The 144,179-nt window shown below is 40.0% G+C and overlaps 2 protein-coding genes and 1 non-coding gene across 5 annotated transcripts in view; 1 reads left to right on the top strand and 2 right to left on the bottom strand.

Annotated features, from left to right (window-relative positions):
* The first annotated feature begins 25,815 nt into the window (after nucleotides 1–25,815).
* On the top strand, nucleotides 25,816–25,922 carry LOC131217725 (small nucleolar RNA R71). Its single transcript, XR_009157316.1, has one exon. It is a non-coding gene; the product is annotated as a small nucleolar RNA R71 (small nucleolar RNA).
* A 29,145-nt stretch (nucleotides 25,923–55,067) lies between these two features.
* On the bottom strand, nucleotides 55,068–122,564 carry LOC131258053 (uncharacterized). Its single transcript, XM_058259106.1, is given in 13 exon segments — nucleotides 55,068–55,688; nucleotides 56,901–57,227; nucleotides 57,230–57,724; nucleotides 60,720–60,961; nucleotides 71,122–71,252; nucleotides 71,349–71,462; nucleotides 74,918–75,013; nucleotides 75,507–75,656; nucleotides 78,857–78,905; nucleotides 91,343–91,398; nucleotides 92,827–92,906; nucleotides 105,181–105,266; nucleotides 122,113–122,564. Coding segments are annotated over 13 exon segments (2,259 nt in total). The 5' UTR covers nucleotides 122,496–122,564; the 3' UTR covers nucleotides 55,068–55,638.
* Nucleotides 122,565–135,797: 13,233 nt separating this feature from the next.
* Nucleotides 135,798–144,179, bottom strand: part of LOC131258054 (amino acid transporter AVT6A-like) — a 9,724-nt gene continuing 1,342 nt past the window's right edge. For 2 of the 3 annotated variants that reach the window (XM_058259107.1, XM_058259108.1), the window contains 4 exons: nucleotides 140,549–140,701; nucleotides 139,042–139,305; nucleotides 137,451–137,916; nucleotides 135,798–136,415 (listed from right to left, as the gene is read on the bottom strand). In XM_058259107.1, coding sequence (XP_058115090.1) covers nucleotides 136,274–136,415; nucleotides 137,451–137,916; nucleotides 139,042–139,305; nucleotides 140,549–140,701 — 1,025 coding nt within the window. In that variant the 3' untranslated portion in view covers nucleotides 135,798–136,273. The remainder of the gene's footprint in view (nucleotides 136,416–137,450; nucleotides 137,917–139,041; nucleotides 139,306–140,548; nucleotides 140,702–144,179) is intronic. The other variant, XM_058259109.1, reaches the window with a different exon arrangement.

Below are 144,179 nucleotides of genomic sequence, written 5' to 3'. Positions count from 1 at the left end.
GACACATAAACATCTCAGTGGACCACGGAGGTTTCAACGGTAGGCATATACCTATCATCAATTTCTTGTCATAAGGCATACTTGAGTTTTCAATTTGCATCATTTTCCAGCCCATATCCTAACATGGTATGGCAAAATGGATGGACAGGGTGGGCCTCACCTGCCTTCTCACTACGTGGAAGGAACTATTCCTCCAAAATCCGAATGCACAAGCTTAGTATCTACAATAAAGCATCTAATCCCAAAAATATTGTTGTTTACATTCGGTTAGCTCAACTTCCCCATTGGTTTCCGAACTTGGTTGGTAGATGTGGGGCCATGATTAGTCTATCCAAGCCATTGATTTGACATGTCCAATCATGGATGGACCAATCCCAGTATATCTTCTCAATTGATCAACTCTAAACTTCCAGTTGTTAGCATGCAATTACATGGTTAAAAGATTTGATGGCGAGGATCTTCCAATTTGGGAGATTTTCAAGGGAATTGTCCATCCATGATAGGGGCCAACAGATCAATGGCATGTATATATAGATCAGCCATGAACCCCACATCTTTAAACTAATTCCATACGGTAAATCAGGCCTTGAATGAAACACACTATGGCCTCTTCTACTGTAAAGAGAGCCAAATTGCTTTTGATTGTGAAAGAGATTCCTCTCTTTGATAGGACATTACTTTCCCTTTCATAGAAGGAAGCATCGACCATTCTCTTTTCCTTTTCCCTTCATGGAAGGAAGCATCCACTTCATCGTACTTGCCTTCATATTTACCTCTGGGCAGCATATATAAACACATGTTGTATGAAGCTTTTATGTTTACTGTAGCAGTTGATTCCTTGTTAATTTTATTTGAGTTGCTACTAGAAAGTCACTTAGGAGTTAAATTTCAGGTATGTACATCTATTGAAAATTTCCTTTTTTCCTCATATTAAGATATTTTCTATCATGACTTGTGTGAATTTGCACAAAGCATTCTGGTAAGGTGTGCAAGTGGGATAGGTCACTTTGGGTTGAGGGACTTCCAGAGGAGAACCATTTAATTATCAGATCTGATTATCTACAGGTGCCCACTCCCTGTGGTATAGGACATTTTTAGTCATTGGATGCATTAAATGTTCTTTTATTTTATTTTTCCATGGCACCCACTCAACGCATACAATGGTTGAAAATGCGTGTACCACACAGTGCGGTGCAGCCCCTGTAGGTGATCAGTTTCCCTCGATAAGTAGATTTGAGTTTCAAACCCGACCCAATGCACCAGTGCATGGGTTTGATTTAGGTCTGTTTCCAGTTTAAGTATTGGTAGAATTTAAGTTCGTCAGTGTTAGGGTAATCCTAACAGGTTGGGATATTTTCTTATTTGTTGGGATAATATCTTATTTGTTAATAAGAGTATATGGTAAAATTTCTCTAAATCTCTGCAAATACCGAATCTCTTTTATACATTTTGGTAATTGTAAATAAATTTTTTTTAAAAAAAAAACGTTTTCACAAAAGAATATATACCTCATTAATATGATATTTACATCCCTATATCTTTTGAAATTAAGTTTTCATTAATCTATGTCATTAATAAGTTCAATGTGAAATGACTACTTTCCCTTAGTTTTCCATCGATTCAAAGGGTGAGTGTGTATAATAAAAAAAGAAGTAGAAGAAGAATAATAATTAAATAGGTACCTAGATGTAAATATACAAGAAAAATCTTAAGAAAAGAATATCAAGAGCTTTCTCTCAACAATTCAATGTTAGTGGGGTCATGGCTAATGCTACTCCTATCAAAATGCATGTGTTTTATCCACTCTGTCTATCCATTTCTCCATATCATTTTAGTGCATTAGCCCAAAAATGAGGCTATTGTTGCTCATTTCTCCACTCTGTTTATCCATTTCTCCATGTCATTTTCTCTTAACAATTCAACGTTAGTAGAGATGTGGCTACTACTGCTCTCATCATAATGCATGTGTTTTATCCACTCTGTTTATCTGTTTCTCCATATCATTTTAGTACCTCAGCCTGAACCAAATCTCAGGTGGACCACGCCATAGGAAATAGTGGTGATTAAACGCACGACATTAAAAACTTCCTTGGGCCCACTGTAATGCCCACCATAATGTTTATTTTCCATTTAACCTGGTTAATTAGGTCACACAGTCTTGTATGAAGGGAAGAAACAAATATCAATTTGATCCAAAAATTTTATAGCACACGAGTTTTTTTAATGGTGAGTGTTCATCATCACTCTTTCCTGCACTATGGTCCACTTGAGATTTGGATCTGACTCATTTTTTAGTTTATTTCCTAAAATAATATGAAAAAAATAAATGGACAGCGTGGATTAAACACATACATCATGTTGGGGCCCAAAGCGCAACATATGCATTCCAAGTTAAAGGCACCGATTTGGTGTCTCGTGGACGCGGATTTGACACAGGAACTTCCTGTAGTCGGAAACCGTACAGGGCCACAATGATGCCCATCATAAATCCACTCTGTCCGACAGGATTCTAAACATCAGATAGATCGAAAACTCATGTGGACCACAGCACACCAGGTGGATGTTTCCACCGTTGAAACCTTCCTGGAGCTTACCATGATGTTCATGATCTTACAGGCTATCGAATTGTTCTGAAGTTATTTATTACTACTTAAAATAAACTGTAGGCACAAATATCGTCCTGATGCAAAATATTTGTGGCCCCATGAAGTTTTCAAGCGTTCAAAATCTATTATGATTCGTTGGATCTGCCTGATTTTAATACTTCCTATTGTTATCTTGCAAAACTGACGAACAGAGTGGATATGTTACGGAAATCTCTGTGGACCCCACACAGCTTTGGAATTTATGAAGCCTTAGGCCACCGGCAATCTCCTGCCGTTTCTATGGCAGGTTAAAGATTTCCAAATTAGTTACGGCCGATACAGTGGTCCACCTTGATGTATGAACTCTCTATCTTTGTGATCCATCTGTTTTCTGGGCTCTTTTTAGGGCATGAACCCAAAAATTAAACAGATCCAAATCTCAGCTGGACCATATCATAGAAGTAGAGCTGGGGCATGGGACGACTTGACTAGTCTGACTCATTCATATCCGACTCGGTTCCAACTAAGTGCATCAATCTGAATCAAGTTGTCTCCAAAGCAATCGCGACAAATATGACAAATTATAGTTTGTTTTTACTAAATAGAAATTTGTGAAAACAATATTACTTATTTTCAAATCTCAACTATATATATATATATATATATATATATATATATATATATATATATATATATATATATTTATTTATATATATAAACTAGGTTTTTAGTTGATGGAGAGGTTGCACCGAAGAAGTTGCAATTCTGGCAAGTGAATCTAGGTTTCGAGTTATGATTTTAGCATGTGGATACCTGTTGCACCCGACCTGAATTGGTGACAACTTGACCTGACTCGATACTTGTGACTGGGTCGGACTCGGTCTGGATTAGTTCAAGCCAGAACCGAACTCGGATCAGGTCAGGCATGCTAGACTTGGTACCAAGTCGGGTCAAGTTTGGATCAAGCTTATTTTAAAACCAGATCGAGTCGGTGTTGGGGATTTGTGCTACGGAATCACACAGATATGGATCTAGGATAGCAATTCAATGGCGCCAAGCAATCACAAGAGAACACAAAGATTTAACATGGATGCGGGAAAAAACCACGGCACAAAGCGACAAAAATCCACTATAAAAGCACAGATTACAAAGAGAGATGACTTACCCGATTCGAATAGCCTCGAATCTCACCCTTCCTACACCCTTCGCAAACCCTAGAACCCTTTAGAAACCTTTAGAAAAACCTTTAGAAGCCTTAGCACTATTTTAGAAAGGCCCTAGAGACTCCTATTTATAGTTTAGGAAACACCACTTTTCGCACCGACTTAGAATAATCTAGAAACCGCCTCAAATTTACGCAGTTTGCGTACAGTCTGATTAACCTTCGACTAGTCAAACCTGTCCCTCGACTGGTGGAGCTTGTACCTTGACTGGTTGAGCGTCCTGGAAATCCCAAATACATTGTTGCTGGACTTCGAATCGAACAGGCTTCGACTAGTCGAGGATTTTCTGAATTTTTTAGATTTAAGATATTTGTTAACAACAATTTCCATCATGTCTTCAATCTTCAAACGTGTAGCTTTTTGACATTTTCTCTTATCTCTACATCGCATCATATTTTCAATTAACGCTTCTCGTGCATACTCCGTCCTTCTTTTATGCCATCGCCAAGCCCAGAGAAGTTGTACAAAACTTGCACTTCACTGTAGGAACGACCTTAGTGAGCATATCTACTGGATTCACGCTGGTGTGAATCTTTTCTAGTGTTACACCTCATTCCTCAAGCACCAGTCAGATAAAGTGGTGATGAACATTAATGTGTTTAGTACGTGAGTGATAAATAGAATTTTTAGCTAAATTAATAGCGTTCTCGCTATCACAGTTAACCAGCACAGCCTCCTACTGAAGTCTCAACTGATTTATCATGCCTCTGAGCTACACTTTCTTTAAATACTTTTGTCATTGCCATATATTCTGCTTCGGTCATGGAAAGAGCCACCACGGACTGAAGCTTCGACATCCAACACCTGCCAGTACAAACGGGTATCCTGAAATAGACTTTCTGGAATCCATACTGCCTGCGTAGTCTGAATCCGCATACCCTACCAATTTTGTCATTGTCTTTCCAAAAGTTAAGATGTATTTTTTTGTACCTCGAATGTATCAAAGTAGCCATTTAACCACTTCTCAATGTTGCTTTCCGGGGTTTGACATGTATCTGATCACAACACTGACTGCTTATGAAATATCTGGCCTTGTACAGACCATGACATACATTAAATTGTCAACCGCATTCGAATAAGGCACATAAGACATAACCTACTTTTCCTCATTTGATTTAGGACATTATTCTAAGGAAAGCTTGAAGTGAGCCACGTGGGGAATGCTCACTGGCTTTGCTTGGTCCATCCCATAATTGATCAGTACTTTTTTAAGGTATTCTACCTGTGATAACCAAAGTCTGCTCCTTTTCCTGTCTCTTTGAATATCTATGTCGAGAACCCTCTTTGCAGCTCTCAGATCTTTCATCTCAAATGTCCCTGATAACTGAGTCTTCAGTACATTGATTTTAGACATATCATGACTGGTGATCAACATATCGTCAACATACAATACTAGGATGATGAATTTGTCATTATTAAGTGTCTTATAATAGACACAATGATCGTATTTAGTCCGAGTGAATTTCTGACTTAACATGAAAGAATCAATTTTTTTTTATACCACTGCCTAGGAGACTGTTTCAAGCTGTTCAACGATCTCATTAACCTGCAAACCTTTTTCTCCGTCTCTTTAACTTCGTATCCCTCCGGTTGCTTCATGTATATCTGCTCTTCCAACTCCCCGTGCAGGAATGCAGTCTTGACATCCACCTGTTCCAACTCGAGATCGTATTGGGCAACCAACGCCAACACGAATATGATAGATACCTGCTTAACCACCGGCGCGAATATCTCTGTGAAGTCGATTCCTTCTCTTTAAGCATAACCATTCACTACTAATCCAGCTTTGTATCTATCCTATTTTCTTTTGAATAACCACTTGCATCCGAAAGTTTTTCGGCCCACTGGAAGCTCCGCCAACTCTCATGTGTGATTTTTGTGCAACAAGTCCATCTCATCGTCCATAGCTGCATTCCACTTTTCTGCATCAGGCTCACTGAGAGCTTCCTGAATAGTAGACGAGTCCCCCTCATCTATAACGAGGGCATATGAAATATTAGAGTCGTCCCTGTATCTTGCTAGTAATCTGCGATCACATGGTGGATTTCTTCTCGCAAGTGGCTGCTCCACCTGATCCTCTACCTCTGTCTGCGCATCTGTCACTGCTTGAGTATCATCTATGTTACTCTAAACATTTATGATTAACCTTTCTGGTTCCTTTTGCTCCTCTTGATCATTTTTGCATAATAAGGAGCTTTCACCAAACCTGACGTCATGGCTTATGATGACTTTGCGTGTGACCATGTCGAATAACCTGTAACCTTTCACACCAATACTATAGCCAACAAAAATATATTTTTTAGCTCTATGGTCTAGCTTGTCTCTCTCAATTGACAGTACATGAGAGTAAGTCTCACAACCAAATATGCGCAGATCTGAGTAGTTGATCTTATGACCACTCCATACTTCTTCTGTGATTTTACGTTTAATTGTCATAGAAGGAGACCGGTTCACCAAATAGCAGGCTGTGTTAACGGCCTCTATCCATAGGTCCTTGCCCAACACAACACTACTTAACATGCATCTTACCCTCTCCAAGAGAGTCTGATTCATTTGCACAGCCACACCGTTTTGTTTGATCATGTGGCGCACTATGTTGTGCCTAATGATCCCTTCATCCTTGCAATATTCATTAAATTCAGTGAAAGTAAATTCTCCACCATTGTCAATCTTCAAAATTTTTATTTTTTGCCCTAATTATTTTCCATTATTGCCTTCCATTGTTTGAATATGGTGAAAACTTCATATTTACGTTTCATGAAGTAAATCCAAACTTTCTTGGAGTAGTCGTCAATGAATGAAACAAACCATGACGACCCCCCAATAGAAACCTCTGGGAATGACCCCCATCCGTCAGAGTGCACATAATCAAGCACTCCCTTACATAAATGTTTTCGAGTTTTAAAAGATAATCTAGATTGTTTACCAAATATACAATGTTCGCATATATCAAAATCAGAATTTTTAAAAACTTGAATGAAACAACGATCAGATAGTACCTTCATGCCCCGCTCGCTCATCTGGCCCAGACGAGCATGCCACATACGTAGAAAAGTGAAATCTGTAATAGTTGCTGTCGTTCTACCTGCTGAACTGCTCTCGATCAACCTGTAAAAGTTTCTGTGCCTTTGTGCTCTCATGACCACGAGTGCCCCTTTTGAAACTTTAAGGACACCATCAATACTAGTGAAATTGCACCCTATAGCCTCGAGTGCAACGAGAGAAATTAGACTTTTCTTCATATCAGGAACATGCTCAGTCAAGGTATGCTCCATCCCATCAGACATCTTGATGCTCACTGTACTAATAGCCACAACATTACAGGCATTGTCATTACCCATAAAAACCTGCCCACCATCACTTTCCTTGTAACTAGCGAACCAACTCCGATGAGGGAGTCGTGTGATATGATGCTCATATGTCAAGTATTTATCATCTTTATGATTGTCGTATAAGTGACCAATCATGGAAACAGACAGAACATCACCACCACTTGTTTCTTCATTAGATGTGACAATATTAACCTCTTTGGAAGAAGCTATTGAATTTTCTTCCTTCGCTTTAGGATTTTTACAATCATTCTTCATGTGTCCAGACATCCCACAGTTTCAACACTTTAATTTTCCTTTGCCCTTACCTTTGGATTTGGATCTAGGCCTTGAAGATCTTATACCTTGCTCAGAATCTCTGCCCCCCATAATCAGTATATTGGAAGATGTCCCCATGTTGCCGTTGAGCTTTCTCATGGTCTTCCCTTAAAGGGCTGAGATAACGATGTCGACACTCAGGATTTTATTTGTGGTGTACATTGTGTCCTTGAATGACTCATACGATGTAGGAAGAGAATTTAACAATATACATATCTTTTTCTCATCTTTGACTACTTCCTTCATATCTAGCAATTTACATATCAATTTATTAAAGTTGCTGATGTGGGCCTCCAGATCTCCATCTTTTGCCATCTTGAAGGTATAGTACTGTAGCTTCAAGTGGAAATGATTTTCAGAGGACTTCTTGGTATAAATGTTCTCTAATTTCGCCTACAAACTAGATGCAGTTTTCTTCCTCAAGACATTATAGAGAACCTTATCCGTGAGACATAAACGGATAAAGGCTAAATCATTACTCTCAAGGTTTTCTCATTCTTCATCTTTCATGGTAGATTTCCGCTCCTCAAGAGCCTTAATCTCACCTTGCTTGGTTAATAGACTAATATCTTAACCTTAAATAACTCAAAATTATTTTTGCTTGAGTATTTCTTAATATCAAACTTGGAATTTTCCATTATTGCTAACCCTGCAGATTTAGATCTATGCCCCAACGATTGCTCTGATACCACTTGTTGGGGATTTGTACAGAATCACACAGATATGGATCTAGAATAGCAATCCAATGGCGCCAAACAATCACAAGAGAATACAAAGATTTAACGTGAAAAATCCTTGCAGAAAAAAACTATGGCACAAAGTGACAGAAATCCACTATGAAAGCACATATTACAAAGAGATATGACTTACCCGATTCGAATAGCCTTGAATCTCACCCTTGCTATACCCTTTGCAAACCTTAGAACCCTTTAGAAACCTTTAGAAAAACCTTTAGAAGCCTTAGCATTATCTTAGAAAGGCCCTAGGGACTCCTATTTATAATTTAAGAAACACTCATTTCTCACCGACTTAGAATAATTCGAAAACCGCCTCAAATTTACGCAGTCCGCGAACAGTTTGTGTAACCTTCGACTAGTCGAGCCTAGCCCTCGACGGGTCGAGCATCCTGGAACTCCCACATACCTTATTGCTGGACTTTAAGTTGAACCGGCTTCGACTAGTCGAGGATTTCCCAAAATTTTCAAATTTAAGACATCTGTTAATAACAATCGGGTCAGCCTTAACTCGGTTCGACCCAACTCGATGCCCAACTCCATATAGAAGTAGGTGCTAATTGAACACCCACAATTAAAAATTCCTAATGCCCACCATAATGTTTATCTATGGCCATAATTGTAGTGTGGTCCACCATAGATTTGGATTTGCCCCTTTTTTGATTCGTGCTGTAAAATACTCATGCAAATAATCCACACATCATAATGGGCCTACATGAGTACCTTATGCAATCTGCATGGAGGTTAAAGGCTTTACTCAGGTGCCTTTGGATGCGAATTGGGTACTAGCCTTGGCTAGAGACAAACGATTGCCAGAGGCTCTATGGACCCACTGTGATGTATATGTTCTATCCACGCGGTCCATCTATTTTGACATATCATTTAGGGCATGAGCCTAAAACGGAGGTAGATGGAAGGCTTAAGTGGACCACACTATAGGAAGCGGAGGGGATTGAATTCTTAATGTTGAAAACTTCCTAGTGTCCATCTAACCTATTCATAAGGTCACGTAGAACTAGATGAAGGGAAAGCACAAATATCATCTTGATCCAAAACTTTTGTGTCCCTGTGTTTTTTTCAACGGTAGGCTTTCAATCCCTACTAGGGTGTGGTCCACTTGAGCCTTCGATCTACCTCCTTTTTTTTCTCATGCCTTAAAATGGACTATTAAAATGGATGGACAATGTGGATAAAACATATACATCACGGCGGGCCCTATAGAGATCTTAACAGGAATGTCGGTATCTAACTAAGTCTTGGTGGGAATAATACCCAATCCACTTCAGGTGTCTTTGCTAGAGGTTAAAGGCTTTCCAAATTATTTGTGGCTTAGCCTCACCGGCATAGTGTGGCTCTAACAATAAAGCCCACTTTGATGTATGTATTATATATCTATGCCTTTCATCTATTTTATTGGCCACTTTTAGGGCCTGAACCAAAATTTAAGCAAATCTCTTATTTGTTATTCAATTAAACACGAGGCTATATGTGTTAGTGAATAACTCATATATTCAATCAAACATGTGTGATTAGGATAGTGCGGGCGTGCCAGATTGTACTCGACTCGAGTTCGATTGAATGCTTGAGACCCCAAGCCTAATTCAGTATGAAGGATCATATCTATGAAAGTTGATCTACTATCTAACCACCAATCATGTAGGAATCAGACAATTTAAAAGGGGAGGGTTTGTCATTCTGATGGTGAATTTTTACTTTTTAAGTTAAGAACTTTTCTTTTAACGGTGATCGCATGACTTAGGTTTCTTTGTAATGCAGTAATGGATATAAAGGTTGAAACGTTGATTTTATTGATTTATAATTAAAGCTTAGTACAATCAGAGAAATAAATCGAAGATAAAGATATGCGATCACCTGTACAGACAATTGAGGTGTATGGTCAGTAAGATGTGATTGGGGTATGATCCTCCAAGTAAGGACTCGGTTGATCAGGTATTCGACGATGGTAAGTGATGGATATTTATGCTATTCTTAGGCGTACTATAGCAATGGCATTGGATAGCGATGATCTAAGTTATCCAAAACTTCAGACATTTTGCAGAGGGGTTGGACAGAAGTCAAGTAACTAAAAATACTAGAACTAATATTAACAGCATTGCACTGTGTAGAAAGATTTTATTTAGTGTGGGCCTCGAGCTCTTCATCACATACTCCTTATATAGCTCAAGAAGTGGCAACCCTTATTGATTTTCCTTCCTGGTCTAGGATACGTGATGGTTGTGGCATCAAATTGCTTTCATATCTCCTTACAGCTTGGCTACAAATGTCATTGAATGTTATAAAATAGTTTGTATCCCAGTCGAATTTGGATTTCTCATCAAGTCCTTTGATTTCCTTATGTTTTAGGAGAAATCAGCCTCTCAAACCTTCGTAGTCACCATGGAGCATTAATCATCTATATGGAAATCCCGTTTTGGCAAGATTATGTGAGATGGCCTTAATGAGTATATTTGAATTGCAATAGACTTCTTATCTCATTATGTATTTATAAGCTTGTCAAAGATCCTTCTTCGACTATACGTGCCATTTTGTATAAGGGTCACGTGTCCTTTGTCGCAGTATCCCATTTGTAAGCATGTGTATAGCTCTAAGCTATTCTTCTTTAGGCAGGTGATGTGTCGCCGAAGGATACAGGGTGAAAGATATCTTCAAGGTGCAATTAGGATTCCGTCTATCATTAGTATGTAAAAATTGCCCCCCCTCCCCCCACTTTATATATGATTTGTTTGGCATTTCAAATTCAATAATTGCTCAAACATGCGACATATGGAGATACAGGGTTTCCACTCAACCACTGTGTGCAATAATACTACGTTGGAAATCTATTGTCTTAAATGTTAAGGCGAGAGTTTCAATAGTGATGAGTGCCTATAAATAAAGCTTTTTATCGTCATAACTCGTCACCTAATTCTTTCACCTTCTCATAGTCTTTCTGCCATGAAAATCCTTACTCATTCGGCCCTAGTGGTGGCAACCCTTTGAAACAATGATACTCTCCATGGGTGGCAACCAAAGCTAAGAGACTTGACTACCATTTTTAGCAAAAAGTGAAGGACTCGACCTCCAGAATGACAATCAGCCTGAGACCTATTTTATTTTTTTCTCTCATTTTTTTTATATATACATGTCTTTATATAAGAAATTTTTTTTATCACTAATCTTTATTATAGTCGAATAAGGAAAAAAAAAAATCTTTTTAGCACATTGCGAGTCGTTATTCTCTTTCTTTTCTTTCATTCATCATCTTTGTCGGCCTGCTCAGTGGTTAACTCATCTTTTATTTGCATGGACTCTCATAGAGTTGTGTAGTACTTCTTTAGATAATAGTCATTTATAGGATTTTTCCTCACTTGGTCGTTCATGTCATGCAACAAGATCTACTCTTCCGTTCAACACTTATTTAACTACCAGTGACCCCTCCCATGTTAGAGACCACTTATTATACATTCGATCCTTGGTGCTAATAGGAAAAAAAGTATTCCAAACCATTTCTTCTTCACCAAAAGCTCTTCCTTTTACCATCTTATTGTAGGATATGACAACCTTAACCTTATGTACCTTCAATATATCAAGAGCATATAATCCAACATTGTTGAGGGTTCACTCCCCAAGTATAGGGTTGTGATGTAGTAATAAACTCGGTGAGACCGAGGCCGAATCCCAAGGGATTGAAACTTGTACATAATCTGAAATTAAGTAGAACTAGAACTAGACTAAGATGAAATCTAAATCGATTGTAGTTTGAGGAATAATGGTGAAATATTAATTTAAAACTTAAGGAATTCAGAGGAAGGAGACTAGGGATTCAGAGGATCCACTTGTAGAGATCAGGGAGATCTTATGCTGCTTTAAGAACTCAACTGGACTTAGAGTCCCATCATCATCCAGTTGAAGGGTGTAACCATGAAGATCAAAACTGAACTTCCTTTGATCTTATTTTCAAGAGATGAAAGGTATATGAATTAGAATGGATTCCTTCACCAAACCCTGCCCAGGAGACAAAGCAAACAATAGAATTAAACTAATTAACAACCAATCATAAGATGTATGAAGGTTAGGATGGGTAACATCATCCGACCATGCTCAGGAGATGATGTGAACAATAGGGCTTCCTAACGTCGTAATTAAAATAAGGAAAGGAACATGCTTAAAACTATCGCAGACCCATTGTAATTTTAGTCGCAACAGACTATTAAAAACTGAAAACATCCCTTAATTAAACCAAAATCAACATCAGTTTAGTCTAAACAAAAGGCATAAGTAAAAAGTCTCCCATCACGCTACAAGCTTCACCTCTTAGCCCTAGCTAAGAGGTTTAGCGGACCATGATTAGGCTATCCTCAAAATTAATCATAAAAAAATTAATTAATTAATTAATAAATTAAAAAAACTTAAGAAAAAAAAAAAGAAGAAGACTCTTTCAAACTCTTTGACGTTCTCTGACCCCTTGGAGGGCTTCGTAAATGCCTTTATTTTTGAATCGGCATGTTTGAAAAAAAAATATTTCATTCAATTCTTCCAAATGGTCAGCCAATAACAACCATGTTTTTGAATCGGCCACCTCATCTTCTGACCTCTTGGAGGGCTTCGTAAATGCCTTCATGCACTTCTCACATAATGATCACGGTCTCGTCTTTTTTCAAACATTTTAGTAAAAAGTCATAATCTCCTTTCTTGTATAAATCCTCCTATAGGATTAAGTAATGTGGCGAGATCCTTTTAATAGTTTGGTCGATCCCGGTGCTTAGCCTCATTAAATATTTGATAATTAGATTTCTCCAATCATTGTTCGTTGTTTTTAACAGGGCCATTTTGTCTCTTTGTTGCGTGGCAGGGAGGGAGTATTTCTAGAGAGTAAGAAGTCTTCTGGATAACCCCTCTAACAATCTAAGGCCTTTTGCAATTTGTGCCATCTCATTGGCATCAACATTGAATTCTCACAGAATGTATATGAGCATGACATCATCAAAGTTGGCCATCCTGTAATACCACATTAATGCCTAACATGAGCCTTTATACAATCCAGTAAATTGATTGATCACTAGTTATGAATCTTCAATTATTTCAACATTCTTAGTTCCTGGTTCCATTAAGATGTCTAATATGATATTCAACACTCCATATTTGACTTGGTTATTTCTGCACTCAAACTCAAGCTAAAAAGTGCAATCCTCCCTTTTCTTGTTTGGGGAGATGATGAACCCAGCTCTTATGTCCTTGATCTATCAAATATAAGCTGTCAAGGAGTGAGATGGATAATATACATCTTTAGAATATCTTATGAGATTTGGTTGTCGATTCTCATAGGATGGTCAACCAGAAAGTTAGCTAGAGCTTGTCCTTTCACGAACTTTTAGGATGTGCATTTAAAAGTAAATTCTAACAAAGCTAGAATCTACTTACCATTTCTTCTTGGTAAGATCGGCCATATCAACATATACTTGATTAAATCAGTCGTCGATATGACATGAATTATTCATGTCAGTAAATAGTGATGAAACTTTGTGGTGGTGGAAAACAATGATATATGAGCACGACTTCTCAATAGTTGAATATTGTCGTTTGGCCTCACGTGAAGTTCATCAAAGATAATAAATCACCTACTCCTCCCGGTCTTCATTCTTCTGTGTCAATATCACTCTAACTAACTTATCGGTTGCTGCAATGTAAAGTTAGAACATCCGACCCTTTCTGGGAGGAATTAGTACCGATGGCTTGGTGAGATATTCATTTATCTGATTAAAAGCAGGCTAATGCTCATGCCATCAAAGAAATTCCTCATTGGCCTTTAATTTGATCAATGGAGAGAATGTGTTGATCTTTTCAGCTGAATTTGAGATAAATTGGTATAAGAAGTTTACATCTTCTTTGAAAGATTTGAAAGTCTTGAATCTTTCTTTGGTGATGTAAATCTGATTGTACCTAGAGTAGCCATCCATGAACGACATTATCTTGTGTCTGGTGGCCTTGTCGACAAGTTGATTTGTAATTGGCATCAAACATTCGCCATTCAGTGTTTCCAAGTTTAGGTTTTTAAAATCTATGTAGAACCTCGGCTTCTTTTTTCATGACTGGAACTATATTCGAGATTCAATCTACATAAGATTTTTTGAAAGTCTTGAATCCTTCTTTGATCAGAAGTGATGCTTAACAAAGTCTCTGTCCAATCCTGATATTTCATGATAATCTTAGGTAAAGCAATTAGAATAATCCTTGAGGAAGGTGATCATCTTCATTTGGGCCTGAGGATTGAGCTATGTGTTGTGTATATCGGTCGGGGTTCTTCTTGTGTACCAAGATTCACCTCGATGAAAGTATCCTACATATCGACCTTCATATCATCCATCTTTGCAGGTGTAGACTCCAACTTGTAGAATGCCATGCCATTGTTGTTAGAAAGCCTTCAATCATCAGTTTTTTGGGTTGCTCGACCGGTCGTGGGTCAGGCTCTACCGGTCGAGGGAGCTGCTCGACCGGTCGAGTACTGCTCAACTCAAAGTCCAGCGAGCATCCGTTTTTTGGGTCTGAGGTGCTCGACCGGTCGTGGCCCATGCTCGAACGGTAGAGGGATCCTCTCAACCAGTCGTGCAGCCTGCACGACCAGTCGAGGTTACGCAGATTCGTTCCCGGATTTGATGCGGACTACGGAAATTTGAGTCGGTTTTCGCAAGGGTGCGAAAGAGAAGTTGCCTAAACTATAAATAGGTGTCCCTAGGGTTTTTCTAGAGGATGAGAAATAATTCTAAAGTTTCCTAAAGGTATTCTAAAGGGTTCTAAGGTTATTAAAGGGTATAACAAGGGTGAGATTCGAGGTTGTTCGAATTGAGTAAGTCTTCTCTCTTTGTAATTGATGCTTTCATAGTGGAATTCTGTCGCATTGTGCCGTGGTTTTTTTTCCCGTAAGGGTTTTCTGTGTTAAATCTGCGTGTTCTTTTGTGTGCTTGGTGCCATTGGATTGCTATCCTAGATCTAAATCTATGTGATTTCGTAGGCTAAAATACCAACAAGTGGTATCAGAGAAATCCTTGGGGCACAGATCTGAATTTGAGGGATTAATAATAATGGCAAGCATTAGGTATGATATTGAGAAGTACTTAGAGAAAAATAATTTTGAGTTATGGAAGATCAAGATGATGAGTTCCTTAATCAAGCAAGGCGAAGATGGTGTTCTTGAGGAGCGAAAGTCTACTATAACTGATGATGAATGGAATACTCTTGATAAGAAGGCATTATTATCGATCCGTTTATGTCTCACGGATGAGGTTCCCTACAATGTCATGAGAGAGAAAACTGTGGCTAAGTTATGGGCGAAGTTAGAGGATGTTTATGGAAAAAAAATTCTCAGAAAATCACCTACACTTGAAGTAGTAGTGGTATAACTTCAAGATAGCAGAGGGTGGAGATCTGGAGGCTCACATCAACAACTTTAATAAATTAGTTTGCAAATTGCTGGATATGGAGAAAGTGATGAAAGATGAAGAACAAGCATGTATGTTGCTGAATTATCTTATGGCGTCTTATGAGTCATTCAAGGACACAATGTGCTCAACGAATAAAACCCTAAGTGTCGACACCGTTATCTCAGCCCTTCAAGGGAAGGCTATGAGAAAGCTTAACGTCGACATGGGAAAATCTTCTAAGGCACTGTTTATAAGGGGTAGGAATTCTGATCAAGGTACAGGTTCTTCAGGTTCTAGATCCAATCCAAAGGCAAGGGCAAAGGAAAGGTAAAATGCTGGAATTGTGGGAAGGAAGGACTTGTGAAGAAGGATTGTGAAAATCCTAAATCGAAGAGCGAAGATTCTGGGGCTTCATATAGGGAGGCTAATGCTGCCAAGTCTGATGGATCGAGTGGATATGATGATAATATTTTGTCTGTGTCTACTATTATGCGGCCATACGATGATTGTAAGGACAAGTGGATGCTAGACACAGGGGCATCTTTTCACATGACTCCTCATCGGATTTGGTTCACCAGCTATAGGGCGTGCGATTGTGGACAGGTATTTATGGGCAATGATATTGCATATAATGTTATGGCTATTGATACGGTGCGTATTAAGATGTTTGATGGGGTGGAGCGTACCTTGATTGATGTCAAGCACGTTCCTGATTTGAAGCAGAATCTGATTTCTCTTGGTGTACTTGAGGTAAAAGGATGCAAGTACGTAGGTATTGATGGTGCCCTTAAAGTATTTAAAGGGGCACGGGTAATCATGAAAGCGCAACAACTCGGTAACATGTACAAGTTGATCAGGAGCACTTCAAAAGGTGAAGTTGCAGTGGATGTAACGGATTCTACCTTTACACGTGTGTGGCATGTTGGGCATAGCCACATGAGCAGGCAGGGCAGGAAGGCTGAGACGTGCGAACAGGGATACAGAGCAGGTGGAGCAGTCACCTGTGAGAAGAAACACACGGCATGATCGTAGGATATCGGCGAGGTATATGGACGACTCCAATATCGCAAGGAATTCATCTTCTATTCAGATGGCTCTAGGTAAGCCTGGTGCTGAGAAGTGAAAAGTGACTATGGGCGATGTGATGGATTCGTTATACCGGACCGACATATGGGAGCCGGTGAAGCTTCTAGTGGGCCGAAGAGCGGTTGGATGCAGATGGATCTTCAGGAGGATACAACATAGATACAAGGCGAGGTTGGTAGCGAAGGGTTATGCCCAGAGAGAAGGGATCGACTTCTCAGAGATATTCGCACCGATGGTATAACAGGTTTCTATTAGATCTATGATTGGTGCTGGTTGGCTAATGTGATCTTGAGCTGGAAGGATGGATGTGGAGTTTGCACTTCTGTAAGGAAAATTGGAAGAGCAGATCTATATGAAGTAACCAGAGTGGTTCAAAGTTAAAAGGGCTGAGTCATGGTATGACATATCGCCTAAGCAGTGGTTTGATTCCTTCATGGTGAGTCAGGAATTGATGACATGTAGATCGCCAATTATAATATGTTTGAAATCAATGTACTAAAGACTCGGTTAGGTGTGAAATTCAAGATGAAGGATAAGAGGCTGCACAGATGGTTCTCGGCGTTGAGACTAAAGGAGGAGTAGGCTTTGGTAATCATAGGAGGAATACCTTGTGTGTAGGTATTGATCATAGATGTGATGGGCTAGGTAAAGTCGGAGAGCGTTCCGTACGCGTCTCTCCTTAAGTTTTCCTCAGGACATGTTCCAAAACAGATGAGGATAATCAGGATATCTCATTTGCTGAAATCTGATTTTTTGTTTTTTGTTTTTTTAATTTGCTGAAACTGCTGGTAATTGTTCACTCCCAAGTATAGGGTTGTGATGTAGTAATAAACTCGGTGAGACTGAGGTCAAATCCGAAGGGACTGAAATTTGTACGTTTCCTGAAAATAACTAGAACTAGAAAAAAGATGAAATCTAAATCAGGTGGATTTGAGGAATAATGATGAAATAGTAAAATATGTAGAATTCAAAGGTAGGGAACTGGGGATTCAGAGGATCCACTTGTAGAGATCAGGGAGATCTTGATACCTGCTTCGAAAATCATGGAACTTAAACTGAACTTCCTCTGATATAATTTTAAAGGGATGAAAGATATATGAATTAGAATGGATTCCATCACCAAACCATGCCCAGGAGACAAAGTCAACAACAGAATTAAACTAATTACCAACCAAACAACATGATATGAAGGTTAGAAAGGGTACCGACATCCAACCATGCCCAGGAGACGATGGCGAACAACAGGGCTTCCTGACGTCATAATCAAAGTAAGGAGAAAGAAATACTCAAAGCCATTGCAAACCCATTGTAATGTCAGTCACAACAGGCCATTAAAAACTATTAATATTCCCATAATTAAATTAAAAATCAATTCAGTCTTAAACAAAAGTCATAGCAAAATTCTCTCATCCCGCTACGGGCTTCACCTCTTAGCCCTAGCTAAGAGGTTTAGCCACACATAGACATAACAGGGCTTATCTTTTAGAAGAAGAAAGAAAAAAGCAAAACAAAAAGGAAAAGAAAATACAAACTGCCTACTTTCCCTGTCCACATTCAAGCTTCTCTCCCACGGCCCTTTTCCAGCTCCTCCCGATGCCCCGGTTCTCTCTCTCTCTCTTGCTTATATAGTCTGCTAGCAGTAGCGGAGAGGCCTGGCTCGAGTCCGTTTGTATGCTCCGCAACCCCCTTTAAAACTCCTTGCGCAAGTCCATTTACACAGCCAAGAAAACAGCAGCGCCCGGGCTCTGCGTGGACGCACGGCCTGCGCTGGGATGATGGTGGGCCCATTTCTTGGATTTTCTCGCGAGATCAGGTCCGTTCATTGGACTGTACACGGAAAACCGGTCGTATATGACCCTTTTTCGTCTGTTTTGGTGTGGCCCACCTGAGCTTTTTAGACCGCTGTCCGAGTTGCATTTAAAGGATGAAAAATTGATCATGCAGCTCTCTTCAAATTCGCTCTCCTAGGTCTACATTAACTGGGTCGTTGGAGACTTCTGAACGGTTCAGATCATCAAACCGATCCTTGCCACGAATGCAAAACGGCCCAGATCTTCCGGTCATGTGTGAACAGAGCTTTCGCTCTTCTTGCGCTGAGATGATGGTGGGCCCCAATTAGATATCTTTTTGAGAAATCCACTCCGTCCATTATGATCCTCTCGAAAATCCATTAGGGAATGGATGGTTTTGAGTTGATTTATGCGTGGCCCACAAGAGTTTTCTCACTGTCGTCCATCTTCCATTTTGACGGTTGAAATATGATATACGCTATCGCCTAAATTCCGTCACCTAGGCTTTGGTAATAAGGCCTTTGAAATCCTAATGGACGGTTCGGATCTTCTAAATACATGATGAGTGGGGCCCACAAAGCAAACCCAATGCCGGACTGTTAATGCTGTTGCGTTTTTGAAGAATCTGAGTTTTTGTCGGTCAGCGCCCGCTGATTGACTTTGAGTGCATGGGTGCACGGCTGGTGCACATGCACACTGTGCACATGCAAGGCACATGGGGGGTCCATCATAGTGTATGTACAAAATCTCCTCCGTCCATTTGGTTCTTCATATAATTTAAGGTGTTAAGACCGAAGATGAGATATACCCAGAGATCAGGTGGGCCCCAGATCAGTAAATTGTGGGCTGATTTGTCCGTTGGGTCACTTTCACCGCGATCCAATGGATGATTTTTGTTGCGTATGGTTAATTCATGATCATCAGGCCTCATATAAAGTTTGGAGCCAATCAGATGGTGGGAACCCCATGATCTTGCATTATGGATGTCTTTTAGGCCTGTTTGAAGTGAGTGACTGGAATTTCTCTGATCTCTGACGTGTAAATCCTCGATCATGGTCCCATGGGGCCCCGTCCAATGCCTTGGTGATGCCTAAGCTTTAAATCCATGCTTTTAGCATCCTTTCCAGTCCATGCTCGTAAATATACTCTGCATCACAAATACGATTAAATCAGGTCATTAACCGGCATCATGCTTGTAAATCCAGGAAATAATTGGGGTCTAATATGCAATATTTGACCCTCAACACAACCCCCAACCAGCATTTTGCTAGTCCCGAGCAAGGTATGCGAAAAATAAGTTGAGAATTACGGAACAATTTCTATAAACTCGAGTGATTTTTACAGAATAATCCAGATATGAGAATTCTCAGATTCATGAATGTTGGGTATTACTTTCTCCTAGACTCAGGTGCATGGTAAACTTCATAATCAAGTTCAAAGTATTAATCCCACAATCAGAGAATTCTAAACATTGAGTTCCATGGGTGTATCGTGTAATCTCGGCTTATCATTAAGGTTCACTTCTTAATTTCATGATATCATCGGTAAACAAGAAGATAATTCATAATAACCAAAACTTTCCTCACGGATCATCTTTTCGTTAATCGACCTTTGATATATATATATTTCATTAAAATACCATCAAGGGGAGGAATCAACTCTTTACCTATAGGGAGCAAACCTATGATGAAGACCATTGCCCACCCCTTTCCGACGACTACTTTGGGAAATTGAACCTTCACCTATAGGGAGAAAATCTATGGCGAAGATCATTCACCCAATCCTTTCAATTTTCTCAGGCTGGTTCCTTTCATGCTTAGTGAGTACTAAGTAAATCCTTCAATATCAAACTGAAACCTTAATGTGAAAGCGAGATGTGACATGTGAGATCATAACTCAATCAATGTTTACAACTTCTAATTTTAGATTAACAATTCAAACTTAATTATGCAATCCAACAGATACTGAATCCAAGCATCTTAAATTACCAACATCACGTATCTTGAACTTCCAAGTGCCCTAGATGGCCATCACAATCCCTTTGAATTCACAAGAAAGTCCAGAAAAATTAAAAAATTTCACAATTTTTGCTCAAGACCAAGAAAATGCTGATTAGGAAACCTAATTTTCCACCCCCAACCTAAAATCTACATTGTCCTCAATGTAAAAGAAATAAGCATGCAATGCACATGAGACAACAAAAATATAAGAGGAGTGATGGAAAGATAGTACCTGGACGAAAGAATAAAAAGGCTTTCCAAAGATATCTACGTAAGACTGGGTCAGCACAAGAGAGAAACCAACAGAAGTAAAATAAAAATAACCAAAAATGAAATCCTACCTACACCACTTTCGTAGGTGCTCTCGATTGCATTTAGCGTATGCAACAAGCCTTTAAACCCCTAGGTTGCCCCTAGTGGACGAGTTGTAGTCTCATGAGGGTTTGCAGTAATGTTACCCACAAACATTGAACTAACTAATGATAAAAACGAAATAAAATGAAGAGCTGGGCTGCCTCCCAGGAGCGCTAAGTTTACCGTCTTCAGCCAGACAAATAAAGCAACTACCCTAGTCCTATGAAAGCGATAAACCTACCTATACCTCCATCAGACTAGGAGATCAATCCTGGTAAACAGGAGCAGTCAGGGGCATGGACATGTCCTCTGAATCAAATTTCTCGACAAATGGTTTCAATCGATGTCTATTGACTTTAAACTCCTTACCATTGTCGGGATCTCTTATCTCAACGGTCCCATGAGGAAAAATAGTAACAAAAATATAAGGGTCGGTCCAACGAGATCGAAGCTTACTCGGAAAGAGATGTAATCGAGAATTGTACAAAAGGACCTTCTAACCAAGCGTGAATGATTTTCGCAAAATGTGTTGGTCATGAAATGCTTTCATCTTGTCCTTGTAAATTCTCGAATTGTCGTTACGCATTATTCTGGATTTCCTCAAGTTCATTCAATTGAAGTTTGGAAAGCGAGCCAACATTGTCCAGATTGAAATTAAGATTTTTGATCGCCCAGTACGCTTTATGTTCCAGCTCCACAGGCAAGTGACAAGCTTTCCCATAGACAAGTCTAAAGGGAGACATTCCAATAGGGGTTTTAAACGCAGTACGGTATGCCCATAAGGCATCGGTCAATCGGATTGACCAATCCTTACGATCAGAGTTAACCGTTTTCTCCAAAATGTGTTTAATTTTCCTATTAGAAATCTCAGCTTGCCCACTTGTCTGTGGGTGGTACGGGGTGCTCACCTTATGAGAGATACCGTATTTCTTCATTAAGCTTTCAAATGGTTTATTACAAAAGTGTGAGCCCCCATCACTAATGATGGCTCGAGGCGTTCCGAATCGAGAAAGGATGTTTTCTTTTAAAAATTTAATGACCGTGCGATAGTTATTAGTTCGACACGGAATCGCTTCGACCCATTTAGTGACATAATCCACGGCGAGCAACATATACAGATTTCCAAACGATTGAGGGAATGGTCCCATAAAATCGATGCCCCAGCAATCAAATGCTTCAATGATAAGGATGAGATTCAAAGGCATCATATTTCGACGGGACAATGCTCCCAATTTCTGACAACGCTCACAAGCTTTGCAAAACTCATGAGTGTCCCTAAACATAGTAGGCCAGTAAAAGCTATACTGCAGAATCTTAGCCGTGGTCTTTTTAGCAGAAAAGTGACCACCACAGGCCTGTGAGTGACAGAAGGAGATAACGCTCTGATGCTCATCATCTGGTACACATCTCTTTAGGATTTGGTCTGGGCAATATTTAAATAAATAAGGATTATCCCAGAAAAAGTTACGCACCTCGGTGAAGAATTTCTTTTTATCTTGCGCAGTCTACTGTGTCGGTATGACACCTGTAGCAAGATAATTAGCAATATCAGCGAACCAAGGTGAATGGGAGACTCTGAATAGTTGTTCATCAGGAACATGTCGTTGATATGGGTCGTCTCAAGGGAATCAGAGGTATTAAGGCGAGAAAGGTGATCGGCCACAACGTTTTCTACTCCCTTTTTATCTTTAATTTCTAAATCAAATTCTTGGAGTAAAAGGATCCATCGTATCAGGCGGGGCTTAGAATCATTCTTAGAAAGAAGATACTTCAGTGCCGCATGATCTGTATAGATAATGATCTTGGATCCGATCAGGCAGGACCTAAATTTGTCCAAGGCGAACACTACCGCTAAGTGTTCCTTTTCCGTAGTTGAGTAGTTCACTTGAGCTGGATTTAAAATCCTACTCGTGTAATGGATGACGTAGGGTCTCTTATCTTTTCTCTGACCTAGAACTGCTCCAAGATCATAATCAGAAGCGTCGCACATAAGCTCAAAAGGAAGGCTCCAGTCGGGTGGCTGCATGATAGGTGCAGTGGTTAGCACGCCCTTAAGCTTGGTGAAAGCTTCCTGACATTTCTCAGTCCACTCGTACGGAGCATCCTTTTGAAGAAGATTACATAAAGGACGAGAGAGGAGATTAAAGTCCTTTATGAATCGCCTGTAAAATCCTACGTGTCATAAGAAGGATCGCACGTCTCTGATGTTCTTGGGTGGAAGTAGGTTAGAGATAAGATCGATTTTTGCCTTATCTACTTCGATTCCCTTGGACGAGATGATATGCCCAAGGACAATTCCCTTCTGAACCATGAAATGACACTTCTCCCAATTAAGTACCAAGTTTTTTCCTTCACATCTTTTCAGCACACATTTAAGACTTTCCAAGCACTTGCTGAAAGATGGACCGTAAACAGAGAAATCGTCCATGAAGACCTCTAGATATTGCCCCACCATATCAGAAAAGATACTAAACATACATCGCTGAAAGGTGGCAGGGGCATTACATAGTCCGAATGGCATCCTTCGGTAGGCAAAGGTGCCGTAGGGACATGTAAATGTGGTCTTTCCTGATCTTCAGGGGCTATCTCTATCTGGTTATAGCCCGAATACCTGTCAAGGAAACTGTAATAGGAATGACCAGCTAACCTTTTCAGGATCTGATCAATGAATGGTAAAGGAAAGTGGTCTTTCCTCGTGACGGTATTCAACTTCCTGTAGTCAATGCACATTCTCCAACTAGTAGTGACTCTAGTTGGCACGAGTTCATTATTAGCATTGGCTATGATGGTGATTCCAGACTTCTTAGGGACCACTTGAGTTGGACTCACCCATTGACTATCAGATATAGGGTATATGATACCCACGTCCAATAGTTTAAGAACCTCAGCCTTAACCACTTCCTTTATGTTTGGATTTAGTCTACGTTGTGGTTGCCGAGCGATTTTTGCATTATCCTAAAGATATATGGGGTGAGTACAAATTGAGGGATCGATTCCCTTGAGGTCCGCTATCGTCCATCCCAGGGCTCCTTTATGCTCAATGAGAGTAGATATGAGTATACTTTCCTGTTCTTTCTCCAGGTGGGCAGATATCACCACCGGGTATGTCTCATCTTGACCTAAATAGGCATATTTCAATTCAGAGGGCAAAAGTTTTAGGTCAAGCTTCGGCGGCTTGAGGTTAGACGGTAGAGGCACTACATTGGTTTGTTGCAATTCTTCAAATTGTGGCCTCCACCGATTAACTTCAAGTACCGGTGCAGTATCAAGCAAGGCGCACGTCTCCCTAATCATGTCATCATTAAAATCATGGGAGTGGGCCAGGCACGTCTCTAGAGAGTCAGAGGATAAGGTTAGAGGTGTCGTATCTTCCACTAAAGAGTTAATCATGTTAATGTTGTGAAAATCATCATCCTCCTCTAAGTTTCTGCTGTTATTGAAAAAGATATTTGACTCCAATGTCATATTCCCAAAAGACATAGTCATGACACCATTCCTGCAATTGATAATTGCATTTGAAGTGGCAAGGAATGGGCGGCCAAGAATGACGGGGATCTGAGTGCTTATGTTATTGATGGGTTCGGTGTCCAGGATGATAAAATCTATAGGGTAGTAAAATCTATCAAGTTGGACCAACACATCCTCAATTGTCCCTCTTAGTACACGAACAGAGCGATCAGCAAGTTGTAGTGTGGTTAGGGTGGGTTTTAATTCACACAAACCTAACTGTTTGTATACGGCGTTGGGAATCAAATTGACACTCGCTCCTAAGTCAAGAAGTGCATGATCAATTCGATGGTCCCCGATTACACATGATACGGTTGGGCTATCGGGATCCTTGAATTTCTGTGGCACGTCTTGCTTTAGGATGACACTTACTTTCTCGGTCAAGAAGATCTTCTTTTGAATACTCTGCCGTCGTTTGATCGTGCATAAGTCTTCCAGGAATTTGGCATATGAAGGTATCTGTTTCACGACATCAAGAAAAGGAATGTTGACTTTCACTTGTTTCAACACCTCTAGGATATCCTGAGAGTTAGAGAGAGATTTTGGTGAAACCAACCGTTGGGGGAACGGAGCAACTGACTTCTTTAGAAGTTCCGGTTCTAATTTTTGTGGGGCATCACTAGATTCATCATTGTTGTCCTCTTCTGGTTCTTGAGGCTTTTCGGGCCTAATCGGAAGAGTTTTATCAATGATCTTTCTACTCCTAAGAGTGGTGATGGATTTAGCGTGCCCCATCTGATTTGAAGAGCTGGGATCATTAATCTCGTACTGCGGTTTAGGATTGGGGAGAGGTTGTGAAGGAAGCATCCCCTTTTCTATAACCGTCATACGAGAATCTATCTTTTGCATAAAATCTGTAATTCCCCGTATTGCCTGAGCCAGCTCTTGTATGAAATTTTGAACCGGTTCCTCTTGAGGTTTCACTTGGTTTGGATTTTGATTGAAGAAACCTTGAGGGATAGCCGTTTGTATATTCCTCCAACTAAAGTTTGGATGATTTTTCCAACCAGGATTGTACGTATTGGAGTTAAGTCCAGTAAAAGGTCTTTGATAGTTGTTTACGGCATTGGCTTGTTCATTCAACACTCCTCGAAAGGCGGGTATTGTAGGACAATTTTCAGTTGTATGAATGTTGCAATCACAGATGCCGCAAAAAATTTCATTAACCTTATCCTTCTTTCCTTCCATGGCCTCAACTTTTCTTATGAGCGTAGTCACTTTACACTTGAGATCATCCTCTTCTTTCAAGAGATATAATCCACCTTTCTCCTTTAATTGAGTCGGCCTAGACGTAGTGTTCGACTTCGGGTAATAGTCCCATGATTTTGTTTTTTCAGCAAGACTATCGAGGTAATCTCATACCTCGTCAACATCTTTATTAATGAACTCTCCATTACACATTGTCTAGACCATTTGGCGCATGGAAGATGTCAGTCCATCATAGAAAAAATTTGTAATGCGCCACGTTTCGAATCCGTGTTGTGGGCATGAATTGACTAAATCTTTGAATATTTCCCAACATTGAAAGAATGTTTCATCTTCCTTTTGGGCAAAGTTCATGATTGCTTTTCTGAGGGTAATCGTTTTATGATGTGGGAAGAATTTTTTTATGAATTCCCTCTGCATGTTGTTCCATATGCTAATGGATCTAGGACGTAGTGAATGTAACCACGTCTTAGCTTTCTCTTTTAAGGAAAAAGGAAAGAGTTTCAGCCTAATTGTATCCTCAGATACATTAGGAAAACATAATGTACCTATAATCTCATCGAACTCTTTCAAATGTAAATATGGACTTTCTGATTCAAGTCCATGGAATTTAGGAAGGAGTTGGATAACTCCTGGCTTGATGTCCATTTGTCCTGTGTTTTCAGAAAAAATCATGCATGAGGGCGTACTCACTCCCGCCGGTTGTAGATAATCTCTTAAAGTACGAGGCGGGGGTGTCTGATGCACCTTGTTCTCATCTTGGGTATCCTCCACCCTGGGTGGAAGTAGAGGAGGTTGGTCTTCAGCCATAACTTCAATTAACTCAGGGGATTTCAAGTGGTGTCTAGTCCTGCGATGGATAGTCAACCCCTCAACCAATCCTCCTTCAGTCAAGAGACGTCGAGTGTTGTCACGGGCCCACTTGGGCATGAAACACTCGCAGCCCTCAATCAAATTTGAAACCTAATCCTAAGAAAGGAAAATAAAATCTAAAAAGAAAGAGAGAGTTGGAAAGAAATTACCAATTTGAAGTCCCTAAGTTAAAGACCTGCAAAAGAAAACAAAGTAAGTCAGTTTCTAAAGAGAAGATCTAAAATTAGAAAATCCTTAAAAAGAAATATAGAAGTAAACTAGTATCTAAAAGAAGAAATTCCTAAGGGAAAGTGGAAATTTCTAAAATAAATTAGGAAAATCCTAAACTAGAAAGTAAATTACTAAAAGAGAACTGAAAATTAGAAAGTAAAGAGAAAGAACTTACCGAATTAGAAATTTCTATCTTAAAGGCCTACACAATAGGAAAGTTAGTTTCTAAACAAAAATTCTATGAGTAGAAAATTAGGAAACAAAATTAGATTCTAAAAGAGTTAGAATTAGAAAGTTACTAAAAGGTAAAAATAGAAAGTTAATTTCTAAAAAGGGAAATAAATAACCTAGTTTCCAAAATAAAAGAGAAAAGTTTCTAAAAATAAACTATTCCCTACAAATAGGAAAGAACTAGAATTAGAAAATTTCTAAAATTCAAACCCTAATTTTAAAAGTAGAACAAGTAGAGGAATTTAGGAAGGAATTACCAATTTAGAAACTCATGTCAGGATCCTACAAAACAAGAAAAACAGGTTAGTTTTTAGAAATCAGAAAAACCTAGACCTATAGTTAGAAAAATCCTAATCTTAAACTAATTCTAAAACTAATTAATTTCAGAAAATCGTAGCCGTCAGTCCCCGGCAACGGCGCCAAAAACTTGTTCACTCCCCAAGTATAGGGTTGTGAAGTAGTAATAAACTCGGTGAGACTGAGGTCGAATCCCAAGGGACTGAAATTTGTACGTTTCCTGAAAATAACTAAAACTAACTATAAGAGATAAAATCTAAATCAGGTGGATTTGAGGAATAATGATGAAATAGTAAAATATGTAGAATTCAAAGGTAGGGAACTGGGGATTCATAGGATCCACTTGTAGAGATCAGAGAGATCTTGATACCTGCTTCGAAAATCATGGAACTTAAACTGAACTTCCTCTGATATAATTTTAAAGGGATGAAAGGTATATGAATTAGAATGGATTCCATCACCAAACCATGCCCAGGAGACAAAGTCAACAACAGAATTAAACTAATTACCAACCAAACAGATGATTATGAAGGTTAGGAAGGGTACCGTCATCCAACCATGCCCAGGAGACGATGGCGAACAACAGGGCTTCTTGACGTCATAATCAAAGTAAGGAGAAAGAAATACTCAAAGTCATTGCAAACCCATTGTAATGTCAGTCACAACAGGCCATTAAAAACTACTAATATTCCCATAATTAAATTAAAAATCAATTCAGTCTTAAACAAAAGGCATAGCAAAATTCTCCCATCCCGCTACGGGCTTCACCTCTTAGCCCTAGCTAAGAGGTTTAGCCACACATAGACATAACAGGGCTTATCTTTTAGAAGAAGAAAGAAAAAAGCAAAACAAAAAGGAAAAGAAAATACAAACTGCCTACTCTCCCTGTCCACATTCAAGCTTCTCTCCCACGGCCCTTTTCCAGCTCCTCCCTGTCCACGTTCAAGCTTCTCTCTCACGGCCCTTTTCCAGCTCCTCCCGATGCCCCGGTTCTCTCTCTCTCTCTTGCTTATATAGTCTGCTAGCAGTAGCGGAGAGGCCTGGCTCGAGTCCGTTTGTATGCTCCGCAACCCCCTTTAAAACTCCTTGCGCAAGTCCATTTACGCAGCCAAGAAAACAGCAGTGCCCGGGCTCTATGTGGGCGCACGGCCTGCGCTGGGATGATGGTGGGCCCATTTCTTGGATTTTCTCGCGAGATCGGCTCCGTTCATTGGACTGTACACGGAAAACCGGTTGTACATGACCATTTTTCGTCTGTTTTGATGTGGCCCACCTGAGCTTTTTAGACCGCCGTCTGAGTTGCGTTTAAACGATGAAAAACTGATCATGCAGCTCTCTTCAAATTCGCTCTCCTAGGTCTACATTAGCTGGGTCGTTGGAGACTTCTGAACGGTTCAGATCATCAAACCGATCCTTGCCACGAATGCAAAACGGCCCAGATCTTCCGGTCATGTGCGAACAGAGCTTTCGCTCTTCTTGCGCTGAGATGATGGTGGGCCCCAATTAGATATCTTTTTGAGAAATCCACTCCGTCCATTATGATCCTCTCGAAAATCCATTAGGGAATGAATGGTTTTGAGTTGATTTATGCGTGGCCCACAAGAGTTTTCTCACTGCCGTCCATCTTCCATTTTGACGGTTGAAATATGATATACGCTATCTCCTAAAATTCCATCACCTAGGCCTTAGTAATAAGGCCTTTGAAATCCTAATGGACGGTTCGGATCTTCTAAATACATGATGAGTGGGGCCCACAAAGCAAACCCAATGCCGGACTGTTAACGCTGTTGCGTTTTTGAAGAATCTGAGTTTTTGTCGGTCAGCGCCCGCTGACCGACTTTGAGTGCATGGGTGCACGGCTGGTGCACATGCACACTGTGCACATGCAAGGCACATGGGGGGTCCATCATAGTGTATGTACAAAATCTCCTCCGTCCATTTGGTTCTTCATATAATTTAAGGTGTTGAGACCGAAGATGAGGTATATCCAGAGATCAGGTGGGCCCTAGATCAGTAAATTATGGGCTGATCTGTCCGTTGGGTCACTTCCACAGCGATCCAATGGATGATTTTTGATGCGTACGGTTAATTCATGATCATCAGGACTCATATAAAGTTTGGAGCCAATCAGATAGTGGGAACCCCATGATCTTGCATTATGGATGTCTTTCAGGCCTGTTTGAAGTGAGTGACTAGAATTTCTCTGATCTCTGACGTGTAAATCCTCGATCATGGTCCCATGGGGCCCCGTCCAATGCCTTGGTGATGCCTGAGCTTTAAATCTATGCTTTTAGCATCCTTTCCAGTCCATGCTCGTAAATATACTCTGCATCACAAATACGATTAAATCAGATCATTAACCGGCATCATGCTTGTAAATCCAGAAAATAATTGGGGTCTAATATGCAATATTTGACCCTCAACAGCTATCAATATTGTGAGCAAGTACCCCAGCAAGCAATATTGGGTAGCGGTGACATGGTAAGAAGACTACGTCTTTCTTTTTGATAAGACATGAGCAGAGATGGTTGGGCACGTGGATTCTAATCTGACGAACATGCTCTCCTAGATCGTTCCTGTAGAGAAGTTCAAGGTCTGTGAAACTTCTTTGCGCTTGGCGATGGCGTAAAAGGAAGACGGAGTATGCAAGAGAAGCTATGATGTGATGCAGAGATAAGAGAAAAGGTCAAAGAGCTATATGGTTGAAGATTGAAGACTTGGTGGAGATAGTTGTCATGGAAAGCCTTCAATCATCAGTTTTTTGGGTTGTTCACTCGGTCGTGGGTCAGGCTCGACTGGTCGAGGGAGCTGCTCGACCAGTCGAGCACTGCTCGACTCAAAGTCCAGCAAGCATCTGTTTTTTGAGGTTCAAAGTGCTCAACCGGTCATGGCCCATGCTTGACCGGTCGAGGGGGTCTCATGACCGGTCGAGTAGTCTGCTTGACTAGTCGTGGTTACGCAGATTCATTTCCGGATTTGATGTGGACTTGCGAAAATTTGAGTTGGTTTTTGCAAAGGTGCGAAAGAGAAGTTGCTTAAACTATAAATAAGTGTCCCTAGGATTTTTCGAAGGTATGAGAAAAAATTCTAAGGCTTCTTAAAGGTATTCTAAAGGGTTCTAGGGTTATCAAAGGGTGTAGCAAGGGTGAGATTCGAGATTGTTCAAATTGGGTAAGTCCTCTCTCTTTGTAATTGATACTTTCATAGTGGAATTCTGTCGCTTTGTGCTGTGGTTTTTTCCCGCAAGGGTTTTCCACATTAAATTTGTGTGTTCTCTTATGTGCTTGGTGTCATTGTATTGCTATCCTAGATCTAGATCTGTGTGATTTTGCAAGCTAAAATACCAACAACCATCCTCTATTACTAGATCTTCTTCGATTAGGCATTCTATTATGTAGACAGGCACCCGTTGTGATCATCGACGCTCGTATTGTTTAAAATTGCGAACAATAGCATTGATCGATTTCAGATTCTTTGTCTTCCTTAATTTTGTGATCCTCTTCGACAAAGTATTGGGTCAGTTGTCGATATGGGATAATTGCATTTGGCTTATTAAAGGGTTCTTCTATTAGAGTGATGTTTGGTTATGTCGACCAATCCTTTATTAATGTAATAGTTTGTGGTTTGGGCCAACTCTAAGTTGGAGAAGGAGAAGGTTCAGTTGGCAATTTTCCTAACAATGTGGTGATGCTGCTAATGAAGGCGTCCTACTTTGCTTCTTACTCAGCCAAGTCTGCCCTGTTGATGAGTGTATCTCAATCTTAAGAAGAGTCCATTGAGATAATCGTGTCCACATCTTAGGAGGGATCTATCGCAGTGGTGATTCTTGTCATCTAGCCATGTTTGTTTTGGCCGATAAAGCGCAATGGATTGATCTACCCTATACAGAAATTGGCTTCGACCATATTTGAATCAGCTACGAACGGTTGATTGCCTATATAGACGATTTCAACCGTCTTTCCATATCAAAGATCAAGAACTAATGTAGGGATGATAGGATATACTAAATGGAATGGAACAAATCTCTCCCTAAGAGTGTGTTGTAGCTACTCGTTGGATAAATCATGAAGAAAACCATCACAACCTTTTCACTTCCTACTAGTAGTTTCACAAAGAGCACTCATTTGGTGTTTGTTGTTGAAATGGTAAACTTGTTGGAACAAGTCAGTCCTAATAATAAGCAAGTGGTTGCCGACTGAGTTTGAATTTGTACCGTTGTTGAAAGAGTCTTTCAGTTACGGTTTAGTTGAGAAAAAAGAGCAAAGAAAGTGGAGTTGGTTTTACTTTCAGCTATTTATGTATTGCAGCTTTTGGTAACTGTGTGTGTAGTGAAAGTACAATAAAAGTTAGAAAATATTGCAGTCGTTTTAGCTAGCTATATTCTTTTTAAAATTGAATATACAAGAGGTGCACCACCAGTGACCTCAGTTTCGTACTCCTACTATCAGCTGCCCACTTTTGCTATCAGTGGTATCAGAGCCAATTTGAAGGTATCCGGAGCTCTTTATAAATGGCAAATGACAATGCACAGGTTATTATTCTGAAGCTCACCAAAAGCAACTACGACAACTAGTGTATTCAAATGAGAGCACTATTAGGTGCTCAGGATGTTATGGACATCGTCGAGGATGGCTATTCCGAACCAGTCTCCAAAGAAGCAGAAGTTGCTTTGGAAGAAGCACAAAAGGTACTCCTCAGATCCGATCGAAAAAAAGATTGCAAAGCAAAGTCCATCATATACCAAGGACTTGATGAATCCACGTTTGAGATCATAGCATCTGCCAAGACGTCCAAAGAAGTGTGGAAGACTCTCTACAAAACACACAAAGGCGCTGGTAAAGTAAAGAAGATTCGTCTCCAATTTCTTCGAGGTGAATTCGAATCTTTGAAAATGAATCTCCTAGAAACTATTGCTAATTATTATACACGAGTCATGATAATTGCAAACCAGCTTAGAAGGAATGGCGAGACTCTCAATGACACGAGAATCTCAGAGAAAATTTTGCGATTTTTAGATCCAAAATTTGGCTATATTATCGTGGCCATAGAAGAGACAAAAGATCTAGAGACTATGTCCATGGAAGAACTTGTGGGCTCGTTACAAGCCCATGAACAGAAGGTGCATAAAAGGAGTGATGATAAAGCATTAGAGCAAGCTTTGCAATCAAAGCTATTAATCACTGAAGAAAGACATGATCGGGGGGAGACATCACAACGAGGACGAGGTCGAGGATCTCGTGGAAGAGGCTCTGGAAATTTTGAACCCAAAAATGGTGGCTATGGTAGAAGAGGCTTTAACAAAGAAGGGCGTGGACAACAAAACTATGTTCCACGAGGAAGAGGACGAGGAAGAAGAGGCGGTTACAACAATCATCAAAACACTGACAAAAGAAGTGTTCAATGTTATAACTGCTACAAGTATGGCCATTACAACAATGAATGCAGAGGTAAGTTTCCATCAAATGAAGCTACTGATTTTGCTAACTATGCAGAAAATGATCAAGTTAAAGATGATTCACTGAGTCTTATGGCACAATACAATCGATCCGGATCAAAATATTTGGTACCTCGATTCTGGAGCCAGCAATCACATGACTAGCAGAAGGAATTTATTTATCAAACTCGATGAGAAGATTCAAGGAGATATTTCATTTGGCGATCTCTCAAAGGTCCCTGTTCAAGGGAAAGGCGATATATTGATCAAGCAGAAGAATGGAGATCATGCTTTTATCTCCAATGTTTATTTTGTCCCAAACATGAAGACCAACATATTGAGTCTTGGACAGCTCGTAGAGAAAGGCTATAATATTAGGCTTAAAGATATGCAGCTGACTATTGCTGACACTTAAGGAAGGCTGGTGACTCGAGTCAAGATGGCAAAGAACAATATGTTCCCTCTGTCTATTCATCATGACACTCCAAAGTGTCTAAATGCTATCATCAATGACAAAGACTGGATCTGGCATCGCAGGTATGGACATCTAAATTTTGAAAGTCTGAAACAATTGGGAAGGAAAAATATGGTGAATGGCTTGCCCAACATCCATCATCAAAATGAAATATGTGAAAGCTGTGTTCTGGGAAAACAACACAGAAACAGCTTTGGCATACAAAATGATTGGAGAGCAACCAAGCCTCTCGAACTAGTTCACACAGATGTATGTGGTCCGTTAAATCAAATATCAAACGGACATAATCAATACTTCCTCACCTTTATCGATGACTTCAGCAGAAGAACGTGGGTATATTTTCTTAAAAGAAAGTCAGAAGTATTTGGTTTTTTCAAAGAATTTAAAGCTCTTGTGGAGAAACAAAGTGGCTAATTTAAAGCTCTTGTGGAGAAACAAAGTGGCTATCTCATCAGGACATTGTGATCAGATCAGGGCGGAGAATATACTGCAGACGTTTTTCAAGAATTCCTTAAGCAACAAGGAATCAGACATCAATTCACACCAACTTATACTCCTCAATTAAATGGTGTAGCCGAAAGAAAGAACCGCACTATTCTTAACATGGCAAGAAGCATGTTAAAAGATAAAAATATGCCGAAGAGTTTCTGGGCCGAAGTTGTCTCATGTGCAGTATATCTGCTAAACAGGTGTCCTACGCGAAGCTTGCAAACAAAGACTCCACAAGAAGCATGGAGTACTCACAAACCAAAGGTGAGTCATCTAAGAATTTTTGGTTGTCTTGCCTATGCCAAAATTCCAGAAGTAAGAAGGACCAAGCTTGAAGATAAAGGAGTAAAGTGTATCCTGGTTGGATACGGTGATAGAATTATTGGATACAAGCTATATAATCCCATCACCAAGAAAGTATTTTTCAGCAAGGATGTCATTTTTGAAGAAAATGAATCCTGGAACTGGGATCGAATTGAATCCTCCAAAAATGCAGAGGTAATTCTTGAAGAAGAAGAAGAGCATGATCAGTCGAGAGAAGTGGTTAGAGAACCACAACAAACACCTCCACGCGGTTCCCTTTCAGCACTAAGGAATGAAGCTCCATCATAAGAGGAACGAGAATTTTCAGATATGAGACCTCGTGGTTATCGAAGCTTGAATGATTTGTACGCAGAAACAATGGATGAGGACATCACTCTGTATTGTCTTCTAATGAGCGGTGACCCAATTAGCTTTGAAGAAGCTAACAAAGAAGATAGATGGAAGAGAGCAATGGATGAAGAAATTAGATCCATTGAAAAGAACAAAACATGGGAGCTGACTACTCTACCAAAAGACCGCAAGACCATTGGAGTGAAATGGGTCTACAAGACAAAGAGAAATGCTCAAGGAGAAGTCCACAGATACAAAGCAAGGCTTGTAGCAAAAGGATACAAGCAGAAAGAAGGAATTGATTATGGAGAGGTTTTTGCTCCTGTTGCCAGACTTGAGACCATCAGGCTGCTAATTACATTAGCCGCTCAAAACAAATGGAAGATTCATTAGCTAGACGTAAAATCAGCATTTCTGAATGGATATCTCGAAGAAGAAATCTATGTGGATCAACCACCTGGATATATGATTAAAGGCTAAGAGGATAAGGTATACAAGCTGAAGAAAGCATTGTATGGTTTAAAGCAAGCGCCTCGTGCATGGAATACAAGGATTGATGATTACTTTCAAAGGAATGGATTTGAGAAGTATCCCTATGAGCATGCACTATATATGAAGGAGTCAGACGGAAGCTTGTTATACGCATGTCTATATGTTGATGATCTAATCTTCACCGGCAACAATTCAGGTATGTTTGAAATTTTCAAAAGGAACATGGTCAAAGAGTTTGAAATGACTGACATTGGCCTAATGGCACATTTTCTCAGGATCGAGGTTGTGCAAAGCAAGAAAGGAATCTTCATCTCCCAAAGTAATTATGCAAAGGGAATTCTGAAGAAGTTTGGAATGGAGAACTGTAATCCTGTCACTACTCCAGTAGAAACGGGATTAGAGTTGAGAAAAAATGAGGAAGGAGATGTTGATTCAACTTATTTCAAGAGTTTGGTTGGAAGTTTAAGATACTTGACATGTACTAGACCAGATATACTTTATGGAGTCGGGTTAGTCAGTAGGTACATGGAGACTCCTGACCAATCACAATTGAATGCAGCGAAAAGGATACTTTGTTACATTAAGGGTACCATTAATGATGGTATGTTCTATACTTCCAGTGAAGCTTGCAAACTGGTTGGTTGTTCTGATAGTGATTGGGGAAGAGATTTGGATGAAAGAAAGAGCACAACAGGATTTGTGTTCTATATGGGAGATACAGCATTCACATGGACATCAAAGAAGCAATCGATTGTAACATTGTCATCATGTGAAGCTGAGTATGTTGCTGCTAGCTCAGCTGTCTGCCATGGTATATGGCTAAGGAATGTTATGAAGTATTTGGGATTTCCACAGAATCATCCTACAGAGATCTATATCAATAATCATTCAGCAATTGCACTAGCAAAGAATCTAGTGTTTCATGAACGCAGCAAGCATATTGATACTCGATATCATTCCATTAGAGAGCATGTGAAAAACAAAGAAGTTGAATTAGTTTCTTGCAGGACGCATGACCAGATTGCTGATATTTTTACAAAACCATTCAAACATAATGTGTTTACAAGATTGAAGGCAATGCTCGGGATAATGAAGCATGAAGAGACAAGTTTAAGGGGGAATGTTGAAATGGTAAACTTGTTGGAACAAGTCAGTCCTAATAATAAGCAAGTGGTTGCCGACTGAGTTTGAATTTGTACCGTTGCTGAAAGAGTCTTTCAGTTACGGTTTAGTTGAGAAAAAAGAGCAAAGAAAGTGGAGTTGGTTTTACTTTCAGCTATTTATGTATTGTAGCTTTTGGTAACTGTGTGTGTAGTGAAAAGTACAATAAAAGTTAGAAAATATTGCAGTCGTTTCAGCTAGCTATATTCTTTTTAAAATTGAATATACAAGAGGTGCACCACCAGTGACCTCAGTTTCGTACTCCTGCTATCAGCTGCCCACTTTTGTTATCATTTGTGACCCCTCCTACGAAACTCGATATAGTAACCTCGGTTGGTATTAAGTCATGCGGTGTTTTCTTTAGCCTTTGGACCATTGACATTGGAATGATATTTATGGCTGCACTGTTGTTGACCATCACTCACGAAATTGGGCAACCATCCATATGTGTGGTCACATTGAGAGGTTTCATGTGTTTGGTTATCGAATGTGAAGGTTTAGTAAAGATGACCTTCTTTGCTTCTTCATTGTCCTCAATGACAACAGTGTGTCTGCCTCCATGGCCATGGTTAGCTATGGAGGATCAAATATCTACTTGTGTTGAGGTCTCTCTTACCTCTTCAATGTCCTTGACCATCTGATTAGACTGATCCAATGATGCTTGGAACTTCATTAGAAAAATAAATGGCAGGTTGCAATTAAAGGTGATGGAGCAGTAAAGTCCCGAATGTAACTGTGGCTTTGCTGCTACTTTCCCTTGAGTTAGCTGTCTCAATCTGATCTCCGATTTCTTTTATAAAATTCTTAAGCTGGGAGATCCTTGGAAGGATTGGTAAGCTAAACAAATTTCCTCAGAAGAGATGAGAATATTTTGAAATCCTCCTCCACATGGATGTCTTTAGGGGAGGGCATTGGATCCTACGGTGCTGGACATTCATGGAATGGTCCGAACCTCTTTGTGATCGATCGCGTCCTTTTGCATATAACACGATCAATAATTGTAAAAGCACTAGCCATAGCCCTCCACTTTTATAACCTATGTCTCTGAGTTATGATCGGTCCTTAAGGATCTTGGGAAAACTTCTAATGGATTGCAATAGTCCACTGTTTGGTGAATGTTTCAACAGGCTTAACCATTCGTGGCCTTACGAGTGGCCAACAAAGTAGTGGGTGATCCGGCTAGCCTACAAAGTGTCTCCTCAGAGCTTAATGTGGCAATTCATGAATCCTTGGGCACCCAAACCTAATTTGGTCAGGGTTTCGTACTCTCATGATTATAGGCAACGTGAAATGTTAACTCGTCTTTCTACGCTCATGGGTAACAAACAATTAGTGCTACTGTTGGTTCGGTTGTCGACGCATCGGTAATTGTCTCGTCATTAGTTGGTCAGACAATCATGACAACCAATTATATCAGCCGTTAAGTGACGAATGTTCTGTACCCTTGTCGATGTGCCTCAAGCAGCATTCACGCATCACCAAATTTTCCTTGAGTTCATTGGGAGGGGCATTATCATTAATCTCCCATTGATGCTTGCTTCCTTTGTTGGTTTGGCCACAAAGATTTGGAGGAAGCAATAGTCACTTGTCGTTTAGGTTTAGATGGCTCCTTTGTTAGTGTTTAAGGAGTCGCCACCTTGGATTTGTTAGTGGTTCGACCGATTGTCTTAATTTCATCAGTGATGACATTGACACTAATGGTCCTAGATGATATTACTCAAAATTACACAACTCTTAGTAGAATATGTTTTGGGACCATGCCACTTGCAGTACTCCCCTTTTTGTTCCTTGGCCAATGGATTCTTCTGGTAGTCAGAGAGTTTGATAAATCTGACCTTTAACAACAGGTCAAAGATTTCTTTGGCCTTAGAACAGTCAAAAGAGTATTGCCTTAGGGACTTGGGGATACCCTTCAGCAGAGGGTTCACACCTGTGAAGGTTTGAACCTCAAAATGATTTAAATTCGGACATTTGTACAACTGTTTGCCTATTACCTCCATGATGTTCCGTTCATAGTTAGAGTCATGATAAAAACATGCCATGTGATTAGTTCATATGATGACTCTCCTCATGGAGGATTTGTTTGTAACAGGTGACCCTAGTTGATAACTTGAACAGGTCACCAAAGTGCATTCTTTCAAACTTCTAGTGAAGCTCAAAGTCCATGCCATCTAAGATGAGTCTAGCGAACTCAACCTCAGGAAGAATCATAGGGCACCAATTCTTAGTGCCCTTGAATTGGACGATGAACTGTTTGGTCAATTCTCTAGGTAATTGGCAAAGTCTGGATAAATCGGCGCCCATGAAGACTTTAGGCTCAGTTTGGCGGAATTTCATGTGCAACCTTTCCTACATCTCAAGTTAAGTCTGGATCAAGTTTGCACGGAGGTTTATATACTATGTAAAGGTCGCTTCTGTTGGGTAATAATTCTATAGTATCAACGGGATGGCCAACTGCCCTCTAAGATTTATGATGCTATCTTACAATTGTCCCCCAGGTATAAGAAGGTTTTAGAGGTCGGTGAATTTCAGTTGGTCGCATTGTTGGCCGTTTCTCCTTGCCATCGGTGGGGTGGTAATGGTCAACCATGGGGTTCGGCCTAGCCGACCCTTGTTGGGGTTTTAGCAAGCCATTCCGCCTCCTTTTCTATGGGGGAACGGCTGGCAGGTTGTACATTCACAGACTAAAAGAATCTTTCAAAGAAAGTTTTGAGCTCTTCGATGAACAATTATACTTAGGCCTTATTTTCCTCTACAATATGCAAACAGCTCCTCACAAGGCGAGGATGTGATTTACGACATCTCAAAGGGTCAGCCATTGCGAGGAAGATGATGCTCATACGTCAATGACTTCCAACTACTCTTCTTCATTACATGGTTCTCCTAGAACTTCTAAGAGAGAACTAGGCCTTTTTGCTCTGCTTACTATCTCGCTTTCTCGAGAAACACTAAGAATAACACACTGTAGTCCCACCGAGAGTGCCAAAAATATATTTTCTATTCACTCAAACTTGAGCCCACATGTCAACAAAGGCCCCTATTCAATCAAACATGTTCAAGTAGGATAGTGTGAGCATGCCGAAGTCATACTCAACTTAAGTTTGATTGAGTCTTACAACCCCAGGCGCCAAACAGCCCATAGGATCAGACATATGGAGGTTGATCTGATTGTCCAGCCTCTAATGTTGCATTGATCAGATGATTTAGAAGGGGAGAGTTTGTCCTTCTAAATGAGAACATTTGCCTGAAACTAAAGAGTACTTTTCTTTCAACGGTGATCGTGAGTACTACAATAATGGATAGGAAGAGTTAAAAAATAAGGACAAAATGTGGATTTTGATGATCTATAATTGGAGCTTAGTACACCAACGAGGAAACAATATAAGCAGAGAAATAAATAGAAGATAAACACCTACAATCGGCTGTATGGACAAACAATTGAGGCGAGTGGTTGGCAGAATGTGACTATGGTGTAATCTTCTAATTTAAGGACTTCATTGATAAGGAATTCGACGATAGTAGGTCATGGATATTTTTGCTACTCTTAGGCATACCATAGCGATCGCACTAGATAGCAACAATGTAAGCTATCCTAAACTCTAGACATTTTACACTGAAGCTAGACAGAAGATAAAAGGAATTATATATATATATATATATATATATATATATATATATATATATATATATATATATATATATATATATATACACACTGAAATTAAGATAAGTAGCATTGCGCTATGTAGAGAGATTGTATTTAGCTTAGGCCCTGAGCTCTTCATCGCATGCTCCTTGTATAGCTCAGGAAAGTGGAAACCCTTATTGGGTTTCCTTGCTAGTCAAGATTCTTGATGGTTAAAACATCAAACCATTTTTAGACTCCATGCTAGCTTGGCTACATAGGTCCTTAAATGTTACAACTTTGTTGTATCTTAACCGGAATTGGATTCCTCAACATGTCCTTTGATTTCCTTCCATGGGAGGAATCGGCCTCTCGAACCTTCATAGTCATTATGGAAGCAGCGATCATCTCTATGGAGATCTCCCATTGGACAAAATCGTGTGAGATAACCTTACCAAGTATATCTGGATTATAATAAACTTTCAATCTTAGTGGGTCTTTATAAGCTTGTCAAACATGTTTCTTAACTACACATGCCACTTGTGTGAGGGCCATGTGTCCTTCATTGTAATATCCCATCTGCAAGCATTCGTATGGCTATGAGCCATTCTGTTTCGAGCACATGATGTGTTGTCGAAAGACATCCTTGAGGCACGAGTAGGATTTCATCTGTAATTAGTACATAACACCGACACATGCGACATCTCATTAGTCCGTGTTGACATCCCAAGACAAGTGTAAACATCCAAATCTCAGCTTGACCATGTCATAGGAACCATGCTGATTGAATTTATTATGTCGTTAAAAACTTTTTAGCGCCCACTCTAATCCCCACCATAGTATTTATTTTCTATCTAATCTGTTAATTAGGACACACTAACCTAGATGAAAGGAAAAAACAAATATAAGCTTGATCCAAAATTTCTGTATCTCAGAAGTTCTATCTCCTCTAACCATGGCACACATTATATATATATATATATATATATATATATATATATATATATATATATATATATATATATATATATATATATATATATAATTTGATACACCTGAGATTTGGATTTACTTCATTTTTGGGCTCATGCCCTAAAATGAGCTAGAGAAACGGATTGGGCAGTGTTGATATGCAATACATACATCAAGATGGCCCACAGTCATGGCCGGACTTAATCCTATCCCCTTTCCATGAGAAGTTTTTAATGGTGGGCGTTCAATCAACACTGTTTTATGGTGTGGTACACCTGAGATTTGGATTTGCCTTTAAGCTCATGCTCTAATATGATATGAAGAAATGGATGGAGGGCATGGACACCTCCATAGTACCATGCAATCTGCGTGGACCAGAAAGCTCTTGCTTTTACAAAATAGTGCCACACTAATACGAAATGTGAATTCGACTTTATGGGTTGATTTGCTTGCTTGATTCAGTTTGACGCAAACCATCCATCTGGTGGATAGTACTGCCATGGCTCAGCCTCTAACGCGGGCCAATTGATTGATGGGCATTCAACACTGCGGGTTTTCTTCTTCCCCGATAGGCTGCACCACACAGCCTTTGACGCATGAAATTTACGTGGGCTCCACCATGATGTATTTCTTATTTACACACCATCCATCTATATCTATTTCTTACGAACAAGATTATAGCTTAAGTGGACAACAGTATGAGAAACAGTAGAAATTGGACGTCTTCCATTGAAAATTTCGTGGAGCCACATAAGGCTCTGATCAAACTGATATTTGTATTTTTCCCTTCATCCAGGTCCGTGTGACCTTATAAACAGGTTAGATGGCAAATAAATCTCATTGTTAGCCACTAAGAAGTTTTCAATGCTAGTTCATTCAACCTATTGTGCTTTGGATGTGCTTCATTTTTTTGGATCATTCTCAATAGTGCTGGAAAAATTGATTGACGGTGTGGATCTAACACACAAATCATGATGGGCCCACAGAGTTCCGCACGTTGAAACCGTGTAGTATGCAATCTCTCCGGGATGGAGAAAATAGGCGGGTTTTATGCGGGACGGATTGCGTCCTACCCCCGCCCGTACGGTAATCCGTCCGGGCAGGGCTATGTGGGGTCCACCGTGATGCAATTACTTTATCCACTCCGTTCATCGTTTTTATCAAATAATTTTAATATATGAGTTAAAAAATGAGGCATGTACACAGCTCCAGTGGACCACACCAAAGGAAGCTGTAGTGATAATGACATTCATCGTTGAAACCTTTCTAAGGGCCACCGTGATTTTGTTTTACCATCCAACCTATTAATAAGGTCATGCAGACGTGGATGAAGTGAAAAAAAAAATGTCAGCTTGATCCGAAACTTATCCGGCTCCCAAGAAGTTTTTAATGGTAGAAGTTAAATCCCCACTTTGTGGTCCGTTTAATCCCTTTTCCAGCCTCATGTTTTGGTTTACAATTTAAAATGATCTGAGAAAAACGATTAACAGCGTGGATAATACACTTACATCACGGTGGGCCCCACATAGCCCTGCCCGGAGGTTTACCGTCCGGGCGGGGGTAGGACGCAATCCTCGTCCGGTTTTATGTGCTCGTGCCACAGAGCGGACTACCGTCTGCTGGTACACGGCAATGTTTGTATTCTGTATCCACGCCGTCCATCCATTTTTCGAGATCATTTTAGGGAACTATCTCAAAATGTAGCAGATTCAATTATCAGGTGGATCATTCCATTGGAAAAAAAAAAAAAAACTGTTGATTGGGTCTAGCTAAAATGACTTGAGCGTTAAACAGCTTTGAAAATTGACGTGGGTGCATTGCCTGGCCCATCGCCACTCTTAGTCATGAGATGATGAATTCGAATTTTGCAGGAGAGATCGGGCATAGGCAATGACAGCTTTTAGGGATGATGATCGATGGTTCAAAGGAGGAGGAGAGGTTGTGAGCGCTTTGTCACAACACATGAGGCAACGGATATGGGATTGCTTGAGAGATGACAAGATTTCAGTGTTCTCAGTATGGGGATGGCAGGGAGTGGGGAAGTCACGGATGGTGAGACAGGTGGTCGCCGCAATGGAGGAATCCGGAGAATCTAGCCGTCTGTTCGATGTGATCATACCAGTAAGAGCGCCAGGGATCGAGAGTCTTGGAGAGAAGATGCCGGATAGAATCATCAAAGGAGGATTGAAGCAGCTCACTTATTGGTATGAAAATGCTGTCGAACGGTTGGCTGCAAAGGGGAGAAGGAATCGGTTGATGGAGGTGCAGATGGGAATCCAGAAGGCATTGGAGATCCCAGAGTCCATACAATTCATCCCAGAGTCCACGCAATATTTCTCTGCAACTGCAAAGAGTATCAATGATAAGTTAAGCGGCCAAAGGTTCCTCCTCATCTTTGAAGATGTTTGGGAAAGCTTTGACTTGAAAGAGATTGGAGTTCCGGTTACAAGTGGCAGCAAAGTCATCATCACCACTCAATCCGATGAAGTCTGTTCTAAAATGGGAGCTCAATTAAAGATCAAGGTGGAGGAGTGGTTTGAAGAAGATGCCTGGGATTTTTTACTGGAAGAGACGGCCGATGTTGCTGCCAGCATTGGTTTTTCAAACAGAGATATGGTCTTCAAATGCTTTTCTTACGTTTCCTTTTTGTGTCAGAACGGAAGTTCCATCGACCGAGATTCCTTGATAGAAGAGTATTGGAGGTCGGAGGGCTTTTTAGATGGATTCTTCAATGAGGAGGAGAATAAAGAAGTGGCTTTCAAGAGACTGGGGAATATACTGCTCAAAGAGTTCGCCAAGAGATGCATGGTTTTATTGTCCCTGACGTCATCAAACCCAAATTACCTATCTGTCTTTCAAGTGCCGAGTAAAAATCTATTTTTACATGTGTGGGAAAATCATCCCCAGGAAGCAGAATTTATGAACTGGCTACAAGAGCAATTTACAATGGAGGAATCTTCAGGAGGACAATATCATGTGGATATGAATTCTCATGTGAGGCAAGTTATTGGTTCTCTAACGTTCCTAGTGAAAAACAACTTGGACGCAGAAGAAGCATGCCAATGGATCTCATTATCTCACAATCAGTTACAAACATTCCAATTCAGCTCTCCAAACTGCCCTCTTCTCTCAACGTTATTGCTTAATGATAATGATCGCTTGCAAGAAATCCCAGACAGTTTTTTCAAGAACATGACCAGACTCCGAGTCCTCGACCTTTCTTCTACAAGCATCACTTCCCTGCCATCCTCCATATCCTGCCTTTGTGAATTACGGTTGTTGAAGCTCCAAAGCTGCCACAAGCTAGAGGGTCTTCCTACGTTCTTAAAGTATATGCGGAAGCTTGAGATCCTTGATCTCCATCAAACTGCCCTGACAAAGATGGTGGAGGCATCCTTCAATAACATGCAAAGCCTCCGACGCCTCGACATCTCAGGTGCTTGCAACCTCAGTCGGCTCTCGCTCCAGGGTTGCCGATCTCTAATGACACTGGCCAGCCTAGATAAACTTTCAAAACTTGAGGCACTTGATCTTTCAGGCACGAAATTGGAAGTTCTTCCGCACCAAATTTTCAATCTGAGTAGCATGCAGTGCCTAGACCTGTTGGGAATGGAGCATCTCAAGACGGTTGACTGGACAAAGATAGATCGGCTTCCAGAAAAATTGAATTGGGATCGATGTGGCTTGGGCTTGGTCCATGAACAACTCCAAGACAGATGCAAACGTCATATCTCGGTCAGTGATGCCAGTGTTTTTTCATCTTTGGACCGTAGCTCGAAACTGTGGAAATCCTGCTTTCTAGAATTCCACTTCTTGGTATGTCCCTGCAAGGGAGGGCGCAAGGATAGATATCGTGATTTTAAAAGAAACCAATTTCTCTACCAGCATATTTATACTCAATCTGAACAGTCTTTGAGTTATGAAAGAGTACTGGAGGTTTGCGGTGGTAATAATTCCCTAGATGGTGTTAGAGGGGTTCTCTCTATGGCAAAATTCTTTCATTTGTATGGCAATGCGTTCATTAAGGCACTGTCCAATCTTGGCATGGAGATGGACAACCTTAAAGAATGCTGGATTGAGAAATGCCATCAATTGGAGCTTCTGTTCGTTGGAAGAATGGCAGACATTGATGCAGCAGTTTGCTTAGAAAATCTAAGGGTGTCCAATCTTGCCAAATTAATAACAGTGTGCCGGGGGAAGTTGGGAAGAGGGAGCTTCGCATGCCTAAAGCATATATATTTGGATTGTTGTCCGAAGCTAATCAATTTCTTCTCTTCGAGCATTCGGTTACAGAATCTCAAATTACTTGAAATAAAATTCTGTTGTAGACTGGAGAAGGTCTTTGAAGAAGACAGCAAGGTGGGGCAAAATGCATTTCCACGGCTAGTTGATATATATCTTTGGGAGCTACGCAAACTGAAAAGCATTTGCAGTGGGCACTTGCCGATGCTGAAGAGGTTGAAGATTCGAGGATGCCCACTGCTGGAGAAGCTTCCTCTCGATAACACAAATGCTTCTGCAACACAAGTTGAGATCCAAGGTGAGCTGAAATGGTGGGAAAACATAAAATGGGAGGGCAGTCTCAAGCCAAGCTACATCCGTTTCAAAGAATGTTGTCTATCAAGTAAGTGATTCTTCTCTGTTTAAACTGTCCCTGTTTGCTGTGTTATTCTTCTCTTCCTGAATTACTACTGTAATTCTCTTTTATTTGGGTTACTATGTGCTAGAAAGAAGAGGTTGTTCCATTGAACTTTGATTTAGTCTTAGTGGCTTCGAATTATGAATTTTAGAAAGAAATTATTGGATGTAGATCATCTTGGATTTGGAACTGCATCATTTTTTTATCATGCCCTAAAATGAGCTTTCAATATGGACGGACGGTGGATGACAGTCGATACCATAGGAGTCCCACCCACCTCAGTGGATATGGGGTCTCACCTAATCCGCTCCCCCTTTGATATCGGTTACCCATCATGTGAGGCCCACCTTGGATGTGGGTCGTCCATCATGCGTGGCCACCTTAATGTGGACCATTCATCACGCAGGCCCAACTTCAAAATGGGCTGTCCATTATGTGGGACTTGCTTAAACGTTGGTCATTCATCACTAGCTAGGGGCAGATCTTCGATGTGAATTGTCCTCATGTGGCCCACCTTGATATGGGTCATCCATCATGTGGGGCTTATAATCAATGTTATTATCCATCATGTGGTCCTCTATCCGTTGTCAATCATGTGGATCCCACCTTATAGTGTGGGCCTGATGCAGAGCGGGTCATGGATAGTTTCATGGCCAAGATGGACCAGAAAAGGCCCAATCAGAGATGGAGGTGATCCGGACCGTTAGAACTTCAAACAAACGTATGTCACAAACCGGTATGAGCTATCAGATGTACCATATATGATTTTCCCCAAGCTGAATTTGCGAAATACCATCAGATCGTCAGTCGAATTCCTATTTTAATTTCATTTTTTATAATAAGTTTTAGTTTGATTATAACTCTTCATCCGTTGGGATCTGCGAGTTGCGCCCAACATTAAAAGCGCTTAGAATAATTAGAAGAACAGCATGCTAAAGCCAAATAGAACACTTACTATTTACTATTTTTGGCTGAAAACCATGCGCACTAGTAGGAATCACGACTGTTTATAAATAGTAAGTTTACTATTTATAGTAACTCGCGATTTCTAGGAGTTTTAGCTATAGTTTAATTCTGAAACTTCTTCCATGGCTTAGTATCCCTATTTAAAGGATGTAAATTCATTTATTCAATCATTAATCAATTTCCAAATTTTCTAGAGTATTATTTCTATTTTCTTGTTTTTTTTTCGTCGTGGATTTGAGAAGTCTCTGTGAGGAGTCCAGAGAGGCTTCGTGGATCGACCTCATCATGTTCATCCCTGCGTCAGGGCCCTACCTTTGATGTGGGTCGTCCATCATGCGGGCCCTACCTTGGATATAAACCATTAATCATTAGAGGCTGACCTTTGATGTGGGATGCCCATTATGTGGAGCCCAATTTGATATAAGTCATCTATCATATGAGCCCACCATCAATGTTAATTATCCATCATATGAAGCCTATCTTTGATGTGGATCATCCATGATGTGGGCCTCATTTTTTATATGGGTCGTCCATCATATGCGGCCACCTTTTATGCGGAGTGTCCAATTCTAGAGAATAGGTCCTTGGATCCCTTACTGTGTGGCCCACCATAAATTTCTTGGGGGATGCGCGAATGTTTATTTGCCACCTAACCTCTTGATGAGGTTACAAAGACATGAACGAAGGGACCACTAAAATATCAGCTTGATCCAAAACTTTGGTGGTCGAGAAGAAGTTTTTAATGATCAATCACCACTATTTCCTGTGGTGTGGTCCACTAGAGATTTGGATATGCTTCATTTTTTGGATCTTGCTCTAAAGTGATGTGTAAAATTGGATGGACACCGTGGATGTAAGGCTCACGCATCAGCATCGTGGGCTCCACAGTTAGGGATCCACCAAATCTGTGCCGGGAGAAGGGGAGTAGAAAAGTAGAAAAACTTCCAAAAAAAAAAAGAAAAATTAAGAAAATCTAATAGTGCTAGTCAAACTAACTTCCAAAAATAAATTTTTTATTTGCTAAAAGCTTTATATATATATATATATATATATATATATATATATATATATATATATATATATAAAAACAAAAAATAATAATAATAAAAAGGGTTACTTGTTAGGTATAGGTGATATTCAAACAGGCCCTTCAAGTCTAGAAATATATATTGGTGACATAACGGCTACATATGAAGTTTGGTCCCGATGGGTCGGTCTAAAATGACTATTCCATGTTTAGCCCATGCACTCATTTCCAATCTTACAAAACAAGGAATTCGAATTTTGCAGAAATATATCCTGCAGAGGTAATGGTAGATGATGGACAGCTTAGAAGAAGAGGAGAGATTGTGAACGCAGGACATAAGAGGAGGCAAATACCAGGTATCTACATCTATTGGTTTTTCTATCTTTTCACTGTAAACCATTTTTGGAAGGTGTCGGAAGTGGGATAAGTTGCAGAGTGTGGATCGTCTGTGTTGAAGGCACAAAAATTTCCAGTGGTAGCTGTTGCTTTTCATTCCTCCACGATATTTCTGATGACTCAGTCACTCAGCTAACGAGATACGACTGATTTCTATCTCATTACACAACACAATTCTTGAAGTGTGTGGAACTTTTTCTGGGTCCCATCATGATTTTTGTGCTAGATCTATACTGTCCATCAATATTTTCAGATAAATATAGAGCATAATCCTAAAATGAGGTACGTCCAAAGCTGAAGTAAATCACCCCACACAAAGTAGTGGAGGTGAAACAAATTACCGTTGAAACTTTCCTAAGGCCCATTGTGAGGCTTATTTTCCATCTGACCTGTTCATAAGATCACACATATCTGCATGAAGTTAAAATACAAATATCAACTTGATTAGAAGGCTCTGTGGCGCCAATATGTTTTCAACAGTAGCATGAATTCTTACTGTCTTCAGTAGGGTGGTCCACGTTAGCTTTGAATTTTCAATGTTTTTGGATTCATATTTTAAAATGATCTGAAAAAAAATGAACGGACAGTGTGGATCTAAGAAATATATCATAGCATGGCCTGCATAAATTTCACACTCCAAGAAATTCGATGGCTTACTAGGTGGTGCACGCGAGATGATTAGGTGAGACCGGGCTTCACCCAAGACGGTGCGGTGGATTATATTCTAGGAAACAATGGTAATTGAGACGCTACCATTAAAAACTTCTTAGGGCTCACCTTAATGTTTCCGTTTGTTTTATTTTCCATCAATCTGTTGATGGGTTCACATAAGCCTGGATGAAGAGGTAAACCAAATATAGGCTTGATATAAAAAATTTTGTGGCTTATTAATCGTTAATTACCGCTGTTTATTATGATATGGTCCACCTGATAATTGGATCTACTTTATTGTTTCTATAATACGGTAGAATTGTCTGGAAAAATGGATGAAAGGAGTGCATATAAGATAAACAAGTCAAGGTGAGCACCATGGTAACTACCGCAGTGTCTTGGGTAAGCCCCGGGTCTCACCTAATCAGCTCCCGTGGTGCAGCACATTCCAAGTGCAGAGAAGAAGATGGGAAGTATTAGATCCAAACCGTCTATTCATTTTCCATACCATTTTATGGGATTAAACAGAAAATGATGTAGATCAAAGCTCAAGTGGCCACACTATAGAAATAGTGAGAATTGTACGCTTACTGTTGAAAATTTCTTAGGGCCACCAAAAACTCTAATCGATCAAGTTAGTATTTTTGTTTTCCCTTTATCCATGTATATGTTATCTTCCGAAGAAGTTAGATGGAAAAAAAACCTAACAATGAACCCTAGGAAGGTTTTAACGGTGGTGGTTTAATCCCCACTATTTTTTATGCTGTGGTCTACTTCAGCTTTGGATGTGCCTTGTTTTATGGCTTATTCTTTAGAATGATCTGTAAAAATTGATAATTTGTTTGGATCTATAACATAAATCATTGTGGGCGTTAAAAGTCACCCTGTGTATCACGCAATCTATGGGTAGAGAGAAATCCAGTGATGACGTGGATCAATCAGAAGCGGCCGCACTGAACTTTACTATCTTCAACACAGACAATCCGCACTCTCCACATCATTTCACGTTACTCTTGGTGGGGCCCACCTTGATGTTTGTGAGAAATCCACCCCGTCCATCCATTATTTGAGATCATTTTAGGACTTGAGACCAAAATTGAGCAGATCCTCTCTCCGTGGATAGAGACCCTCATGACCTTGATCTTTACATTGTCCACCATCCACGATGATGGTTATCTGAAATCCACTTCAAACGTTGGATGCCACACCAAAATTTGACCCTGTGGCCCAAAAGTAAAGTCCATCCACAATTCAAGTGAGCCACACGAAGGGAAACATTTTGGATGGTGAGTGTTGTCCTTATACATTGTTTCCAATCGTATATTCAAAGTAAATTTCACATAAACATCATGGCCCAACTGACAGCACACATGGCCCAATCAAATCATTCCACATGGGTCACCGGCCCACCTCTATCTAACAGCACACGTGGCCCAATCAAATCCACCTATAGCTGTAATATTGCAGTTCCTATTAAGATGAGCATTAATACTATGCTTTAAGCCCAAGAACAGTGCTGTCAATGTGCCGGGCTCATTCCAGCAAAATCAAAACTTTGAGTAGGGCCGAACTGTCAGGCTTTAACAGTTCAAAATACGAATAGATGCCAACCTCAAACCCGGCCCATTGACAGCCCTATCCATGAAACGGTTTGGGCCGTACAATGAAATGATGGTATTGCAACATTTTGTTGACTAACGGTCCAGATTCAATGTAACTATGGCCTATTTGGAAGTTGAGTTTTTTGGGCATTTTCCTTGTGAGAGAAATGGATTGCATGGCATGGTGCGCACTTAATAGGAGGTGCGCACATAATTTCAAAATTGACATTTCAAAACAAGTTCCCACCACCCTTCTTTTACCGGTTGCAGAAAATTCATATGTTGACTTCTCCAAGTCCTACTATGATTTTATTTTTTTTTGTGTTAAATCCACACTGTTCATCAATATTTATAGATAATTTCAGAGCATGGGCCGAAACATGAGGTACCTCCAAAGCTCAAGTGGATGTAAGAAATACATCGTTGTGGGCCCACGTAATTTTCACACATTTCAATAAATTTTGTTGGTTGCTAGAGAGGAGAAAACCCAGAGTGCTGGATCGGTGTAAAATGACCTGAGCCCAAACCGGCTTTAAAATTGATAGGGCACAGAGCGTGCCAAGCCCATGCTCTCATTTCCACCCTTACGAAACAAGGAATTCCATTTTGCAGAAAGTGATCGTGCGGAGGAGACGGCAGCTTCCAGGGATGGTGATGATCGACAGCTCAGACAAGGAGGAGAGGTTGTGAGTGCTTGCTCACGACGCATGAGGCAACAGATATGGGACTGTTTGAGAGATGACAATATTTCAGTGTTCTCAGTTTGGGGATGGCAGGGTGTGGGGAAGTCACGGATCATGAGACAGGTGGTTGCAGCGGTGATGGATGAATCCAAAGAATCTAGCCGTCTGTTTGATGTGATCATACGAGTAAGAGCTCCGGGAGTCGAGAGTCTTGCTGAGAAGATGCAGGCGAGAATCAGAGGAGAATTGGACCATCCGACATCGGGTAATTGGCATGCGCAGAGCCGGCTTTTAAATGCGTTGGATGAAAAGGGGAGAAGGAATCGTTTAATGGAGGTACAGATGGGAATGAAGGAGGCATTGGATATCCCAAAGTCCATGGACGTCTCCGCAGCTGCTAAACAAATCTCGGCTAAGCTAAGCGGCCAAAGGTTCCTCCTCGTCTTAGAAGATGTTTGGGAAAGCATCAACTTGGAAGAGATGGGAGTTCCAGTCATGGCCCCTGCTTTCACCAGCGACAGCAAAGTGGTGATCACAACTCAATCCCAAGAAGTCTGTAACAAAATGAAAGCCCAAGTAAACATCACGGTGGGGGAGTGGTCTAAAGAAGACGCCTGGGAGTTTTTACAGGAAGAGGCCGCCGATGTTGCTGCTAGCACTGGTTTCTCAATAACCAGAGACATGGTCTACAAATGCTTCTCTTACGTCTCCTTGCTCTGTCGAAATGGAGGCTCCATCGATGGAGATTCCTTGATAGAAGAGTATTGGAGGTCAGAGGGCTTTTTAGATGGATTCTTCAATGAGGAGGAGAATGAAGAAGCGGCTTTCAAGAGATTGGGGAATTTACTGCTCAAAGAGCTGGCAGAGAGATGCATGGTGCTATTGTCTCTGGTGTCATCAAACCCAAATTGGCTACACTCCTATCTACGGAGGTCGGATGAATATTTTTGGGGAGGCTTATCAAAAGCTCAATCTATGGAAGGGGAATTTATGGATTGGCTACAAGAGCAATTGACAATGGAGGTATCTTCAGGAGGACAATATCATGTGGATATGAATTCTCAGGTAATGGAAGTGATTGGCTCTCAGACGTTCCTAATGAAGTACAGCTTAGATAGGGAAGAATCATGCCAATGGATCTCATTATCCAATAATCAGGTAGAAACACTCCCATTCCGCTCTCCAAATTGCCCTCTTCTCTCAACATTGTTGCTTAAAAACAATGATCACTTGCAAGAAATCCCAGATGCTTTTTTCCAGAACATGACCAAACTCCGAGTCCTCGACATTTCTTTCACAAGCATCACTTCCTTGCCCTCGTGCATGTCCTGCCTGTGTGAATTACGGTCGTTGAAGCTTCAAAGCTGCTGCAAGCTACAGGCTCTTCCTGCATTCCTAAAGGATATGCAGAAGCTCGAGATCCTCGATCTCCATCAAACTCCCTTGACGAATATGGTGGAGGTATCCTTCCACAACATGCAAAGCCTCCGACGTCTCAACATCTCAGGTGCCTGCAACCTCAGCAGGCTCTCGCTCAAGGGTTGTCACTCTCTAGTGAAACTGGTCAGCCCAAATAAACATTCAAAACTTGAGGCACTTCATCTTTCAGGCCCGAAAATGGAAGAGCTCCCACACGAAATTTTCAATCTGACTAGCTTGCGGTACCTGGACCTGTTGGGAATGGAGCATCTCAAGACGGTTGACTGGAGAAAGATAAATCAGCTTCCAGAAAACTTGAATTGGGATCGATGTGGCTTGAACTTGCTGCATGAGCAGCTCCAAGACAGCAGCAGTCGTCACATCTCTGTCGGTGATGCAAGTGTTTTTGAGTCTTTGGACGAAAGCTCGAAACTGTGGAAATCCTGCTTTCAAAAATTCCATTTCTTGGTCTGTCCCTGCGAGGGAGGGCGCAAGGATAGATATCGTGATTTTAAAAGAAACCGATTTTTCTACCAGCGTATTTATACTCGATTTGAGCAGTCTTTGAGTTATGAAAGACAACTGGAGGTCTGCGGTGGTAAGAATTCCCTAGACGGTGTTAGAGGGGTTCTCTCAGTGACAGAATTCTTTCATTTGTATGGTAATGCGTTCATTAAGGCACTGTCCAATCTTGGCATCGAGATGGACAACCTTAAAGAATGTTGGATTGAGAAATGCCATCAACTGGAGATTCTGTTCGTTGGAAGAATGGCAGACATTGATGCAGCAGTTTGTTTAGAAAATCTAAGGGTGTCGGATCTTGCCAAATTAAGAACAGTGTGCCGGTGGCAGTTGGGAAGAGGGAGCTTCGCATGCCTAAAGAATATATATTTGGAATGTTGCCCGAAGCTCGTGAACTTCTTCTCTTCGAGCATTCAGTTACAGAATCTCAAATTACTAGAAATAAAATTTTGCTGTAGATTGGAGAAGGTCTTTGAAGAAGACCGCCTGGCAGGGCAAAATGCATTTCCACAGCTAGTTGATTTATGTCTTTGGGAGCTACGCAAACTGAAAAGCATTTGTGGTGGGCACTTGCCGATGCTGAAGAAGTTGAAGATTCGAGGATGCCCGCTGCTGGAGAAGCTTCCTCTCCATAACACAAATGCTTCTGCAGCAGAAGTCAAGATTGAAGGTGAGCTGAAATGGTGGAAAAGCATAAAATGGGAAGGTAGTGTCAAGCCACACAACATCCGTTTCAAAGAATGGTGTCCGTCAACCAAGTGATTCTTTTCTGCTTCAACTAGGATCTGTTTATTATGTTATTATTCTCTTATTGAACTATTGTAATTCTCTTTTATTTGTGCGATGCTGTGGTAGAAAGAGGGTGTTCCATAGGACTTAGGTGACTTAGTCGTAGTGGCTTCGAATTATGAATTTCATGACAAATTGGATGTGTTACTCTTTAGCAAGAATTTCGGAAATTTAAACAAGTACTGGATTTGTTTTGTAAATCATGCTTGCAGCAGTAAGGACACTTAATTTATTTATTTTTATCTTTTATTTTCCTCGCAGAGGTGTTAGATGATTTTTGTTATGGGGCCTTTCTGCTTTGCATGAATTGGTTGGGTTTTTCAGGTTTCAATTATGTTCCCTAATTTAGATGTAATTTTCTATTATATGAGAGAGAGAGAGAGAGAGAGGCATATGCTTATGACCTTAGCCAACCATGGATAAGGCTGAAACTTGAGCCAGGATCATCCCAATCCCGACTGGTCCACTCAATTGTTCCATGATGGGGATCCTTAATTCTTTATATCATTCTCTTAATCATATTTATCAAATCCAGAGAAATAGGCACTGTTGGATAAAAGTTGGGGTTGGGTCATGAGAAAATCTGTACGCTGAGTTTAGGTAAGCCTGAAAATTGGGTCCCATCACATATCCGATTTGCAGTCTTAACCGGCGAGTCTTTTCTACTTTTGGCAATCGTTTGATGTTGACATCTCTCGTTTTATTTAGGGTTTTTTACCACAAAATTCCACACAAATAGAGCACTGAAATTACCATAATGCCCACCATGCACTTGTTTCTTTAGAAACTGGTAAAGTAGAAATTCTTGGGGCCCATTACATATTTTTATGATATCCAAGCCGTCCAATAGATGTAATCTCCTATAGTGTTGAGAAGTACCAAAAATTTCGTCAATCTAAAAGGAGGATGAGGCACACCATAAAAAATAATATACACCACTTAAAATCATCAAAATATAATCACAGCCCACTATTGATTCAATAAAAAAATATTTTTGGTCCTTGTGATTATTATGTTTGGTTGAATACGTTTGGCATGCTAATGTTATACACAAACTATGTGGGGCGGCCGCTTTTTTTTTTTTTTTCTATCTGAGTTCATTACTTTCCAAAGAAAAACAATAAATAGGGTACTTCGGTACTTTTCCTTCTCAAAAAGGACGTACTTAATTAGTCATTATTAAAATCCTAAAATATTTATTAATTTATAAGAGAAATTTCAATTTTAGCCAGATTTTCCCATCAATATCCTGAGAAATTCTAGAGAGAAGAAATTCCCGATAATGAGATTTGTCACTACAAAGACCTATAAATGGCCAAGGGCCAATCTTAGATGCACCGAAAAGATGGTGACCGTCTGCCATCCAAATTGAGGATTGCAATGGAAACAGGTAGGACTTACTTTCATCCCATTGTGTGGAAGGAACCATTCCTCTGGAATCCGTATGCACAAGACAGTTATAATTACCAGATGCATCCATACCAGTAGCTAGAGCTTTCAATCTCAGTATCTGCACTAAAGAATCAAATCCCTATCGTATTATTGTTTACACCCACATTAGAATGAAAAGAGGCCAAGCTCCCTATCGGTTTCCGAACCTGCTTGGTAAGTGTGGGGCCGATGGCTAATCTATCCAAGCCATTGATCTAACGTCCCCCATCATGGATGGACCATTCTCAGTATATCCTCCCAATTGGTGAACTCTAACCTCCTGTAGTTAAAAAGAAATGAACCAACAAACCACACTCACTGGAGGAAAGGCCAAAGATTTGATGGCTAGGATCTTCTGATTTGGGAGATTTTGGGGCAATTGTCCATCCACGATGGGGGCCTACAGATCAATGGCTTGGAAAGATCATCCATGAACCCTGCATCTATGAACTTATTCTGAACAGGGAACTCGGCCTCCTCGAATGAAAACACACTAGAAAGTTGCTTTGAAATGACAATACACTAATCACTTGCATTCAGACTTCAATTGTGCATAATAACCTAAGATCAAATCCGTTAACTCCGGATGCACCAGTCCACATGCAAAAACTGTAAAATGGCATTGTTGAAAGATGAAAACAAATGTAGTTAGAATCGTTTCCCTCAATTTCAGATTGATTTTGTACTGATTCCACAGAATGGATACAAAGGTTCAACCGATGCATAACATCTGAATTTACAATCTTCCATTTTCATAGCTGCTGTTTATAGAGAGGTCCAAAAGGAAGCATATAGACCATGAAATCCTCCACTTTTTATCTTCCATGAGTAGCGATAACGGTTTTCACAAGCTTACAACTTCGACCAGCTGTTCTCTACAATGTAAGGTACCCTTTATATGCTCAGGATCATTGCAAGGGTTCAAAATGGTTAGCCACTTCACTACATCTGCAACCAGTGCATCCAACATGCATTTGAATGTGACTCTGAGCAATTCATTGAAATCTTTTGATCAGTTTGGAATGAGCAATGGCCACGATAAAATTATGCATCAGTAACCATAACGGTCATTCAATGAGGTTCGCCCATCGCCCAATTGTCCTGCATGAATTCAATGTGATTGGTCACATATATTAAACAAGCGCATAGTCATCAAAATCCTACTATTTACGATTTAGGATTTGAGTTGAATCTTAAGCAAAACTATTTGAATCTCACCTTGAATCCCTCTTTATATGAATCCTACGATTCTACAATTTAAATCTTACAATTTACAATTCAAATTATACTTAATCTCTTCTACTTTAAGCTTCACTTGGCGTTCATTTTATGTTTTTAAATTGCTGGGGGCATTTTAAGAATCATTTAGAAAAGGTAAATTACTTTATTTTGTTCATAATAAAAGATTAAACAGTATATACCCTCTTCAACATTAAATCATGGAGCTATTTTTTTTCTACTTCCTAACTGTTGACCTATATTTATTGTGGAATGAATGAATGATGGTTAGAAATCAAAGTATCTTTTCTTGTTGTTGTCAGTCCATAGAATCAAATGCCACTTTTCCAACATGATTCGTAATTCAAGAATAGGTATAAAGAACATAAATAATTAACTGATTCTCATAAGTTTTTTAAGGGAAGTTTCTTGAAAGACAAAAATAAAGGAAAGATAAGAATCCCTTAACACTATCATGATATGATATTGCTTGGTGCATATTGATGGCAAAAGGATAATTGATGAGTTTGTAATTTTTCTTCCTGATTTATTTATATTTTTCAGTTCTTTTTTTCAATTTTTTTATGAAAATCATTATAAAAAAAACAATCTTACGATTCAACCCCTACTACAATTTTCAATACGATAACGATTTTGACAACATCAAACAAGAGTACCAATAAAACCAAGTGAGGAATTAATTATATTTTCATCTGTCTGATAAAATGTTAATTGTGTACTTGGGCCCTGGCTTGATATTGTTCAGTGATCCAGATCATTAACATATGGCCTCTCCGCGAATGGATTGTGCCCCAAAAGGATCAAGGATTCGTGGATCCTACCCATTTCTTTGGCTTTTTCAGTTGAATGTGAACTATCCACACACACACACACACATAATCTATTTGCAGGCCACCAATCAATGGGCCAGAATTATTGCACATGGGAAATTTTAGGGGCATGGTCCATTCACAGGACCATCTGATCAACAAACTGGATCACTGACCATGTGCCCCATTTGCGCGAATACGACCAAGGATCATATAATTCCTCAAAACCAAATACTAACGAGTTATGCAAGATTAACTAGTTTACCTTGGGGAGGCACCCATGTTTCAGATTCTGGACTACTGTCAAGAAAGGCAGGCCTCTCAGGTCCAAGCACTCTTTTAGACACTGGTTTCTCCTTTCTAGATTTATCCCCACCTTTGTTTTCTTGGTTTTCATTTCTTTCCTCGCCATCTGCTGCAAAATACCCGCGTTTGTGCTTCAATAATAGAGCTACAGCATCTGCAGCTGTGTTTTCGGTTGTAGATGATGATGATGTGGACACTTTGGGAACCTTATCATCACTTGCCCTGGGTTTCTCCATCTGCTTACGCTTCCTTACTATTAGACCTGGAGCTGCATCCTCAATCATGCGTTCACTGTTTCCTTGGCATCATCTACTGCAGCTAGTGCCTTTTTCCGGTCTTTGTAGTCAACAAAGTCATCAGATTCATGCATTTTTTGTGGCGCTTCATCATGTTGGTTCTCTTTCACTTCCATGTCCTCTGTAGCGCCAAGCCATATAGGCTTCGTGACCGTGTATGTGGCCACTTTGCTTTCTATGCCATCACTAACATCTTTATCACCTTCTGGAGGTTTACTTGTTTCTACAGTAAGACTTTTATCTTTATGGGAGGAACCATTTGCAGGCTTTGCTAGCGTAGAGCTTTTCTTTTGCTCCACTGAAAGCCTTTTTGTGATGTTGGAAACGGGAATATCTGGCTGGTTAGATTTTGATGTCTGGGCTTTTGAATCCCTCCTCCGAGCAGCTTCTCCCGTCGGATCAGCAATTTTCAGTAAGTATTGGATCCGATCCAATTCAGATTGCAGAGCAGATAGTTCCTTCTGAAGTTGCGCAGTCGCATTGAGCACTGGTACATAAGTAATCAATGTCAGCAGATGGTTGGACGAATTGACTGTACGAATATATTCCTAAAACAGCAACAGCACATAAGCACAACGTTGGACAAGATACATGGTGTCAGGATTAGGAGTGCAACTCAACCAGGTTGGGTCGGGTTGGGGGTCAACCTGAGCCCAAGCTGACCTCAAGAGGACCCAACTCGCAGTCCAACCCAACCCGACTTACTCCATACTCGATCCAATTGGACCCAACCTGACCAGACCCAACCCAAATAGATGTAATTATTCCCAACACATCCTAATCCAACCTGAATTCGCTCAACCCGAATCCAACCTGACATCAAATGAGGCTGGCTTTTCCAATACGAAACCAAAATGAGGACCTTGACAACCAGATCCAACACGACTTGAAGTTGGGTGTTGGAAAGGAAAAAAAGAAACAAGAAGAAACATGAATGTGAAGAAGTATGGATGGGTTGTCACTGGGGGCCAACTTCCCAAGTTTATTCAAAATCACCTTGCAGAAAAAAGTGTCAGTTGATGGTAGACTGGAATGAAACTTGACATTCACAAGGAACCTTAAAGACAAAGGCTGAGGCATTCACTAGCTGTTAGGGAAACTAAAGCAGGTCACTCTCCCAGAAGTTGGGGAAAATTCCAGGAAAGAGGTAGGTGGGTAAAGGACGTCTTTATATAGAACTTCTGGGATGTGTAAGGCAGTCTGTAGAGTGGTGGGCAAGTTTAAGGAGAGGGTCAGATTCTCATGTGGTGACAGGCAGCAAATCAGTTATGGAAAGACTTGTGGATCGGAGAGAGGTCCCTCCAGGAGGAGTTTCCAAGGTTAGCAAGTCTCGCCCCAGATAGGGAGCCCTTCCTTGCTCAATGTTTCTTCATCATCGGGATGTAGTAGGTTGGTCTCCCCGTTGTAGGCTAGCCTTGATGGCAATAATCTGGGCTTTGTGGAAGGAAAGGAACTGGTGCTTTTGCAACAAGAGCGAGTCGATGGTAGATGCCTTTAAAAGGGCTAAGTTGACTGGGGAAATTGTATTAAGGCCTCTGACCATAGAGTTTGGTCTATGTTAGCCAGGCTAGAGTTGTACATTCTTTGCCTTTTGGCACTTCAATAAAATTTTCGATACCTTTCAAAATGAGGGGGAAAAAAAGGATTCCAAAATTTGGGGATGGGATGCCACCAGAGAATTTTTTGTAAAATCCTTCCAAGCACCGTTGAAGGATGAAAGTTCTCACTTCACTTCTTTTTGGAAGTCACCCACTCCTGTGGTTGCTTTTATCCGGATGGTGGCAAAAGATAAAATTCCCACCCTTGATCACCTAAAGGAGTTTTGCTAAGCACACATGTAGATGCGATAAAGCTCACGTACACGCCACACATGTACCAGCATGGCACATAGGTGCAAGATCCAATCCATCCATCAGATTGGTCCGAACTTCTACATGTTTTCCCAAAAATAAATCTGGTCCACTCATCAAGTGGGCCCCAATACTGGAAACAGGTGGATGGGTTAGAAAACTTTGTCCAAGTTTTTTAGAGCAGCTCATTTGTTTTGCGGACTGCGGCCCACCTGACTAGTGGATTAACCTGATTCTCATGCTAGGGCCTCAATCCAGTGGTTGATTGGATCTCGAACCAATCATGACATGCTGGCACATGAGTGGTGTGAACATGAGCTCTATTGCACACGCGTGTGCACTTAGCAAAGCTCCATCCAAAGAAAAGAGGTGTTAGCTTCCCAAACAGGTGCAATGAAGGTGAGGAATCAGTTCACCAATTCCTGCATTGTTCAGTGGCTTGTTTTTGCACTGTTTTTTCCAATCATTTTGCAATTGCATGGACTATGAGGGAAAAGGTCGGAGCAGTCTCAAGTAATTGCAGAAACAGTCCTTTATAGGAAAGAGGAAAGTGCTCTTAATTTGTTCTCACTAGTGTTATGTTAGAAAATCTGTGAGGAACGGAATTACTGCATTTAGGAAGAAGCAGTACCCTCCCAGGCATTGCTGGGAAGAATTAAAGTACAATCATTTGGGCCCTTTCATCTCCAGTTTTTAGGAGAATCGCCGCATGGGACCTTAGAGATTTGTCATTCATGGCATTCAGTGCCACTCTCAAGGGGGGGGGGGGGGGGGGCTCCTTTGGTAGGAGTACGAAAATTAAATTTTGATGGCACTTACATCGGTAATCCATGCCCTTAAGGTATTGGAGTGTGCTTAGAGATGAAAACAGTCATATTCATATGGCATCACCAGTAATCTAGTCCTATTGAGTATTTTGTTGCCTTTTCTGTCAAATGAGAACTTTATTGCTAAAAACGACAAAATGATTAAATCAGGAAATTCAATGATGAATAGATGATGCTAGTCAATCTCCTAGGAGCATCCTATTTGTTAATCATACAGAGACCTAACAAAACTATAAGTATCAAAGTGGGATAGCCCTACAGCAGGGGTCCTGAGCATCAACATATGCATAGTTGATGCACAGGATCCTATACACGTGCATTAACCAAACTGTTGGTCTGATGGGCACCACTATTGATGGGGGATCCCCCGGAGTCTTCCAGATTGGAAGATCCTAACCATTCAATGTTTCTCCCGTACTGTTTAATTTGGAGTATTATTTTACATAATTTCTTAATGGTCCATTTGTAGGCCACCAATTGAAAGGGTTGGCATCTTCCAATCTGGGAGATTACCAAGCTATTCACCATTGCCATGGGCCCCATCAGATCAACAGTTTGGATTGTTGAACTATGGGCCCCACATCTATGGAATCCTGCAAGGCAACAAACCATATGCTTGCTGAAACACACGACCATAATTGGCAAGCCCTAACAGATAATAGACCAATGATAGCTGCTGAGGCCTGCAAGGTTCTGCAGTAACTAATTCTCCCCAAATTATGAGTCAAAAGATTAATTTTCTCAAAATAAAGATGTAAAATAAACATTTTTTTTTTTTGAGATTGAATCTATGAAAGCTTCTCACCTAGTTGGGATGAAAGCCCAGTCATGTATGCATCGAGGGCATCTCCACCTTCACTTCCTCCCTCGATCTCTGGTAATGTTTTGGTCTTCTCCTTCAAAAGCAAGTTATTTTTTTCATCCATTTCTTTAATTATGGCCTCTTTCTTGTCAAGAAGAGTATCAGCTGTTTCAATTGACTGCTGTTCATCAGCTTTTTTACTGGCAGGCTTCTTCTTTGTCCGGTCATAGAACTCATCATCATCACTGCACAATGAACAAGCATAGGAGCATAATATGAATTTCAAGATAATTTTTCACTGTAACTGCTTTTTTTCTTTCTTCTTTTTTGAAAAATGAAACAAATTTTTAAGGCTAGAAGCCAAAAGAAAGGATAGATAACAGACAAAACAAAGGAAAACAAACCAGAAGGACTTCTACTTCAAAATGGCACACTATTTCACATGTACCAAAGCGTTACAACTCTAAAAATATTAAGACACATCATCAAGATCACAAAGATCAAATGGATAGTACCTAGAAAGCAGGTTGGTATTGCATGCCCAGGAAAGCCAATAATGGTTGTTATGATCATCTACATTTATATGACCACGTGTTCGGTTTACACCATGGGAGCCATAATTAATGTACGGAAAACTCTTTCTGGTTATATTCTCATGGGTAATAGGGAGAGATTCCTTCAATTGTCCTAAGGGAAGGCGAGTTTGGACACAAAAGCCACTGGCCAAGGTAGAGTAATGTTTCATGGATCTCAGTACCCTAAAATCCATGACTATAGTAGTGCGATTGGGCAACCTGTGAAAGGTTAATTGGTCATCTTGTGTGAGGGAACTAATGACGAGTTAGAATGGAAAGTCTCCACCATCAGGATAATTTTGCCATGGATCTACCCTACATAGGAGTGTGAGTGTTCACAGAATACGGGTCTTTGTGTTTAGGCCTGACTATGCACTTGCATTGGAGAATCACATCAAGTTTTTGGTTTGGGAGACTCATCATGTGTGGATCAGATTGACTTGAACTTGCACTTGCTTTGACTAGTTCTTAGACCTGCGATGCATGAGTACGAGGTTCCGGTGTTGTGTGCATTGGTTCACCCTGCAAGGTTACATTAATTGTTGAGAAATGGGTGTGGTTGGGTACATGCATCAAGTATATGGTTGTGGTCCATATGTTCTAACATGGGATCCATTAGTTACCTCTTAGATCCTAGCAATTGAACCGTCCATCATGTGGTTTTCTAGCTGGGCCCAACACCTTAAAGGTTTTAAATGTTTAATCGAATGTTTTTAACCGTTGATTTTTCTTTTCGTTTTAACTGTTAGAAGTGTTTTATCGTGCCTAATGGGTATCCGATGGTTGAGATCATGTGGTCAACCTCTTAAACCGGAATAGGATCTTGGTCAAAAGTGGCTGCCACTAGACAGTAGAAGGATTGGGTCATTTTGGGTGCATGGATATGCGAAGTGTATAGACTTCTGATGGCGTAGGGTATGTATCAAAATCTGTAGGAATGATATGTACCATAACATGTGTTTCCAGAAACCTTGATTTCTCCTTACAAATATATCTTAGCCAAGGGAGATAGAGTAAAAAGAGCCATGAACATTCCCACCACCAAGGGATGCTCGGTGTAGAGAGTGAGAGAGAGAGATAAATAAGAAGGACGAGAAGAGTAGAAGCAATGAGAGAATTCCCTCCTCTCCTTCATCACACGGCCACACATATGAGTTCCATCCCATGAATAGCTCTAAGGTGTGGGCCCCTTGACCATCCCTTTGCACGTGCAGGGCTCTCTACTCTCCTCTTTTCTAGAACATATTGAGGAGAGATTTCTTATGTTAGAAGATCGACATCAGACTACTACAGAGATCTCATGGCACAAATTTGATGCAAAATCTTGACCGTTAGTTTGTGTTAATTTTGGAACTTGATAATATCTAGGTGGTGATCCTAGGGTATCTAAAATCTGGATTTTTTGTGAAGTTTCACACTTCCGTGTCTTTCAAAAATTGCTAACAAACAGTAGCTCTAAGTAAATTCAAAAAGCTGCATCTATAGTTGTAAATAAACAACAATCCTGTATATGGATGGTTAACTTAGATTATACGAGGTAACCAAATTCAATATTTGTTCGAAACCCTTCCTATGACTAAAGAAGCGTAGCTAGACCTCTTTGCATCCAGATCACTTTCCCATTGCCTTGATGTACTCGCTTAGTTGTCTAGCAGAAGATGGAAAGAAGATAAGAAGAAAGAAACTGCATATAATATGTTTAAAGAATGTTATTACGAAAAGATATCACCATACGCATGTAATGCTGAAGAGAGGCTGCTAATTCCATGCACATGTGTAAGAAAGTCCATCTAACTCATGTGCCAACTTGGGAAATCTGTCGAGATCCAAGCAATCCATCAGGTGGGCCCAACTGCTTAGATTCTCTAGACCATAAATCCAGGCAATCTACTCAGCCAGTGGGACGGAGTTTGAAACAAATGAAGGGCTTACAGAAAAACTTGGCTGATTGTTTTAGCCATTCATTCATTCCAAACACCGGCCAACATGTCCAACAGCTTGATGTTTGGTCCAAGGTCTAATAGTGGGACCACCTTGACAGATGCTCAGATCCTGCAGATGTGCTAGGTTGGCACATGAGGTTGTCTAGATGGTCTGCCTAATAGACATGCGCGGGATTAGCAAACCACTCCTAAAGTATGACAGTTCTCACTAGATGTAGTCTTCTGTTCTCGACCAGGGAAAATTTCTTAAAATAAAAATTTAGTAAAACATAACAACAATAGCTCCAACTTGAGAGATTTGTTAGCCCCATGAGCACACGCACCTTTGCATGAAACAAATGTACCAATTTAACAAGTGTGTTGGAGATATGAGGGGTGCATAAGTTGGCCCCTACTATGAAGGTGGCTATATGCAAAAAAATAGGCTGGCCCACTTGACCACCATTTCCATGCAAAGGGATTAGCGCGCCTAAGGGCATTGTGTACAGCGGTGCTCGGTCATACTACTGAGACAAGAAGTAGCTACCAAGTGGAAAAAGGCATGCATACACTAAATAAACACATTGAACATATATCTGCAAACATCTTGCCTATCAGCATGTTCTCCATGTAGGCAGTGGGTCTATTGTTTCACCCAAGCTAAGCTTTCGTCCGCACAAAAGAGGCTTGCTTCAGCTCTCATGAAGTACAAGTAAAATAGATAAAGACCTGCAGTGGCTAGTAGCATGTTGTCCCACCAGAACTCACCAAATATTGACTGACTAAGAAGGCTGAGGCAAGTCAAGGTGGAGCATCCCGGGAGGAAGTGCGCCACATGAGGAACCTCTGAATAAGCTTCCCCAAGCCCTGAACATCAGTAAATGCCTTTACAACAGTGACCCAAGAGTTTTAGAGGGTAGTGATAAGCATCTATTTATAAGTTAAAAGTTGCCATCAGCCAACCTTGTATGGATCCAAGGTTCCAACTAAAAAGTGCCTGCATTGTTTCCCTCTGCAGCTATTAATGTGACTGAGGGCTAATGTGCCAGCGTTGTTTCTCTCTGCAACTATTAATGCAAGTGAGAGTTTCAACTAAAAAGTACCGGTGTTGTTTCCCTTCGCAGAGCTGAAATGTAATATGTTGTCAATGACTATGGCTAAGAAACCCAAGTCCTTTGCTAGGTCATGGTTGATCCTGTGCAACCACCGAACCCCCCTATGCTTTCATGGTCCTGAGAACTCATCTGGAGAGCTGGAGGTCAAAGGACTCATCTGGAATTGCATTCACTTCTTAGTATATGGCATCTGCAGCCGACTCTCTGGTGTTGGGCCACCTTAGGTTCTAGGATGAAGGAACTTGCTTCCTGAAAACATAGAACACCACTCATCAAGGGGTCACCCATAGATGAAAGGAACAAACAATTTAAGGAACTTGGCAATAGTCTATATGTCATCATCATCTAAACCTTCCCGGCTAATTGGGGTCCACAACATGAATCCTGTCTTGCCATTCCACTCAACCAAGGACCAAATCCTCAGTTAAATAATAAGTCATCAAACCTTTTTCTTACGACATCCACCCATGTCCTTTTAGGCCCTTCTCTTGCCCTTTCATAGCCTTCAACTTGAACCAACTCGGTCTTAACCAGTGCACTAGCTGGTCTCCTTTGCACATGGCCAAACTATCGAAGTTTGCTTTCTCTTGTCTTAACATCTATTGGTGCTACACCAAACTTCCCTCAAATGCATTCATTTCTAGTTCTATCCTTCCTCATCTTGCCATTCATCCATCTCAACATCCTCACTTCAGATATTCCATGAGCATGTTGCTCCTTGACTGCGCAGCAGTCTGTCCCATAAAGCATCATAGCTATCCTACAGAATCCACCCTTTAGTTTGCTTGGTATGTGGCAATCATATAAAACTCCATAGCACCTCTCCACTACATCCACCTGCCTCTGATTGAATGAGCAAGACCTTCTCAACCTTTCACTCTCATGAATTATTATTATTACTATTGAAGGATAATGAACCAAATTGATTAAAAACTGATTGACAATTGCCAGGGCAGCAAAGAATACAAAGAACAAAAAGAAGAAACGTTACAACCCCAATAGAAACTGAGCAGAAGTAATGTCCACATGATGAGACCAATAGGCCAAAAATCTAATAGTGAATGTGCTCCTCTTTTTGGAATTAAGGCTATGAATGATGCTCCCGTCCCCTTTGCAAGCCGACCCTCATCACAAAACTCTTGCACAAACTCAACTACTTCCTTCTTAACCGTGTTCCACAAGACTAGGAAAAACAAAATAGGGAAACTGTCAAAATCTGGAGCCTTGTCTCTACCCAAAGACTCGATAACGCACTTGATTTCCTCTTCCACAATCAGATTCTCAAGAGATTCCATGTCCGCTACCGAGATACCCTGAAAAGACAAGTTGTTTAGCAAATGTTGCTTCCAACCTTCGCTAGATAATAACTTTGAATAGTAATTGACGATGGCGAAGCATACTTTATCCTTTTCTTATAGTCTTTCTCTCTCTACCAAAATACTGCTAATCTTATTATTTCTTGACTAGGCACTTCTATACCATGAAAGCCAGACAACTCTCAACCTCTGCCTCCACATGATTTCTTTGAATACTCCATCAAAAGTAATAAGCGTCTATGCCCATCTTCTGTTGATGGGACAGCCCCCTATTCTTTGATATCGAGCTCATTTAGTTCGTTGATTATGCTTTCAGCCTTTTCAGCTCTTTTGCTAAATAACTCCTTTCATTCTGATAATTTTGACTTACAGTATTTAATCTTTTGGGCCAACCGGTATCCACCCATACTTGAAACCAAGAAAGAAGGCCATCCACTTTTAACTAGATAAGCAAAGTTGTCCACTTCCAGACAAGCAAGTTCAAATCGGAATGGTTTGGGCCCCCAGCTCTCCTCAACTTTAAGCAGAATAGGATGATAATCCGAGGATGATCTGGGCAAATTGCACGATTTTACCAACAAGAATTCATCAACTCAATCAGTAGAAATCATGAATCTATCTAATCTTACCAAAACTGGATTCTCCCTCCCATTTGAGCAAAGATGTATTTGTTTTGTCGTACCCACACCTCGAATCCTTTAATACTTCTAGTAACTTGTCCTCCATTACACTTCTCATAAACAAACCTTATTACATTGAAGTCACCCCCAATGCACCAGGGAAGATTGAAAACAGCTCTGACCTAATTCAACTCTGCCCAGAAGAGATTTCTTTGACTCGTAATGCATGGACCATACACTGCCAAAAACAGCCATCTGAACTGAGAAGATATATCCCTGAATACAATCAACAATGAGAATGAACCAACGTGACTACCCTTCGAACACCAAATGTATTTGTTCCAAGCAACCAACACCCCCTGCCACACCTTCAGCAGTCAAAGCTAACCAACCCTTATTTTTAATCCCCTAGATGGACCCAAGAATTTTGTCATCGAAAGCATCCAGCTTGGTTTCCCGAAGGGACAAAATCTTAATTATGTATTTTCACATACCTCTTTAACTTGGATACATTTTTCCTAACTTCCCACCCCCTAACGTTCTAACAGAGAACCTTAATTAGAAACCATGTCTTCCTCCCCTAACATTGTGGCCACCACTGCAATTGTTGGCCGAGTCATAATTTACGAAGCATTCGAGACTCAACAGTTCTCTCCAACCTCAAGGGAACTTCGGCTTACATTTCTTCATTCGCGTCTCCCTCGTCTTCTACTCGCTTCTTTCTTCAATAAACTTGATGAAGGCTTGAACGTCAGCATCTTCGACTCCAAAAGTCATCCCTACCGACTTACCCACGCACTCCAGCATGTCCCTGTACCATGCCTTCTCCTCTTCTGACATCGACTTAGGGCACAAACTGGATGGAGAGTTGTCTAGAAGGGGGTGGGGGGGTTCGTCTCTAATTGGAATCTCCTGTGCTGCTTACAAAAGGGGTGACATCGAGTGCATCATTGAAAGATTCTGCATTTGCAATTTCATCATATGGGAGAAATGACTCGCCTACCTCAAAGAACTTGTTGTGAACCTCTAATGACAACCCTTGACTTGGTTCGAGGAACCTCCCTTTGTCAAGTCCAAGGGACTTGGATGCATGAATCATGTTAGGAAAGAAACAGAGCCGAAATTTGACTACCTTGGGGAGGAAAATGAGCTTGGCTCTCAACCCTATGGAAGGAGTAAGGCAGAGGTACCACCCCCTTTTAAAATAAAAGCCAAATCAACTTCGTACAAGTGACCACATTGCACATATAATACAATTCCTTCATCTGTAACGTGTTGCGACTAGGACACGAGCACCAACTCACCCGGAGAGAGAGAGAGAGAGAGAGAGAGAGAGATGATCCAACCACCTTCAAACACAAACCCTGGCGGCACTAATTTCGTCTCCATGGGATGTAGCAGGATCGATCGCTATGACCTCACCCAGATAGGGGCGTACATTGAGTCGAACCGAGTCGAGATACCCTCAACTCGACTCGGCTCGGCCACTAGCTGACCTCAGCTCGAACTCGGCTCGGCTCGATCATCGAGCCTGACTGGCCAGCTTGACTCGGTTCGGTTAGCAGCTCGGGCCAGCTCGGGCCGACTTCGCCATTGAGGCATTTCCACAAACACCTAGACTGCACCTTTAAAATCCCTCTGTATGTGAAACAGAAGCAATGGTTTTACAGGTATTTTATCAAACACCTTCTAAGCAACATAAAAACCAAGAAAAACCAAGAAAAAAAGGGTTATGTGTTTCATGTACATACCTTCCTTGCCACCGGCCAGACTTCGTTGAGTCATTTTATCAAACACTTGCTGAGCAACATCAATGGCAAAGTAACCGAGTCACCGAACTGGTTCGATTCGAGTTCGATTCGAGTCGAGCTGGGGCCTGCTCGAACTCATTTTCGAGCTCAAAAAATCAGCTTCGAACCGGCTCGAACTCAGCTTCGAACTGAGTTGAATCGAGCTTTTTCGAGTCGAGTCGAGCGAGTCTAGCTCGGTTCGTGTACACCCCTACACCCAGACATGTTCCAACCACCTTCAATACCTCATTGACCCATAGTTCTAGCAAATAATAACAAAGCCCAAGCTGCAACAATTTGATTTGTATTGGCATCTAATCTAACAGATACCCCAAGCTCCACCTCTTCCAAGGGCTTGATGATGCAATCCTCTTCCTTAAGCTGACAGCAGGCTTCAAGCCAAATCATAATCTCCTTAATAGAATCTCTGGCTCTACCTATAACAAGGAGAGAATGTTGTAGCTGGTTTTTGGCCCTCTTCAAGATCTCCAATATGACCTTAACCACTTATTTTCCACCCTACTCTTCCTTCTAAGAACATGCCATAGAGTCGCTATGAGGCACTGATTCCTTCCTAGATTCCACTGAAACCTCTACGGTGATTTTCACCTTGCTCGCCACTACCTCCAAGTAGGTTTTAGGCCCCCAAACCGCTTTCCCCTAGATCTCTGATTTATCTATTCCGACTATCTTCCCTACCTTGTAAAAAAACTGTTGCTCTCTCCATCCCTCCTTTACCCTAAAGACTAGCATGAGCCACCCTCTCCGAACCAAAGTGACCTTTTTGCGCTACTATCGAAAATGAATCATCAACCCTTTGTCTCTCATGAATTATCAATAGAAGTTATCAAAAATGATCATTTTTGGATACTTGTGTAGCGATCTCCACTAATTCCTTGCTTCCACTCATGATGTGTTTTATTCTGACTAAAATTGCATGCCAACAGTCTATACATGTGTGCCCTACTACATAATGAGTGCAATGGCTGGGTTTGTTGATACGATCATTCCAAATTAGGCATTTTCTCAGATGTCCCACATAGAGCTGGCATGTGAGCTGCATGCAAAGGTGTTTGTGTGGGGCTAGCAAACCTCATGAAATGTGGTTTAGTTTTAAGGAATGGACTCTTGTGTTAGTTTGTACCATTTGAAAAATGGTGGTGTCTTCAACCATTACACGTGGCACAGTTGTATGTAGAGGTGTACATGAGTCGAACCGAGTCGAGCTTGGCACAGCTCAACTCGGCTCGGCCACTTGCTAACCCCAACTCAAACTTAGCTCGGCTCGGTTCGGTTAGCAGCTCAAGCCAGTTCGAGCCGAGTTTGAGCGAAGATCTAGTCGAGTTCTCCTGTGGAGCATTTTCACAAACACATGGACTGCACCTTCAAAATCTCACTGTGTAAAACAGCAGCAGTGGTTTTACAAGTATTTCATCAAACACCTTGTAAGCAACATTAAAAAAAAAAGAGAGAGAGGATATTTGTACAGATCCGGATCCATGGGAAGAAAAGCTTTAATGGCTAAAATGAGGACGTGAATTACCAGTTACCTTGTATACAGCAACTTCCTGTGGCCGGAAGCTTTGTGGGACCTAAAAGAAATGGCCGTGATAAATTCACTTTGCCAATCCGTCCATCATTTCTCAGGCTCACCTTCTCCATCATTTCATATATGTACCTTCCTTGCCACCAACCACACTTCATCGAGTCATTTCATCAAACACTTGATGAGCAATGACAATATCAAAGTAACCGAGTCACCGAACTGGTTCGATCCAAGTTCGATTCGAGTCGAGTTGAGTCGAGTCGAGCTCGAGCAAGCTCGAACTCGATTCAAAATTTTTTCAAGCTCAAAAAATCAGCTCGACTCAGCTTGAACTCGGTTTCGAACCGAGTCAAATTGAGCTTTTTCGAGTCGAGTTGAGCGAGCTAATCGAGCTAACTCTGCTAGTGTACAGCCCTATTTGTATGGCAATCTAATTTGCTCACCCAACTACGGATGGAGCATAGCCAAAAAATTACACTGATTTTTTGCCTTAAAATTTTGACCACTCACTATTTTACTTTTAACCACCCATTTGATGGCAATTAATTGATCGCTAGGATTGCTTGCTCATTACCATTTAGAGATATGCTATTGTTTCCTAATTCGTTGTTTCCACTCTTGTTTCCGAAGCTACATTCCATATGCTAGGTTTTATTCCGACTAAAATTGCATGCTGACAGTCCATGCACATGCCCCACATAATAAGTGCAATGGTCTGGATTGTTAATACGGTCATTCCAAATTATGCATTTTCTGGCACATGAGCTGCATGCAAAGGTGTTTGTGTGGGGCTGGCAAACCTCACCAAATGTGGCTTAGTTTCAAAGACTGGATTCCTATCTTAGTTTGTACCATTTAAAAAATGGTGATGCGTCTTCAACCATACACATGGCATGGTTGTATAGCAATCCGGACTGTCCAAATTGCTGACCCAACTATGGATGGAGCATAGCCAAAAAATTACACCAATTTTTAACCTTCAAGTTTTAACCACTCACTATTTTACTTTTAACCATCCATTTGATAGCAATTAATTGATTGTTAGGATTGCTTTCTCAGTGCAATTTAGAGATGTGCTCCATCTACCATGGGACCCACAATTTGTATGTTCTGGATAGCTGTACATCAGTGCCACCAGTAAGGAAGATGAGCCACCACAATTTTCTTTAAATGTTGCAAAGCTAACATAAGAGTCTAGCCCAAGTTTTAAATATTTCAAATTGGCTTCGATGATGATGATGGGATAGAAATTACGAATAATAATAGAAATCACTTATGGTGGTTCCATAAATAACTTCTATATCATTCCCATGTCAACCATGATACAACCTGGTATACGCTTGGTTGCATGTAAATATTCGACCAAAGAAGAGGCAACCAGATGCGATAATTTTAAACTTTGCTCTAAGCAATTCTCAAGGGCCATGAATCTTCAACCAAATTTATAACTAAAATTTTAAAAAAATAAAATAAAATCTCAAGGGCCATGATTGTTCTTGGTAGTGATGTGTCATTTGTTACCTTGGGACTTCATCTTCATCCTCAGCGGTTCCTTTGTTCTTACCATAGATTGATTTTCCAGCACGTGCTCCTAAACTTTCTTGAATACTTTCATTCAAAGTCTCTTCCAAGCTCTCAAGTTCCTCCATGATCTAAGAAAATTATAGAAGGTAATCAACTAAAACATTTCAAAAGATAAAGGATGTTAATAAATAAAAGGATCATACACTATTAAAATAGGATTTGACCTGTGATATTCTTTGTTCATTCCGAGCAATCTGAGTTTGTTGGCCCTGTGTTAACCCACCTTGAGAAATGTCTTTTGCTCGAATTGCATCAATCTCTTTCTTCATATTAGAAACCTGTCATCCAGAGCATGATTTTAACAAAAACAACTATAATAAATATTATGACGGTAAAAAATTCTGCAGTGGATACAAATATATATATATATATATATATATATATATATATATATATATATATATATATATATATATATATGCACACACACAATCATATATGGCATGTTACTTATAAGCAATGTTTTAAGTATCGACAATATCGGTCGATATATCTCACGATATATATTGCATTACACCTGTGCAACACGAAACGCACAAGTAATAGGATATATCCCCAATGTTCGATTCGGTGAGCATTTTCGATTTTCAATCTTTTTTTTACCGTAAATCATTTTAAATCAGTGTCAAATTGTTATGGCGGCTTTCGATTTTGAGTTTTGGCGGAGATGGTCCGAGTTGCGAAAAATTGAAAAATAAAATAAAATTTCCCAATTCTCGCAAATCGGTTGCAATTTGTCTAAACATAAAATCAAACATGTATGTAATCTAATCTAGTGATTCTTCTTTTGCTTTTGAATGTATTTCTTATGTTTCCACACGTCTTCTTACATTTATAAATTACTTGAATAAACTTTGAATATACTTGCATCAATTCAGTTAGACAACGCATAAATTAGGACCCCATACAAAGAAAACCTATTATGTGCACTTGTTTTTTGTAATGTTTTGATTTATAAGTGTGTATTGATGCTTTTTTTAACAATCACTGAAGTTTCATTGAAAAATTCAACCAATTTCCCAATGTTTCCCCATGTTTCCAATAACAGTGATACATCACGCGATACAACCAATAAGTCCCATGTGATAACCAATACGTATTTGTATCCCAAGGGTGCGATATGTAACGCAAAACCGATATTTCGAACACTACTTATGAGAATGAGAATCACAGCTACTAGGGGAGACATGTTCTTTAAGACAGTTGTATGTAAGACTAGAATAAAATATTATGCATTGTCGTCGTTGTCATCACCACCTTCATCAACTTAGCTTACTTTCTGCACTTTGGGGTTGGCTTTTGAATGGCAAAATGGCAAAATTTTAAGACAATTACCCACTAGTAGAGTGTTGTGTGATCAGTACACGTTCTTTAAGATAGTTGCATGTAAGATGAATAAAACATTATGCGTCATCATCATCACCTTAGCCTTGGTTCCCAAACTGCGGGGTTGGCTTTTGAATGGCAGAATGGAAAATTTTTAAGATAGCTACCCACTAGAGTTAAGAGAGCTGCATGTAAAACAAATAAAATATTATGCATCATCATCATTATTGTCATTATCATCGCCTTCATCAACTTAGCCTTAGTTCCTGCACTGCGGAGTTGGCCTTTGAATAGCAAAATGGAAATTTTTTAGGACAGCTGCCTACTAGTTGTGTGATCACTGCATACCAATGAAACATAAGGGAGATCTTCATAAGACAGTTTTCCAGCCAGCTATGTTGTATGAGGCAGACTGTTGTGTAGTTGGGAGGCAACATGATCAGATTGCGAGCATTGCAGAGATGAGGATACTGAGATGAATGTGCAAAAAGATTAAGAAAGAATCAAGATTCAAGAATGTGAAGCAGCTTGAGAATAGCCCTTCAAGGAGACAGATGGAGGGCAGATTGAGATGGTCGGGTCATGTAATACAAATATGGATTTGAGGATCCGTGCTGTATCGGCCATATCATATCCATATTAGGAGATAAGATATGCGATATCAGCTTGTATTGACCTACCCAAAATATTTTGGGTCACGTCGGCACGAGCTGATACAGCCATATAGGCCCAATTTTGAGTTTTATCTCTCACTTTTCCTCCTCTCTTTTTTTCAACCACTGAGGAAGCCAACAAAATCATTTTAGACAACATCTAGGCCTATTTTGGTGACCAAAATTTTGAGTGGAATTTAATTAATCGAAGTGGAATGGATAGCTATAGGAAAAATCAGAAAGGTAAACCGTTACTTCTTTTTCATGTATTCATCTTCCTTTTGTTGCATTTCAATGTATGGGCGATATTCAACAAATCATGCTTGATTTGTGTCCAAGTAGGGCCAATTTGGTTGACTTTCAATAGGTCAAGCAGACAAATAACAAAGAATGGTCAGGTGACGGAGGGAGGGAGGGACCTGATTGTATCAATTTTCCTTTTTTCTGATATTTTTCCTTAATTCTTTGGCTTTAGAAAATTTTGACCGCTACGGGCCGATATGTTACCCCTGTATTGTATTGTCTTTTGGCAAAGCCGATATGTCCCCGGGTACTGATATTCAGAACAATGAATACAAAGCTGGAGACACACCAATAAGGCATAGAACTATGATTAGAATTGAAGAGCCTGAAATAAGGTAACGAACATGTCTCTATACATTTTGGCTGCCAGCTGTTGTCTTTTATGAGGAAGATTTCCACAGCAACAATGAAACATATACACGTATGCGCACCCACCCACCCGCACAGTCTTCGTCACATCTCTTGCGACCCACAAGACATGATGGTCTTTGAAAATACTCCAACTAGCAACACACTCGAGGATTCTATCTAACTGATGAAAATAGTTGGGAACAAGCATTGAGAAACCACACCAAATCCATTCAAAACAGAAGTAGCAACACATTTCAACCCTAACCCTAGTAATATGTATTGCCTAAGACTATCAAACACAACCTTCCAACTATTTGGCTAGCCAGCAATTCCACAGCCTGCAGAAGTAATGGTTATGCCCTGTTCTCATTCTTGATATGCTGAAGCTCTAAGTAGCAGTCTTGAACTTCCACCGCATTCTATTTAAAGCCACAACTTTACTAAGAGAGACAAAATGAGTCCTCTGAACTTTAATCCCCAAACCCATGTGCTCTTTGAGATCTCCTACATAACAACACAATATACCTCAAAGAAAAGGCAAACAAGGAAAGGGCTGCATAACTGGCAAAGGAACATGCACAGGACCACCAAAACTAGACAAAATCCAATAGCTCGAGCTGTAAGGAACTCAACCAGGATGAAGCATATCAAAGGAAGCTAAGGCTATGGGCAGATTGAGCAAACCAAAAGCATCTCAAACCAGATGAAGCATACTAGAAGCTCACATCTCAAAAATCCAACACTCAAAATTTTTTTTGGCAATGACGTACACCAGAAAAAGTTAGTGTTTTCTCATTGCTTATGAAATGTGTTTAATACAATATAGAATCATATTGATCAAATCTCAGACCTTCATCTAGTCAGGATGTCCATGTCTCGAATTTGAAAGGATCATTGTCTTGAGGCAATATGCATAACTCATAACAAAAGGCTAACTTAAAATTAAGAGTGAAGCACAATAAATTTAGTAAGAAAATGGCAAATACTTAGACAAGGAACAGTAATTAGATCTAACAATATATTCCAAAATTTCCAAAGGATCTGCACCGGACAACCACACGAATTAATGGAAAAAGATGCATAAATCTATAGGTCCTTGCCTTTTCGGTTCTTTTAAGGATTTTTGCACGTGTTTTTTCCTGCTTCTCGGTAAGCTGTCCTTGATATGTTTGCCAAGTTATTTCATTTACATCCTCCTGTAAGATCACAACTAATTAAGTTAGCTAGAAGAACAAACAAGCTAATCTATTTACATTTGTCTACCAAAATTTTTTTAAAATATAATTACAAAAATATATTCCATTAAAACAGAGACAACAAGATATATTCTGCAGAATCAAAATAGCATTGGATCTGTACTCAAGAAGAACTACACCCAACTTAAATAGCTCTAGAGAGAGTCAATGAGAACATCCGAACACAGAAAACATGTATAACGAAAAATGGGAGAGACTCATCAAATTACGGATGATTTGAGCAAATATTATTCAGATTTCGAGAAAAATAAAAAAACCATAGAACTGAGAGCAGAATAACAAATTAAGCCTTTCAACATTTATTGCAAGTCAACTAATTCGCAATAATCCTGTTGCACAATCATCTGATGGTCACTGTACTCTGCATGCTATGCAGTACATTTTATAGGAAACTACTACATCAAAGAGGAAGTGTTCAGATAATTCAACACACCTCTGTAGCCTCTTCAATTGCATCCTCTGCCATGCCCCATGAGATACCATCCGCAAGAGAAGCTTCTACTCTCGCACGTAAAAGTGAAGCTTCACGATCTTGCATCTCCTCTTGAACTTTCACATTTCTCAACTTCATCAAGTCACTTTCCTACAACATAGAGTCAAAAAGTAAGCAGCTATAGCAATAAGATTAGTTTAATCAACCAAACAAGAAATCCAGGAAAACAATTTTCTCAAGCTAAAACTTACAATTGACAGCATATAAAAATCTGACACTTTTTCAAACATTATATATGAGAGTAATAATGGAGTTCCTTTGATGCAGCCAAAAGATGGGCCACAGTCAAGCAATGGACTTCGGGTTCCATATGATGGGCCCTAAAGTCAATTAGTTTGATTGTTACTTGAACCAAAATATATATATATATATGATTATTGACAGGGCTGCACTATTGATTGGTTCCAACACTGCATAAGCTCTTGCAGATCGATCAGTGCACTAAAAGGATCTGTTGACTGTCCAATCATTGAATAGAGTCACTTGTTTTGAATTCTCTCTCTATAATCTAGCAGTCAGAATAATTAGGCTGCTTCATTAGCACATTAAATTCCAAGTTTGGTTCAATTTAGATTTACTTTTTGGATGCAAGGATGTCACCAGTAGTCAGAGGTTAAGTTATACTTGATTACTTGGGGTTTAGCTTTATATATAAAGTTGGGATTCATCAGTCCTACATATATATGTATCAAGAAATGAACCAGTTTGAAGAAATTCTACGATTAAAACTTTTGAGTTGTTACTCACAAGCAGGTGAGAATCCACAGAACAGTTCAGAGAGATTCTGTTACTGGATCTTCACTAAGTGGTGAAACTCCACTGAAAATCTGTCTTGGAAAGATTCCCAGGCAGAACTTTTCGAATGATCCCCCGACACATAATTGCTGACAGTGCGTCCTTATTATTTTATTTTATCGAGTCCCTTATAATTTTGTTATATGCTTGCATCAGCAACTTTCAGTTTCTAATAGAGATGAGGCTGCTGTTGTCCACACACGTACACCAGTTCATTGTTGATTTACAGATTGTGGGCACATCACGTAGTTTCACGACAAGGTAAGAAATTGAACTCTCAAGTTCCAGATTCGAACACATCTGATTTATCTAAGCACTGTATAAGTTCTATTCTGTCACATTAGATTTAATTCCAGTTCATACAAAGTTTGCATCTATTTTCTTTTCTTTCTACATGCAGTTCTTGTCAATTTTGGTTTCAGAGAAAGTTCCATGCCTTGGGAACTTGTTGATTGTAAATAACACTTTCAGAAATGTGATTTTAGCGAAGATCTTATCAGAAAAGTTCTAAATCTGGGCCTAATGGAACACAGGCCTGGCATGTTGATAGCCCTCAGAGAATCTGAGATTCTTGAAAAGAAAGAACAATTTGAATTTCCCCTTGCAAAAAGTGTTTGAACAAGGAAGTTATGATGGATCAGAGATTCAGAATTTGATTAAGGGATCTAGAGATAGATCCACAAACAGATCAAAGAATGGATAGGCAGATGCACTGATGGAAATATCAGCGGATGGATTGGCAGTCAGGTCAGCAGGTTTTGATGTGTAGTCAAACTGTCAAAACTAACATGGACAAAGATGATAGATCACCACCACAATGATCAGGGTAAACAGTTCAAAGATAAAGGTGATATGGAGGACAGTACAACAATCTTGAATCACAAGAAGATAGAATCAGTTTTCAAGTCTAGTGGTGTCCTTTGTAGCCGTTTGGCTTCTTTTCTTTTCTTTGAGCTTGTCTTTGGTCCTCAGCTTTGTTCTTAGCAATGTTTTAAATATCGACGATATCGGCCGATATATCCCAGGATATATCTTGCATCCCACCTATTCAATACGAAACGCACGGGTAGTGCCCATATATCCCACATGTTCGATCCAGTGAGCATTTTCAATTTCCAATCCCCTTTTTTTGTTGAAATTATGTTAAATTGGTGTCAAATGGTTATAAATCCATTGGTTTTTCATGTTTTGCATGAAAAATCAAGGAGTTGGAGCTTTGATTTCGATATCCATTGGTTTTTCATGTTCTCCATTTTTTTCTAAAATTTCCTTCAACCAGCAATCAATTGAGACTAATTTTGAAGTATTTAGGAGTATTTGATGAAATGATCATCACATACATTCTAATTTCGAAATTTGAATGTAGATGGTCCGATATGGGGAAAATTGGGAAAATTTCGAAATTTCCCCAATTTCTCCCAAATTGCTTGCAATTTTGCACTCCAAACATGAAATCAAGCTTGGATGAGGGCTGAGCTACTAATTTGTTAAGTCCTTGGCAATTGTTGGAAAATAAAATTCATTTTTAATTAAATTATTATTTTCTTTCGAAATTTCCCTTCAACCAGCTGTCAATTGAGACTAATTTCGAAGTATTTAGGAGTGTTTGATGAAATGTTCATCACGTACACTCTAAATGTTATGCATTCAATTTGAACATAGTTGCATTAGTTCGGTTAGACAACACATAGCTTAGGACCCTATACAAAGGAAACCTACTATGTGCACTTCTTTTTTGAAATGTTATGATTTAAAAGTGTGTATTAAGGTCTTTTCTAACAATCCTTGAAGTTTTATTGAAAAATTCAACCATTTTCCCCATGTTTCCCAAAAAGTGAGATAAATCCCCCAATACAAATGATATATCCCGTGCAATAACCAATACGTATCTGTATCCCAAGGATGCGATACGTAACGCGATACCAATATTTCGAACAATGGTTCTGAGCCACTGTTGTAACTATATTTACCTTTTTTCTTCATGTAATAAAACTTTGCAATACATAAGAAGAGGAAAAAAAAAAAAGGCATACGAGTGTAAAAATTATAACTATACAAGTTTCCATTTACTCGACTAACAATCACAGTTAGTGAAATGAGAACTCCTAAAAATCCTCAAATGGATGAAAAAATAAAAGGGTTTTCATAAAACAACAATTGATAACCTGTAACCCCCTCCAACTTCAAAACAAAATACATTATTTCAGAGTAGGTAGTAGGGTTGTATTTTGAGAAGAAAATGAAAAGAAACAAGAATGAAAATAAAAAACAAAAAACAAAAAAAAAAAAAAAAAAAAAAAAAAAAACTAATTTCTTCCCTTTAGCGTGAGCACCAGCAAAAATCCCCAAAGAACTTAACAAATTCAAATCATGATGACAGGTAGAGTATCCGATGAAGGTGCATGCAAGCTCGTGTAACTCATTTTTTATGCCCTTATATACCAAATCTCAACTATATCTTCATAGAAAACTAAAAGTGATATCCTCAGACTTACAGGTGGCATCAACTCAGATGGTCCTTGGAATATATACAGCCGAGAAGAGCTGTTAAACATCAAATAAAAAGGATAATTAATAGCAAGTTAGAGAAAGAAAAAGCATGTCTAAACAGCCTACAAGCACAACTCTTTTAACTTTTCCATTCAAGCAAAGGATGCATTATATCAGATTAGTAAGTTACATTCTTTTCTTTTTTTAAAGATGTAAGTTACATGAAATATGAACATATTCTATTTAAAACTTCCATTGTTCACATCCAAACGTAAGGTTTATTCTTGGTTAATTTCCAAATAAAATTACAATATATGCATCCTTAAAAAAGGTAGCAACCAGGATGAGATGAAATAAATAACATCAAAAAGTCTTTGCATGAGTTGGCTTTTTATTTTTATTTTTTAAAACAACCCTATTTTTAAGTAAAACAGTAACTAGATTTATTTCGAGACAGGTAAAATTTAGGAGGGAAACAAAGAGCCAATAATGAACGACTCTCTCATCACTACTTTTAAAAGAGAAAAATCTCATTCATATCCCTAAAAATATTCAACATAATCAAATTCAAACAAAAAGTTGGAGTTCAAATTTCCAAGATTATGAATGCCATTTTCGTGGTCCATCACCCACCAAAGAGGCCCATTTGACAGCATTCACAGAATCACCCTCAACAAATAGTAGCCCAGAGAATCAATTGGACAAAATATGCAATCACTCCCAAAGCATAAGAGCTTCTGCCACGTTGGATCCGACCATTCCACAAGGCTCGGAGAAAGAAATAACAGCATCTCCTTTGTCATTCCTCAAAAGGGCCTGGATTGTCATGGGAACACCCATTTCTGGTTGATATTTTCAACAATTACTTAGGTATGGTTTCTTATCCCCAAAAGTAATGTCTACCTTGACATCTCGGTAGGAGTTGGTTCAAGATGTGCCCTTGAACTTGAGCTTGCAAAAGCCCAATCAAGACACCAAAGAGGCAATCTTCCAGTCTTCCTGCCAGTTGACGTTCTTGACAATACTTGGGCAGGGTTTCTTCTCCCCACAAGGAATGACTTAACTTCAAATTTCGGAAGGAGTCAGTTCTAGATGTGCCTTGAACTTGAGACCAAAGAGACAATCTTCCAGTCTTCCTGTGGGCGTTTTTCACTGAGGAGACTTCGTTACAAAATTATACTGTTTCTTTCCCCCCACAAACCACACATGATGGCACAAGGTACTATTCTCCAAAGGATATTGCCTCTAATTGTGAATAGACTTGACAACCAACCTTCCGATCAAATTCCTTGAGGAACCATAAGTACCCATAATATCCCAAAGAGGTAAGAGAACATGTTGTCCACATCACTTGCAACATTGCTATGGATGAAAAATACATCCACCAGTTCCTGCTCCTAACATAGGAAGCAAATACTTGGGAAATATTGGTGCTTTTGTGGAAATGCCGTGGGAAATATAGTAAAATATTAGGGAAGCATCAGGAAATATCGCATGTTTTTACTACGTATTGCAGCATGTGGGGAACATTAGGAAACTTTATGGAAATGTTGGAAGCTTTCAGTGAAACTTTAGGAGATGTTACAAGAGACATGGTTGCACACTTAGAACTTTAAAAAAATAATAATAATAATAATAATAATAAATAAAAACCATATTGTTTTCCATTGGTAAGGGAACACCAACGTGCTCTCAGACAAAATAATGCTTTAAAATCCCTCTCCGATCATGATTTTTCCACCTAATTCGTGTCTTGATGCAAAGTAAGATAAATAGAGTTTGTTAAAACACAACTAGAGAAAGAATCTCCCAAAAAAAAAAAATCAGCAAAAATAGCTCTTTTGTTTTTTTTTTTTTTTTCTGACTTTTGTTGATCTATGCTTGGATACAATCGAAAGATCACAAAGACCGTCCAATATTCATGATATATCGGCAAAATATTGCAAATATAACATGTGTGGGAAATACATGGGAATTCTTGCATTCCCAGATGGTTTCATATTGCTAACTGTGTTGCTCCTGCTTCAAATCATGCTTCAGACTCGCATGCCTACTCCTGCTTCCTAGCTTGATAACATTTTGACACAGACGTGGTGGGCTCCATTTTTTCTGTCAAGAAGGAAAGCATTTAAGACCAGGTACTGTCTCTCCTCCAGGATGTTGATCACATTTTGACTACATGTCAATCTTTTTTCTTCCGAGTTTCTTCCCCTTCCTGCACCATCAACATGATACCCATATCCTTAGCAACATAATCGCTTGAGGAACCAAAAAAGGCCTTAAGTAGATGATGCTCCGCAACAGTGCTGCTTTATTACCACCGACTGACAAAATTATGCTTTAAAACCCCTCTCTTATCACAATTTTTCCACCTAATTCATGTCTTGATGCAAAATAAGTTAAATAGAGTTGTTAAAACACAACTAGAGAAAGAATCTCCCAAAAAAAAAAAACAACAAAAATAGTTCTTTTGTTTCTTTTTTTCTGACTTTGCTGATTTATGATTGGTTACAATCGAAAGATCACAAAGATCGTCCAATATTTTTTTTAAAAGATAACAGATACTATATTGATAAAAAAACGAAGTACAAAAAAAAGAGGATCATCCCGCTGAGTTAGTGAAAGAGAAGACCTCCAAAACAAAGCAAATTACAATTTAACCAAATTTGAAGCCCATTCTGCTAAGTACTGCTGAACTTTCTGGATTGTTGATCCCGGCAGTTTTGAGGTTCCATTGAAACATCTCCCATTCCTTTCTTCCCATAATGACCACCAAGCAGCCAACAAGCACATTCTACAAAATCGTGGTTCTTTGTTTCCCTAATTTTGGCCCATGCCAAGCTTTTATCAGACCATCAGATGAATTTGGGAAGCACCAGGGAATGTTGAAAGAACTTAGGATAGTTGTCCACACCTGAACACTGTAGGGACAATGAACGAAAAGATGATCCACTGATTCCTTATCGGCCATGCAGCATAGACAGATGTTTGTGATTGTCATTCCCTTCTTTCTCAAGATGTCAACAATCAGAACTTTCTTCTTCCCAACTAGCCAGCCGAAAACCGTAATCTTTGGGGGAACTTTGAATTTCCACACTTTTCCTATCATGATATTTTCCACTGCTAAAATGTTTTTGTCTACAGCCATATTAAGGGATTTGACCGAGAACGGATTTGATCTATCACACCTCCAAACAAGTCTGTCTTCACACATCTGATCTAGCTTACAACTGATGATGCGACGATGAAGAGCCACGAATTCGTCGATCTGCGAGTCATGAAGGTTTCTTCTACAAATAATGTTCCAAACATCTTCGTCCCCAACTTTAGAATAGCAGTCGGCCACCAGGATGGATCGGCATGGGGCGAGGTGATACATATTCGGAAAGTCTTCTTTAAGAGATGAGTCCGCCACCCATATATCTTCCCAGAAGCAAGTTTTATCACCTTTACCTAATGCTAATCCCTTTGAGAACCTCCCTCTTCGATGATAGAATACCTCTCCAAATAGCCGAAGCTTTGTAAGCAAAGGAATCTTTTGTCCACCATCCTCCCTCTGAGCTACTGTACTTGCTTTTGATAAGCAAGTTCCACAAAGTCTTGTTTTCTGTTCCCAACCTCCACGTCCATTTGCCTAAGAGAGCCCTGTTCATAATTCTTAGATCTCTGACCCCTGCACCACCTTCTTAAATCTGCTTCACACCTCCCTCCATTTGACCAAATGGATTTTCTTGTCCTCCTTTCCGTGCCACAATAAATTTCTTCTTGATCTTTCAATTGTTGCCAAAATCGACGCCGGACATTTGAATAAGGACATAAAATACAGGGGAAGGTTAGATTGGGCTGATTTTATCAAAGTGAGACGACCTCCCAGGGATAAATATCTGCATTTCCATCTGGCCAGGTATTTCTCAAATCTCTCGATAACTTTGTCCCATAAGCGCTTTGGGGGTTTCCCAATGCATAAGGGAAGACCAACAAACGTTGTCAGTAAAGTTCCCATTGGGCAATGAAAGGTATGAGCATATCTTTGAGTTTCTTCGTCCTCCATATTAACACCAAACATCTTGGATTTCGCCAGATTGACTTTGAGACCCGAGACTGCTTCAAACATAGAATTATTGTTTGCAAATTGCTAACTTTTTCTTCTTCTGCTTCGCAAAATATTAGAGTGTCGTCAGTGAACTGGATGTGGGATATCAAGTTCTCCATTCCTTTCACCTTAAAGCCTCTGATTATGCCTTCTTCTTGACCCTTTCTCAACATTTTGGATAATGCCTCACCTTCTATTAAGAATAGGAAGGGAGATAGCGGGTCGCCTTGACGTAACCCTCTAGAACTACTGAAAAAACCTTTTGGGGAGTCATTGAGTAAGACCGAGTAGGAAGCTGACCGAACACATTCCCCCATCCAACCTATCCACCTATCTCCAAATCCCATTCGACCCAACATGTATTTGAGGAAGGACCAATCTACATGATCGTAAGCTTTTTCGATATCAAGCTTACACAGAAGACCCTTAGAACCAGATCTATATCTCGAATCTAGACATTCAGACGCTATGAGAGCGCTATCAATGATTAGTCTACCTGGGATGAAGGCACTTTGATTGTCGGAGATTAACTTTCCTAAAACCCCTTTGAGACGGGATGCGATGATTTTAGCCAAAATCTTGTATGGGCCACCTATGAGGTTGATCGGTCTGTAGTCTATCAAAGATCCAGCTCTCGAATATTTTGGGATTAATACTATGAAGAAGGCCCCCAATTCTTTAGATAAACGACCTCTATCATGAAATTCTGCAAATAAGTCCATGGCGTCTCCCTTTAGAACCACCCAGAAGATATGAAAGAAAGATATTGGAAAGTCGCCTGGCCCAAGAGCCTTGTCTCCTTCCAGGTTATCCAGCACTCCTTTAACTTCTTCTAGTGAGAAACTTGATTCAAGGAACGTAGCCTCTTCAGCAAGGATGTGGTCGAACTTGAGGTTGTCTAACTTGGGTCAATTCCACCCTTCATCTCGAAACAGACTAGTGAAATATCGAGTGGATTCTACTGCTATTCTGTCTTTGCCGTCTGTTCGAACCCCATCTATTGCTAGACTGATGATCACGTTATGTCTTGCACGAGCAGCAGCTATAGAGTGGAAGAATCTCGTATTTTTATCTCCTTCTTTTATCCATTTACACCTCGACTTTTGTCCCCAAGAGATTTCTTCCTCGAGAACACTGAGTAAATTTGAGTTAGCTGAATTCTTCTCACCCTCAGGTTTGAAGTCATCTGGTCTGTTTCAGCTTTTGAATCTATGGACTGCAGTTCTGCAAGAATGTTGCACGTTTCCAGACCCCTCTTTCGAAGCTCGACTGCTTTCCGTTCCTTTATTTTGAATTTCAGGAGTCTCAGTTTTCTGCATAGTTAAAATCCCGCGTAGCCTTCAACATTAAATTCTGACCACCATTCTTAAATTTGCAAAGACTATCCAATATTCATGATATATCGGCACAATATCGCAAATATAACGATGGGTGGGAAATACATGGGAACTCTTGCATTCCCAGATGGTTTCGTATTGCTAACCTGTGATACCAAAAAATTTGTCACTACATTTGATCTACTGAACACTGGTTACAAGATCCTTCTAACCAAGTGTTGCTCCAGCTTCAAATCATGCTTCAAACTAGCTTGCCTGCTCCTACTTCCTAGCTTGATAACATTTTGACACAGATGTGGTGGGCTCCATTCTTTCCGTCACGAAGGAAAGCACTTAAAACCGGGTATTGTCTCTCCTTCTCCAGGATGTTGATCACATTATGATTACGTGCGGTGTTCGAATTATCTCCAATATTATCTTTATCCCCAGCTCAACGATACCGATAACACTGGTAACGATACCGATAACGCTGGTAGTATAAAAAAATTCCAAGTATTAGCAATGTATCACTAAGTATCGCCAACATATCAATATCGCTAATGTAATCGCCAATATTTTCAACTACGTAAATTCTAGGTGTCGTTTGTATTACCAATGCATCAATATCGCCAATGTATCACCAATATTTTTTGCTGTAAATTATAGGCAATGCTTGTATCATAAGTGTATCGACAATATTTCAATAATATCGCCAACGAATTAATATCATTAAAAAAAAATTATTAGAAAAAAAAATTATTTCAATTTTTTTTCATGGGCACATGATTTTATGTAGTGTTCAATTTGTCATTGATAATATCTTGATATTATCGATGTAACATGCGTGATATTGAGACTGCAATCTTCCATTTCCTTTTCAATTGTTGATGATTTCTTGGTGAAATATCATGTGTTGCTGATGTTTTGAAATATCGATAGATATTTGGATGAAAGGTTGGATGGTTAAATAGGCTGGATGGGATGGTTGGACTAATTTCTTACAACAACACATGCATTTAAGGCCCCATTAAATGGAAACTTGTTATGTATGCATTCTTTTTACAATTTTTTTATTTCTAAATATGCAAATATGTACATTTTAACATCTCCTGAAGTTTTGCTAAAAATCCCACCGTTTTTCACATGTTTCCCCGCATTTTCGGTTATTAGCGATATTATCGGAGATATCAATATTATTTCTGTATCCCTGGCCAGCGAAACTTGTAGCGATACCGATACTTCGAACGCTGATTACGTGTCAATCTTTCTTCCTTTTTTTCATTTTTTTCCAAGTTTCTTCCCCTTCCTGCACCATCAACATGATACCCCATATCCTTAGCCACAAAATTGCTTGAGGAACCAAAAAGGCATTCAGTAGATGATGCTCCATAACAGTCCCACTTTATTATCACCAACTAATAATTATATCCACCACCGTTTTGAAGATAGAACTAACAGCACACCAATTCATTTTTTTAACTCCAACTAGCAACGTCATGTTCCATGGAGAAGTTACCCGTGCGGAAACATCTTCAAAGGAGTAGGCTTTGAAATCAACATTACCCTTCAAACAAATCTTCAACAGCTCCCTCTTAGTCTACCCTCCAGAGTTTCTTTCCGAGCTTTTGCTTTCTTCCATCATTTCAATTTGGTGATATATTTGAAGCTTGGTCCCCTAATGTACAAAGGATCCATAGCTTCGACCTCTATCCTCACTCTGTAATTTTCCTTATGCTCCCAAGCTCCTAATACCATCCTCCTGAAATCACTCCCGTTTTTGCCAAAATGGAAAACAAGTTTCTAGACATCAAACTTCAAACCGTTTAAAACATTTTCTTTTAATCTTCATTAGCATATCTGAACCTGACAAATACAAAACCCATATTCAACACTTTGCTATTTCTAAGATTATAAACTTCTTTTCTTTTCTTTTTGAAAGGTTACGATTTTATTGATAAGGGCCAAAATGGCCAAAAGAAATACAAAGGAGCCCAAGAAATGCAAGATAAATCAACATTGGAGGTGTTCAGCCCACCTAAACACCTCTGATGTTGCCCCACAAAGATTGTAGAAGCACCGGTTGTTCCTCTCCCCCATAGGGTCCACAAAGTGGCCATTAGAACCAATCTCCATAATCTACTTCCTCTCCTGCCAACCCTAACCCTATGCCAAGACTGTAGGAAGCCATAAATTGATTTCGGTATCACCCAGGTCATCCCGAAAATATGCCCAAGAATCTTCCCACATTTCCCTCACGAAGATGCAATAAATAAAGAGATCATTGACCAACTCCTTGTTGCGCATGCATAGCAAGCAAAAGTTAGTCATCACAAGTGTTCAAAATATCAGTATCACGTTACATATCACATCCTTGGGATACATGTGTATTGGTTATCGTGTGGGATCTATCATTTGTATCGGGTAATTTATCACACTTTTTGTGATACAAGGGGAAACATTGGGAAAATGGGTGAATTTTTCAATGAAACTTTAGGAATTGTTAAAAAAAGACCTTAATACACACTTTAAATCAAAACACCTCAAAAAAGAAGTGCACATAATAAGTTTCCTTTGTATAGGGTCCTAAGCTATGCATTGTCTGACTGAACTAATGCAACTATATTCAAATTGAATGCATATCATTTAGAGTGTATATGACGATCATTTCATCAAACACTTTTAAATACTTCAAAATTAGTCTCAATTAACAGTTGATTGAAGGGAAATTTCTAAAAAATAATAATAATATTTTAATATATTTTTATTAATTTTTAATTAAAAAAATATTTTTATTTTCTGAAAATGGACAAAGAGTTAACAAATCAACAGCCCTCATACATGCTTGATTTCATGTTTCGAGTGCAACATTGCAAGCAATTTGGAAAAAATTTACAAACTTTCCCCAAATCGGACCACCTACACTCAAATTTTAAAATTAGAGTGTATGTGATGATCATTTTATCAAATATTCCTAAATACTTTGAAATTAGTCTCAATTGATAGCTGGTTGAAGGAAATTTTTTAAAAACAAACATGGTGAACATGAAGAATCAACGGATATATAAATCAAAGCTCCAACTCCATGATTTTTTATGCAAAACATGAAAAATTATCATTTTTTTATTTTGAAAGATAACGAAATATTATTAACCAAAACCAGAAAAGCTACAAGGGGACAAACTGAACTGTTGAGATAGCGATTCAACAAAGCACCAAGAAAAAGAAAATTACAACCCTTAAAATATTCGACATTAGAGGCCCACTCAATAATTAGAAACCTCACCCTTAGAGATGTAGCTTCCGCCGATTTACCTTCTCCATGAAAGCATCTACCATTCTTTTCTTCCCATACTGACCACCAAACAACCAACAGGGACATCCTCCATAAACCAGTCCTTTGTTTGCCCAATTTAACTCCATGCCAAGCCTTTAAAAGATCACATATTGATGAAGAACCAATTGATTTATAACCATATGACATTGATTTAACATAATTTAAACAAAAAAGGGGGATCGAAAACTGAAAATGCTCACCGGATCGAACGCGTGGGATATATCGGCACTACCTATGCATTTTGTATCAAACAGGCGGGATACAAGAAATATCATGGGATATATCGGCCGATATCATCAATATTTAAAACATTGATTATCACCATTCCTCTCCTATGAAGATTATCAATCATTAGCACCTTGTTCCACCCCCACCAACCAAGCAACGCCACTACCTTCGGGGGGTTCCATAAGACCACGGGAAAAATGAATGAGTTGCTTCCATGTTGGATGGAGACATAATGAGAAGGTTATAAAAGGAGCAAACTGTAAATTGCCCAATTTTGCATTTGATCCACACCAATGAATCTAAATCTATAGAAGAAAAATATACCCAAGAGCCACTAAGATAAGCTAATGAAATCTTTCTCCTTTTCCTACAAATTCCTGCAACACAGAGGGGTCCATACAACCCCCGAGCCAAAGAGCGAATACCATAGGGAAACTTTGACGTCCAAATTAGGAGATATGCTAGCCAACCTCGGATAATCTTGTTGAAGGATTCGGTCATCCAACCAAACATCCTTCCAAAACCAAATCCTTTTTCCGTCACCCAATGAGAATCCAACACCCTCCCTAAACCTCCTCCCCAACCTGGGGATTGCTTTCCACATCCCCGTCTTCGGACTATTTCATCCACCACCCCCCTTATTCCATTCAGTACTTCCTAACTATGATTTCCAAAGGCATCTCTCCCTCCTTACCAAACCTCCAACGCCATTTGCCTAGTGCCCACTCCCCTTTACTAGTTGGCTTACATATCTCTTCCCTCATAAGGTGGAAATTGTTTCGTCTTCTGCTCATTGCCACAAGAATTCACATCTAAGCCTTGCCAACCTATTGAACATATCCTTCGGGCACTTAAAAAAAGGATAAGAAGTAAATTGTTAGGTTTGATAACCCCCCCCCCCCCCCCCCCCCCTGACAACAATTTCCTCTCTTTTGTCTTGATCACCTTGTACCACATTCTTCGTGGGCTTCCCAATACAGAACGACAGCCCCAAGTATGAAGAAGGGAATGATCCTGCCTTACACCCATACACCTACACAAGCTCCTTGACTACCCCCCCCTCTCCAACATTTCACTCTTACAAGTATTCACCTTTAAGCTTGACACTACTTCGAAGCAACAAATAATCTCCCTAAGATTGTGCGCCTTCAATGCCTCTGCATCCCATAATAGGATTGTATCATCGGCAAATTGGAGGTGGGACACTTCAAAGTCTCCTTTGTCCACCTTAAATCCATTGATGAGCCCCACCAAAGCCCCCTTATCCAACATTTTGCTTAAGGCATCCACAACAAACACAAACAATACCACATCCTAAAATTCAGAGATATTCCAACATTACAACTTCAGAGGTGTTCTAAAATTCCTCAGGCAGGACCACATGCCCCTGCCATCAGAATCTTGAGGACAACTAAGGTATAGCAATCAGACCTGACAGCCTACTCAATCTTCCTCTTCACTGGAATTATCTTTCATTCCTGTTCAGTTCCTTGATCTTCAGCTCCATATCAAAAATTATTGTTGTACTTGAACCTTTATTTTCCTTGATCTTCAGCATCTTCCATATAGGTCTTCAATGTCTCAAAGTGAGACCTCAAAACTATGAGTGTCTGCCCTCAGTTTATCATACGGTCCAGTCCCTCCAAAAGCTTCTCACCAAGAGTCTAGCAGCACCAAATTCTTATCCTTCACCGGTATAGCAGTCAACAGAAATCTAACAAGAGCTACCAACTATTATAATCATTCAATTGGAAATTTGTAATAGAAGTTTTGTCATTTGATACAATAACTTCTAAGTCAGAATATGCAACAAAGATATACCAAGAAAGGCGAATTTAGTCCTAGATGAGCCAGGGTCTTAGTGCATCAGGATGTAGTCCCACGATGCACCAAAGTCTAAAGCATTTTACAATGAAGGAGCTTGGTTCAAGTTTGATGCATAAACTGGCTCCAAAGAGTATTAACATTCAGTTATAACAATTGATAAAAGCCATTTTGCTGACAGCTAGCATTTTGCTCACTTAAATCAGTGATGAATAAAGTTTACAGTTAGGCATCGCAAATTTACTTCAAAAACAAGGGCATACACTTGTCAACTCTTCTTCAATTGTTGTTGTTGTTTTTGTTTTTTTTCTTTTCTAAAAGACCATCTTCAACTGGATATTCAAATGATTTTGGTAAACAGGAGCTTCTTTTTTATTAAAAAACGATAATGTGGATATTTCATTGAGAGGCTGCAAGGCGAAAAGCCAAGCAGAAAAAAAAAATGACAAAACAAAAAAAAGAGGCCTCAAAATATCTAGGCACATCAGTCCCAAAATAAATATGAGATGTCAGTGACATCGACATTTTTACCCACCGAGATCCACTATAACATCCCGTTTTGATTTCCAAAACACTTCCTCCCACGGACCCTATTTATTGCAAAAATGTCATTGATTGCATCCCCCCCAGCCAACAAAATTAGGCACCAAGGGGTTTTTCTGCCCTATCAAGCAAGACGTCATGCATGCCACATTTGAAACAAGCTTTCAACTGATTGGAGCATGACCCAATCGAAGACAAAAGTCTTTAAGAACAACAACCGCACATGACGAACAAAGGAGCAATGATAAACAGGAGCAACTTGGGTTGAGTCAACTTCAGAAATCATGTGTTTTTTCAACTGAAATTGTACTTGGTTACAAATGTTCTGTTTTTGGAAATATATTTTCCAATTTCCACTTCGCACTTTCTTTTGTTCAACCAATCCAATTTAGAAATGTTTAATTGGAGAGAGTTTGGAGACTGGTCCTCTTTCTAAGACATTGCTCCTGCAAAAAGGCATATGATTGCATCAATTGGGAGTTCCTGCTTTATCTGTCGGGCCACGATCAATGCTTGCATCTTGAACCCCTCGTTTTCTATTCTCATCAAGAGAACTTCGGAAGGTTTCTTCAAGGAGAGCCGCGGTATCATGCAGGGTGATCCCTGTCACACACACACACACACCCTGATTGTTTGCTATAGACACTGAATCCATTTCAAAATTCATCCAGTGAATGCACCAATCTCCTCTGTGGCATGAGGGTGGGGACCAAGGAGGTGTGTGTCACACGTGCAATATGATGACCACACAATGCTTTTAGGATATGGTTTGTTGGATTACGCTCAGCCTTTTAGGGACGCTTTCCTTTGTTTCAAAGTTGTTTCTGGGTTGAAGGTTAGTCTCAGATAAGGATTAGATGAGGGAGAAATATATAGTGGAATGGTGGAACATGAAGCTTGTACCCAGCCCCAACTAGTCTGGAAAAAGGTTTGGATGATGATGATCAAGGAACAAGATTTGATTTCACTATACATAGTTGAATTTCTATAGAATGCATCCTATCAAATGAATGATGTAAACAAAAGGACCAAAGATCTCTTTTATCTTTTGATTACTATGTTACAAAAACTAATAAGGAAGAGAGGCCAAAGGCTAAAACCAAATGAATATTCCTACATTAAAGGCAAACAAGAATGAAAAATGTTTACTTACTGGCCAAATCGAATCACATCACCGACATGCAACTCAGTGTACACCTTTTTCTTGACCTATTCAATGAAAAAGATGTATCCATTAGAAAAACCTCAGCATTATAATTACCACAACTCATCAAAAATAAATCTCTCATTACTTTCTAAGTAAACAAACCCAAACCAATTGGCAAAAGAGCAATGGATGAAGAGATGGTTAACCGATTCCTCATTTTTCACACAAATATTCAAGAGCACCATCATCTTCTTTCGAAGATTATCAGTAGTAAGCACTTTGTTCCGACCAACAAGCCAAGCAAGAGCTGCAACCTTGAGAGGGGCACTATATTGCCACACAAAAGCAGTATGACACTCACGTTGGAGATCCGATCATTACTCAATACAGGGAACTAACAAAAACCGGTTGAACTTCTCTTTCTTCCACACCATTGTGTCCTATCTTCCATCAAAGGAATAACGATTCGCAGACGCTCCAATAGCCTAACAGATTCTTCCAATTCTTCGTGTGTCAAACTCCTACAACAAGGGGGCGCCTAAAACACCGTATCTCCTAAAAGTGAGAAACATCATACAACCGGATATTTGCCCCAACATGATTCTAGCAACCTTGGACAATCTTCCTTCAACGCTTTCTCACCCGACCAAACATCCTCCCAGAAACATATCCTCTTACTGTCACCCATAGAAAACCCACCCCCTCCAAAAAACTGTAGCCTCAACCCAGCCACAGACTTCCATAAAGACGAGGCCCTATATAGAGATGAGTCCCTTGTCCACCAGCCCCCTATCTGAACCTCACACTTCCTTACTATAACCTCACTCCAAAGATTTCCATCCTCCAACCCAAACCTCTATAACCATTTTCCTAAAAGATAGGAGTTGATAGCCTCCAATTTCTTTAAGCCCCCCTCATCAAATGGTTTATGCAACTCATCCTATTTCATTAGGTGAAACTTATGCGTCTCTTCAGCTTCCTGCCATAAGAAATCCCGCCTAAGCCTCTCCAATCTATCCCAAACAAATTTTAGACATCTAAAAAGAGACGTAAAATAATAGGAAGGTTAAACATTGCCTACTTTATCAACATCAACCTTCCACCCAGGGATAATAAGAATTTATTTCATGGCAAAGCAACAATGTATTCGTGCAGGCTTGAAATTTTCAATTTGTTTGAATATTTTTAGTGTAAATCTATTCATGATCTTTTTCAAGGAGAGGTAACAAATAAACTGTCCTAGAATAACTGTTCACTCCATGAAAATGTTTACTGTTATGTGTGGTAAACATTTTTTTTAATTGCTAACTCAACAAGTTCGAGGATTTTAACATGCTAATTTTACCAATGATTGTTCAAGCTGACACTTTGCAGCCAAAATGTAGTGTTCGCAAACTAAAATGAGCAAACAAACACATCTGTTAATCAAGCATTTAAGATTATGATTTTGGAAAGACAAGGAACACAAAAGATAAGATATGAACTAATACCTGGCTCTTATTGACGAATGTGCCATGTGTACTATCAAGATCATAAAGGAACGCATCTCCATTTCTTTTGAACTGGAGAACTGGAAAAGCACAAAGATTAGTGCCAGCCAAGCAATGAGGCCTACATCAAATTACATTGTGCTTTCACGAAGCTAATGGGGGTTCAAATGAGTTTCTTCCACTAAAGTTAATGCTCCAATGCATTTGGTACAATGAAATGATCATTAAAAAATTAGGAAGTTACTAATCAAATCCAGCGACTCCATTGGCTTATCCACATTTTATAGTTCATCACTTTTTACTCCAACTTTCAAGATAATTGCAGAAAACAGCTTCCTTTACTTAGCCTAGAAGCATTTGAAAGACTGAAATTATATCAATTACTTCACACTTATTACACTGGAAATAGAATCAGGCTTTTTTTCTTTTTCTTTCTTTTTTTTTTCTTTTTTCTTCTTCTTTTTTTTTTTTATTTGAAGAGTGAAACAAAATTAATTGAAAGAGCAATGCTCCAAAAGTGCAACAGAGCACAGAAAAGCCATAAAAAAAACAATAATAATAATAATATATTAAATAATAATAATAATAATAATAATAATAATAATAATAATAAATTTTAAAAAATTAAAAAAAAAAATTACAAAAAACAATTTGAAAGCAAAACAAAAACCTAAGCAACCATACAACTCGAGACTCACAGAACAGCAAGAAGAGAAGCAAGCAACAATGCCAAATCATCTCAGGAATGAAGGAATGTTAAATCTGTCTATGAGGTTTAGATAGATCAACCATTCCTAATACACAAACATTCCTACTTTAATCATCCAAACATAAGTCCCCATTATAATTTTTCAAAAATCCAATTTAATTGTTTCTTTAATCAGTCTTGACATTAATTTTTTTTCTTTAACATTAATAATTGATTTCTAAAATTAGTTTGAGTGTTCAAAGGGTATTAATATGGTTCTTTCTATCAGAGGAATCTCCAAGGCCTTGGAAAAGAAATGTATGTTAAATACTAAAGTTTAATTTTTTTTAATTGTTATGTGACCCATTATTCTCTCTCAAGTGCATAATAAAGAGATCCGGCAAGGAGATTTAGCACTGCCCTTGCCTATAGTGCACACAAGCCATCTGTATAGTTTGTCATGTAAACCTTCTTGGGAGCAATCCCTTTGTCAATAGTAAAATAGGATATACACATGAATGGCGTGAAGAAATCTTCCTGGCAAAGGTTTCAGAGCAAACTACTAGTCAGAAAGACAGTGGAAATGTGCAGGAATCACAACTCCATGGGACTCAAATATGAAGACTAACCGATTCCAGCTTTGATTCTTGGATCACTAACCAATTACAGCTTTGACTCTTGGTTCACCACAATATCTGCCTTATTTGGACAAGCTCTGTCAGACTGTCACTGATCTCCAATTATTTGGGTCTCTTAGACCAGGAACATTCCAAGTAACAATCTTTGTGGATTACGCAAGTTGCATCCCAATCCCCCTATCAGACGTGGAAGCCCTCGCACTCTTTTTCAAAGCTTGCTAATGATTCCCAACTCATCCCACTTGCGAAGACGCAATTTGTTCTTGTGAGAATAAAATGCCAAGAAGCAGGGACGCGGACTGAAGTGCGATTCAAAGTGGGGGCGGCACCTAGTTAATAAGATCGCGCAACTAAGTTCTCTCTTCCTTTTGACCCTCCTATGCAAATTCTGATTAATTGGTTTGTTCTTTCCTCTCCAATTTGTGTTGATCGATGACATCAACAAACCCAAGCCCAATTCCAACCACACCATCCAGTCGATCTTCCTTCTCCTGCATATATCTATTACCCAGTGCATCAGAAACCTCTCCCTCTACCATTGTTGAGAATCTAAATACTGATACTCCTACAATCTACTTTAGGATTGCGCCTGAAGCCTGAAACTGACCGACTATCCTGCCCTACGGCTCCTAAGCTCAAATAGCCCACGTGGGCCAACTTTTTCCCCTTCTCACTTGGATGGATGCTACGGATGCTATTGACCACCAGATCCCCTCATGCAATTACTTGTTTATTACTTTTTCCCTTTTTTACTTGCCTTCTTCAAAGCCCCCTTTTTATTTGCAAAAAAAAAAAAAAAAAAAGGAGAAGAAGCAATGGAACAACAAAATAAAGTTAATTTACCATAAATTCAGAAATTTCATATTCATGACATGTCCAAATTCAAGCCTATGATAGTCCCACAATGCGAATCTCATAAATTACTAATTAAACAGGACCTACGGGAGAAGAACCCCCATCCTAGCATAGGGTTAAATCTGAATTCAAAGAAAATCATGTGTCTTAGAAGAATTTTGACGTGTTAGGGTTGTTTAAATGCTAGGGAATGTGGAAAATGATTTTGGGATATCTAGGCTCAAAGGAATTAGGGTTTAGAACATTAGAATTGAGGTTTTGGGAGGTTTCTGGTTAGGATTTCAGATTTTAGGTTTAAGGGATTTAGGATTTAGGATTTCTAGAATTGGGAATGTGGGTTTCAGATTGTGGGAATTAGGGATTTATGATTTGGACAATGGATTTCAGATTTTGGGAATTTGAGTTCTAAAAATTTTGGAATTTGGGAATTTGGGAATTTTTGGGTTAGGATTTTTGGAGAGATTAGAATTAAGGTTTTAGAGATTTAGGGTTAGGGTTTTGAAAACTAAGTTTGGATGGATTAGAGGTTGTAAAAAGAAGAAAAATGAAGGTTTAAAAGAAGAAGAAGAAAAAAGAAAAAAAGAAAGAGAGAGAAAGAGAGATGAAGGAAGAAAAGAAGAAGACGAGAGAAGATACCTTGTTGAGAAGAGAGAAAAGTAGAAAAGATAAACAACTAAACTATTTCGTTGCCCATGGTGGTCCACGATTGAGATATCTGATGATAATGATCCAACTGTCAAAATGATCCATGGTTGAAATCCAACTATCCGACTATCATGTCCACTCGATCCAATAGTCCGATGTGTCCATCAAGCTCCTATATGCAGCCCACAAGCATCTTCCCAATGTGGGGTCCTCGAATATGCACGAACATGCACGTGAGGTCTTCAATGTGGCTAGGAATGTGAATTGGGCCAAGTAAGCCCCATGTAATGGTCGTCTAGACATAAGTAAACTAGCTCAATCCTCCTCTAGTATGGTGCTCGGATGTCCTCATCAATTCCCCTCAGCTGAAGAGATTTCACCTCTAACGAAATAAAGTTGCAGTAACACTCAAAAGATATCCAGGTCTCGTCGTTGAAGTTTGCCTCTGAGATCCACATATTGTCTAACTTTGGCCTACCCTTCCACTTGACGAGATACTCCCAGTAACCTCCATTTCGTGTGTAAACCACTTGCTCATCCCAAATATCATCTAGCTGTTCTCTCTTAGTAGGTGTGCATGGCAAAAGAGGTAGATGCTAAGAAGAATAGTCTAACATAGGCCAAGAGTCATAGGACAAGTCGGGAGGGATCATCAGGATCAAGGTAATGATCTGAATAAAGGCTAGTAGGTATAGATGTTGGACCCTTAAAAGATACAAAATCTTCCACATTGAATGTGGATTTAATACCCATGTCAGATGGAAGATCTACAACATATGCATCGTGTTCCAAATTACTCGGGATCTTCGTCCTTACCAAAAATTGTTCAAGCCTTATATGAACCATCACATAGTCACCTACTTGAGACTTTTTGAACCTGTGATAAGAGTCGGAACATATCTTGTACGTTTTATTGCTCATGCTAATCCGTTTTCTAATTTCAACATGAGAATCATGGATATGACGTGTAAATGCATCTACGGACTCTGACGACCTATGTGAGATTAACGCGAGAATAAGATCTATGGGCTTTCTAGGCTCATTTACTTGCCTTTCCATATCCGCTTCCTCCGCAGGAGCCATTTGATCATGAGGAAGGTTTGTTAGAGTCAACCTAGGGACAAGATCTAGGGCATGTTAAATGTCCCACACGAGTGTTAGCTCATCTGTTATGTCCTCTAGGATAACATCACTAGACTCCTCCAATACTGAACTCACCTCAAGAGGTAACTCTACACTACCCTCGAGTGTAACCTCAGGTGGCATCTCCATACTAAGCTTAGGTGTAACCTCACTTGCCACGTGGGCAAACACTGTCGAATCAACTATAATCTCCCTTTCAAACTCTTTGGCATTTATTATTAGGAGAGACTCAAGCTAGAAATTCCCCACATCTTCAGGATCACATTTCTTGGTGTCCTCCTTTTCCGTGGTACTTTTGGGTGGGAGAGGATTCAACTTTATCCTCTTACCCTCATTAGAGCTAGGCACGGGACGACTCGACTCGCCTGATCCAACTCGATCTAAACTGAATGGGTGAGTCGGTCCGACCAAGTAGGCTTCGCCCAATCCGAATTCAAACCAAGTCGGGTTCGAGTTACCCAGTAACTCGACCCGACTCGACTTGGGTTGTCGGGTAGGATATATATATATATAACATAATTCGTCTGTCTCTACCCTACCTACCCGTTGCACGCCCCGATCCGAAAAAACCCAACCTGACAACCCCTTCGGCCCTTCCCGTCCGGCACCCATCGGTCAACAACCCTCCGAGCTCCAGCCTTCCTCCTCCTCCTCCTCTCTCTCTCTCTCTCTCTCTCTCTCTCTCTCTCTCTCTCTCTCTCTGTCTCCTCTCCTCTCCCGTCCGACAGGCAACAGGCAGCAGCCCGTCAGGTGCGTTCTGATTTTATTTTTTTTAAATGTTAAGAGGAGGTTTAATGGTAGATTAGATGTTTCCATCCCCACTGTTTCTTTGGAGCGGCCCATTTGAGTCATGCATCCACCTCATTCTAGGGACCACAGTCCCTTCTTGATCAAGGGAAATAGATGGACAATGTGGAGGGTTCCACACGTCCCGCGAGATGGGGCCCCTGCAAGGTTTCAACAGTGGTGAGGCCCACCACCTGCAAGTATCGGATCAAGCTGATTTAAGTATTTTATCCCCTCCGTCCATCCATTTTATAACCCAGCCCAACGACCCGATTCGAATCAGTGCCAACTCGATCTGACTCGGTATTTCTGACTCGGTCAAGCTCGGTTCGGATCAGCCCAGACCCAAACTCGAATTGAGTTAGGCATGTTGGACTCGGTACCGAGTCGGATCTAGTTCGGGTCAAGCCTATTTCAAAACCGGATCAAGTCGGGTTGGACCTAACTCAGTCCGACTCAACTCGATGCCCACCTCTAATCCTCATGCATAAATGAACACGTATTCGAGTGACCAAATAGTGTCACATCATGATCATACAACCAGAGTCTGCCCAAAATGATGTGGCCTACATCCATAGGCAAGACATCGCACCACAGCATGTTCATATAGGAACCAAACTGGATGGGAATGAGACAGCGCTGAGAAACCGATATCGAAAACGCATCAACCCATGAGACTTAATAGGGCCGATGGTGAGGAACAACTATCAAATCTAAGTGATTCACAGTGCTAACAAAGACCACATTGGTGCAATTGTCACTATCAATGATCACCCTGCATTTTTTGTCACCACACTTAGCATTAGTGTGGAAAATTGAATTCCTACAACAAGCATCACTTTCTATAGTTTGGCTTGAGCTGCATCCAGTGTTCGAGTTGTCGGTATCGCTACAAGTTTCGCAGGCCAAAGATAAAGATATAATATCGTTATTGCCGATAACCGAAAATGCAGGGAAAAAGAGGAAAACATGGGAAAAACGATGGAATTTTTCAGTGAAACTTCAGTACATGCCTGAATACACATATTTATATATTCAAGAATGAAAAAATCATTGTTAGAATGCATTAAATAATAAGTTTTCATTTAATGGGGGCCAAAAGGCATGCGTTGTCGTACCGTCCGATTAATTTGGTGAAGTCAAACCGTCCGATTAATAGATATGTTATTGATTTTCCAATCACCCAGTAAATGCATTGTAAATGTGTGTGGGTTATGCACGCCATCCATGGATCATTCTCAGCAGTGCAAGCGTGTTCATGCATATTATTCCAATGTAACACATGTCTATAAAGCCCATGTGGGCCCACCTATGACCATTAACAACCGGCTGATACAATGAGGGACCCTTCGATTGCTTATGTCCCAAAAATCACCATCATTGGATGATCAAAGGTGTCATATTAATGTAACGAAAATGTACGGTGAGAGTAAAATCTATCTTACTGTCCATTTTGTACACACTTAATGAAATTATCTGTTAAAATTATCTTTTAAAATGGATGGACGGAGTGGATAAAATATATCACGGTGGACCCACGTAATTTATGTGAACCCCAGGAGGGTTTCAATGGGACGCGGATTAGATACTGACTGGTTGAGTAGCGAGTTGGCTACTGAAGTGACGTCACCAAGTTCTGTGGGCCCCACTATGATGTATGTGTTAAATCCACACCGTCCATCCATTTTTAGATATCATTTTACGGTATGAACCAAAGAATGAGGCAAATAAAAATCTGTAGTGGACCCCACCAAAGAAAATAGCGGGGAGAATGATTCCCACCGTTGAAACTATCCTAAGGACCATCATAATGTTTATTTGAAATCCAACCCGTTCAAAAGTTAAAAAAGACATGAAATAAGGTAAAACACAAATATCAGCTTGATCTAAAACTTTTGCGGCCTTTAGAAATTTTTAATGGTGCGCGTCACTGTCCCACTGTTTTCTATGTTGGGGTCCACTGGAGCTTTGGATTTAACTCGTTCTTTGGATATTGCCCTAAAATGATCTCTCCAAATGGATGGAAGGTGTGGATACAAAACATACATCATGGTGGGGCCCACAGAACTTGCTGACGTCACTTCAGTAGCTAGTCTTGCTACTCAACGTGTCAGTAGCTAATCCGCGCCCGTGTTTCAATGTGTTTCAATGGCAGGGCATTCAATCCTCCGCTACTTTTTACAATGTGGTCCACTTGATTTTCGGGTCTATCTTATTTTTTGGATCAAGACTTACGACAAGCTCACCAAGTTGAAGGACGGTTTGGATATAACTCATACCTCATGCTGGGACCCACAGAAATTGGTGACATCAACACACTGGTGTGTGGTACAATAGCCAATCCGCTTCCAATGAGTACGGGATCTCACCGTATCCCGTACCACGTGAGGATTAATGCGGAGGATCCGATGGCCACTGAGGGGCCACCATGATGTATGAAATGTATCCATACCGTCCATTCATTTGTTCATATTATTTTAGAGTATTATCCCAAAAAAATTGTAAGATCTAAATCTCAAATGGGCCACACGGTGGTAATTAAATTACTACCGTTGAAAAATTCTTAGGGACAGAAGTTTTAGATCAAGATTATATTTGTTTTTTCACTCCATCCAGGTGTATATGACCATATCAAGGGGTTGGATGTAAAATAAACAATACAGTGGGCCCTAGGAAGGTTTCAACGGTGGGCGTCCTTAGCATCGTTGATTCCTATGGTGTGGTCCACTTGATCTTTTGATATGCTTCAATTTTGGGCTCAACCCCTTAAATTAGATGGAAAAACATATGGCGGCGTAGATAGACCACATACATTCAAGGTGGGCCCAACTGAATTTAGTCAGTACGATAGGGGCGCACCGAGTAAGTCGGTGCGAAATCAGATTTCACAAAAAGGGACGAGGTGACGTCAGCAAGCTCTGTGGACCCACCATGATGCATTTGTTGTATCCATACCGTCCAACCATTTGGAGAGATCGTTTTATGGCATAAGAAAAAGAAGTAGATAGATCTAAAGTTAAAGTGGACGCACCACAGAAAGCCGCGGGAGCAGTCACACTCACCGTTTAAACATTTATAGGGTCCACCATGATGTATTTTTCAGATCCAACCTATTCATGAGTTAACATAGAGATATATGAAGTAAATATATATATATATATATATCAGCTTGATCAGAAACTTCTGTGGCCCCTAAGAAGTTTTGAAGGATGTCACTGTACCCACTGTTTTCTATGGTGGGGTCCACTTGAACTTTAGATCTACCTCATTCTTTTTCTCATGACATAAAACGATCTCTCCAAATTAATGGACGGTATGGATACAACACACGCATCATGGTGGGGGTCCACAGAGCTTGGTATAGCGATTTGGCTATTGACCAGTATCTAATCCGCGTCCCACAAAAACATGAGAAAAGGCCTGAGAGGGATTCTCGCTCGAGGGGGAAAAAAAAAAAACCTAAAGAGGGATTTTGCGGGAGTTTTGCGGGAGTTTTGAAATCCCTAAATCATCCCAAATCGTGAGTAAATCGAGCTCAAATCTTTGATTTCTCGCCGTGGAGCTTTCAATTGAAACCGAAGAGGGAGGTGGTGAGATTTTTCTTACCTTTGGCGTACACGTACCGGCTCTGTCAATCGAGAAGCTCTTGTTCCAGCTCCAATTCCGACTTCCGATTAACCAGGTACAAAAATTGAAATTTTTTTCCCCAATTCTGATAATATCGCCAGTAAGAAATGGAATATTCCAACTTCTCGCCGATTTCTCGCCCATATAAAAAAATCGCCGATTTCTCGCCGACAACTGGCAGAGAAACGAAAAGAGGGGATTTCGATGTCGCAGCGCTGGCGACACCGATATGATCGTCGATATTATCGACATTTCGCCGATAACTTAAACACTGGGTGCATCTAACAACTGCAAGTGGCACGGTCTCAACTCCTCGTCTTTTATATCACTAGCACCAATTTCGAATTGATATTCTTCTTTGCAATCGTTCTGATCAACCACATCTTTATCCAAATCGCCAATGATGAGGGCCTTATTTCGCTCTTTTGTAGAACATTGATGTGCAAAAGACCCATATCCTCGATAGTTGTAACATTGTACTTGCGCACCTCCCTTTGAACTAGTACTATCTCGACCTTTATTCTTGACATCCCTAACGTTGGATTGAGTAACAGTAAGAGCTTTGGATTGACCCCCAATACTAGGCTTGGCTCCTGGGGAGTGGCCTTGACATTGGGCTCACGAGAGCCGAATCCCCTCATGAACTACGGTTTTAGATACCACTCAAGGTCTTACACCATTAGGCATGCTCTGGGGTGTTGACATCGTAAGGAATAAGCTCACGCTGAAGCTCGGATCAAAAGCCCACACTGAAACGCGAAAGTGTCACTAACGGGTTATCGACGTTACATCACATCATGTATTCATCAAACTTAACAATGTAATCTATCACGGGCATTGATCCCTGGTGAAGGAATGGCCACTGATCCAGCAACCTCTAGCGGTACGAGAAGGAGAGGTACTTTTCTCTCAAAATCTCTTTCATCTCAGCCCACAATATGATCAGGCCATCTCTAGACCTCTCCATCTTCCACTAGACATTTGTCCAGAACAATTTGGGCTAGCCCACCAACTTCATCTTGGCGAACCTTACCCGTCGACGATCAGACATATCGTACCACTCAAAATAATGGTCCATATCTACAAGCCAATCGAGGAAGGCCTTGGGGTCCCGGCAACCATCATAATTCAGGGCATCAACCTTCACACTCTTCATCACACACTCATCAAGATCATGGTGGTATAAATACTCTCCACAGGGTGGCTGGGTATGCACCCCACCATGACCAACACCTCAACCACGGCCTCTTTCACATCCTCCAACTTGGTTTCCTCTAACTTCACTTCCCGCTTGAGATTAGCCATCTTCCCCATCATCGGAGTTTGCCTGGAGGGAAGCTTCCAACTGGTCCATGCAAGTGTTGGTCTCATTCCTGAGGGTTGCCAGTTCGTTACCCGTGGCTCTACTTTAGGCCTTGATAGCCACGAGACGGTTATTAATGGCATTGATAGCCTTAGCAAGTTGCATGTATTCATACTCTGATTGAGAGCGATGCGCCAACTTCTTCTCTTTACAATGTCTGGCCTCTATCCAATCTTCCCTAACTTCATATGATCTTTGTCGCTAACCATGCCTCCGCCCATCCATATCGCTTTGTTATACCTTTTGCAAGATGGAGCCCACCATACACATGACTAAATTGTAGGGTGGCAACTAGAATGAGATAGCTCGATGAGATCCAATCTAAGTCCAGCTCAGTTTAGGCTAAACTCAAGGATTGGGGATTGGACCCATGCCTTAATTTTAGGCCCAATAACTGATTGGACTGAACCTGGGCTTGCGTATGCAAAAAGGCTTGATATATCTGCCAATTCAACTTATAAAACACCAGTGCCTTGGTATTTGGCCAGTGTGTTCAACATGGCCTGAGCCCAACCCCTATCGACTGGACTCGACCTGCACTCTTGTCCTTACCTTATGGACTAGACTCGACCTGCATTCTTGTCCTTACCTCATGGCTAGACTTTGACGTGCAAGGGCCTAGTCCGGATGGCTACGTCCCACGCACGTGTCAGACAAGCATGGCACTTGCAAATGGTCAATGTCGGAAAAAAGGTCCTTTGACAACAACAACCAAAGGAAGCAAGGTCCCTCCAAGGCATTTTTGAGCAAAAGGCCTCTTAGCAAATCAAAGAGCGTCTTCCCTCCCTCGCTCCCAAAACCCTCATTTCCCTCCCTCCCAAAACCCTCATTTTTCTCTCAATCTCATTTTTCTTCTTCATTTTTAATTGTTTCTTTATCAATCGACGAAGAAAGGAATCGGCGGACAAAAGGAGCTTCAGATTTCAAGTCTCTCGAGAAAGCTGCCATTTCATGATTCCTTGTACTGATTTTGAAGGGATAGATACATACGAGAAATATTAGGTACTTGTCCTGTGAAAATTGGTGTTTTCTAAAATGAAAACAGGCTTTCCACAATTCCACCTTGTTCTGCACAAACGGGTATTTAGCACAAAATAGCCTTTCTACAATTGGATTTTGGAAAAGGGCATTATCCAAGCATGCACAAAACCCATTTTCCCAACAAAAAGTGAGTCCCACAGCATACATAACCATTTTAAGCATCCTCCAAACACCATAACCATTTTCCTAGTTTCCATGTTCCCTAAAGTAGACCTTCCCAAAACTTGACAAACCCCTCCCCATAACCAATTCCCAAACAACTACAGCTGCAACACACTCTCCAGAGTTGGTTTCTTAAACCAATTAAATAAGGGCAAAAATAAACTTATGCAAACCCTCTAACTTCTGCAAAGCAGTAGCTATAGACCAACTTTTAAATCAAGGCCTGTTGGCCCCCAACATGCGATGTGAGCATTTTAATTTTTTTGGTAATTCAGCTTTATTAAAGAAAAAAGTAGGAAACTGCATGAGAGAGACTAAGGCAGCGATATAGAAGTACAGTGAATCAGTGATGGACTGTCTAGATTGATGATCATGCATTTAGTATAAATCAATTTGGACCATCCCTTCATCGCCAATGATCATGCGCTTGAGATCTTCTTATCAAAGAGATCGTGTGATTGAAGTGATTCTTGAGATAGACGGACGACCAAGTGTAGCCCACATGATGAACCATCGAGATCCATGATTAGACCTTATTCCACTATAATCAATCCAGATCATCCACTCCTGTCCATTGATCAAACAATTTAGATCATTTGATCAGAGTAAATTATAACATGCAATGGTAATCAAAGGTGGGGAACATGACAGCTCATCCAGATCAATGAATAGATCTTTTCCAATATGAACAATCTGAATTGTCAATTTCTTGGTAATCGATCCAATCATTTGGATCAACTGATTTTTGAGATACACAAGCAATCGAAGGTAGGCCCAAATGTTGGCCAGTTATGATCGTAACCAGACCATTTCCTATATTATAATTCAAGGGCACCCATTTTTCAACCGTTAAATGAATTGATAGACATCCAGTCAAATGATGGGGCCACATGATGGAGAGCCCAGATCGATGAAGTCTAACCATCTGGACAACTAAGACTGTCCAAACAAAGTGATTCTTGAGAGAATAATATCCACGGTGAGCCTCATGTGATGGATGGCCATATAAATGAACAAATTTCTAGTATAATCAATCTAGATAGTCCATTTTCCTAGCCATTGCTCAGATAGTCAGATGGCTAGGATCGTTCAAAGTAACTTTTCATAGGGATGCAAAATCAAATATAGAGACCATATGTTGGATATTTGCCGAGCAGAATGTTTAAAATTGAATTTCTTGTTCAATTGAGTTCCGGGAAGTTTGCCAGACAGAATAAGGTCTATTCTTAGAATAACAGATTGTGTTTGCCAAACAGTAAACATGCTCATTCCATAATACAATTGTACTATAATTCACGTCCTAGAATAACTTTTCTCCATTTACAGGCTTGTTGTGCCAAACAGCCCTAATCTCCATTTTGAAGCTAGCTAGTACAAAACCAATAGAGGCTGAAAATAAAGTATACCTGCGTGGAAACGAGAAATGGTCGGATGCTCGAGTACAAAGTCACATAGATCTATCCGCCCAAACATGTACGCCCCTTTTCCAGATCTGCATCATAATACATTGAAGACAAACAAAGTACTTGGAAAATACTCATATTAAATTCAAATGCACCAAAAATGTAATAACTATGAATTACTATCTTGACTTCAGAAAGGTTAATAGTCTTTAAAGAAATTTCCTAGAAGCATAAACAAATCATGGAACCAAAGTTCTTTTCTTTTTTTCTTTTTTTCCAGATGTCTATAACCACTAACCGACTTAAAGTAAGATCCTACTAACAATAGGCTCAATGTGGCAATAGCTAGTTTGTTCATCTGATGGGTTCGTTACACCTTGACATGATGGGTTTGAGAGGTTAGTGCCAGCTTCAACAAAAACATAACTAGCTATCACACTTTGCTACCGACATAATCATAGAAGAGGCAAACACAACAGATGATTTTTTTTTCACGCGTACAATTTTGTGTTCCCATATATGCCTGTTCAACTGGAAATAAGTCATTGTTTTAACACCCACGTTTTATTAACAACGTTAACCTCCCTCCCTCATTGGAGCTACCATTCAAAAATATCAACATATTTTTTACATTATTACATCAAGTTGCCAGTAGAGAGTCATTCTACATTGTCATGGCATAAAGATGAAACAGAAAAGTAACAATGAGGTAGAATCTTCAAAGGAGAAAAGGATGGAAACAACCATCCTTTGATTTATAATTAAGCTTGAGCATAAACCTCAAACAAGCAATATAAAGGAGGGCTCTGTCTAATAACCCTAGAATAGAGAGTCCAAAGACTTCAACTTTCGAGTAGAAAAAGAAAAAAAGAAAGAAAGAAATTTGTATGCCCGCTCTTTATGACGTTCTCTTAACTGCCTTTGATTTATAATTAAGCTTGAGCATAAACCTCAAACAAGCAATATAAAGGAGGGCTCTTTGTCTAATAACCCTAGAATAGAGAGTCCAAAGACTTCAACTTTTGAGTAGAAAAAGAAAAAAGAAAGAAAGAAATTTGTATGCCCGCTCTTTATGACGTTCTCTTAACTGCATCCATAAAAAAGATAAAATTAATTAAATACCTCTAATTAGATATGAAAGGAAGGCTCCGCTTAAACATGGGGTAAAGGAGAAAATGGAGAAATTTTAACTTTTAATTAGTTGTTAACTTAAAGCTAAGAAGTCTTCATGTCATGATGATTCAAGCTAGAACCCATCATCAAGTCTGAGCTGTTGATCTTTTTAGAACGATCTAACAGTCTGATTGACAGGATCTCTTCACATTTCACGATGTATGGTCTCCACAAATAGAAGCCATTCACCAAGTCTCATGGCTTTTGGATATGGCATGATTTTCTATCAATGGACATAAAGCTCTCGAGTAGTGGCACCGCACACCAAAATCAACCTTGCATGGGCTGAGAGTGTTTCCCGGTAATCAAGAATTCACCTGATGAGGATTTGAATCTATTCACTTCATTCCCCCAGATCAGAAAAGCTTTGTCAAGCAGGCTTCCATACATCTGGAAAACAAATTTTCATCAAGCTTCTATAATTCAGCTTATTCAGCCCATGATCAATCTGTCAGTGACAATCTTCCCAAGCCAAGAGAAATCTCCTATAGCTTCCACAATGCATCTTCCCACGTAGACATCTACAATATCCAGTTCTTTATTTTTTCTGAAGGATAACCAGATCCAATATCGTAAACTTTCTCATTCTACTTCAACAAAATGTTTTTATGGTCTCCACCCTCCATGCACGTGGGCTCATCATTTCAATGACAGTCATAGAAATTGAATACATTAAAAAACAGTAAAATTTGCAGGTTCTGAAGCATGTCCACCAAATACACATAATCACCTGGTTTCTTAAAATGGTACAAGGACCAACTGTCTTCCGCTTCAATTTGTGACATCTGCCAAGCAGAAGACATTCCCAGTATAGATAACCATAACCAAGTCTCCCACACCATAACATTGACCTACAGTGCACAACAGACAATTCCTTCTATTTAGCATTACTTGCCCATCGTTGCTTCATACTCTCCTCATGGACTTGTCCAATGTGCTTACATATGCATCAGCTCCATCACTTACCCGTCCTTGACTCAGTAAAGGAACTAAGTCCACTACACGCAAAGAAGCTCTGCCATATACTATATCGAATGGTGATTTTCCCCTAGACCAAACTATCGTATGCCATTAAAAAATTGTGCTTTGGAATGCAAATTCGGCTTGAGAAAGGATTAAATCCCATTCAGATGGTGAGTCCCCAGCCAAACTCTAAAATAAATTACAGATACTTTGATTCACCATCTATCTACAGATGATAAGTTATGTAGGGCCAATGCCCAACATGTGCTGAATTTTGGACTGTTTGCTGTAGTTTTGGGAGCTAGATTTCAGAGACTACATTGACTATTATTGGAAGATAGAGGTGCAGATTTGAAGATTTTAGGGATGATTTTCTAGATTTACTTTTACTATTTTAGGCCATTACAAATAGGCCAAATCTTTGAAGGTCTATGCTGCTATTTTACGAAGATTTTAAGGTATGGAAATATTTGGCGAGTAAATATGGTTGGTGTATTATCTTTTCGCATGATGAAATCTTCTCCTTCTGTAAATCTAATCTGGTCCACTTGCACTTGTTTCCATCATAAGAAAGCATGTTCTTTCAATTTTATTATTTTATTTTATTTTATTTTCCATCATAAACTTCTTATCATCTGCCATAACCTTCTGTTCAAAGGATCGATTGAAGCTCTTGATCCAATACATAAATAAATTCCAAACTGCATCCTATCATGAAAACGTGTTCCAACATGCATGCCATAATCCTGGTACCTTTCCAACACAATATGTAAGTTGATCATCAAATCATTCTACCTTACATTATCCATAATCTATTTGAAATCAACTTCCCCACACACTCCATTGTCATTCATGGGTTTTGACATCGAACTTGATGATCGTCCAATAAGCTCAATCAAGCTAAATCTGGAACATTTCCTGATTAGATCTTGAGCTAAAAATTCTTCAAAACTCACACATGAATGCAGGAAAATGGAAAATTATGGATAACTACATAGAATCATTCTACCAATCTAATGGCATCGAAACAAGGTACTAATGTTAGGGGTGGCAATGGGCCGAGGCTGGCCATAGCCTGGCCCTGGTCCCCTAAGCCATGGCCCTAGCAGAGTTGAAACGGCCCTTGCAAGCAAAAGAGAATAAAAAGTTGGTCCCAGGGGGACAAGGTCCTAGTCATCCATTAGGTAGGTCCAATGGTGTAGATGCCCTGCCAAAAAAGCATGTTGATTCTCATAACGAACAGATGGCCATGAAAAAATTGACCACATTTTTCTTAGTTATCCCTTTGTTTATAATACCATTCTCATGAAGAAGGGAATGGGTGGATATCTGCTAGAAGGAAAAAAGGGAAAGAATTCTGCCAACACCGAGGTATTCTATAGCCATAACAGCCACCACCACTACCTTTACTACGGGTTGTAACAATTGTTACGGGCGCGTGTAATGGCCATTACAATCGCTTTTTTTATTGAAAAAAAAAAACTAAAAAACCTATATCTGCCCCGTAATTGACCGTTATGGTGTTGTTACAACGAGGGCCATTACAGGCCATTACGGAGGCTAGAACGGCCTTTACAAGTTATTTTTTCCATAAGCCCGTTACGGCCTTTACAACCCCATAACGTTTAACAATTGCCACTGTTACCTTTACATAACGGCCTTTATGACATACCATGGCCAGCACTAAGAAAGTTAAGACTACTCTCAAGGTTCTTCCTACCTTGTTTGTAAAGGCTTTCCATCAAGATGGCTGCCAGTTAATTTTGCAAAAGTCTTCGGAAAAGTAGGTGAGGTGATGGAGGTGGTGATACGTTGGGCTTAGGGGTCATCGTCCCCTTGGGGATTTGCTTTCGTTCGTATGAGGATGGAAGAAGAACTGGAAGTGACAATCCGTTTGTTGAATGGCAAAAGGTTCGCAGGGATGAAACTTTTGGTGCAAAGAGCAAAGTGCGGTCCGGAAGAGGTAAACAGGGAGGCAGATCTACTACAAAAAGAGAAGGAACATCTCAAGAATTCAAAAAGGAAGGGGATCTCTACCTCTGGCAGAGTAGGCACTGGGGAAGAGAAACCTTATAGGGAGGAGGTTGAAGCTAGAAAGTATGGAGGATTCGAAGCCGAGGCTGATAGAGGCAAGTCCTACATGGAGGCTCTAGTTGGGAATAGGTCGGCGCCTCCTTCCCAAAAGCCCAGAGTAGTAGGAGAGGGGAAGGTTCATGCACTACCCCATGATAGGTGGGTGTGGACGGAGCAATCCTTGTCAAGAAAAGAGGTTCGTATCGATTCGAGAGTCGTGGAAAATGCTAGACCCTTTCTCCTTTGGTCTGTGTTGGCGGAGACAAAGGACAGGGCTATGCTCTCTTAGGGACCATGGTTAAGTCAAATGTCATTGCTTTTATCAAAGACTTCTCTGATGAGGGTCGCATTCCGGTTGAGCTTGGGGCATCACTTATAACATTAATCCCTAAAATCGAATGAGCAGAGGATTTGAAAGAATTTAGGCCCATAAGCCTCCTTGAAAACCCTTATAAAATTTTGGCCAAAGAGCTTACTTCGAGACTTAAAGGGGTGTTGGGTAATGTTATCTCCCAAAATCAAGGGGCCTTTGTGGAAGGGCGTCATATTCTAGATACCGCACTTATAGCTCACGAATGTTTAGATTCTCACCACGAGGAGAAAAAACCAAGAATTATTTGCAAGTTGATGTGGGGTAAGCTTACGATCATGTCGACTGGGATTTTTTGGACTACATGCTAGATAGGACGGGCTGCAGGGTAAAATGGAGGTAATGGATGCAGGTGTATTTTTGGTCTCCAACCTTTTCAATCCTTCTAAATGGCTCCCCGAAGGAATACTTCAAGGCGTCTAGAGACTTAAGGCAAGGAAACCCCCATTTCTCCTTATCTCTTTCTCGTTATTACAGAGGTCTTCAGTCGAATGCTGGAAAGGAGCTAGGAGTGTGGTCTTTTTTCAAGATTCAAGGTGGTTGCTTTTTACAATTTGTTGATAATACAATCATCTTTTGTGAGGCTGATGAAGATATGATTGATGATTTACGAAAAGCGGTTCTATGCTTTGAAGCGGTTATGGCCTTAAAATCAATGTTGGGAAGAGTGAAATGTAGGCATTCATTTATCTAAGGAGGAGACTTCCAAGTTGCAATGGTGTTCAAGTGTAAGGTTGGTATTCGCCCTTCCACCTATTTAGGGCTTATGCTTTGTGTTGGGAAGCCTACTAAGCATCTTTGGGACAAGGTGGTAGAAAGGATTGAAAGAAAATTATCAAAATGGAAGACATGATATCTTTCCTTGGGTGTCAGGCTCACTTTAATCAAGACAGTCTCTTTTAATATGCCGTTGTATTTCATGTATCTTTTCAAGTGTCCCCAATCAGTGTGTGTAAGACTGGAAAGGATGTGAAGGGATATTCTTTGGCAAGGCTCAATGGAAGATAAAAAGTTCCACCTTTTAAGTTGGAACGAGGTGTGCAGGCTGGTGATCCATGGAGGTGCGGGAGTGTGTGAGTTATCTTCTATGAACTCAGCCCTCCTCGGGAAGTGGTTGTGGAGGCTTCGTATGGAGGTTGGGGGTTTTTGGCACAAAATTATTGCATCCAAATATGGAACTGAGGATGGGGGATGGGCGACCAGGGGATCTTCCTTGTATGGATCTTCCCACATCTAGAAATCAGTGTTAGGCCTCCGGGGGGCTTTTGATCATGTGGTCCTTTTCTTGGTGGGGGATGGTTCTGGGAAGACCAATGGTGTTGAGACACATCGTTACGTACTGACTTCCCTCTCCTCGCTAGTCTTGCCCCAAGAGGGGGTTTAAAAGTGGCAGATTGCTTCTCCATCGCTGATTTTACAGCTAGTTGGGCTCCTCCATGCAAAAGAAACTCAACGGATTGTCAAGCTGACAAGTACATCGCCTTGCTTGATCATCTGAAGTTGGAATCCCCTACAAGAGAGGCCGATTCTATGGTGTGGAAGGAGCATAGCTCAGGTCATCTTACAGTGAAGTCCTACAAGAGTCTTTGCAGTAGGGATAATATACCTCAAGAGATGCATGCATTTCACTTCTAGTTCTACGGCGTGCCCCCAAAGGTAGCAACTTTTGTGTGGCTGGTAGGAAGGAAACGAGTTCTTAATATTGACAACTTGCAGAAGAGATCAATGCCCATTCCCAATATGTGTTGTGTATGAGCAAGACACGAAAACTATAGATCACCTTTTCATTTTTTGTCCTTTTTTCGATTAAAGTCTAGGAGCATTTCTTAGCAGGCTTTGGGGTTTCGATCGGCCATGCCTGGCTCAATTAGGGAACTTTTATGGGCTTGGCGCAAGGGCTGTGGGAAAAAGGGAGATAAGACAGTGGTTAATCACATTACCGACTATATGGTGGGCTTTATGGGGTGAGAGGAATCAAAGACGGTCTCACAACTCTCCTTTTGAAGTTATAGTCTCCATATCAATGTTGGTTTCGAAATGGGTGGCTGCCCTCAAATGCATCCCTATGTGACGTCGCTTCATGTTCTTTGTAGTTAGTGGTTGTTTGCTTTTTGGGTTTTGTAATCTTTTCCTGTTTAGCTGTTGCTTGTGGGTCTTTTTAATAAAATTCCATCACACTTCAAATATATATATATACCATGGTGGCCCACTTTTGAATGGGCAGGCCTGACTTTTGGGCCAAGGCGTCTAAATGGAAGGACCCTCAAGATAAACAGACCAGATCTCCTATTTGCGTGCAACCCAAACTGAATCTCACAGTTGTGTGAAACATGGTGCATATCTTGGTGCCCAAGACAGGGCCGGGTTATTCATCATTGGCCCATGCCCGGCCCTTGGGCCAAGTTTAGGGGCTCAGGCCCTAGCTCCACTAAGCTGGGCCACCAGACCCATTCCCACCCTATGAATGGTATCTCACTAAATGATTAACAATTCCATTGCAGGGGGGGAAAAAAGGAACTTCCTATTAGCTTTTCAAAACATTAATCAACTAACCCCCGAAGTATGGCCTTGGAGATCTTTCTACAGGCCAAAATACAAACATAGAGACCAAAGAGATCTTACAAATCTGAACTTCACTATTTTTAGACTACCTATGAGCTATGACATAAAATAAAAAATAAAAATAAAAATAAAAATAAAACTAACAGATTGACACATTGACTTCTACTTTTAAAGGACACATGGACTTCTACTAAAACAGAAAGCTAAACATATAATAAGAAAACCAAATGAAGACTGGAAATCTGGAAATTCCCAAAATACCCCTGCATACAAGCTCTATATAATCAGCCATATGTAGGGGTATTTTGGTCATTTTCTGAAGATTCATCAAGTCCAAGACACGTGTGTTCCATCAAGGTTGTCTGATCAATGGTTGCATGAACCATGAAGCAAAGCGGCAGATTCCAGTGCAGCAGCAGGTAAGTGCCTGTTTCAAAATGTAAACAAGAATAAATAAGTAGGAAGCAAACGCGAGAGTTTGAAGCGCAATTCAAAGCAGGAGTGACACTGACACCTAGTTAGAAGCACCCTGTTGATCTAATCAGTAGCCGACACAAATTGTATCTTGTCCATTTATATTATCCAACCAACCCTAGATCTGGTACAAACTCCAAATCCTCAATCTGAAGAATCTAGACACTTGAAAATTGAAATGGTCCAGATCAGCTATGTGGATGATTAAATGGTCCAGGTCTCTCATATGGCAGTCATCCAATCTGAAGTCTGGACCGTTGGATGGACCTATCTGGGCCTGATATGTGTTTCAATGTCTGAGCATTAACCACCAGCTTGTGTAGCATGGATGCATCCTCTGATTACTCATGTATGGCCCCGGATGCATTGGTCTTATTATCACAACCGGGTTGCATCAGTCTCATCATCACAACCGGATTGATTTGCCAGGGCTTGACAGCTCAAGCAGATCAACCTGGAGCCTTAACTGTCCTTGGGGATGATTTTGGAGACAACCTTTTATTCTTTAAGTGCATCGCCATCTGTCTAAAGTAATCCATCTGTGTCTGGATCGATTAGAAAGCTTCCTGCAGTCTGCCCTTTCTTCTACCATGGCCACAGACTCCATGCACAGCCTTTCTTTTTTTTGAGAGAGAGAATTTTGTTAAAAAATGCCGCCGAAGCGAACAAAGAATACAGCCCCCACACCAAAACAAAGAAAAGGTCCACCTGAAACAGCCTAAGTACAAGCAGCCCAACCAAGGACTAAGCTTTCCACTTTACAAACGACCTCTTCAGGTCCCATGTCCTTCCCCAAAGAACCCAAAAGATCCCCATTAGAAGTAATCTCCAAACTGCCTTCCTTGTAGTAGTACCTTCACTGCCATGCCATGCCCAAATTAACTCACTCACGGAGTTTGGCATAACCCAAGCCACTTGCATCCCGTTAAGGATATGATTCCAAACTTGGCGGGCAAAAGAGCAATGTATAAACGGGTGATCAATCGACACCCCATTTTTCATACACATGAGGCAAACATTAGGGAGAACAAGAGATCTTTTTTGCAAATAGTCAATTGTGAGAATCATTCCCCGCCCAAGAAGCCACACAAAAACCGCCACCCTAATAGGAGCCTCATAAAACCAGAAATGAAGCAGGTAAAGCGTGCATAACGGAATAGGGTCCTCAACAATAAGCTCGTAGAGAGACTTCAACGAACATTTCCCGGATCTATGCCTGGACCAATACACATGATCATCAACATTGACATCAGGCCTAATGCGATTAAGGAGGTTCAAAAGCGAAGTTACTTCAACGATCTCTTCTTCCGACAAAGGCATAAGGCACGGAGGGGACCAGACAACCGTTTCCTCCACAACGGAGAAACAATCAGCCACCAAAACAAATTTGTCAACAACTAAAAGGGTGATCCTTGGGAAAATGGTTTGAAGAGTGTTCATCGAGCCAAGGGTCAATCCAAAACTGAATGTGATTGTCTCTACCCACTCGGAAGGAGATACCACGCCTAACCATATGTTGTCCCTGCTATCGCTTTCCAAATTGTGGACGCCCAATAGAGTGAGGCCTTTCTCACAAACCACCCCCCCTCTTGCATGCTATACTTACTTGCTATCACCTCTCTCCACAATATTCATTCCTCTGCTCCAATGTGCCAAATCCACTTCCGCCATAGACAGACTGACACTTCCACGTGGCCAATTTCCACTTGATTCTTTCGATCACCTTATTTCACAGATACTTCGTCGGCTTCCCTATACACAAAGGAAGCCCTAAATCATTGGAAGGGAAGGCACCAACTTTGCACCCAAAAACTAAAGCCGGAAGATTGAGTTCCTCCTCTTCAACGTGCACTCCTAGCATTTCGAACTTCACGACGCTAATCTTCAATCCTGACACTGCCTCAAAGCACGCAAGAAATTTCCAAAAGTTATCCATCGACTCCTCCTTAGCTTCACAAAAGAGCAGCGTGTCATCCACTTAAAGAAGGTGAGTGATTTGATTATCAACCCCTACCTTATGAAAACTTAAAAAGAGACTCTTTGCCGCCCCTCTTGAAAGCATACCGCTTAGGGCTTCACCAACTATCACGAATAAATATGGCGATAGCAGAGCTCCCTACCTCAGGCCACGCGATGATCTGAAAAAACCTTTCAGCGAGCCATTAACCAACACTTAAAAGGACACAAGCCCTGATCCATCCTCTTCGTTTAACGCCAAAACCCAGTCTCTCCATCATGTAGTCGAGGGAGTCCCAGTTGACATGATCATACGCCTTCTTAAGATCCAGCTTACACACCAACCCCGCCTCCCTGCCCCTATGTCTGAAATCAATGCATACGTAGGCAATAAGAGTGATATCTAAGATCTATCTTCCTGCCACAAACGCCCCCTGATATTAAGAAAAAACCGAAGAGAGTTGCCCTTAATCTGGATGCAAGCATTTTAGCATGGATTTTGTACAGACTCCCAATCAAACCACTTGGCCTAAAATCCTTCAACCATTCCACTCCTTGAATTTTAGGGATGAGCGATAAAAGAAGCACCCAATTCTATAGATAATCGACTCCTTTTCCAAAACTTGGCAACGAAGTCCATAATGTCCTTCCTAATGACGTGCCAAAACTTTTGGAAGAATAAAATTAGGAATAAATCTAGGCCAGGCGCCTTATCCCCGCACATAGAGCCAATAATCACCTTCACCCAAGGTGTTCCAAAACAGTAACGATGGCCGTAATGGCCATCACCGTGACCGTTATGATACGGGTTGTAATGGCCCCCATATCGGCTGTTACGGCCCTTTTTTATTTTTTGAAAAAACTGTTACAAGAACGTTACAGCCTGTTTTTCTATAACGACCATTTCAACCCTATAACGCGTAATGGTTATGATCATTACCATTACGTAACCAATTTTGAATACCTTGCCTTCACCTCTTCCTCGGTAAATGACTTTTCCATATCAGTCGTAGCTTCAAGAGATAACTTCTTTAATTCCAAGAAATTCAACATCGATTTGCTCCACTTCTCTTCCACCAACAAATTCATATGAAAGGAAACTATAGCATCCCATATCTCCGATTTGTCGTACGTAGGAGTTCCTCCCACAAGCAAAGAAATTCTATTTGCACATGCCTGCACGCTGGCCATATTGTAGAAAACATGGGTATCAACCACACCGCCCTCGATCTTTGCCTCCACTTGATTTCCTCCTCAGCCCGCCTAGCATAGACAAAAAGATGTTGTCCCTTCTCTGTCTATCTTAGAGGGTTAACCTTCCCTCTTCTTCAAGCACGTCAGAAGCATGGATTTGCTTTGCCATCTTGTTGAATTCCTCCTCCCTCCTAAGCAGAAACCTCTTTTCTTCCACTCTCTCAGCTTGTCTTTTAGCATCTTCAATTTTTAAAAAATCTTGAACCCTGCAAATCCTTCAACGATGAAAGAGGACCACCATTCTGCCGCAAGCTGTTCAAACCCCTCAATTTCGAGCCAAATTGCCTCAAACCGGAAAGGCTCAAGGCCCTAATCATCTTCAACCACTTCAAGGAAGATGGGGCGATGATCTGACACTATTCTTGGGAGACCCCCTTGGCTGACTAAAGGAAACATATCAATCCAATCCACCGAAACCAAAAATGTCCAATCTCGACAACATGGGAGCATCCCTTTCATTCGACTTGGTGAATGTGGCTCCCCCCATAGGGAGATCCACCAAGTCGTGCTTGCCCACCCAGTCAGCGAAACAGGCCATTAATGCAATCCTATCACCCTTCGACTTTTCGTAAGAAAAACAAACCACGTTGAAACCCTCGCTAACACACCAGGGATTCGGCCACTTCTATCTGACATCATCCATCTTTGACCAAAATTGATCTCGCAAATTACTTCTGCAAGGACCATACACCGCAGAAAAAATCCATTGGAACCCTAAAACTGGATCACGAAGCAACATAGACAGAGAACGACTTGGGAAAGACATCAATCTTTTGCCACACGTCAGACTTCCAGGATACAAGGATGCCCTCAGCAGCCCTAAAAGCCTCCACAAAAGCCCAATCAACATCTTTAATACCCTAAATGGAATTTAGCGTACCTTTGTCGATAGCCTGTAATTTTGTCTCCTGAATAGAGATAATCTCATCCTTCAATTTCTTGCACATCTTCTTCACATGAGCCCTTTTGATGTTGCTCCCGAGACCTCGTACATTCCAAGAAATAATGATCATTGATCACTACCTCTCCCTAGCCTTGCCCTTTTGACTCCACTCTCTTTCGCAGAAGTCCTGTAATTAACCGAGCATTCCAAGTTCAAAAGCACTCTCCAACCTTTGGGAGATTTCCTTGGTTTCGACTGAATACAAGACTGGTGGCATCGTATCGCCTTCCTTATCACGAATTGATAAAGTCATAAACGTCCTTGTCTCACATCCCATAAGACATGCCCACCAAGCCACTCACACAAATCAAGACATCTATTGTCAACATGAATGGCTCCTCTGAGATTACCCCTCCAATATCCCAATTCGATGGTATTAGCTACAGGATTTCGCTATCCAATGCAGGAACAGATTTCGCTTTCCCATTCGCCTTTTCTGCGCACAGCGAAGCGACCATCATTGCATCCTCCAGCAAGTTGATCTTCTACGACCGAACCTTCATCATCATCTTGCCCTCACCAAGAGATTCCTCTTCAGGGTCGGTGTCAATCTGAAGGCATTGGGGGACTTCATCGACACCAATGTTGAGTGCTCCATTAAGCATAGCCGCTCTTCGGAGGCCTCCAGAGAAGCAATTGCGTCAAGGGCTAGAAAAGAAGGATTCACTGGTAAATAAGGGTAGTAGCCAATCCACACACTCGAACTTCTTGGCCCTGTGTGAGGGAAAAAAAAAAAAGAAGGAAGCTAGTCCGCACATGGCACGGCCATTGGCGTATGTGTCAGCGATACTTGGTAGCTTCCCACATCAGGAGTAAGACGTGCCTCTCGAGATGTTTCCGTGCCAACACGGGAAATGTCTTCATCCTGCCACGTGTCTTCCTGAGAGACATCGCCAGCCTCACTCTCCAATGCGACTTTAGATGAACGGCTAGAATTCCTCCTCTTGCTCTGCGTGTGCCAACTGTGTGCTTCTACCGTGAGAATAGGGCACACGTCTAACGAAGCTGGATTTGGAGCATCGACCCTGGTATTGAGCCTCGATTCAAGCACAGCTTTGGGACCTGAACTAGGTTTGAGACCTGGTCAAGGTTCGATACCCAAACTTGGGTCGAGAGCTCTCTTGAGGGAGGCGCACGAACAATTTTGAACTCCCGCAGCACACCCGTGACCACGCGTCACAACCGGGTGCTAAAGTGCTCCACCGACCGCTTTAGCGCCATTCCTATCTTGACACGCGTCTAGCAAGATTGCATGTAGTCCGCTAGAGCTCTGAGATTGAGCTCCTACTGCATCGCTCCGCCGTCGGCCATGGTTCCCTGCTGCTACGCCAACCTCCCGCGAATTCCAAAAGGGCCCCCATCTCAGCTGCACGCCTTCCTTTAATTCTCGTTGTACCTGCATCGACACCTTCCTGTTGTCAATCATGGTTGTCGCCGACATCAGAACTGTCAATCCTTCCCTTCTTGAAATAGCACCCTGGCCACTCACACCTCTCCATTCTCGATCAACGGGTCTAGAAGAAGAAACTCGCCTACATAGGAGGCAACAGCAATGTAGAACTCACTGAAGCAAAGTTCTAAGGGGATTCCCCAAAAATAATACCACGCATCATCCTCCCATCGATGAACATGAAAGAATGGGTCGTCAATGTGCAGGCTCCTCCCGTTGAGAGGAGATCCACCCTCAACTCCAGTTGCAATCTAATCCAAACTTCATTAACGCTACGAATAGGCTTCCGTCCCCAACCTACAACAATCATCAAGCAACTCCTTGATTTCCGCCTTCGTCGCTACCTCCTTGGTTATGGCAACCACAGAGTGGAATAGAGTAGTGATGAAATAGAAAAGCAAGAACATGGAGCAGTCCAAAGCACTTAAGATAGGATCTTCATATGCTTCCCTTTGATTTATTACCAAGCTAGGAGCACAAATCTCAAATAAGCAATAGAGGGCAGCTCTTTCTCTCAAAACTCTGGATTTCAAGGGGTTCAAAGACCTTTTTTTCAGAAGTAACGAAAATTTTATCCAAAAGTGCCAAGATGGAGCAAAGCAAACTATAACCGAAACATTACAATCTTCTAAAGATTTAATACAAGAAGCCCACTCCACCACAAGAAGTTTTGCTTTTGAGTAGACCTCCTCCACCTAAGTGGACTCAATTCAGAAGCACCTTTCATTATTTCCCCCCAAATAGCCGATAATGAAGCCAACAAGATCAATCTCCAAATAGTGTTTACCTTCCTTCCTAGCCCTACTCCGTGACAAAGCAAGAACAACTCCCCAGTCAAATCCAACATTACCCAAGACATGTCAAAAGGCCAAAGAAGCATATCCACATCTTTCTCACATGCGAGCAACGGATGAAGAGGTGATTAATTGTCTCAGTGTCCTCCATGCACATCACACACACACACACACACACACACACACACACACACACACACACACATTGGGTTGTATCATGGACATCTTTTGGAGATTTTCGATGGTAAGGATTCTCCCTCTTCTGGCAAGCCATCCGAAGGCCTCTAATTTTGAAGGGGTGTTATAATGCCAAATATCAGTCGCGTGCATGTGGGCTCAATCCCTCTCAAACCTCCAAAGAACCTTTTTTAACATGCAAACCCACACCACACGGACTCACACACATCCACACCACATGGACACTCAATCCCAGGATTTCAGTGTTACAACAGAGTATATCTACTACTAAGCCATGGAGTCAGACCCAAAAAAATATACCTCGAAAGAACCTCATACAAGGACAAAACCGAGAAGTGACTTGATTTATCCTTTAACCATATCATTATGTCCCAATCATCTCTCACTAGCATGAAATGTTGGAGGCAATCAAGTAGCCTCATAAATTCTTCAATTTCCTCATTTTGCACGTTCTTCTGACATGGAGGGACCACACCATTTCAATCCCAACAAAGAATAGCATTTTTAGCTTCAGCCACAATGACAAACAAGAATGCAGAGAGGGGGTACACCTTGCTAGATACCCCCTAATGGCTTGAAGAAGCCTTTAGGCAATTTAGATACCCCCTAACAGCTTGAAGAAGCCTTTGGGCAATTTATTTACCAAGACTTTCACCAACCAAATGCATTCCCTCCTCCAACCCCTCCACTTTAGCCATCATCCCATGCGCCCCAATGAGTAATCCAAAAAGTTCCAATTGACATAATCATACGCCTTTTCTATGTCCATCTTGCACACAATACCTTTCACTCTTGAACCACGAGTCAATGCACTCGTGTTCTATTACTGCACTATCTAAAATCTATTTTGCCTGCAATAAAAGCCCCTTGGTTCTAGGAGATGATGCTGGATAATGCTGCCCTTTGGTAGCCAACATTTTTTTGAGAATCTTGCATGCCCCCCGATGAGACTAATGGGCCTTAAATCCTTTAAGCTTTTCACCCCTAACATCTTTGAGAAGATTGCTATAAAGGACGCTCTTAGATCAGCCAAAAAATGGCTCCTCTGAAAAAAACTCCACCATGAAGTCCATCAAATCACATTTCACCACATCCCAAAATTCTTGTTAGAAGGCCAATGAGAATCCATTGAGACCCAGGCCTTGTCCCTTCCCAATGACTCTGCCACTGCTTTGACTTCATCTTCCGAGAAGGGTTTTTCCGATGAGGCAACCTCCACATACAAGAAGCAACCAAACTCAAGATCATCAAGTCGGGATCTTACCCACACATCGTCGGTGAGCAGGGATTCATAATAGTTGACCGCCGCATCACAAACATGGTCTCTCTCCTCCAATCTTCTACCATCCACAATCACACTCCATATCTTGTTGCTCACAACCCTCGCACTAGCAATACTGTGAAAAAATCTTGAATTTTTGTCCCCTTCCTTTAATCAAGTAGCCTTCAAGCATTGCCTCCATTTTATTTCCTCCTCCTTAAGACGGTTGGAATAGTCTTTTGAGTTAACTTCACCCTAAGAGCTTTTTCTTTTTCTAAAAGCTCCGATATCTCCGCCTTTAAGTAAAGGGCCTGAATTACCTTTTAAAAAAATCTTCCATTTCTCTCTCCCGGCTTCCCAGAACCTCCTTTTTCCATAGAGAAGGACGTAGAGAAGCTTTAACTAGTTCTTAGCTCCAGCTAAAATGTTTTTTTATTGGTGATGAAGATCTTATTAAGAATGAAAGAGGATGATCCAACCTCATCTTGCCGTCCATATTTGAAAAAGAGAACAGATTACCTGCCTACAGAGGCATGGCATTTTTGGGCCTCCAGATTGTGTACACAAGTGTGTATGATGATCTGAACCATGCATCTTATGGATTCAGCCATAGATTGACTTTTGATCAAAATTTTCTTTGAGTGACTATTTTAACCATCTAATAATGGGCCTATATTCTCACTTACCAGGAGCCATTGCTGATTCTTGTCTTTTAGTGTTCATTTTTATCCCACCAAGTGAAGCGCTAGAACTGTCTAAACACTGCCAATCACTGTTAAAAGCATGAAATGGACCATTTAGTTGCAGGATCCTTCTAACTGGGTGCTGCTCCCACTACGAATCACACTTCGGACTCTCACTCCTACTCCCACTTCCTAACTAATGTATTCTTGTTCCCGCATTCAAATCTATTACCGCTTCCCTTCATTCTTTGTGCAGCTATAAATGGACAGTTCTGATCCATGTGTGACATGTATTCAAAATGACATGGAAGCACAGAAAATGGCATGCCTCCAAAGGCACGGAATCTTTGAAATATTGTCAAAAACACACATCTTCACTTTTATATAAATTAAGGTACTATACAAATTCCCATCTCCTCATGATGCATTTGATTTCAATTCCTTGCTCTATAACATAATTCTTATTCTATATTCAATACAATTGAATAAAAAAAAAAAAAAAAAAACTGAATAATGATGATAATAACAATAATTGATATACAGATCAATCACAATGTAGAACAAAATAAAAAAACTGCAAGATAGCAATACCATGCCACTGCTGATCCCAAAATAAAATCCATCATCATCATCATCTAAGCCTGATCCCAATTAATTGGGGTTGGCTACATGAATCTTGTTTCGCAATTCCACTCTATCAAGGGCCAGACCTCCAACATAGAATCCATGAAAGCGTGAAAATGGAGAAGAAAGAAGATATATTAGATAGAGTTCTGCTTACACATCGAGCTGGTCGATGATGGAGCCATCCTTGAGCACTTCAAGGGAGAAAGGGTGGGAAGGCCGGTCACCCCACGGAGGAATGGTGTAAGGAACTGCTGCTGCCGATGCTGCTGCTTTCGGGGTTTCTTGGGAGGTGGGATTAGGGTTAGGGTTTTCCTCTGATAGGGTTTTATCCGGCTCTGGAATAACATCAGTATTGGTAATCTGCTCTGATTGTGGGTGCTCATCCTCTCGTTGTTGTGGTTGTTGTTGCTGTTGCTGCGGCTGTGGTTGTGGTTGTGGTTGTGGTTGCGGTTGTGGTGGTGGCTGTTCGGTGGTGTTATCTGGAGGTGGAGGGTTTGGGTTTTTGGGAGGAGGAGGGCCCATGGGCATTTTCGTCATTTTTTTTTAATGCACAGAGAGAGTGGGGGACGTTACAGACATGCAGGGAGAAGAAATGCGAAGGGGGATGGGACATGGACGCCAGTTTCGTTACAGGGAGTTCAGCGGATTCCGTACCGAGTTTCTCGGTACGCGTTACTCTGTGGGGCCCATTGTGGATGTAAGTTCTTATCCACGCCGTCCATCCGTTTGTCAAGTTCATTTTATATGATTAGTTAGAATTCGAAGCTTATCTAAAGCTCAAGTGGACCACACTAGAAGAAACAGTGAAGATAATGACGTACACCGTTGACACCTTCCTATGACCCACAGTAGTGTTTGTTTATTATCCAACCCATTCATAAGGTCACACAGACATGGATGAAGGGATAAAATAGCTTGATCCAAAACTTCTTTGGCTCAGGAAGTTTTTGATAGTAAGTGCTCAATTCCTACTTTTTGATGTACTGTGGTTCACTTGAGATTTGGATATACTTTAACTTTGGCCTCATGCCCTATAATGAGCTGATAAAACGGATGGACGGCGTGGATAAGACACATGTCACGATGAACCCAACAGAGTTTACTAAGTACATAATCAGCTTCACACCGAGTTCAGTCAGCCGCGACTATTGAACCCACGCTGATGTATATGTTGTGTATCCACTCCGTCCGTCTATTTTGCCAGCTCATTTTAGTCCATGGGCTAAAAAATGAAGCTGATCCAAATCTCAGGTGGACCACACCACTATGGTTATTGAATGTTTGTGTGCCACAAAAGTATTTGGGATCAAGCTGAGATTAGGCAGCAAATAAACGTTGGGACCCCGAGTAAGTTTTTAACGGCTAGCATTCTGCCACCACTGTTTCCTAATATTTGGTTCTGCCTTATTTTTGGACGCATGCCTTGCAATGAATTGATCGGTGTAGATATACAACGCATACATCACGGTGTCATATCCTTGACTCGGAGTGGATACTGACAGTGATCTGTTGGGCCATCATCATATATGTGTCCTATCGACGCCATCCATCTATTTTTCTAGGATATTTTATGTCATAAGCCCAAAAATGAAACAGATCTAAATCTCATATGGACCACACCACAGGAAAGAGTGGTGATTGAACACTCGCCATTAAAAGATACTCAGGGGTCACAAAAGTTTTGGATTAATATGATATTTGTGTTTTATATTCATCCAGGTGTCCATGATATAATCAATAGGTTGGATGATAAATAAACATTACAATAAACATTAGAAAATTTTTACCATTGGGTATTCAATCTCCATTGTTTTCTTGTGGTGTGGTCTAGTTGAGATTTGGATCTTCCTAATTTTTAGGCTCATGCTCTATAATGACCTCAAAAAGTCAATGCACGGCTTGAATAAATTAAAACACATACATATTATTAGGCTAAAGCCTCCTGCGAAGTCCCTTGTGAATATGACATCTACTTTGTCCGTAGGTTTCACCAAGCTCATGCTAAGAGCCAAAACTCAAGTGGGGCACACCACTAGAAAAAGGAAAGATGCAAATGCCCACCATTGAAACCATCCTAAGGCTCACCTGATGTTTATACGCCACTAAATCTGTCCATTGGGCGATTCCCAATGGGACTAAGTGCAAAACAATCAACCTAATCCAAATTCGTCCTTAGCCCCAAGAAGAATTCAATGGTCAATTGCCATTGTTTCTCATGGTATGCCTACTTTGAATTTTGAATTTTCCCTGTTATTGTTAGATTTGGATTTAAGTTTCAACCCAATTTGATTTCAAACGGGTGGAAACTATTGAAGACGAGATAAATAGATGTAATGAAATTAGATTCAAATCTAATTTAATCAACCCATCTTATAAAGCACGAGGAGGAGAATGTCTAGCTTAAATTTTGATTAATCCAACCCCAAATGGATGAAATATAGTCCAATCAAGTAACAATTAGCGTGATGTCTAGTAATCGTTTAACCACTCGACAAGATCCTATTATTAGATGCATGTAAATTGGCTGAGCTAGTGACAACACAATCAAAGGAAACACATATAATAGAAGGTATGCATTAACAAAATTCTACACTGTTATCTATGATCTATAATGGATAATTACATTGAACAAGTTTTTTAGATTTTCATAACGTCTCAAAAAATCTACTACCAAGTAACTTATTAAGGAAATGGAGATTCTTAATTTAGAAAGATTTGAAAATCTTACAATGGGCATGCCCAAGGGTGGGCATTTGCATGGTTGTCAAGCTGCCATCCCTCATGTGGGCCCCACAATGAAAATCATCACTCCAACCATCTCCCTTACCTCACCAAAGTATTCTCTCCATGTCCTCTAATTCCTCAGCTGTCCATCCAACGTCCTTAGATCTTCATCAATGTCGTGATTTTAATTGAATAGATTTATTACTTTACTATCATCATTAATTTAGCCATCTAAAATCCTATACAATGATTAATATAGAAAACAATAGAAAAATTACAATCATTATATCATCATGTTTGATGACATACATCATTTGATCACAGCTATACATACATATAATTTTTAATTAAATCAATAAATTACATCCATAATATTTATTTAAGACCAGCTTTCAACACTATAGATCACATCACATCATCCACATTTAAAAGAAACAATTGAAACAACTCCCATATGTCATGCTTATCACTGATTTAAAGTGGTCATTGGCAATGTGTCAACTTGAATCAAGTGGATCTCCCCATCCGCATGTCTGTTTGTGCTCAAATTTGGAACAAATATTCCTTGTTAAGTTTTACATCATTTAGTCACTTAGAATGCGAAACAAACATAATCATATAGGTGATTATTAACTAATATCTAATAATGGAACCACTCTAATGCGACTTTTATTGAAATCTTAAAAATATAGCATAAAATAAATTTTTTAAAGCTCTAGATTAATCGATTAGGTCTTATAGATTACTGTTTAGATATTATCAAGCTCCTATGATTAGCAAAAAAATATAAGTTTTAAATCTAGTCATATATTTTGATCATCAATGTCAAATACCATTTGATTGCCAATGCCATACCTTCAAATTACAAAGTCATCTCTTATATCCATCTCATATGAGGAGAGGACGAAGGGCTACACATAAAATCCTAGAGCGGGGCTAGGGCCGCACACAAAGAGACATGTCACGGTAATGTTAGAGTTGTGCCTTGAAAAACTAATGAAAACCTTATCCACTAGTAATGCGAACGTTGTATCAATGATCTCAGACATAAATTATGATGATCACATGTCATATAAGGGCAAATTTCCATGCCTTAGTTAATATGTAAAGGTACCTAAAACATGCATGACTAAGGGTTGATAGAGGAGGATTCCTCTGGTTGTCCTTGGAAACTCAAGATTAGATATAATAGTCACTGAACAAGTGAGATTTGTGGTCCATAGATCCCAATACTCTATTATAATATGATGATTTAGCAAGTTTTAGGATAAACCTATGATTAGTGTCATCACCATGATAATGGATATGATCTTGTATAAGGGGCCTTGTTATAAGTTAAATTGGAAGGTTTCAACCATCGAACATAACTACAAGTTGGTTTGCCTTCACTCTACCCTGCACAGGAGTGAGTATGCCATGAATACACAATAATGGTTTAGACTTATTGGGTACTTGCATTGGTGTATCAAGGTCAAGTCTCTAGTCTATGGACCCATTTTCTTAAATTACAGTTGACCTAACGGTGCATTGGAATTTGATTAATCTTTGGACCTGATGACATGTGAGTTTCAAGGTTATCAATGTGAGCAATAAAAGTGGATGGGGCTATGTGCATTTGTTAAGATCCGTTTATCCTCACATGAGCTAACAAGAGATCTATTAGTGTCTTATAAACTCATTTATGATATAGATCTTAAAGATCAAATGTTATCGAGTGATTTTTCCACTGAGCCCAGTACTCAAAAGATTTTAAAGGACTTTATAGATTTTTTTTACCATTAATCTTTTGTTTTAACCATTAAAATTATTTTAATCGTAATTGATGATAATCCAATGATCTATATTTAATAGTCTACATTGATATGCATGGGCATCAGCCTTTCATGGATGACCATGATAGTGGAAAGATTAGATCAAAAATATATGCATGGATAAGGTAGGATTATAAGATTCTAATAATGTAGGGCAATGTGAAAAAATGTAGGGTGGTGGAGTAACATAATAGATGTCTTCATTATCCTAAACCCTTCATTATAAATAAATTATAATCTAGAAGGGACAGTAGTGCCCTTGACACAAGGAGCTTCGACACCTACCCTCTTTGGGCGTCACATTGAGAGAGAGAGAGGATAGAGAGAGAGAGAGGAGAGACAGAGAGAGAGGAGTGTAGAGATGAGAGAGTTCCATTTCTCTCATACCATCGCTCATCAGACATGCGATGCATGAGGTCTACATGAGCAACCCATCTCCATTTTTTTAGTGACGTGTCTCACTTGATACCAGTGAAAACCCAGTTGATAAATGGTCTAATATACCCAATCTTAGCAATAAAGTGTCCTTAGGAGACCAAAAGATTCTTTGTTAGATATAGAACTCAACTATATATCATAATACATGAACCACCAATACCTGCATATGAGCCATGTTAATTAACTTCATGAAGTAGGCCAAAGCATATTACATTAGAATCTTGAACTCTCCATATGTCATCATGTCTAAGGATTAGTCAAATCTAGTACATAAACAAGTCGATCATAGTCCAAGCATGATAGGTCTTTTAATATGAAGGTTTAAATTAATCCTCTAAAGTAGGTATTCAACAAGTCCAATACCAAGAGCCTATTCTAATGACACACTTATATTCCTATGTCAGGTAGAGCATAAGCACATCGAATTGTTGTCGAACTCGATGATGGAGACCTTCTATCCCAATTAATCGTTTATTCCCTCCCAAAGCTTTGTCCTATAGCCTGTTAGGTGACTGCAAAAGAATGAACACTCCCACAGGTTTGTCCCATAACCTGTTAAGTGGTCATGGAATAATAAGGCACAAAGATCCATGAAATACAATTCCCCCTCAAATGGTAGCCATCATATCCAAACTCAAGTTTCCAATGCAACAATATTATTTTTTTCTTTAACTCATATAAACCATTTAATATATACCATCACATACTAATCAATAATCATCGTATTAATGATATGTTTATATAAGACCTAAATGATAGGTTTACATAGTACCTACTATCATCTTGATCTATAGAGTACCTACTATCATCTTGATCTATAGTTAAGATAACTGAATCGACGATTGAGATTATCATTAACTTCGAAGGACATACAATACAAACACCTACTATCTTGTAATTTCATGATCCTACATTAACCCATTTATCCAAATTTAACTAATCTTTCCATCCTCAATGACATCCAACATTAATTCAATATCCATAAAAATCAAGTAGTATACAACACTAGATGTAAACCATCATATCATCATCAAGTACAATTAAAATCTATTTAATGGTTAAAAACATTTGTAAAATCTCTTAAAACCCTTTTAGTACTAGGCTTGGCAGAAACACCACTTGATGCACATTTCATCCTCAAGATATATGATATGAGTAAGTTCCTAAGAAACTAGTGAATCCCTTCTTGGATCATGCAAGCCTCAGGTAGACCTTAATAAATGTGCATAGCCACAACCACTTTTGTTAGCCACACGACGACATTATAAAGTGAGCTAAAACACATGTAATTAAGATTTTGAATTCCACACGTGTTTTTAAGTCTAAGGATTAATCAAAGATAGTAAATCCTCGGGTTAATTACGATTTAAGCATGATGGGCCTCTTGGTTCATAGACTTGAACTTGATCCACCAATGCAACCAATAAGTCCAAAACCAGGAGCCTATTCCCATGACACATTTACACTCCTACGTGGGATACATAGGGAAAGACACATAGATTAGTTGTTGTGTGTGATGGTAGAGACCTTCCATATTGACTTGTCATTGATCTTCTCACACAAGATGACTACGTAATAATGATAGCAATTGCATGTATGCCCTACAACTTGTTAGGTGGTCATATCTTAGCAAGGTAACAAGATCTATGACTCATGATTCTTAAGTTTTCAAGGTCAATAAGAGGAATCTCTCTCCTCTAACTCATGCCATGTGTATTTAAGATACTTCCACATATTAACTATGGCATTGTGTAGACGTTGGGTGTGTTTTCTTTAAGTATAAGAGGGGTGTTGTATTTAACTGGAGTTGTCACTAACCGATTACTCCAATTCTATAGCCGGCTAGATTATGTAGAAATGTTAGGATAGAGAATCCGAAGGTTTTCTGCCCTAAAATGACTTATTGATCTGCAACTGAAGAATCTAAGGGACCATGATTATAGCGAGGGAAGATGTTAGGCACCCATTCTACTCATATAAACATATAATCTCTACTTCATAGGATCAAATGTATTATTGAGAAACAGGGTTAGTTATCGCGTACTAATGATGCAAAATGTGTTACGCCATGTTAAATGTGGCACATATAACAAGCTGTAGCCTAGGTTGGATAAATCCACATCAACTATCTCACTTATAAAAGCGATAACCAAAAGCGATAACCAACCAATTCAAGTTTTTTATGGGCAAGATCTGATTAACTTAGTGAGCTGTAGAGCAAACGTTTAGATAGGTTGGATGCTGAGTGCTATGTATGCAATGCTTATGTATGCAAAGTTATGTAATGTTCTGTGTGATGTGATATTGAATACAATGCCTATGACAAGGTGTAGCCTAGTCTGCATAAATCTGCCTTTACTCTCCCACTTACCAAAGCGATATCAAATAAATCCAAGTTCCTAATGGGCAAGATCTGATTAACTCAGTGAGCCACAAAGTATAAATTTGAACCAATCGGCTACACGATGTTATGAATGCAATTCTATTAATAGAATAAGCAAGGGGGGTTGAGAAGTGAAAGGGCGTTGTACGATACTTGTATAAAGATGGACGAAGCAAGGATTAGGTTGAGTGGCTTGGATTAGAGCTTGGGCAGCTCAAGATGCTATGGATCTTGCTGGGTTGGGTTAGATCTAAGTTGGACTCTTTCATGCTATTGCACTCTCATTGGGAGAGGCACGGAAATGAGAGGCTATGGGGGTTTCTCCTCAAATGGAGAGGTTTTGAAAATGAAAATGTGTGTTGAAATGAGAAGAGAAAATGAGCTATTTATAGCCCCAAGCTCACTTTTCATAACTTACACTATCTGAAACCCTAAAGTAGATTAGGGTTAGATTTTCTTACCTAAGAACGGGATTGGTATCGCCCGTATAGCGACACAGGAGTGGTGGCTAAGCACGTGGAGCGTCAGGGAAAGATCCCAACCTCTATCTCTCACACACACACACACACACACTCTCTCTCTCTCTCTCTTCCTCACTTTCCTCTTCTCTTTTCTCTCTTCTTTCCCTTAAGGTTTGCAAATTCGTATGTCATATGAGAGAGGGTGTTTAAGGTCCTTATATAGGCCCAGGTTTGATGGGAATGGCCCCAGGGCCAAGGTATACTTAGGTTATATCCAAATATGGGCCGTTCCAGTCCAATGGAGCACTTCTGGTGGCCCCTTTTCCACGTGCGGTCGGACTTAAGCTCCCTGACCATGGATCTAGGTTAGGCTGAGTTTTCGTTCCGATTGGATTTACAGATCAGCTGTGGCGAACCAGTTTCAATTCAACGGTCACGGTCACTCGATCAGGGTCACAAGTACACCGACATGTGTGGGACATTTCTCTTAATCCGAGGGTGTATTTGGGTCAGATTCTGACGGTCTGAATCCTTATATTTGGCTCGCAAGTGACACGACTCAGATTACTTAAATTTGGATTTTATTTCTAAATATTTTCACGTTTCTCATACTCTTCGTTCCGGGCTCAAGTTGTGTAGTTCTAGACACAATTAAGACTTGATTTCTGAGGGGGTTGTCAAGTCCAGTAATGCGGTCATATCCGTATAGTTTCGGGGTAATCAGACTTTCGACGTGCGGCCCAGGTCCGATACGGAGTTTCGGTGTACTCCCGAGAGCAACCGGGTTTAAGGATGGATTCTAGATTTCAGGGTAATGTAGCGTCAATGATTCTGCACGTTTTGGGTCTTGCAGATCATATTTAAAGTGATTAGTACTAATTTCATAAGTACTCTAGTTTAGCACTTGCTAGCATTAACCTAATTTCTAAAATGTTTTGGTCCTGGATAATTTCTGCCTGAGGTGGTACTCGGGTCCTTGTACGAATTTTTCTGAGACGTTACACTTTTCTTGTAATTCCTAGCAAGTTTAAGATTGGAAAGTGTTTGAATGGCTAAAATTTAAGACTGCCACATGGCAAGATCTTAATGATTAGATTGGACGGCATGGATTGTAATTTTGGTGTAAGGGAGGGGCACCAGAGTCTTTTCGATCTTTTCACATGATCATACCTTTCCAAAGAGGGACTTCACATGCGTTGCACCTCCTTGCCAAAGCAGGGGCCGCCATGTGGCTGGCAGCCGCCAAAGCCACATGAAGCTCCCTACTTTTTCAGGTGAGCTCCCATGCACCTGTAGAGGCTCTGCTTCATTTGGTGCTTATTTGCTGGTGCTCTGGATTTTAAATGGGCTTTAGGTATATAAACTTAGATAAGGATTGATTTAGAACTTGATTTAATGGGTGAACTAACTCAGTGGGTCAACTCAGTGAGTCGACTTGGTGAGTTGATTAGTTTTGAGTAGGGTAAGTTGGGCCTTGACTTGATTATAGGATTGAGATTTTGGATTAGGTTAGATTTAGAGTTAACTGGATTGACTGGAATGAGTATAGCTGGATTTAAATTAGGTTTAGCTGGGTTGACTAGATTGAGTTTAGCTGGATTTTAGGATTAGAGTTTTAGATTAGGTTTAAGGTTTTTATTAGGTTTTAGGGTTAGAGTTTTGGAGTTGATTGCGCACACTTGATAGACCGAGTGAATTTCATCTAACCTAATCATCTTGTCAGCCTAAGGTGAGGTGTACACGCATTGTAGTACATCAATGATCACCGGACCATGGTCACCATGAGAGTGTTGGCTTCACACTGTCACACCTCTCATAAACCAAAGTCATGGGATCCATTCCCAGTTCCACCGAGGCGGTTGCCAGGTGGATTGGACATAACTCCCACTTTGACCTTCACAAAATAATGTGAAAGTAGGAATCTGATTCTCACGATCACACACGCATGTCATTCTACTCTAATCCAATCAAAAGAGCCAGCTAACCACACGTATTGCATGAATCGTATTGCCACGTGCACAGTCGGGCCCATTTAACATAGCTTGTTTTCAATTAATAGCACCCATTTTCCAACCTAAAACTACCCTTAATTTATTTGAATTTTTTAGTAACAAGTGGTACATCTTATAACTTTACCCTTAAAGGAGAGGACAAGATTACAAGTCATGCCTCCCTAAAACCAGATAAGAAGGTGGCAAGTGTCCACATGAGCCTATTGACAAATGTGATGTTGCCACATGTCCTTAACCCTTGGATTCTTACACAAGTAACCTAAATATAACAGTTCCAACTTATAAATAAGCCCCTAACTCTCATGGGAAAGATGCCTTGCATTGCATTAGGGGGAATTAACACCATTATTATACAGTGATTATGTCTGAAAATATCATGGTATTTTGATAATCCATGGGGATTGAATTCTTCATTTGAAGAAAAAAAAAACACTATTTTGTTTGAAACCAGCATTTGCTGATGCGAAAATTGTAATTAACGGACCAAGTTTCGCAATTGATGTCCATCGCCTATATTCACATGTAACTTGAGTGTCACATGTAGAGGTCCATATGGATGGACCGCATGGATAAAACACACGTATCAATGCGAGGTTCATAGATGTAGCGGATCTTGAAATTCATAAAAAATCTCATTGCATCTCCTACTGGAACAAAAAATTAAATGTATGAATTAATTAAATCTTTCCCATCAATTCCCAACGACAGATGGAACTTATATCCCACCACATGCAATTCAATACCATGTTCTTAGTCTCTACACTACCACCATAGTTTCACACCCATACACCACATCCATAGCGTCCCTCCCATGAGTCTCCCACTCATGCACCCACATCCATGGCCTCACCCATAGCCTCACACCCATACACCACATCCATTCCTTCCCGTCTGTGGCTTCACACCATGCACCACAACCCAGAGCCTCAAACCCCTAACCTCTTTACACACACCCATGACCTCACACCCTCACCACATCCCAAACAAAGGCCCTCCATAGACTTCTAACATACTACAAGGCGAAGTTTTCTTAAATCTTTCTTTAGAACATACTTGCCATATTTCTTCATCACATATCCCTTGCATACATTGTCATTTGCAAGCCAGATATCTTAGAAATTTGAATCATGCAGTATAAAGATGATACGGTTGTGTGGGTGAGAAGCGCCCTAACACCTTCCTTTTTCATAAGTGAGGCCCTTATTCTTGATCTTCATGCCCTAAACCATACCTGTAGTCATATAGTCGAAGTCAAAGTCATCGAATTTTATGTTAGATTTGAGATTTGTTGGGTAGTGGCAATTCCTTCCATTTTACTGCTTTTGTCAAAGTCCTGCAGGGTGAGCCAGCCGTTTGTTCACAATAGGATACTACGTGTGTAGAGCTCGGTATTTATTTTGGAGTCTAGATCCATCCATCATGTGTGCCCCTTCATATTTTTCATGGAACTAAAAAAATGAATCCAATCCAAATATAAAATGAGCCAAACCATGTAAAATCATGCCCAAAACCTCTAAAATCATATGTGATGTGTACTATTTCATCTTTGGAATGGCCTTATTTTTGGGCTTTCCGTGAGATCATTTGCTAAATGTATTGGACAGCACATTAATTTTTTTTAAAAAAAAAACCCGGTGTGCCCATCCTAATCGTTGTGTCTGTCGTGGGGGCACACTTGAGTTTTGGATTTGCATGATATTTGAGCAGTGAAGAGAATATCGGCAGATGCACACAATGCATACATTTGGCTGTCACCCATACATCACGGTGGGCCACACATTACATTGTAGTTTAAGCTTGATTTGTAGTGTGACTATCTTGTTTTGATTAAATTACCGTTGCTTTTGTTTTCTTTTATTATATTAAAGAGTGAGAGCAGTTCTTTTAAATTAGCATAAACAAAAACGTAATGTAAGCATGTATAAAGGCCTATTCCTTTGCATCGTTCATTCTACAATACTACTAATGTGGCACTCGCTATAGTGCTCGCATGAAATCCAACCCTCCAAGGTTGCCTCCACCATGCAAGTGCTAAGGCCCACCAATTAAACCCATCCAATCTCACCTCACGCGACCTACACATGAATTTGTATTTTTTTTTTTCCTCAATTTTTTTTTCTCTAGTGTGGCTCCCCTAATGATTGGATATACCTGATTGTTGTGGTATCCCATTATTTGTTTTGTAAGCATGGTACCCACAACATAGGTGGTTGAATAACAACTAAAGATAATCATGGCACCAATGGCTCATTATAATTTGGAGCTATAGTAGATTGATGTGAAGAACAATGCCCTTAAATAAGAATTTAGAAGAACAGTTCTACACGGAATAACCTGAAGAATTTTTAAACAAGCTTAAGAAGTCTATACACGGACTTAAACAAGTTTCCTGCCAACGATATCTTATTGAATTTAAAGAGAGCTTTGTTGATTTATGCATATATTTGAAAGTTTGCAATAGTTTATATTTTTTTCTAGTTGTATGCATATGACATCTCACTCACTAATAGTGCTAGATCTCTTTTATGCAACAAAGTCGTTTCTCATGAAGAACCTTGAAATTGAAGGATTTGGCAAGCTGATATTTGTGATTGGCATCAAGATATCACGGGAAAGAAGGATTCGGCGACCTGAAGGATTTTTAAACAAGCTTAAGAAGGCTATAGGCAGACTTAAACAAGTTTCCTGCCAATGGTATCTTATTGAATTTAAGGAAAGCTTTGTTGATTGATGCATATATTTGAAGGTTTGCCATAGTTATTTTTTCTAGTTGTATGCATATGACATCTCACTCATTAATAGTGCTAGATCTCTTTTATGCGACAAAGTCATTTCTCATAAAGAACTTTGAAATGAACGATTCGGCAATCTGATATTTGCGATCGGCATCGAGATATCACAGGACAGATCTTACGGATCACTTTGGCCATCTCAAAGAACCTATATTGAAAGAGTCCTAGAGAGAGATGGGATGAAAAGGAGTGATATCTCCCGATGCATCAATGACGAGGTGATAAATTCAACAAATTACAATGCCTGAGGAACAATCTTGAATTATCAACTCTATAACCAAGCAGCTGAGAACAAATGCAATGGCACAATGTTAGTATTTGCTTATCTTATTCACATGCCTTTTGTTCAGTTGCATATGGCTGAGTTACCGATCCATGGTGGGCACGAATTCCGTGTGCCGGTTCTAAATGCACGGCACACTTTTAACAACCTATCATGGATATTGGGAGCAATGATCCACTGACAATAATTCTTTGAACCTTATTCAAGTGTGAATTTCTAAGTGGGTCCAACCGGGCCCACCTATGGTCAATGAAGACCGTCGGATAGGAGGGGTCCAAATGAAATTGGACAAGACCCAAAAATAACCATGTTGGATGATCAGAGCCATCCAATTATTGGCAGGCAAAATGGATGGTAAGAGAAAAATGGCATCAAGGCCTGTCCAGCACTTGCTTGAATGGCTATGGGTAACCCATGGTGGTGCCCTCCTACCCAATGTTCTGTCCTGATCATAGGTGGCCCTACACGGGCCACCTATAAATTCAGGCCATAATAAGGTACAAAGAATTCATACCTGATTGTGGCTCGGGACTGGATCACTTCTAAAATGACTCAGGCATTTGTAGCTAGTTATTGGGTAGCTATAATCACAGAGTTTGGAACGATTTTTGACTTGGGACAGCTCCAATTATCCACTGCACGGCCTGAAAATTGGACATGTTTCATATGGTCAGTGATCCAAACTGCTCATGCAGTGGGGCCACCTTCAACGGGTAATGATTTAAAAATCTCATTTACCTACAAACATAAGCCTCAAATCAACTAACTAGGATAATATCTGTGAAAGACACTAAACAAGAAAAACTCCACCAATCAGTCCAATCAATGCAATTTCTGATGAGGATTTCAGGCACAAACCATTTCCTGCTTGGACCCAAATGACGAATGGTCGACTCACTTAAGCATTGTACCACAGGTCCAAAATACGCAATATCTATTCACAAAACAATAACTTTCTAATGATTTCTCATAAACAAATCTGATACATACATTTACATAACGAGGTTTAGCACCGTTTGGAAGCAAATACATACCATTCAAATCACAATCTGCAATCTCACTTGCAACTTGGACAGGGGAAATCAGGAAAACCAATGCTGTTACTGTTCTCCGAGCTGACCAAAATTGAAAGGCAGATCAGGCCAAGATACAAAATATGGACATTTTCTCTTCTATTGAATGAGAAAACAAAGTGTAGAATGGAACTTGCAACATCACAGCAATCCACAGAGATAGAGAACCCTTATCATACCTTCGCAGATAATTCAACCTACATATTGAATTTGCTATAGCTTATTAGACTTGCCAAACCTCAAAGAACCTCTGATCTTCTTTGGGAGCAGCAAAACAATCATGCCAATGGGACCCATGTACACATACAAAGAGGCCTCTGTACTTTGCAAGGTTCTACTCATGAGTGGGTCGGGTCCTCGCTCTTCTTGAAGAGAGAATAAGCATTGCTGTATATTGCCACCGCGTTTGAAAGCACAGCAAGGACGATCATGAACACAGATAATACCTTGTCTCCCTTTGTGGCTATCTTCTGCGAATCCCTGTAATGCATGGAGAAGAAAGTTGAGAAGATATTGAAGGTACTTGGAGGTTAGCAATCAATGGGCAAGAATGAACTAGCAGCCTTTTTTTCTTTTTCTTTTTTTGGGCCAACGTTTGGATGCAAGTAGGTGCTGCCTTTCGGTGGTTTAGACTTTCCATCAGGCAAGACCCTCTGTAGATGGGTGAGGCTGTGGGGAAAAAAAAAAGATTCCCCCATCAGAGAATTCTAGCTGTCAGATTATTGGCCTGTAAATTGTTGGGTAAATGAATGTAGACAATGGACCAAAACGGGAGGAAATCCAATTGGATGGATGGGATTATTTGATGGAGGAGATTTATTAATCCACTGCACGTCTATGGCCGAGCCCAGTAGATGAACAATTAGGATCACTCGAAAGATGTCGAAAACATTGGATTTTTTCAAGGGCTTTTAAAAGGGGTTTTTGGTTAAGTAAGCCTATGGCACATTATAGGTGACGTTCATCATTTTATATACAAAAGGATCGTGATTTGATCCTGGAACTCCCTCTGATGGGGGGGTATTCTCTTGGAAAACCTTGGAAAAGGCAAACATACTCCATGCTGTTTATTTCCATCTCTCCCTGCAAACAGAGGAAACACAGACTTTCTACAAAATTTGTTTTCAATTCCAGAGTTTTCCATGTTCCCCACCCAAATTCAAAAGAACATATACTGATTCAATTTTTAGGATATATCTCATGTGTTGATCAGAAATGGCTAAAAGCTTATGATGAACATGGAAAAGAGTGGTAAAACCATGGCTACAAAAAAAAAAAAAAAGAAAAGCAATCAGTAAAATCAAGCTTGTGATTTTGAGTAATGAGCAAATTCATGTCTCTTTTCCCCGCACTCGGTATCTCTTGACTTTAATAGGTGGTAGAAGGAAAAACTAATATCAATGTTTTTAACCAATCACAACATTTCTGTTAATTCCAGCATTAGTAAATCATCCAAAATGATAAGAAGATGAACCATGATGCAAAGATGAAAAACCGTCAACTAGGGGAGCTCACCTGAGTGTAATGGCAGCTGGAAAGATGTACCCAATGCAAACTGCAGCAGTTGCTCCAGTGAACTGGAAGGCATCCCAAATGCTGGGTATGAAATTTGCACCCAAGTAGATGATGCAGATTAGCCCTATGCTGATCAATGCAAACCTCGTGTCATCCAAAACCAAAGGCCCTGATGAGGGAAAGAGGAGACCATCCAGGTTGAGCCGGAGTGCAAAGAAGACAATGGGGAAGACGAGCATGAGGTGTACAGCATAGCTCACGCGGACTGCATCATTGAGCAGCGAGCTGTACGGGATGCCGAGATTGGTGCTGAAGTTAGCAAGCACGTCGTCGAGGGTTGAATCACCAAAGAGGAGAAAAGCAAAGAAGCTTGTGGCTATATACACGGTAGAGCAGAGTCCGAGTGAAGTTCGCACAATTGATTGCATCTGGGAGGAGTCGTCAAGCTCGTTGTCAATGGTGTGAACTGCAGAAGAAAAATGAATAGCATGATTACTCACAAAGGGTCCATTTGGTTACTGTCGAGGTTGTGTTCAGGTAAGCTCTTTTGGACACCTGTGCAGCTAAGGCTGCCTGGATAGAGGCTTGTATGGATAGGCCATTATGTTTGTCCTGGACCTCCTGATGGTTGTTTGTCAAACAACCTGGAATAGGGATGGATGGCAAGCATGTGCCACCTGTACACATTTAGCACACTGGCAAATGTGGACGTGGGGCACGTGTGGATTGATAGTGGCACAAGTATGTGTAGTCAGCCTAAAGATTCACCATGGCACATGTGGCACATGTGGTACATGTGCACATTAGCACATTGGCACATGTGGCACATGTAGGGCAATTGACAATTGATGGTGGCACATGTGGGTCGTTGAAGATGGATGGCAGCACATGTAGCATATACTGGCACATATTGCATAGTAACACATGTTATCATAGTCCTGTGGTGTGCTTTACTGGGAATGTATCAGCGTAAGTATGTTTCTGTTATGTCTCGGGGATTGTACAACCTTTTGATAGCCCTAAAATTTTTATTGGAATTGGTGTCCACATGCAGTTGAAAAACCATGAATAGTGCTGTTATCCAGATCCCAAACAGAAGTTTTTGTGCAATGAAACAGGCTAAAAAAGTAACTCTTTTGTTAGTTTCCATGCCAAAAATCTCATTTTAACTCAATATAAGCCGAGTTAAACGGGACAACCTCACTTGACCTAGCATCTCCAGTTTTCCAATAAATAAATAAATAATCAAGACCTGCCAAACTCAACTTTTAATCAACCAGCACAACTTCTCTGAGTTTTGCCTTTTGCTTGTTGTTCAGATTGTTATTTCTTACCCTGATAAATTGATTCAGCAAGTTGGAAGTCTAAAAAGAGCTTCAGAACTGATCAATATCTGAAAATCTTTCACCAATGAGAAAATGGATATCGAGATGAAGAATCCATGTAATGGACATTAAATAAACGATCCATTTTAATCCTTATTTGCAGATTTTTTTTTTTTTCCCACAAATAAAAAAGTAAAATTCACACTTTAGGAAATAATTATATCATATCTAGTTCTCTAGACTTATATCAAACTACTCAAACTTACCTTTTCCATGATTACTATGTGTATGTGTTTCATATATGATTGTTTTTTCAGTTTGCATACCATTGTAATGACAAATATATGCTGTGACAAGTACAGGAACCACTGTGAAGAGTTTCCAGACTGATGCCATATCAGTTATAACAGGGAGCCATCTGGGCATTGCTATACTGCCATTTATTAATTTGATAATTGTGATCCCAGCAGTGATAACAACAAACACCACCGCCAGCCCAACTGATAAGGCAGACGTGAATCTCAATGAATCTGCAAGGAAAAAAAGGAAAGAATATTTAATCAGTAAATGCAACAGAATAGGACTGGATAAACAAGTAATGGTTAGCATCTTTAACCAATGAAATGGTTTTGAGTTGAATTCTATATGATGGGGTAAGCATAAAGCTAAAATAAGCATCATTCTAACCAAGTAAAGCGTGCAATTAAAAAGTAGGACAACAGGATTCATGGCAGTAGCTATATTATTATTATTATTACTATTATGATTATCATTACCAACATCATTATCATTATTATTATCATCACTAGGGGGTTATGGCATGTGCAACACGTGGAGAGAGAAAAAAAGGAGAGGGAGAGATGGAAGGAATGGATGGGGCTACATGCAAGTGCTTGGTACATGCACAGAGAGAGAGGGTTCCCACGATGGGTGGCCCATCTCCACTTTTCTCAGTGCCGTGTCCCACTTGAATTCTAGATTTGCCTTGTTTTTGGGCTGATGCTGTAAAATGAGGTGACACAACAGATGGACAACATGCATTTCACAAAGTTATCACAATGCACCCCACAAAGCCTTTGGTGGCTCCCTAATAGGATGTCTGTATAGGCTACACACAAATAAGTAAAGTGGGAGTGGGCTATTGCATGGAAGGATTGTATGACAAAAATGCCCTCACTTGACAAATGTGGGTAAAATCCCAGCGTTCACACCCCTTGAATGTCGGGAAATCGCAGCTGTCTGTTGTAAGCCCCCAGAATTTTAAAATGCTCTAAATACACTGACCTATGTTGGAATCCCTTCTATGTCCTTCTATGTCCTTTTAAATCTTAAGTTCTAGGAATCTCCTAAAACCTAATTGTGTGGGATGTATAATAGACATTATTATTGTTATTGTTATTGTTAAATGTTGTTGGATTTTTCCGAGTTACCAGTATGCCAAGCACTATATCCAATCTATCAATAAGAGGGAGAAATGTCAAGCTTGAACCCACTAAGATGCTATGAAGCACGAGAAAAACATATCTAAGCTAAATTGAAATATTAACCTTCATCAATGAGAAATTGAAAGAAAAATAAGTATGCAGGATCAGTTGTTAGTTCTTCAATGATAAGAAGTGGAATACAGATTTTTCAAGGTATAAGACCTGAAATCTAAAAAAATACTGGGATGCAACAATTAAGCAAAATAATAAGATTTAGCTAGTTACTGAATAATCACTATTTTCTATAAGTTACTGAATCATCACTATAAATAATATATAGAAAACTTACCTACACGCTTGAAGCACGCCAATGGAGCAAATACAACAACAGTTGTAACAAAAAGAACGAAAGCACGGCCATTCCACCAGTGTTCTCCAAACCATCCTTCCAAAATACCAGAGTGATGAACTCCGCTTGAAGATGTTCCCGAGAGTACATCACCTTATCAGATTAGTGACAAAACCCACTAGTTTTGTTAGAACTTGCACAAAAACCCAAGCAAGCAAGCAAAAAAGGAACAGTTCTGACTGCCTTAGTGGAAAAGAGTGCAAGAAACACTTCATGTCTCAAATAAGTCAGCCAGGATAGGCCATTTTATTTTTATTTTTATTTTTATTTTCATTTTTTGAGACTTAAGGATAGGTCGCTCTGAAGATAATTAAGGGAAAAAGAGCCAAAGGAAGTTATGAGGTTAAATATAGTACCACAACAAATCCAGCATTGATTATTGGGGAAAACAGGTGATGAAATTCATAAGAACTGTCAGAAAAAATTAAGGTCATAAAATTACACTGGACAAACAACTAGAAGTGCAATGAATATTTAATATCAGACAGCAAGTACACAACAACATTTATAAGATTCCCACTCAATCAGATCAACATGGTTCATAGCTTGTGACATAGTTCTTGAAATCAAGAGAGAAATAGCCCAGACCAGCTAATTAATCTGCTAAATAAGTGATATGACCAACAAAGAATATCATATGCCATAACACTTATTCCATTTGGCCAATCAGGCTATTCCAGAAGATCACAGGAACTTTTTTTTTTTTTTTTTTTTAAGAGCAAATTTGAATACCTATTAAATGAAATCATCATCATTATCATAGTCACCGTCATCATTGTAAGCCTTGTGCCAAATAAATGGGGTAGGCTACAAAATCCATTTACGCCATTCCATGCCATCATGGACCATATCCTTAGTTAAACCAAGATTCTCAAATCTTCTTACCACCTCCACCCCACATCCTTTTAGGACTTCCCCTTGCCCTTTTGAACTGAAATGCGAGGCTATTATCTGATAAGAGGAATTATTAGGTCCTCATATGCAAATGTATAGTATTGTTGACACAGTTCTGTACACGTGGGACCATGGTTGGGGGATCCAAACTGCTTTATGATGGGCCTCCACTGTGCATAACGGAGTCCAGGAAATATCCCAGATTTTGGCAGATCCCCTTCCTTTTATTGGACTATTTTCCATTGAATCTTGGCTGTTCCAGTATGTGTAGTTTTGGTGCAGCAGAAAGCCAAAAAATTTCTCGTGCATTCTAAGGCATATGTGTACAAGAGAAAACTTCAGAATACTCTCAGCATTCTCAAATGAGAAATCTGTGATCGTTCACAAAGAACACAAAGATAAGTATGCTGCCTACTTGCTCTAACAAAATTGAGAAGTAGATGAGAAGAGATGGAGATTTGTGCCAAAAAAAAAGAAAAAAGAAGGAAAATTGTATTGAAAAAAAAAAAAAACCTTAACTCTGCCTGGTAATGATTGCGCCAGCCAGCCCTCAGGCAGGTAAAGGAGGGTTGATGTCAGGTGAAAGGCAGTCATTGAACTTTCTCCAAGCAATCATGGGAATTCTTGTTTTGGATTGTGGTGAAAACAAGATTCATATAGTCAACTCCAAGTAGTTGGAAGTTGGAACAAGGTTATTATGAGATAAAATAAAACACTCACAGAAGTCTGACACACTTTGAGAGATGAAATATCTCTTATAAAGATTTCACTTGCATTTGACATGTGTACATACACTATTTATGAAAAGTTACCTAAAAGCATCAAAGGATACATATTTTCCCGCTGTCAGGCTAATTACGAAGGTGCCATATGCTGCTATAACAGCAGTATAGTGCATACATCATACACGGTGAAAATTTGTAACCTGACAACCATTTTAGTCAAAGACATGACGTAACAACAAAATCACCAAAACATAAAAAAAATATAAGACTGCATGGTCATATAAGTGGCCACTAAGATCAAATTTCATTATCTTACAATCATTTAGGGTCTCTTTCGATTGTTGGAATCAAGCTTTCTACCAGGGACAAGAAATCATTTTCTGACAATGTGACATTTTCCACCATTTACAACAATAAAGTAAGGTGTGGAAAAAGGGATTTATTTCCAGAATGTTCCTCAGAAAACGGCGTTTTCGTTTTCTTCCAAAAAACTTGATAATTCTCATTTTCCACACCTTATGAGAGACAAGTTTCACTTCTTCTTCTTCTTCTTCTTTTTATTTTTTATTTTTTATTTTTTTATTTTTAAAATTTTATTTTAATGATTGAACGTCTATATTTTCCTGAAAATCACGGAAACTAAAACAAACAACCTTTTAAGGATTCTTTTCCATAGATGACATTATCCACGAGATGACATTTTACTTTCCATATCTAACTTTTGGATTCCACTGATCCAAGCAGGCCCTTATAGGTGATGCAAGGAAGATATTTCTCTCATTCTCTTTTTCGAATGCATGACGTATGAGAGAGATGTCCTTATAAATAGTCTAGGTAGTAGGAGAAATGTCTTTTGCAGAGCATTTTAGTTTACTTTTTATAAATGGTGTATGTACAACATGTAGAATGCAAGTTTTTGTAACAGAGAATTCATCTCTGCAATTTTGCCCCAAGTCCCTATTAAGTGTTTCATACATTATGAATAAAATTTTCTATTCAGGGTTGTGAATCTCCAAGACTCCAACCCTTCACATCTCTTTCCTCTGCAAGTAGGCAGTATGCCTATCTTTTTGTGTAAGCAGGTGTTTTTTTCATATTATTTTGTTTATTTTTATGAATACCTTTCTTCATGTTATTTGAGGATTCCATGAGTGTTGCAATATTTTCATGTGAGAAAAATCGAAGGTTGAGTTTCTCTTGTATATGAGAAGAAACTTTTGATGCTATGACTTTCCACAAAGCTGAGACTCTACACTGTATTTTCACATTAACTGTCATATTTGATACATGAATCGAATGTTAGAATAATTCCAATACAAACATTCTTTGCGTCACACATCATCCATGTGAGATCCATCAAATCAACAGTTTTCGAGCAAGACGCAATAATTCTCATCCAGTAGAGTCTATAAACCAACAATATTACCCTAGACAGGTGACTCCCATTGAGAATCACCTGTCTTTTTGATACAATATTAATTGTCTGTTTGATACATGGTTTACTGAATGTTCGCATTCAAGTTTTCTTAGGCATCCACCATTGGCAGTGAGTCCCATCACTCAACAGCTTGCATCATGAACCATGATCCCATGTGCATAGGCTCCTTTCTGTCATAAAATTGTTAGGTTTGCTAATGATCAAGACACAATGATTCACATCCAGTTTGCCGTCCATAAACTGGCAGCATTACCCCCACATGGGGAACCCTTGTTGAGAATCAGTAGTTTGTGTTAGTCCACAATCTCCACATCAAGTAGTTCTTCTTTCATGATCTAATAACAATTACAATTGTCAGTTATTCATTTAAGTTGTCACTTGTGCTTCTTCACAGTAAAAAAGCACGCATAAATGTCATGACTATCTCTCTCTCTCTTTTTTCTTTTTTTTTTCGAATAGTTATAAATGTCATGACTATCAATACTAGAAAGCAGCAAAATGAGCAAAATTTGAT

This window comes from Magnolia sinica, chromosome 10 (genome assembly GCF_029962835.1).
Source record: "Magnolia sinica isolate HGM2019 chromosome 10, MsV1, whole genome shotgun sequence".
Classification (NCBI taxonomy): domain Eukaryota; kingdom Viridiplantae; phylum Streptophyta; class Magnoliopsida; order Magnoliales; family Magnoliaceae; genus Magnolia; species Magnolia sinica.
Note: the sequence above shows the minus strand (reverse complement) of the source record. Positions and strands in the feature narration are given on the sequence as shown.